This window comes from Serinus canaria, chromosome 2, assembly GCF_022539315.1.
Source record: "Serinus canaria isolate serCan28SL12 chromosome 2, serCan2020, whole genome shotgun sequence".
In the NCBI taxonomy this organism is placed as follows: Eukaryota; Metazoa; Chordata; class Aves; order Passeriformes; family Fringillidae; genus Serinus; species Serinus canaria.
The window spans coordinates 44248867-44389651 of NC_066315.1; the positions used below are offsets into that span (position 1 = coordinate 44248867).

General features: G+C 44.3%; 5 protein-coding genes, 2 long non-coding RNA genes and 2 other non-coding genes across 17 annotated transcripts; 5 read left to right on the forward strand and 4 right to left on the reverse strand.

The window, feature by feature from the left end:
• Window positions 1-1982: 1982 nt before the first annotated feature.
• Window positions 1983-16909, reverse strand: CX3CR1 (C-X3-C motif chemokine receptor 1). Of its 3 annotated transcripts, XM_050971513.1 has the most exons (5): window positions 16626-16885; window positions 13514-14198; window positions 12210-12281; window positions 8342-8430; window positions 1983-3594 (listed from the first exon to the last, which is right to left on the reverse strand). In XM_050971513.1, exon 5 carries the CDS (start codon window positions 3578-3580, stop codon window positions 2519-2521), a length of 1062 nt encoding a protein of 353 aa, XP_050827470.1. In that variant the 5' UTR covers window positions 3581-3594; window positions 8342-8430; window positions 12210-12281; window positions 13514-14198; window positions 16626-16885; the 3' UTR covers window positions 1983-2518. The 3 variants fall into 3 exon arrangements, 2 of the variants coding, with proteins under 2 accessions (XP_050827470.1, XP_009084441.1); XM_009086193.4 differs by lacking the exon at window positions 8342-8430 and having other exon boundaries at window positions 16626-16883; XR_001989836.3 differs by lacking the exons at window positions 1983-3594; window positions 8342-8430 and adding an exon at window positions 9715-10111 and having other exon boundaries at window positions 16626-16909.
• On the forward strand, window positions 8735-12788 carry LOC127059306 (uncharacterized). Its single transcript, XR_007776990.1, has 3 exons — window positions 8735-9531; window positions 10219-10289; window positions 12712-12788. It is a non-coding gene; the product is annotated as an uncharacterized LOC127059306 (long non-coding RNA).
• A 5619-nt stretch (window positions 16910-22528) lies between the features above and the next one.
• On the reverse strand, window positions 22529-27781 carry LOC103812987 (C-C chemokine receptor type 8-like). Of its 5 annotated transcripts, none has more exons than XM_050971585.1 (5): window positions 27554-27780; window positions 26838-26895; window positions 25827-25912; window positions 25672-25734; window positions 22529-24806 (listed from the first exon to the last, which is right to left on the reverse strand). In XM_050971585.1, exons 4-5 carry the CDS (start codon window positions 25723-25725, stop codon window positions 23727-23729), a joined length of 1134 nt encoding a protein of 377 aa, XP_050827542.1. In that variant the 5' UTR covers window positions 25726-25734; window positions 25827-25912; window positions 26838-26895; window positions 27554-27780; the 3' UTR covers window positions 22529-23726. The 5 variants fall into 5 exon arrangements, with proteins under 5 accessions (XP_050827542.1, XP_050827543.1, XP_050827541.1 ...); XM_050971586.1 differs by having other exon boundaries at window positions 26838-26934; XM_050971584.1 differs by having other exon boundaries at window positions 26838-27780.
• Window positions 27782-30660: 2879 nt separating this feature from the next.
• SLC25A38 (solute carrier family 25 member 38) lies at window positions 30661-40244 on the forward strand. 3 transcript variants are annotated; one of them, XM_009086195.4, is made up of 7 exons: window positions 30661-30831; window positions 32764-32885; window positions 33490-33574; window positions 34083-34262; window positions 34732-34900; window positions 35523-35689; window positions 36556-40244. In XM_009086195.4, exons 1-7 carry the CDS (start codon window positions 30757-30759, stop codon window positions 36676-36678), a joined length of 921 nt encoding a protein of 306 aa, XP_009084443.3. In that variant the 5' UTR covers window positions 30661-30756; the 3' UTR covers window positions 36679-40244. The 3 variants fall into 3 exon arrangements, with proteins under 3 accessions (XP_009084443.3, XP_050826672.1, XP_018765226.3); XM_050970715.1 differs by lacking the exon at window positions 30661-30831 and adding an exon at window positions 30870-31088; XM_018909681.3 differs by lacking the exon at window positions 30661-30831 and adding an exon at window positions 31120-31750.
• On the reverse strand, window positions 37440-44206 carry LOC127059218 (uncharacterized). The gene is made up of 2 exons (XR_007776830.1): window positions 44137-44206; window positions 37440-42330 (listed from the first exon to the last, which is right to left on the reverse strand). It is a non-coding gene; the product is annotated as an uncharacterized LOC127059218 (long non-coding RNA).
• Window positions 44207-44305: 99 nt separating this feature from the next.
• Window positions 44306-49017, forward strand: RPSA (ribosomal protein SA). The gene is made up of 7 exons (XM_009086197.4): window positions 44306-44416; window positions 44653-44820; window positions 45736-45854; window positions 47144-47389; window positions 48230-48358; window positions 48598-48766; window positions 48878-49017. Exons 2-7 carry the CDS (start codon window positions 44688-44690, stop codon window positions 48970-48972), a joined length of 891 nt encoding a protein of 296 aa, XP_009084445.1. The 5' UTR covers window positions 44306-44416; window positions 44653-44687; the 3' UTR covers window positions 48973-49017.
• LOC115485428 (small nucleolar RNA SNORA62/SNORA6 family) lies at window positions 46453-46610 on the forward strand. The gene has a single exon (XR_003946182.1). It is a non-coding gene; the product is annotated as a small nucleolar RNA SNORA62/SNORA6 family (small nucleolar RNA).
• On the forward strand, window positions 47552-47710 carry LOC115485427 (small nucleolar RNA SNORA62/SNORA6 family). Its single transcript, XR_003946181.1, has one exon. It is a non-coding gene; the product is annotated as a small nucleolar RNA SNORA62/SNORA6 family (small nucleolar RNA).
• A 12644-nt stretch (window positions 49018-61661) lies between the features above and the next one.
• TMC2 (transmembrane channel like 2) lies at window positions 61662-92278 on the reverse strand. Its single transcript, XM_018909683.2, has 20 exons — window positions 92233-92278; window positions 91873-91920; window positions 89576-89927; window positions 88696-88848; window positions 86367-86457; window positions 85358-85439; window positions 84963-85069; window positions 83043-83141; window positions 79709-79851; window positions 78100-78247; window positions 77478-77666; window positions 75819-75998; window positions 74838-74990; window positions 73356-73484; window positions 71155-71222; window positions 70455-70694; window positions 68749-68874; window positions 64264-64342; window positions 63034-63154; window positions 61662-61915 (listed from the first exon to the last, which is right to left on the reverse strand). The coding sequence occupies exons 1-20, from the start codon at window positions 92276-92278 to the stop codon at window positions 61662-61664; spliced, it is 2808 nt and encodes a 935-aa protein (XP_018765228.2).
• Window positions 92279-140785: the final 48507 nt, after the last annotated feature.

Consider the following 140785-nt stretch of genomic DNA (forward strand, 5'->3'; position numbering starts at 1 on the left):
CTTGGGTTTCAAAAATTTACTGCTGCTCCTATGAGGAGGAACCTGCAAAAACCAGCAGTTTGTGGAGGAGCCAAATGCCTACAAATCCCCTAAAGCTTTTTATCTCATACAAATGCTCACACATTGAGCAACAAAACCATGAAAATAAATGGCAGACATAATAACTTGCAAATGCATGGCATAAAACTTGACAATGTTATGCTGGCAATCCTTGGAAGCATTCCATTGCACACTGTGGCAGAGAAGACAGGAGTGCAGGATTTCAGGAAGGGCCCTTTGTCTTGGAAGTGAAGGTTTTTGGCAGCTTGCAGAGGACCCAGGGCTGTTGAGGCAGTCTGACTCACAGTACCAAGTCTGCCAGAGGGAGATGCATCTGGAAGGAGAGGGATACACTGTGCTGCTGATGGGTAGCATTGCTGGGGAACCACTGGGTTAAAGCAGCAAAAACCTCTCCTTTCTTGGAGAGGTGGCATCAAGCTCTGGGTTTCCACCTTTCATTCTGCAGACAGCACATGGATCATATTTAAAGGTGCCTTTTCCTTTTCCCACTCAGGAACTCACCATTGTCTGAAAAATCAAAGGGAAGTTAAATAAACCAAGCGTGATTGCATTGCTCAGTTTGGCAATCTACCATCTTCAGGCTGACAACTTCTTGTTTAGTCTCAGAGTCTTCCTCTTTCTTTCTGCACATCTTGGCATTTCTTTAAAAAACTTTGTAAAAATACCATTTCTTAAAATACCACTTTCTTGGAGGGAGTGACAAACAACGTTGCTCACTTGATTAGGCAGACTGAATTTTGAAAAATAATTTAATTTCAAGTGACACTCATGCTACACTTCATCTTAGACAACAAGTCTGGAAGACTACTTACAACTGAAAATTTAAAAATTGAACATCGAGAAAATATTTCCACCAAGTACAAATAGCTTTAGGAAAACATTTGGTTCAGTTGGGTAGATTTTACTGTAGATTGTGATGAATGTTCAGTAGCAAAAAGTGGAATATTTGTGTCATTATGGGAAAATTGCTCAATGGACACTCTCTCCTCCACATTTTCTAGGAAACAAGGTGGTACTAAGGTCCACAAAGAAAGGGCCTACTCCTCCCCCTGACAGTCTGAAACAACTTTAGTTCAAAAGTGAGAGTATTTCTTCAGATGTGACATATTACCAGTTTCATCAGTGTACAGAAGTGACAGTTCCACTGTCATGGACTTGTTTTGTAAGATTGGTCCTTGATTTTTCCTTGTAAGGTGATGTCAGCTTCATTATTGGCAACAGTCCTTTTTCCACTCGCCTAACCCTAGTCCCCAGTGCCAACAAATACTCCTTTGCTTTTGCAGCAGATGGTGACAGGGATGCTCAGGTAAAGGACTCCGTTTTCTGATGGACATTTTGCATCCCCAGTGCATTGTTACTGCAGCAGTAACAAGGATATTGGGAGGCTGTGCAGTGCACAGGGGAAATGTGTCCTCTGGGATGCATTAAGTCTGGGTACAACTGCAGTTTTCCCTGAGGAAACCAGCTGTGGTGGGAGAGGCCCCAAAGCTTGAGGAAAATGGGCAAGTGATTATTTTGTCCCCAGAGCCATTGTCTGTGATAGTGTAACCATGGTTGGTGTTTCCAACATGTGGCAAGTAGGGCATGGGTGAGAGGCAGGGACTGACCGTGCTCAGCTTGATAGTGTTGTATTTGGACCAAGCACAGGGATATCCAAACCCATACTTCTAGCTCCCATTGCTCCAGAGGCTGCTGATGTCCACTGATCAGAGCCCTGGGGATGTGGTCTGTGAAGGGCTCCACTGAGCTCTGGCCTTTGGCTGAGGCCAAGCCCATGGAAATCAGGAGATATACACACTGGTATCCCCCCTAAAGGATGGATTAGAGATCCTTGCTCTGATTATTGCATGCTGTAAACACAGAGTGAACAGGTGACACTAAACACATGTTCAGAAATAACTCCTTTTTTTTTTAAACAGTGGGATTTTATTACATATGAAAGCACAGTTAAAACATCTGTTGCAATCAATAACCAAAAAAAATCACTTCCTTATGGATATATAGCATCAAAAATACACCCCTTTACTACCAAAAATATTCCCCTCTCCTAAAAGTTAGCCACCGCTCATTAAGGAGATGTCTCTTCCCTTATAAAAAATGAGTTTAGGTCTATGTACACCAGTATCATATGCACATACACTGACACATGCACAAGTTCCAGTGGTGAAACTGTTCAAAAGGTTCCCTACCCTCTTCCTTTTCTAGGCACAGAGGGCTCCTTTTGTTTCTACTTTCCCTCTTCCTAGCTCTTGATTCCATTCCATGTCCAACACTGACATGTTGTATTTCTTTTGTTTTTTAAATCTTTGCTGGTTTAGAATATTTAATGCTTAGCTAGAGGCATGTCAGTAATTCAGCGCAGCCTTTAAGGCTCTTCATACAGGTAAATATAACCCCCTCAGTGGCTGCTGTCCCTGCAGCAGACAAGTATTGACACATTTCTCCTTCTGAGATCTTTTTAGACAAAGACAGAGCCATCCTGGTCGCTGGTGTTCTGGGTTATGTTGCTGTTCACCACACTTTCTGCATAACTAACTGAATGAGAGACTTGGTAATGACTGCAGGGCCCACAGAAACACAGGAATGGACAGCACTTCAAGCAGACATGATAAAGGTATTTCCTGAATTTTTCCCCAGCAAATGCATAGATAAAAGGATTGAGACAACAATGACTGAATGCAATGGTTTCAGCCAGGTGCATTGCATAGTCCAATGACTTAATTTGGTTGCAATCTGTGAATAACTCATAGTGTTTTAAAGTATCTAGAAAAATCAGTACATTGTAGGGGGACCAAAACAGAAAAAAAACCACCACCACGACCAATATCAGTTTTATGGCTCGGACTTTTTTCTGATTTTTGCAGGACAGGAGGGTTTTGATGATTCCACAGTAGCAATAGAATATGATGCAGACCGGGATGAGAAAGCCAATGGTGTTCAGCTCCATATTGCAGAACACTGGCCAGATGTTCTCCAGCTTCTCTGGGAAGACAGCAACGCAGTAATTTTCTATGAGCTGGGAGAACACAAACTGTGGCACGGACACCAGAACCGCTATTGCCCACACTCCGCAGCTTACAAGAAAGCCGTGTCTTACTGTTCTGGACCTCAGAGAATAAGTTGCCCGGACAATGGCCAAGTACCTGTCAATGCTGATAACAGTGATAAAGAACATCCCCCCAAAGAAACCAATGTAATACAGTGAGGAAACAGCTGTACATGCAGTAGTCCCAAGGGTCCATCCACGGACTGTGTTGGACGCCCAGAACGGGAGGGAGATCACGAAGAGAAGGTCAGAGATAGCCAAGTTCAGGAGATAGATGTCAGTGATGCTTTTTTTATTGCCTTTCACAATGGCAAAAACCACCATTAGATTCCCTGTGAGGCCAAGAGCAAACACGGCGATGTAAAAGAGCGGCAGAAATATTTTCCCAAACTCTTGGATGTCGGTTTTATTGCAGGAGAAAGCATGTTCATCGTAAATGTATTCAGTTGTGACTTCTGCGTACGCCTCTGTCATGCTGAATTTCCTGGCTGGAGGCAAAATGGAAAGAGTAAAGAAAATAACATTAGAGCAATCTTATATATGCTGTGGTAAATACTGAAAGACTGCACCAAGCATACTTTGGGATTTTGTCACTATTTATTTTAGTGAGGGTTGTATTACTGTGGAGCTGATGGTAGTTATGACAAAAGCCCAGACTCTGCTGTTACATGTACTTCACTGAAAATTAACTCTTTAGAATAAGAAAAAAATTAATGAGATTTTCAAGGGCTGTCACATAAGCCCCTACTTACTGAAGTGCAGCAGGAACAGCAGCAAGCTGAGATCTGGCTGAGCTGTGCATGTGGTGTATGGCAGCACCACAAGCAAGGCAGGTGCTCTGCTGTTCTGTGGGCAGTGCTTGGCAGGAAATGATTGTTCACAAGTAGATGTTGAGCAGATTTGGTGCCTGTTCAACACCCCAACAGCCCCAACAGCCCCATCTCCCCCTTTCACCAACCCTGGACTGGAAGGGTACAAGGCACCCAGTTTGGCCAGGCCTGAGCTGATGCTTGCTGATAAGGCAGGAGCAAGTCTGCACTGAAACAATGCTGGCAGCAAGCCTGTCTTTGATGAGGCTTTTCTAAAAATCATCCGATGATCAGAAAAAGAGAAAATACATTGACTCTTTTCCTCAAATAACAAAGCATCTCATGACTGCTCCTGCTCTAGCTGTGAGGCTGGAGCTAGGAAGTCACCTTGGCTGAAACCAAAGAGACTATGGAATGCAGGTGTGTGACCTCTGGGCTCACTGGTCTGCACACCCAAAAACCCAGAGCACCTGTCATTTCATCTGCTCTCCTTTGGGATGTGGTGTTAAAGTCTCTGCAAAGATTTCTGTTTGCATGGAATCAAAAATCCTATAGGAGTGCAGATGTTGCTGTATTTGGTCTGTGCCCTGGTTGGGTAAAGAGCCTGGAAGTATCCATTACTTGGTCTCGCTGTAGGAGATGAAAGAAAGTGAGAGTGATACACTGTCCAGAAGCCCAGGGAGGTGATAACATGGCCAAACCAGCCTGTTAAAGCTGAGACCCAAAGAAAAGGTCAGTGATAACCAAACTTCAACTAATAACTAGCCTTTGGCCACATCTTCTTACAGGAACCCCCCGCTGCCTGTACAGAAGGGACTCAGTTCAGGCTGTCTATGTTTATATCTCCTGTTAGTGGGAGATATAATCAATACAGCCAAAAAAGAGCAGTGCATCTTTGTCCAATGCAGGTCAGGCCAAATCTGCTTTAAGACAAGACAGACTGCTTTCCAGACTGCTGATCACACTGATGAAACTTCTTTTCCCAAGCATAAGGAGAGCATGGACACACTGCTCAGCAGTAGGTGCTGATGGTGTATAGCTACTCTGACTCCTGACACTTATAGCTAAGTGATTGGAATCCACATTTCACCAGCAGCAATAGTTTTTATACCTTCTGTTTCAAATAAGCCATGCAAGATTAAACATGAAATGAAGATGTCCTCAGGTGTGAGGCAGTTTTCTATGACATGATGGTAACTACACCAATCTTCCCCATGAGTAGCTACTGTGACCATTCTGACATTTTCCCCTAATGTCTCATTACCAGAGCACCGTTTGTAGTGTTGGCTGTGAAGTTCTGGCCTCTTATTTTGTATTTTTGTGCTAGTTGGAAATGCAGGCTCTCAATTTTAAAACATTTTTTAACCTGAATGTTCAAACCCTAATGATTAGTGCCTGCAGACTCTAGAAAACATCTTTGTGGTTTGCACAGGAAAAGTGGGCTAGAAAAACTGTGTTAGTACTGGTAGCTCAGGGGCATGGGCACAGCATGGGGAAAGCTGTTTGCAGCAGGCAGGCACACCCATGGGCAGAGCGGCTCTTGCAGCACCTATCCACTTGAACTGGGGGCTGAGTTCGCCTTTAGAGTCTGTCCAGCCCCTGCCTGTCAGCCCAGCTCAATTCTCCAGCCTCTGGAGAGGAGGAATCAGACACCAGCAGAGTTAAAGGGATACTAGCTGGAAAAGCTTAGGTGCTGGGCAGAAGCTGACAGCAGTTGCCAACAAGATACTTATCTTCTACTGGTGACATAAATAAAGAGTTGCCATCTCTTTATCTGCCCTGTTGAGTGATACAGACATGAGCAGGAGACATCATATATAATCTCAATAACCCATCATTTTCTGCTGTCCCATCCTGATTTCTTTCATACTTTCTGAGATTAAATGTATGCAGAAAAAGCAGCAGGGTACCAAGTCTCCTGTGCTGTATGTGTCACTGTCAGCCCTCCAGCTTTGCCACGGAGCTGTTACTGCACCCATCTGTGCACCCAGAGCCTACGCCTTTCTCTGTGGGCTCGTGTGCTCCACAGCTGGTTCATCACTCCTGCAGCAGTAGCTGGGGACTGCAGAAGTGACTGACAGGACTGACTGGGGCAGGAGCACATGGCCTATGAGAAACTTCAGTCAGCCTCAATAAGAGGTGTCTCAAGAGGGATTTAGGGAGAAGCTGTAAAGGTGAAACAGACAACTTTCCTCAGGGAAATAAATAGCAATACCCATGGGAAATCATTACTTAATGTATTTAAAATAAATTTTTGCCATGATGGTAGTCAAACTCCAGCCCAGGGCTCCAGAGAGGTTGTGGGATCTAATCCCTGGAAGTAATTGAAACTTAGCTGGCCCTCCTGTGTGCATGGGTTTGGACAAGAGACGTCCAGAAGTCCTGTCCTATCCCTGTGGCTCTGTGGCAATGCCAGACAGAGATCATGCTGTTTCTGCAAACTTCTCTGCCAAGTCAGCTCCTGTTTCAGACATGTCATTCCTGGTGTGACAACCAGAAGTCTCACCAGACAAAGAGGAAAAAACTGATTGAAGCTTGCTCAAATCCTCTTAACATCTTTGCTAATTATGCCATCATCCAGAGAGAACTGTTCAGTGGTGCTTGCCTTGACTGTCTGTGCTGTGTGAAATCCCTGCTCTGGAGGGAGGGAATGCACATTGCTTTACTCTCCTCTCTAAGAACCTCTAGCTATGCTGGTTTTTAACATGCTTTCTCCCTTAACTCACATCAAGAAAGGCAGCTTGTCGGCCTGGAGAGTTTCCATATGTGTCCAGAGAAGTCACTGTGCTCTACTGGACTCAGGATGTCACACATATAAGGAAATGCAGCTCCCACCAGGGGTTAGCCCTCGGGTCTGGCAGAATTCTGCACAGACTTCTGAACTGGACATTGCCTGGAGAGAGAGTTGGGTGTGGGAATGGCCACCTTCTTCACTGGAGAACATTTACACAGATGTACAGAAGAAACTCCTGGCCTTAGTGAAGTAAACAGAAACATTGCTTGTGCTGGGATATTATTGGTGGGGTCTGAGCACCCATAGCAGTGGGAAGGGTAAGATTCTGTATTGTGTGTCCAGGGGCAAGCAAGGACTGCACTTACCAAAATGACATTGGTATTTGAAATTGCTGGCAGTCTGTGGCTTATTCACTCTCTCTCTCCTGGATTTCATTTATCAGCAGTCACTCATATCCTTCCACCACCACTCATGCTGCACAGGCAATGCCACCAGCACTGTTTGAATATTTAGATCTTCTGATACCACTTTGCTCAGTTTCAACTGATGATACTCAGTAGATGGGCTGCAAATTTCAAAGGGCTCCCAAAACCCAGCCCATGCCAGATAGGGATAATGTGTTGAAATTATATTGCACCTTAAAGAAAGAAATTTAAATCTGACCATCCTCCATCCTTTCCTGTCACATATTCTCTGTCAGCCTCTCAAAGTCCACTGCAGCACATGCTGCAAGTTTCTCACCATCAGCTTCAACCCAATCTTTCTCTTTTATGCTTACAATAAATGTTCACCTAAGGGACAGAGTGAACTGAAGAGTGAAGAGGACACAGGAGGACTGCAAGTCTTTGAGGTTTCTCCACCAGATATTTTCCCTTGCTGACTACAGGAAATAGTAGATTCACTTCTGCTTCTCATGGAACTGCTCAACCACTTTTCTCTCTCTCCGGATTTCCCCATCAATTTTACACCCCACTCTTCACAAACACTTCTGCTCCTAATCATGTTTACAGCTACCTCAAAGACCATAGTCTGCAGGACCAAGACCCCTGTTTCTCAACCCAACCACCATGTGCACCCCATGAAATGCAGAGGGAAGTGAAATTGCGAGAGGTCTGCAAACTCCTCTACGGAACAGAAGTTGCATTTCAATCTTCAAACTGCACTGGTATCAGGCTGGGTGACATAAGAGCAAGTCCTGTTTATATGTCTAGATATCAGATATATCAGATTCTTTCCAGGTGTCATCCTTGGCACTTCAGCTAAGTGCCATGTTACAGGCTTTACTGCCAAAAAGAGGGAGATCTACAAGCAGTTTGCCTCCCTGTGATGCTGCTCCTACCACCAAATTAAAAGAAGTGAAAACAATGACCAAATCCAGACCTCTGCTAGAGGGTCACGCTTCAGATCTGCACGATATGCTAATAAAAGTATTTCAGCCTCAGAAAGATTTTCACACCTTAGTCAGCATTTCTGAGTGATGCTTACACACTTTTCTCATGCTAGAAAAACATGTTTTCAATGCACCCTGAATAGCCTGATGAATCGCTGGCCCTGGGAAGCTGTAGGCTTTGTGAAACCCCTGTGAAAGCCTACAGGTGTGTGTTTATCCCTTTTTCACCCTTAGATCTGAGCTGCCATCACTCTACCTAAACATAAATGCTTTTGCTTTTTTGCATTTGCAACTACACCCACCTGCTTCTTATCAGCTGGTGATTCTCAGCAAGAACACTGGGATGACCTTAGGCACCTCCAAATAAAATGTTGAAGCTATGGTGGCACTTCTAACACACAAAAAGAGAGATTAATGTAAGTAACCAGACCTGGGTGAGAACTAGGAGGAGATAGCACCCTGGGTAAAACTCAACCAGTCTGGTCAAGCAGCTTCCACAGAATCATTAGACTGCCACATACACCTTTGGCCACGGTTTAGATGATACACCACCCAAAACTTAGGTGTTAGGGTTAATATACTAACCAGAGATGGGGCCTGGTTGCTAGTCCTATGCCCTGCTAGTTCCTGTAATACACTTAGTTATGTTTCAGAGCAGGGTGGTCCCATTCATAGGCAATGGCCTGTGGAGTTTGTTGGGATCATGTTAGATAGCCAGGGTCAAAAGCAAGCCCATCCCACCAAATGCAGTTACTTTAAATCTTAAATTTCTGTCTTTCATTTAGTCCTGAAGTGGGGAGATGTTCTCCCTATTCCAGCTCTTCATGCAGACCTTTAAGAGTGGGAAGCAAAGTGAGAGGGCTGATCTAACCTAACCTTTAACTCAGACAAAATGAATTTAAACTGTTTAGGGGCAGTGTGCAGCTGAGGCCAATCTGTGTGGCTTTAGAGAAGAGGATTTTTAGTTTGGGCATCTGATGGGATTGCGAGGTTGAAAAAGGGAGCTGTGTGGGTGAGTTGGAGCTCTGACTTGCACTGCATGCTTATTTGGTTAACACATGTCTCCAGCCCAAAGAAAGACCAACAAAGCATTGCAATGGGATTTGGACCAGTTAGATATCAGATCTCAAAAGACAGGCATCCATGGAAGAAGCCTTGCTGAACTGGGACTATTGCTTGTAAAATGTCTGTGGAAATGATTAGTTGAAAGCCCAAAACTCTTTTTTCATCGTTGTTCGGCAACCACATTGGCAATGAGAGCTGGCAGGGGCACGTGATAAAAGGGTACAGGAGAGTGATTCAGACAATCTGATTAATCTGGGGCTTCCTGGATGATTCACATTGGCCCTAATGGAGCCAGATGTAACCAAAGTGACGTGCTTGGGAGTTAAACAGCACAGGCCATGGCTCAACAGTGGGGGCATATCTGAAAGGAAACTTAACTGCAAGAAAAGCTGATGCAACCTTCAGGTGTTAAAAGAGCTTCCAGATGGTAAGAAACAAAAGAGGCATGATTTTACCACAGCAGAACTTGATACAGGGGCTGCAGGCATAATTTGGTAACACCTGATTTCACTTTTGCTCGTTTTAATAATCTTGCTAATTATTTGAGTGGGATTAGCTATCCTTTACAGCGATATAGGGAAATTCAAACCAGAAACATGCAAGACAGGAATAAGATGAACATTTTTAATAGTGAAAGGCTAATGACTGGAACAGACTTCAGGTAGGAAAAGGACATTATTGCATGTCTGAGGGTCTTCACTTTGAGAGAAGGTATTGATCTGAGAAATGGATTTAGGCCAGACATAGTGGAGAAGCTCAGCAGGAGGGTGCTGGATTAAATCCTACAGCCCTCGACAGGCAGGGAGGCAGATCAGGTTGGGGCACAATTCTCTGAACAACCATGACTCTCTTCTGGTAATAGATGACTGAAAAAGCTAAACCCTTTGAGCTCTGCCCAGCACCAGCTAGGTCAAATCCTGGGGTGTGAGCCCTGGAAAGAAGCAGGGTCCTGTGGAAACCATGGAGAGGCTGCTGGGGTTGGGTCAGCAGTGAGGCTACCATGATGGCTGTGGAAAGAAAGCAGCACAGTTTGGAGAAGTTATTGTCAAATAGCCACCCTGTTGAAACCTGTGTGTTTTCCCAACTAACCAGTTCTTTTTTCATTCCTCCCCAGCTTCTGAGTGAGTGTGGAATAATGCCACATGCTCGCTCCAGTCCCTCCAGTTCTTCCTTGATGACTTTAAGGTGAGGAAATTCCTTTTTTCTGTCATTTACTCTCAGATCAACTGGACTGTTTCTGTGGCCCATCAGAATTCTGCAAACCTAATAACTGTTTTTCAGTTTGGGTGATTTAATTAATGAAGGCTTCCCCCAGAAATCTGAGGATAAGTTTTTTAAAAGCAAGTAGTTCTCTGGGATGATTTGTTATGGAATTTTCCAATTTAAGGTGAAGTTGAAGGTGCAGAAATGTGATGCTGAGGCTTTCAAAAATCAGGTCACCTAAAATGTCATAAGTAAATGACTCAGAAATAGAAGGCAATAAAACCACTGCTAATAAGAACATGACTGAATATTGCAGAGGTCTTGGGTCCCCTTACAACAGTATTTAGGTCAAAGATATTTTAAAAAATGCCAAATCCCTGATCCAGTTCTACAGTTTTTACACCAATATCATAAACTAAATTAGAAGCAGACACCACTAGCTGAAAATAAGCATGTAAACCTACAAACTTAAACTGATGGTTTTTGGTGGAAAAATATACTTGGAAAGAGCAGACTTTGATCATGGATGGCTGGAGAGATAATGCAGAGTCCAAAATCCCTAGGGTCTCTCTCACCTTTGCCTAGGGCATTATAGATTTGGAAAGTGCTTTCTCAATGATGCCCCATGCATACCTGGAGCATCATTGAGATGTTGATTACTTGCTGTTTTTATACAACAGCAAGTAATCAGAGCACAAGATTTATATTAACCCATCACATCAAAATTAGGTATATTCATGATTTATAAAGAAAACCCAAAACCACGGACTTTCTGCTGGATGTCTCTGCCAATGAATGTCAAGGGCTACATCACCTGTCTTTCAGTACAAAACCAGAGGTATTATTTTGAACAAGATCTTGCCCTTGCTCCCTCAGTGCACTGGCCAGGCTGGTGGCCTCACTCAGGTTCTTTGTGCTGCCACCTCAGCAAAGCAGGAACAGGGCACTGAACCCAGATGTCCTGGGCACATCCTGCCCCCAGAACATCCCCCCACTTGCTGAGGTTTTTTTGCCCCACTAGGAAGACTGGCTGTGAGCCAGCTGGAAGGGACAGCTTCACCACAGCAGCGTGTGGTTTGCTGGGGCCAAGATAAGTCCTGCCAAACCCCTGGCAGCTCACCCCCGTGGCTGCTGGTGTATTTATAGAAGGAGCTGAAGCTGTCAGTGGTTTCAACTCAGCACTGGGGAGACAAAGCCCCTCTGAAGCTGACAGGGTGGATATGCAGGAGCCTTGGTGCCTGCACACTTAAAGGAGAAGGGAATAGGTTCATGTTTCAGGGCATGACCAAGTCTCTTGAGCACGTGAAGCTGTTTCAGAAATGACTCCATGGATTTAGCAAAGATGACCTGACTGTACGACTCAGACTCCTGCATCACCCCTGCATGTTAAAATTGAGGTGCAAAAATCACTGAAATGGTTCTGAAATTTGCATCCATGTCTCTCAGGGTGGTCTTGATCCCATGACCAGAAACAAGGGACCTCTGCAGAGCTTCTGCAGCCTGAGATGGTTTCCCAGCAGCGCCCTGCTGCCAGGGATCAGCCAGGGAATAAGAAATTAGATAAATAGTGAGTATTGTTGTAGAGCAGTGTTTATTTTGGTCCTCACAAAAGCTGGGGAGCACTTTAACTCACCTACTAGGAAAGCAGTGGCAGAGCTGAGGGAGCAGGTGCCCTCCCAAGAGCTGCCCCCAGGGAACTGGGTGTTTGGAGACTGTCATCTGACAATGGTGACTGGATGGTGACTGCCAGGATCAGGATTTTATTGGAAAACTTATTTCACAGTTATTTCATCTAGCCTGTATGTTCCCCTAATTGCCCTTTCTGCTTGCACAGTTGCTCAGGCACTCTGTATCTATTTTTTCAAATGTATACCTGATCATTTTGCCAGTGTTTTCTCTTACCTGCTCCTCCTCAGTACTTCTTTTTCCCAGACTTTCTCTTCTGAAGAAGCACTCAAATTTCTTTTGTATTTTCTGTTAAAGGAACAGCAAAACCAGGGGATTATTTGTAGCTACGAGCACTGTTTGTACTTGTTTATGGCTACTGTTGGCTCTGTTCTCTCACTGCCTTTATTGTGGCATCTATTTGTTTCCTGCCCTAACCCCCTTTTTGTGACTAATAATTGCCACAGCATCCCTGAGAAATCAGAGAAAGCTCTTCAGTAGTGAGAGATCTTTTAAATCATCTTCTCCATCATTTCAGAGAGCAGAGCACATTAAAACTTCTTGATAATGTATGGATGAAATTTATGTTTTCTATTATTATAGAAAAGATTTAGTCTTGTCTTTTGTCAAATTTTAGCCTTTTGTCAAATTTATGTCTTGTCTTTTGTCAAATTTTAGCCTTTTTTTCTCCCTTTTGGACTTTTTCCTGTACTGCCCAAACCCTCTTGATCCGTTGCAGTTGCCCTCTTTCATCCTGTCATCCAGTTCCCTGCCTCTGGCTGCACTGCCTGCACACAGGGCTTGCCCCATCCGACCAGATTTTGGAAACCACTGCTGTGGATCTGTGCTGATATCACACAAGTACTCAGTGGGTTGCCACCACTGTGGCATTACCCAAATGTCTCACCCAAACCGGCAGACATCTTCATGTAACATCTTTCTTGTGGAAAGCTGAGTCACAACAAAATCAAGTATGTTATACAGAAAGGTAAGGGCTTTCAAATGTCTTTCATTTCCATTGCTCTCTTGCTGGCCTGTCAATTGACTCTACCAGATTTTCTGCTTTGGGCTCTCTTTCAGTGTCAGTGATGTTTTGCATGTTGGTTCACTGACTAAAACTAGAAGCAAGCAATGCTGGTGAGTTGTGCAATCTCTGCAGACATCAAAGAAAAAACTTCTAATGAAGTAGAAGAGCTGTATCTTCTTGCTCTGTCCTTCTAGGTTAATTTTGCACACTAGTCATAAATCAGCATTTACTAACCTTGAGGATTTCTATCCAGGATGAATGTTCCTCAAACCACAAGATGCCACAAATAATTAGTGACCGAGTAAAATTAATCTGCCCTGGTTCACTTCGTTAAGAGAAGTGCTTCCCTTTTTAATTTCATAGTTTGTAAACAATACCCACATCATCTTTATCCAAATTAAATATCATTTAAGTTCCAAGCACTAAGCAGTGAAAAATTTCCTTAAGTTCATAAGACACTATTTTGTCTTATTTTGCTCTGTCAAATTATAGGGTAAATATAATTGTCGCTTACCTTAATTCATAGCTGCATTGAAAAGCAATGTTTTCTTCAAGATGAGCCTGTTTGGATTTAAATGTATGTTTCCTCTTCTCTAATGCTCATGCCTACATGAACATGTTGGCTTCCTGGGCTGAGCTTCGGGGCTGAGCTGAGAAAGCACTGATGTGCTGTGCTGGGGTCCTGCTGGCTTCTTGTGAAATTGTCAAGTAGGGTGCAGCCACTCAGAGGGACAGAAGTACTTACAGGGGACAGGATTTGCACAGAGACAGAAATGCCTGAGGTGCCACGACAGCATGTCAAAGCTGTCACCCCCTTAGTTTCCCCCATTCTATGCAGAATGAGACATTTTTCACTCAGAAACAGAACAGTGTGTAGAAGTACAAGTTTGGTACAATAGCAGGTGCCTTGAACTGTGGGGATGCAGGATGCAGTACAGAGGAGTACAGGTATGGTACATGGTAGAAGATGGGGCACAGGCTGGCACTGGGGAGCCCCATAGCTCTACACAACTCACTGATGGTCAGATAAACAATGCAGATCTGAAGCTGGCAAAATTGGATTTAGTGGTAACAGAGAGAATAAAATTAGTATCTAACTTCCATAAGGGGCACTGCCTGTGGTAGGTTGTGTATAGACTAGTGAAGAGAGAAGGTATAGAAGCATGTTGGAAATCATTGAAAAACAACCAAAACAGATCCTGGGAAAAAAAAAAGGAAAATCAGGGTGAACATTGCACTCATCCCAGGGAAGGACTGGAGGTGCTGACAGCTCTCTCTGACACCTCAACTTCACCACAAGCACCAGCCTCAGGACACAAAGGAGCAGGGATAAGGGTGAGCATAACATCAGGAAAATAGATAGAAACTATGTGTGTGCAAAAAAATGGAAGCTGCAATAATGTTCTTGCTCTTCTGCAAGCAGCATATTTAAAATGATAACAATTGGAGCCTTGCACTCACAATAAATTCTTGTCTCTACCTATGATACATTGTGCCCCTTCTTTGCCTGTGTGAAAAATGCATATTTTATGATTGGCTTTTTGCAAATATTAAAATGAATATTATATGTGTTGTGTTAGAAAGTAACACTGTATTAATTCTCTTCAGTAGTGTGTTAAATATAGTTTTAGGTTATAAAAATTGTTAAAATAGAAACTATGCTATGTAGGATACTTATTTTTTTAAAGAAAGGACTTGCAGTGAGATAGCAGCCACAGGACACCTAAATCTTTCAGAGAAAAAGAATTTATTGCTCCCGTATCAGAAGAAATGAACTTCTTCCCACCTTGAAGGCACTGTTAGGATTAGGAGGAAGAAGTTGACGATGACCAGGCTGAATCCTGTGTTTGAATGGAATTTATGCATCATGCATGAAGTGTATGAAAATGCAACAGGCTGATGTTTTTAAGGGTTAATCCTCTGTTAACAGGGGTCCTTTTTCGGGCTTGTGCTGCCCAGGAAAAGATACCCGGACGTCCGTAACTCTTTGTTTTTATTGTCTCATACTGTCTTAATTCAAATTGTCTAAATTATTATGACTCTAATTGTATTATTATTTTTATAAATATTTTATTACTATTAAATTTTTAAAATTTTAAAAAACAAGTGATTGGTGTTTTTCACACCTGTAAACAAGATTTTAAGCATTATGCCTCTCTGCAGCCCAGTGGAGTCAGAGGGTTTAAAATATTGGGATGTTCATACATCAAGGACCCTTCTTGGCCCCTGACCTGAGCATCCTGCTGAGGGTTGCACTATGAGTGCAGCACAACTGGGATGCTGTGAAGCACATTGCCAGGCACCCCTGGACACAAAAAGCAGTTCCTCTGGGCTGGAACAGGGCAGCAGGCTGTGCAGTGGGTGTGTTATGAGAAACTGACACTGCATGGAGTTGGCTGCTGTACCAATACCAAGGCCCTCCAGGACACAAGGAATGTGGTCCTGGAAACACCCCCAGGTACTGCCCCTGCCTCAAAAGTCAAGGGAGATTAAAATGCCTTCTCCCCAAAGGCAGAGTTGTGCTGTCTTCAGGCAGGCTGACCTTGTTGGGAATTTGGGGATGGAGAGTATCTTCCAGGTTGCCTGAGCTGTTGCTTGTGGATTGATTAGCAGGTTGCCAGACAAATATCTTCATATAAGTTCAGTTCTGGTATTTCTGCCAATTACATTATGTGGTTTTTTACTGTGTTATGCTTTATCCAGCAAATGTTACATCCTTAACAGTTACATAGCAATGTAATTAAGGTCAAACCATGGGCTTCCAACAACAGCCAAAATATGCAAGTGATGTCAGTCAGATGGGCCAGGACAAGCACCCATGGAAATAATCAGGGAACTAACTCCTGGATGTTCCCTGATTATTAGCCAGGTGTTAGCCAGGGACAGCAAAGATACACTGCTGGAAATAGTTTAAAGGGTAGGGAATTATAAAGGGCCAGAGCTGTGGATTTTCAAAACTCCCCTTTCTCTCTGACAAGTGCCAGCAGACCCATCCTACCCATTCTTTAAAAACAGAAATGTAAAGCACTCTGCACTGTTTTCAGGACAACATCAAAAGGCTGGTTTCTCCCCACACTTTGAAAGTAGGCTCTATGACTGACAAAATGATGAACTTTTAACTTTCAGAAAGATAATTTCTGGTAGATGGGACTAAGGAAGTGTTCTCATTGTGTGAGAACCATGAGATTCAGAAAGCTGAATGAAGCTTTCTCAATGCTAGAGATAGTCTGATACTATCAGAGCAGCACTGCCCTGTTTGTGGATGTGCTGTTGTACAGAGGACACCCAAATCTAAATTTGTGTCCCATGTCCTCATGGGGATGATGCAGGGCTGTGTCCCTCCATCCCCCACCTCCCTCAGCCTTTTAAAGAAGGCACAGATAGACCAGCAAGAGCTTCCCCACTGGGTACCTGCACATGCCAAGCTGGTTTGCTGCTGACCTGTCAAACGTGGGCAGAACCCAGAGAGACAGAGCCACCCTCACCCTGGTGGGGACCTGCTCCTGGCTCACCAATACTCAGCACAGTAGCTCTGCTGTAGCTCTTTGCAGGCAAAACCCTCAAGAAGGGGGGTCAGGATTTCCCATATGTAACAGCAGGAGAGGCTGACTCCAGGCACTGCTTACCTCCAGGTAGAAAGAACCTCCTAGCAATAGGGTTTTCCTGAAGGTGGTCATCAACCTCTTCCTCCTGTGCTGCCCACAATTTAACTGGAACCAAGCACAGAGCAGGCTATTGCCCTCCAAAAAAAATGAAGATTGCCAAATTTTACCCACACAGGTTTTATCTGGCAACTTCAATTAAAGAGAAACCAAGTCAAGCTGACTCACAGAGATCCTCAGCAGGTGTCCCTGGGAGACACAAAAGGCTTTCTGCTGTAGTCTGCTGTGAGTGACAAACCTAGATAAGAGTGCTACTCATTATTATGGTGTGCACTTATAGTGCAACATAGACAGATGTGAAACCAATACCACCTGAAAGACAGCTGCCACATCAACCATATATATCTCTCCATCTTCAGCCTCTGTTCACACACATTGAGGACAGCTCAGGAATAAAAAGTTCTGAGGAAGCTGCTGAAAAGACTTTAATTCAGGTCCATACACAATGGATGAAAACATGTTTTGTTTCTCCAAGCTAAAACAAAAAAGACATTGCATCCCTTGTAACCAGAGAGATTTTTCCTGGGAAGGGCTAGCTACAGTGTGCTGCTTTCCCAGCTGGGAGGCACACAATGATTTTACAGGAAGAAATCAAGAGTAAAGGATGTATGTATGCAGGGACACTGTGGGTAAAGTGGGGCAAACACCCTGTTCTTTTTATTCCACCTCCCTCTGAGTGGCCTTCCAAATTTGAAAACTCATTTCTCTCAATAACTGGGGAGACCAGAGGTACTTCAACACCACTGGCATCTCCTCCTGCTCTGTGGCCAGGCTGCAGGTCAGCTTGGGGAGGTAGGGTTTTGCACAGCATCACTGGCAAGTTCAAGCTTTGTGGACTAAAGCACTCAGTAAAGAAATGTCTAGTCTGAAGGATCAAAATGCTGCCCTCCAGCACACTGCTTTTGTTGCCATGGAGGAAAGCCTGAAGATGGCGATTTTCTACAAAAAGAGTCTCTCTTGGTTCTCAAGAGTTTCACTGGAGTCCCCTCTGCAGGCCAGTGGGGAACGGTAGTGGCCTGGGGGTACCTGCACCATCCTCCCAGGATGGAGCCCCTGAGTCCCACAGGAACTCTAGGGTGCAGAGCTGCCCTGCATGGCACAGCAGCATGTCACACATCATAGCCATGACTGCACTGACCCCTGCTGGACGTTTTTTCGCCTAATTTCTTCAAAATTCTCATCTTTTCGGTCAGCTGGGCAGAGGCACTTCTGGAGCTGCATCTCCACCACATTGCCATCCTGTTCCTCCCACGCTGTCCTGCAGCAGAGCCCACCTGGCAGCTTTTGGTGCAGATATGAGCACCAGCTGCTCACACACAAAAATCACAGAAATAATTTCTATGCCTCACTTTTGAGAGAAAAGCCAGCAGAGAGAGCCTCATCCCTTCATTGTATCATATCCAGGAGAATTTCTCATCCCCCATCCCTCTGTTCTGCAGAGATGCAAGAAGACAACTGAGCTCTGGTGTCTTTCCAGTTACCAGTGGGAGATGCATTCACTCTACATTAAAAAGGTGGGGATGCAGAAATTACCCAGAGTGAGGAAGAGAGAAATCATGTCTAGGGATGAATATGTTTCATCCTGAGGGCTGCTGAAGGGAAGAGTGACAGAAAACTGACTGTTTGCACAGTTTCTACAAGCAGAAGGAGCATGGCTCAAACAGATATCAAAAATTAGGAGACATTTGTTCCCACATTAGAAATGTCACAGAAGGGATAGGGGCATTGAAACAGTTTAGTGCTTAGGCTCACTCATGCCTTGGTGGCCCCATTGTGCTCCTGAGCTCCAGCTGTCACACAGATATGGTGCTGTCCTGCCCTGGAGAGGCTCAGCCAGGTCTCCTGCAGGTGTCCTCCTCCCCTGGGATTGGTGATGTGCCTGTGAGTTGCTCGGACCCGCCTGTTTCAGGGTGTGCCTGAGTTACACTGACCACTCACAGCGCATTGTGAGGCTGCCCTGCTCATGAGGTCAGCTCCAACAGTAACAGCAAGACCCAAGAAAGATGGGAAGAAGCCTTTGGCTGGGCAACCACATTCCTTCCCTTCCAGGCTCATCCAGGGAGGAGGAATGGCTGTAGAGCCACACTCCAGCAAGCTGCTGTTCAAGATGCTGAATAAAGAAATGCCTTTCCTCCCTCTTTCCCTCCTCTCCCTCCCCTCTTTCTCCCTTGTGCTGCTTATGAGAGCTAAAGCTGTTTGGTATACTTGCACCAGCACCACCCCTCTCTCTGCAGGGCTGCAGCTGAGCACATTTCAGGGAAGGGTGGTGCTGGGGACACCGAGATGTGCAGAGATGGTTGTGCAAGATGTGCATGCGTACAGAGACAGATGCAGACATGGGGAGAGAGGAGAGTGGAAATGCTGTCTGCCTTGCAGTGAGCATGGACAATGACCCAAGGAAACCACCCAGCATTGCTCTTTGCACTCAGCCCAGTTGAATACCTGAGCATTAGGGAGCAAGACCAGTTTCCTCTACTCCTTGTTGTATAGGAAAGGCAGCTGGTTTGCAAACATTTCTTGCTACACTGATCTCTTTACCTTGCTGCGTGGTCAAGGTTGGTGCTGACTCAAACACCAAGGGCAATCAATACTTTTGCAATGTCCTGGCAGTCTGTGTTAGGCCAGGGCTCTGTCCTCCCTTCCTTCTGTCCATCCTCACATTCTGCACGCACATTCACATCTTCTCTGAACTCAGGCATGTGGAGGAGCACAGAGGCTGCACATCCTCCAAGGGTGCCAGGTGAAGAAAGGGATGAATGTCTCGGCAATGCAGACCTGCATACATGTTGCACAGTCATTCATGTCAGTGAATTCTGCCTGGATATCGGAGCATGGGGAGGATAAACTGTTTGCTGGGATGACACAGCAGACACTGTTGTTTGCTTAGTGGTACTTTTCTCTTGCATAGAGCCCATCCAACATGGTAAGTCTGACCCAGCTGCTGACACCAGCATTACACTGGCTGCACTGGCTGCTGGAAAGCACAGCAGAGCTGCAGGGACACACGAAGGCCCGGAGAGCTAGGTGGGGGCAGAATGAGGTCCCAGCAGACACACACGTCAGCAGAGGCTGTAGGAACCCAAATCAGTGCCATTCTGAGGTGGGGATTTCTGTGACCTGTTTCCGTACATTTTGGCATTTCAGCCAAGTCAGCAGAAAGACAGATTTACCTAGAGCAGAAGCACACTGCTCACAGGTCGTGCGTCAAAACTGACGCACTACAGTAGCAGCTTTGCTTTGCCCAGTATTACTTGCTGCCTTTAAGGGACATTAACATTTAAGGTATGTTAACCAAATATGAATATCAGCCCACACATTACAGTTAAACTGATATATTCAGATAAAAGTTATAATTACCTTTCAGCTTCCCGAACTATTTTTATATCTAGACAGAATAGCCTAAGTCATGGGGTTTTTTCTTCTGTCACGAGGCACCTTTCTGGACCCTCTTCTTGAACAGTCAGCAATTTCCATGCTGCTTCATAATTTGTACACATATGTTTGTATATATAAAAAGTGTTTTCAAGAGGCTGAAAATAAAACAGGATTCTCCTGGATATGATACAATTAACTTGGGGAGTCAGGCTTGGGGAGTTTCGTGTATGCCAATGTAGAGGCCCATCCCTGCGCAGGAGCATCCTTCAGCTAAGAGAAGAGTGGGACACAAATACCCTTAATTAACCTTTCTTTTCCCCCTCCTTAAAGTTTTGCCTGGTTCTGACCTCCAGCTGTAGCTGGATGTTACCCCAGCAGAAAGAGGCAGAGTTGTGCTGCTGGCTGGCAGGGCTCCTCCAGATGGCACCAATTCAGCCCCATCCTCATCCCCAGACTGCATCCACTGGCCTGAACCAGTGACCTGAAGGCCAGAGATTCTGCCAAGGATTTAATAAGTTTGTCTCCACATTGCCTTGGGAAGGAGGCTTCAGCACAATGCCAGGAAAAGCTGGATATGGACTAGTTTCTTACTCCAGGATATTTTACTGTTTTGGGACAACAGACTATGATTATCTGTGCTAAAGTGGCAGTCCTGCAGCTCAGAGCTGAGATGAGGAACAATCTGCTAGGTCCCACTTGACACAATTTTCTGAGGGATCTAGCAACATCATAAGCTGGCATGTCCTCATATATCCCACTTTTTGCTGCTGTAGTTGAACAGCATGGTTCTTAAACATGCCCATACAACTGCTGAACGTTTGCAGTGTGGGAAGTGATGAGCACCCCAGTGATACCACTGCAGTGCTCCAGCCTGTCAAGGCCTTTCCATCCAGAAATTTAGAGAGCATCATGAGTGGCATCAGACAAAGTCACCATCTTTCTAAGAGACCATCTGCAGAGGGACCCTCTGGTGCAAGTAACACCAGTAAATCAAAAACAAGCATGTACTTTAGGTTTAGGTTTGAATGTGGGTAACAGTTACTCTGGTCTCTGTTTTAAGATGATGTGCTGAAGCCAAAACAAGATTACACCTGACTGTTTCATGTGCCAACATCATTCTAAATCCTCTTTAACCTGCATTATCTCAGCAGAAAGAAAAAGCAAGATCAGGATATGAAGGTAAGCAGCAGATATGAGCAGGAGCCATACAACAGCTGGATTGGAACAGCTGTGGTGGAACAGCTGTGCTGCGTACCTTTTATGCAAGTAGGTGAATTAGATGAACAGGCACTGGGGCTATGCAGGATGTTTTAGCTTCGGCTTCTTGTGATTCCTGCTCTTGGGAAAACCCTAAAATTTGGCATTTTCCTCAAGTTGTCAGCTTGCACAGATACAGGAAGATGTTTTCTGCTCTCAGTGCCCTCACAGGCACTGGAATGGCAGCAGACTGCTCCAGGCTCATCCCTTCAGAAAGCAGAGGAGCTCTGTGACCCACAGGGGTGCTTCTGGCCACCCAGAGCAAAGCAACACAGGACAGCTCTTGCCAGCAAAGCACTCTCCAGATGTGGGTATCACCTTCTCCCTTTGCACAGGAAGGCAGCAATATCAGCTTAAAGCAGTTGGGCAGTGAAGAGAAGTCGAGGTCAGGTCCAGCCTAGAGTTCCTGGTATTACTGATAAAACAGAAGCCAGCTGCCTCTGGTAGAAAAACCCTTTAAGCTGCAGAAAGCATCTCCTGCTTCCTTGCTAGGTGTTGTGGCAACAGCAGGGCAGGATGTCCTCCAGTGAGAGCTCAAAAAGTGAAAGAATTTGCAAAGAAGGCTCTGCATGTTTAGGCTACCCTCTTGCCACTGGGTTACAGCCCTTGTGGGGAAGTCCTGGATCACAGCCTCCCTCCCACAGCTGCATAACAGCAATCAATGAAACCTCTGAGCAGAGGGAGATGTCCCCCAGCAGACATGTTCAGCAACCAGAGAAAGGCCATCATCATCTTGCCAGCTTGGGCAATGGGGTCCAGCACCTGTCCCAAAACACTCACACAAGGGATGCAGGGTGAGGCTGCTGAGGCTGCAGAAATCATTCCCATCTCTAGTGCTTCAGCTAAGTGAATTGTGCTCCAGAGGGCTCATATTGTGAACCTGCAGGGGAGAGAGTTGGTGCCACCCTCTTGCCCACCACCCTTTGGCTTTGCCCTGAATTTTTGTGAAACCCTTTCTAAAGAACCTGAGGGTTTGCATATCCAAAAAAAGCCTGGCTGGCAATAATGCACCTGAAAGGTAGGGACTGTACTGCTCTGCCAGGCAGTGGTCCTGCTGCTGGGACCAGGCAGCAGCTGAACTGAAGAGGGGGCAAAGAAGAGGCAGCTGGAAGGATTATCAGTTATGTAAACTGTCCAGGACAGAATGAAATGCAGATGGTGACACAAATAATGATGAAGCAGGTTCCTCAGATGTAAAGATAGTGCAATTACACTGCACACAGTATCTTTATTATGAAACTTGAAATATGGTGATATCTTGTAGGGACAAATAGAAGAGAACAAAAAGCTTTAGAAAAGCATTGCATTTATCTAACAGTATTTGCACATATAAAAGTACATATATGTATATATATGGGTATATGGGTGTGTATTTTTGTATATATACACACATGGGCAAGTATAGATATGCATGTATATATACATAGCTCTATATATATAGATACATATAGATATATCTATACAAATGGGTAGCCATTTACATACATAAAACCAGTCATTCCAAGTTGGAACAGTAACTGGAATGTCAACCCCAGCTGCCTGCTCAAGAGCAGTGACCACACTGGCACACCAGTTACCAGTTCAAAAAGTTTAAAAATGTTCAGAAAGTCCCCTGACAGGGATGTGTGACAGCTCATACCCACTATTTTTTCCACTCTTCAGCCTTTTTCCTGGTAACAATTTCTCCATCCATTCCTACAGCACTCATTCATTCCTGTAGGGGGTTGTTCCTTGACATTCACAGCGTCATTGCTGAGCTACAGCCTCAAACCCTTCCAGCCAAGAAGCTGCAGGCCCTGGTATCAGATGGGGAGTCAGGATCTTACCTAGATATTAATTCATATTGATTTTACCAAAACATGGACAGCATTTATTTATTGGTTGCTTATCCAATTACTCACTCACTAAGCTCTTCTGGGGCTGGAAGCACTGTTCAGATCTGTCAACTGGGAGCCAGGCCGTCTCATGACACCTTAAGCTTGGGCCCCATTTCCCTCCAAAGAGCAGGTTCCCACTCCTGGAGCAGGTCCCATCACTGCTCACAAAGCCATCACACTCTGCTGAGACGAGAGAAGGAATGGCCAAATGTCCAGGGTCTGGAAACAGAAACAGTTCTTTTCAGTACTCAGTCTGAAGGGGGGATGGTATGTTTCTAAGGTACCTCTCCATGCTGCCTGGCAGTGTGGGAGTCTGCTGGTAATTCCACAAAGTAAGCAAGGCAGGCATGTGCCTCAGGTAAGGGAGGATGATGCAAAAAAAAAAAAAAACTCTAAAAAAAACCTCTAAAAGCAACCACAATAAAAGCAAAATCAAGCAGCTGCTTCTATTTTTCATGTCCTAAAATGTTGCTCAAACAGTCCATGCCTGTGGATGCGCAGTTGAGGATTTCTCAATTTTAGGTCACCTGTCCAGGATGATAGTTTTGGACTTGTTCTACAAGACAGTGCCAACATAAGACAACTGTGAGGACTTTGTGTGCAGAGAGGAGTGCTTGTCCAGGCTGTGCCCACTGAAAGCCCCGTAGCCTTTGCAGTTTGACAGAAAACATGCAGATTTTTTGAAAATGACACAGAGATGCTTCTTGAACTTCTCACCCACGAAAGCATAGATGACTGGGTTGAGGCAGCAGTGGACAAAGGAGAGTGCCTCAGTCAGCTCTATGGCTAGGTCTAGCCTTTGGCTTGTCTGGCAGTCATTGATGATGGACATGTTCCTCAGAGAGTCCAAAAACAGCACAATGTTGACGGGGGTCCAGGAGAGAAAGAACACAATGACAACAATAAAAACCAGTTTTATTGCTTTGTACTTGTTCTTGGTATGGCACTTCTGAAGGTTTTTCAAGATGCTGTGATAGGAGAAAATGAGGACAACGACAGGGATTAGCCACCCCAGGATGTTGACTAAAAAATTACTGAAAGTCTTCCAGCCATAGTAGCCACCAGGATAGTGAGGGAGGCACTTAATCTGGTTTTTGTCATTCACTTCCTGGAAAAAAAGTAAGTCTGGCATTGATGCTAAAATGGCAACTGCCCAAACGACCAGACTGGTGATAAACCCAATGGCAGTTGTCCGAATCCCTTGGACATGGAGGGAGTGGACTATGGCCAAGTACCTGTCGAAGCTCATGATGGTTATGAAGAAGACATTGCTGTAGAAACCAATGAAGTAAACTGAGCTGATGATTTTACACAGTGCATTTCCAAAAGTCCACTGGCTCACAATGGAGTACTGAACCAAGAAGGGCAGGGAGAATACCAAGAAGAGGTCAGAGACAGTCAGATTCAGCAGATACACGTCAGTCAAGGTCTTGATTTTCATGGAGACTGTCAGAATCCAAACAACCAAAGCATTTCCCATGAGGCCTGCCACAAATAGTATTGAGTACAGTACTGGAAATAAAGTAGATGCAAATGCTGGAATACCTTCAGGATGACAGATGATGTGTAGTTCTGAGTAGTAGAAGGCATATTCATAGGCTGCAGAGGAGTTAGGTGTTGGTGAGATGTAACTCATCTGTTCAAGGACAATGAAATTTACATGAGCCAAATCCCACATTAGTAGATAAACCAGGCACGAGTCAGCTCACACCAAGCTGCATGAGGACAAAATTTATGTGCCACAGCTGTGGTATAACATGCAAATGAGGAATGAACATGAGTGATTGGCTATGCCCTGTAAGACCCAGGATAAATCCTGGGGCATTACAGGGGTAGAGGAGATCAAGAAAATGCAGCTGTGGTGGTTAAATTTACCAGCATCCTCCTGCTGGCTCCATGTGGGGCCATGGCCCATGCCCGAGTCCGGGTGGGTTACTGAGGCCAGAGACAGGGAGCATCCTCAAACCAGAAATGACATGGGCATGGCCAGGACGCTGAGAGCCCCTGATATAGGTTTTGGGGTCCTATTTTATGTTTCCTTCTGAAAGGAGAAAGGGAGCGTGGCCCAGAAGAAACTGACATGTTAGCACCCATCTCCTAAAAGTTTTGTTTCCAGTTAGGTGAGTACCAGAAATGGAATGCACCAGCAGCAGTGGCATGTCCCCTTCCTGCTCACCAGCCCCTTGCAGCCCACCCACCCCTCAGGGCAGTACTTGAGACAGCAAACAATTAAAGAAGATGGATAGCAGCATCCCTGTCAGGATGTCTCCATAGGACACTCCTAGCACTACCTCTGCCCTCAAGGACAATCTTCTTCTACAAGCACAGTGTTATCAGCTAAAGATATTTTTACCCTGTGTTTCCAGAGAACAACAATTACACTGATTTCTTCTAAATGCCCAATATCTCCACAAGTACTGCGTCCCATAGGAACAACTGACCTCTAAGATGTGCTACTGGCCCCAGCTTGCAGGAGAGCAACCCAGCAGGGAGTGACTCACCAATAAGTCCTCAGAAGCTCCGCTGCCCAGCAGGTCTGTCAAATTCTGCTCCATAATCCAACACTGTGCCAGAAAGAGTGCAAAAAAACTGTCTTTAGATGATGTATTTTTAAGAAGCAGGCATACCTTTGTGTATATAGGCTGGCAATATTTACCTTAGCTTATGCTGCAATGCCAAGTTGCAGATAAGGTCCTTGCTGTGGCAGTGCACAGTCCTAAAATAGCTTTTCCTCTCTGTGACCTGTGTTACATTAAAGATGCATGAAACCCCAAGCCAGTGAGTTCAGCCTCTGACTTAACACCTACAGAACGGAAATGTCAGCTTTATCTTCTGTATGATCACAAAGTTTTCATTTTGAGCATTTACATTCTTCAGTGGAAGAGATCTGCAATTTCCTCCATGTCTTTGAAGTGTTCCTGTCTCCCACCTGTATGTCCTGTACCTGCTGTCCCCGCTTTGCAGTTCCAGTGTCTAGGAGAGAGTAAGTAGTGCTGTCTCTGCCCTTTTCCTAGGACTTTTGGTGAAGATGGCTGAGGGGGATGGTCCAATGCTGCCAATAGCCAGTGATGGCCAAAGGCCCCATGTTTGCTTTAACATTTCACTTTTCCTTGGAAGGCACCTTCCCCCCGCACCCACCCAAGCACAGCCAGGAATACCTAAGGGAAATGATCATAGAATCATAGCTATTTAGGTTGAAAAAGGCATTTAAGACCATTGAGTCCAACCGTAATCCTAACACTGTACATTTGAACCTTTCTTCCCAGAACATACCTGCTGCAGGATGCTCTCACAGACTAACACTGAAATAATGACAGCCCTGAATTCCCACCAACTCTACCACATACCCACTGTGACCTCATCCAGATCCAACACAGCTTCTATCCCACAGCTGCCCCTGATCTTCCCGACAACACAAGATACAGGGGAAAGAGCAGCCCTAATGAATGACAGGAAACATTTGAAGTGTGTGTTATCTCCTAAAATACTGCTGCTCCTCACTAGAGCTTGGTACATTACTGAAATTCAGGCAAGTCATGTTGCATTAAGAAACAAATGGAACTCAGTTTCCTCAAGCAGAAAAAGCCAATTCTTTATTCACATAATTCATTTTTATATGGTGTCATCGTTTGAGCCTGGTGCAATGCCAGTGCCCCCACGAGAATACCTCTTTCCCTGGCATCCACTGTAAGATGTGATCAGAGACAGAGCAAAGCAGGCTCCAACTTGAGGTTGAAAAGGAAAAAAACTTTATTAACCTAAAACTACAGAGAAAAACACACAGAACACATAGAACACAAGATGAAAACCTTCCAAATTTCTTCCTCCTCCCCCCACCAAATTTCCAATTCCATTACCACCCTTTAGATAACCCATTCTCAGTTCCTGGAGAAGAGAGAAGTCCCCCTTGCACCACAGACTTCCCCAGGAAACAGTCGAAACTTCTCGTGTTTCCGTGTCACGTGTGGCACCGCCCGGAGAACATTTTGCCATCGTGACTTCTTCCTTCCATGTCCAGTGCTCTCACCACTGCACATGGACCAGAGCTGCTTCTAGGGTTTTTCCCTTTAAGGATACTTTGTCCAGTTCCAAAAAGAGCACAGTCCCTCTCCTTTTGGGACACCTGTCCCCCCCACATTTCATCCCCTGGGGCCAAGGGGTCTCTTGAACAGAGATCATCTTCCTCTTCCTCTTCTTCGAAGACAGAGGGGCAACACCACCACCCTCCTCACCTGTCGTCTCTGTTCACACACCTCCACATCACCGCACTCTCCCGGCTCTGAGCCATCGCCTCCCCCTAGAATGCAGTCTCTGTGTCACAGAGTTCTGCTGTGGCTATACAAGAAAAGTCTAGCCAAAGGCCACTCCATCATCTCCTCCTACCTAGGATTCTTCTCAAGATCCTCTCAATCTCATCAACTTCAGGAGGAATCAGCATTTGCAAGGTTTCCATCCTCCCCAGAAGGGTTAAAAGTCCCAGGCTCTCTGCCGGTTTACTTCATGAACTCCCACGCCTGGCTGCCCAGCTGGGCACCCCCCCCTTCTCCTTCATGCTGGCCGCGCTATCACAGGCACCGGCTCTGGCTCTCTCCCTCTCTCCAGGGGGGGGAATGGGGGATGGCTGCCCAAAGCCCTTGCAATGTTCTCCTCTACCCTTGGGCCCAGGCCTGGCCTACCGCCCTCCGGCCGCATGGCTCCCCTCCCCCCCTGCCCAGCTCGGAGCCGGGCAGGGAGGGTTTTGAGGGTCTGCTCAGTCCCAAACCGGAACTCAAAAAAGAGAAATTCCCCTGGGAGTTCACAGCTTTTAACCCCCTGTGTTCTCAGAGGCAGATCCATGCCCTCAGTGGACAAACCAGGTGCCAATATTAAAATCTGAACACCGATTGGCTTGACCAGACCACCACAAAAAACTTCATTTCCTCTCAAACCACGACATATGGTTTTCACAGACCTTGTGTTCAACTCCAATTGGCTACTAGTTTTCTTGCCACTCAATTAATTGGTTAATAACTGGCATTTTACCTTTCCATCAAATTTCTCTATTCTTGGATTGTTTACATATTTTTTTCACTGATTCTCATGGGACAGATCTGTTTATGCAGGTACAAACTAATTTTTCTTACTAGAATAGGTTGTTGTGTTAACTGTCATCATTCTTATGACTTTTCCTTATGGAAACTTACAAGTTACTTCTAGCCTAAATAGAGTAGCAGGGCCTAAACCATATTTAATAAGACCTTTCTTTTACAATATTTCTACCTGTCTGCAACAAGTCACATATCTTTTTGTTTGTTTTTCAACAAAGAGCACTTCATTGGGCATCAGGCCATAAATGTGCTACTAGAATTTCCACATGGAATGGTCTGTTGTCTTCCTCAAACCCTTTGGATGTCCACCTTCACTCACCATCACTCCAAAGGCAACAGGATAAATTTCTGTGAACCAAGAAAATCTGCAACTATTGCATGTGTAGCAGTGGATGGCTTTTCTCAGCCGTGGTGAGCAGTGTGACATTAGGTCAAAGTTTTATGTGTGAGTCAAGCCATGACAGCCAAGCTCTGCTGGGTATTAACTCTTGCAAAACCTGAAACTAGGAATTAAAACCAGAAACAAACCCTTCTGTTGCAAGCAGTGTTACTGGCAGTTGCTGGCAGTGTTGAAGCTTGATCTCCACTGCCCTATTGCAGGATTAAAACGGCACTCACATCTCTCTTGGTGCTAAAGTGGCAAAGAAAACAACTAGGAATTATTCAATGTGGAAAAAGATGTGTCCACCAAATGGGAATTTGGCAGTTCAGGCCTCTCATCTTTTCTCTCCTAAATAGAGAGATAACAGGCTATCAGAGCACAAGGACAGCGTCATGAAGGGACGCGGCTCCCTCTGCTGGGCATCCCTGCAGAATTGAGGCACATCCCTGCAGAGATGTGTGAGATCAGCAGTGCTGTTTCACCTCTTCGTTCATCATGAGGCTTATTTTCAGGAAGAAAAGGCTTCCACAGCAAGATAAGAACCTGGAGACTGCTATTGCTTCCAGGGTTGGATGAGCTCTTTCTTGGGATGCATGCCATTTGGCCAATATTGTTGCAGCTCATCTTGCTTCAGAAAGCTACAAAAAATGTCAATTGTTGCTCCACCCAAAGATATGGAGGGAGGGGATCTAGCCACACCATCCCCAGTTCCATACAGAAACATTTCAAATGCATCACTTGAGTTTTTCAACCTTACTACAGTTAAGCTTACTCCTCTAAACAATCTACTTACCTACTCCCATCCAGAACAGCCAGAAACACACCAAAAGAAACAGCCAAAGGGGCTTTTTCAAAATGATGCATATATCCCAGACAGCTTCCTTATATAATCAATTGTATAACAGATTGGGTTTACAAGGAAAAGTTTTGGTGGCAAGGGGGCTGCAGGGCTGCCTGATGTGAGAAGATGCCAGAATCTGCCCCCATGGTGGTAGTAGCCTGCAGAGGATCAGTAATAGGACATCACACCATGATCAGTATGATCAAATGAAGCTGATTTATTGCAAAAAGCAAGCTGTATTTATACTGTTCTCTATTGTTCACACCTCCAGAAAATACATGATTGGTTAAATCCTTCTACGCACGTATTTTAGTATTTCAGTTAATTTTAGTTAGTCTTTCTTCTTCACGTCTCTCACTGCGGTTTTCTTGTCTGTCTGAACCATCTCCTTCTGAGCCTGTTGTTCTTCTTTCGTGTCCTTCAAGGGCCTTGTGACCTTACTCAGTTTCTATGAAGGCTGGATTGTGCATATGGTGCATATGTCCATTGTCATGCAAAAAACTCTCAGCAGTAGCCAGTTCCAGCTGACTCCAAGATGGCCCTGCCACTGGTCAAAGCTGAGCCCATTGGTGACATTGGTAGTGCCTCTGTGATTCAGAAACACTGTGTAGCAGCAGCTGTGAGAGAGTGAGAATATGTGAGAGAAATGCCCTGCAGAGGCCACAGCTGGTGAAGATGGAGAGGAAGGAGGAGCTCCAGGCAGTGTGACAGAGATTCCCATGCAGCCTGTGATGATGCAAGATGTGAGGTGGGAAAAGAAGCACCAGGAGGGAAGGGGACAAGCTGATCTCCTTTTCCATGAGTCAGCAGACAAAGTTAGCTAATGAAATAAAAGGCATTCACTCACCCAAGGAGGGAACTGCTTAACAAGAGAGGAGCTTGCCAAAGGGAAGAGGGAGTCCATAAGGAAGTGCTTTTGCTAGCCTGTGTGTTACATTTTCTCAGAGAAGTGAGAATTTCTCTCTTCGGGGGCTGCCACAAGGCAAAGCGAGCACAGGAGGGGAAGTAGTTTGTGCATAATGGCTACTGTTGTACACAGGGTTTTCTTTCTTTCTGGAGCATGATGTTCTGGATGTGTCATTCCTTACTTGGCCAAGGCACAGCAAACAGGCAATTCTTAGAAAAGCAGCTTCCAAAGCTGTAACTTGCTCCTCCCAGCTCCTCCAGTTTTGCTGTTGATAAGCAGTGTCTGGCTCTGCAGGCACAGTGAAGCCACAGTCTCAGGTCTGGCACAGGTCTAATATTGAAACTCTTCATTTTGGCGCTCACTTCTTCAATGCTCAGGAAAGCCAGCCTTCCTCTGCTCTGGGCCCAGGATGTGGATGAGCAAGTGGAAACAGTAGCTCCGGGGGTAAGGACGTCCATCAGGTTTCTGAACAGCACTGTGGGTATCCATAGGAAGCTGGTTTTGTGGGGAAGTGGGAGGTGTGAACTGAGGGAAGACATGAAAGCTGTCATTATGAACTGATCCTTCCCACTGCCCAGGTCTGACAGAGTGCGCTGGAGCTCAGTTGCTGGATACAGCACAGAGCGCTGGAATATAGAGTAAGGCTGCTGGAATTGAGTAAATTATCGTGACCTCAAGTTCAGGCCATGGAACTGTCGGAGGTGAGGCCAAAAGTTGGAGCACCTGTTCTAGAAGACAGGCTGACAGCATTGGGGCTGTTCAGCTTGGAGAAGAAAAGATTGTGGGGAGACCTCATAGAAGCCTTCCAGTATCTGGAGGGGGGCCTACAGGGAAGCCAGAGAGGGATTCTTCATCAGGAACTGAAGTGATAGGACAGGGAGCTGCGGGTATAAATTGAAAGAGAGGAAATTTAGGTTAGCTATTAGGAAAACTTTTTTTTGTGAGGGTGGCGAGACACTGGAACAGACTGTCCAGAGAAGCTGACGATGCCCCATCCCTGGCAGTGTTCAAAGCCACACTGGATGGAGCCCTGAGCAGTGTGGTCTAGCGGGAGGCGCCCCTTCCCAAAGCACAGGGGCTGGACCTAGATGAACTTCAAAGATCAGTTTCAGCCCCTTTCCGTCCTACGATTCTACGAACGTCCATAACCCGTGACAAACACGCGATGTGGGGGCAGAAGCAGCCAGAGAGGAGCCGCGTCTGGGCTAAGACAGAGCGAGACCACGGCGGCCGAAGAGTTACGGGGCCGCATGCGCGGGGCGGGGCGGTGCTCCGGGCGGGGCCGCTCGGGGCTGGGCCTCGGCGCTGCCCGCCGCGCTCTGGGGCTGCGGGCGGCGGTGGGATGCCGGGCCGGGAGGCGGAGGTACGGCTGCACCGGGTCGAGTCGGGTTGCTGCGCCGGGCCCTCCTCGCTCGTTCTGCCGAGGAGAGAGGCGGGAGGGGGAGGCGAGGCGGGTCGTTGCCCCCCTGCGCTGCTGCGTTGTGTTCCGCGGCCTTGGGGCAGCGGGGGTGCGGGGGGACGGCGGGACGGTGACAGTGGGTCTGGGCGGCCCTCAGGGCCACCCACTGCTGGTTCGGAGCGTGCCCCACACTGCTTCTGATCCGCCCTTGCTTTCTAGTCTGTCGTGATTCTGCTGCACCAAGGGGCGCAGAAACTCTTTCTTCATTAGCAAACACCGTTATATGTTTATCATGATACAAACCCACTCTCAACACCTAAAAATCTTAACCCTGCCGTGGGCTTTGTGCCTCCTGCGGTATTATTTCCCGAGAAGTGCCCACCGGCGGCCGCTGTGGGTAGCGAAGGCAGCCTTAGCTGAGCAGGCCGTGCGGGGCTTTTGAGTGCGTTTGGGCCGGGTCTGGCACTGGGTTCGGGTTTGGGCAGGGTTCGGGTTTGGGACTGGGCAGGGTTCGGGTTTGGGACTGGGCAGGGTTTCCCGCCACTGCCCCTGGCAGCGGGGGAACCGTGGTGTGCGCGTGGGAGGGAAGGGCTGGAGGCGCTGCCGGCAGAGCTGGATGGGACTGCGGCAAAGGTACAGGTAGGTAGTGGGGACGCCTATTTCCTTTGCTGTGGCAAAGGGTAACCAGATGGCTCCTAGTAAATTTGATGTTCAGAAAACTCTTAACAAACCACCGAATTTCAGGGAGATTCTGGAACAATCTGTCAGAAAAAGCAGAGAACCCAAAAAAACACAAATAAAACTTGATCAGCCTCAGAAAAGGCCTGGAAAGGCTTCCTGTACCCTAAGCAGCTGTCCTTAGCATCTGGGGTCAGCACACCTTCCTTTCTATTGCATGTTACGAATCAGCTGAAATGTTTCCTCTTGTGCCATTCTTAATTAAATGGCCATTTAAATTTCTATTCTTCCTCTTCCAGATGCATCCAGTCCTAAAGGCCTTTGTATGCGGCTCCATCAGTGGCACTTGTTCCACGCTCCTCTTCCAACCCCTTGACCTGCTGAAAACACGCCTGCAAACTCTGCAGCCTGCTGTGAATGGGTGAGAGGAGGGGGATGTGTTTGCGTGGGGGGCCTGGATGTGCTCTGCCTAGGCTTCTGCCTTATTTGCTGGCTGGGGCTTGGAGTTCAGAATTGTAATCTGGGAAATCAGGCTTTGTAAAAGAGGAGGTATATTTTTATATCACGGAGAAGGATTGTTATTTTGCTCCAGAAGAAGAAAAATATCTGTGAGTGGTTGTGAATGCCACTGGAATAACTTGTAACCTCAACATTTGTTCTCATCTGAGAGACTGGTGTTTGCTGGAGTAGGTTCCATGCAGTTTCATGGGGTATCCTCTGCCTGAAAAAAAATCCTGTGTGGTTGTCAGATAATTTTTCATGCGTGCAGCTTGGTTTAGTCAACCTACAATCTGCTGCTGCTAACAAAGAGAGTGAGCAACTGTTAATGGGTGTTACAAGTTGTGAGATACAGGAGGTGATGGAGAAGCCCTGGAAAGAGTGACCAAGAAAAGCAGACTGAGATGAGGAAGAGCACCTTGGAGGTGCTGAGTTAACGCACAGAGATGAGTGAAAGGGTGTGGAGTACATCTGCCAAGGAGCAGAAGGAGGTCGTTGCTTCAGTTCCTGTCTTGGCTTTCTTTCAGGTCTGGTCGTGCTGGGATGGTAACGCTGCTCTTTAGGGTTGTTCGTACTGAGAGTATTCTGGGGCTCTGGAAAGGTGTCTCTCCAGTAAGTGGCTGGTTTAACTCTGACTTGTAAAAATAAGTAAATAAATAAGCTTACTGTTTATTGCTAATTATGTCTGCCTGAATTTAATAGCCAACTATTGTACAATTATGAGTGAAATTACATGATATAGATTACATCCTATTTTAAGGAGTTAATGTTGTGAATTTCACTGATTTGGTTATGGCAGTCCTGAGCAGTTGAACATTTGAATACTTTTGCAAATGTGGTGTGGCAACTGCAGGAACTTCATTTTGGTTTGGAATATGTTGTTCCTAGAAAACTGCCATTGAGGAATGCATTAAATCCTGGCATCATTTGAATAATTTGTCTGTCAGTGCCATAAATGATTTCCACCTTATTTTCTTTCCTCAGTGTGTTAGCTTTAGTGATATTTTTGTCTTCTACAAAGCTTCCTGTCAAGTTGAACAGTCTCAGAAATGTTCTGTAGTATATTTTGTCTCACGTAAGCTTTTCCTTTCTTCATCTGCTTCTTCCTCTTTTCCTAAAGTCCTTTGCAAGATGTATTCCTGGGGTTGGGATTTACTTCAGCACTTTGTACATGATGAAGCAAAAGTTTCTTGTGGACCGTTCACCCACAGCCCTGGAGTCTGTCTTCCTGGGTGCCGCTGCTCGTGCAGTTTCTGGGGTTTGCATGTTGCCAGTGACTGTCGTGAAGACCCGGTATGAGGTATGACTTTACAATTAGTCCCCTGTTACTGGAGTCACACAACTTCTTTGCGATGCAAAATAATTCCTTTTGCCTAGAGAAGGTTGCTGCCACTTGGGTTCGGCCAGGAATGTAGTCCTGACTTCACCTCAGTTAACACATTGTGCAGGAAATGAAATTTGAGCAAGAAGATGAAATAGAATTCACCCTAAGTTTTATAAGTTTCAGTTGTGTACAATGTTTCTGTAGCGCCTTCCATATGTTACTTCCCTGAAGGATTCTTTTAAAGGTTGAGTTAGGTGGAACCTGGTTTTTGCCTTGGCTTGTCCTCTGAATTGCCATCTTGGGCATCACATTAAGTTCACAATTTGTATCCACAGTTGAGGATATAACATCCAAAACAATTTGTTTGGATGTTATATCCTCAGGGTGTGTGTAGGGCTCCTCGACCTGTGTCTGGCACATGGGTGACTGACCTTTGCTCTTGCAGAGTGGAAGATTTGGCTATGGGAGTGTGTATGGAGCCCTGAAGAGTATCTATCAGACTGAGGGGGCTCGTGGCATGTTCAGTGGGCTCACAGCAACGCTGCTGCGGGATGCACCCTTCTCTGGCATCTACCTGATGTTCTACACACAGACCAAAAACCTCACGTCTCAGGGTGAGGCTGAGTGTTGGATGCTGGAATGGAAAATGTTCTTCTCAGATCTTGCCCTGCAGCTGACAGCGTGCATGCTCTGCTTATTGCCCTCCACCTCGAAAGTTAAATTAGTCTCCTTTAGGGCTTTGGGTCACTCGCTCACTCACTCATATTTGCCTGTGGAGAACTGTAGACCTGTAGCTGAGGTCAGTGCAGAAATCAAGACTGGCCCTAAATTGATTGATTGTCTTCATGAAGGCTGCTGCATAACTGGGTTAGTGAACAGTTGAAAGACAGGGTGTCTTAAGCACTGCTTGTTGCTTCTGCTTGTCTTGCATACTGCTCAGTTTCCACTAAACTGGGGCTTCTCTGATATTGGAACTCATTGGGGCAACTTTTGTACAATTTTTCCTTTTCTGATTTTCTGTCAAATACGGTTTCCCAGCAAGTGAGGCTTCTGAATAGTGCTAACTTTTGACTAGTAGCCACTTCTCCCCTTGAAAGGTTTCTTTAGCTGCATGGATTTTAACTTCTCTTAGGTTCTGATGTTGATTTAACCATTCAGTAGCTTTCACTTTGTCACACAGCATCAGTGTTCCTGGCCCAAATGGTGTCTGAGTGCATTCCCTTTGCTCTCTTGCAGGCCAGCTGGATCCAGTGCTCATGCCCTTGCTGAATTTTGGCTGTGGGATCTTTGCAGGGATCTTGGCCTCTTTGGCAACGCAGCCTGCTGATGTCATCAAAACACACATGCAGCTGTCACCCCAAAAGTACCACAGGACAAGCCAGACCGTTGCCTTTATCTACAAGGTGAGGTGAATCCCTTCTGACATGCAAAACCACATCCTCAGTTCTGATCCCCTTGCTCAAAGCACAGCTTTGCTGGGGAAATCATTGACTTTTCAAGGAGATGAACAAGTGTCAGTGCTTCACCTGCTCTTGCAGTTGGACAGTTCAGTTGTCAGCATTTTCAAGATGATGAAGGGCGTCATGCTGTGGTAGACCAAGACTGCAGTGTGCAGTGTGAAATGCTGGTTTCAGATACAAACCAGTTACAAAATAATTCTCTGCTCTTTAGACATCAGAAGAGAAATAAATGCCCAGGTCTTTATCCCAGGAATGGGATGGAGAAGTAGTCAAAGCCCACCTTTCCCTTCCTGCTGTCAGAAGGGCAGATCTTGGCAGATTCGCTGTTTCCATATTGAACTCTATTCCTAAGCAGTAACCTGTTTGTTTGTGTATGCATTGTTGTGTGCCTTTTTTTCCTCAAATCATAATGATTTTTGCTTCAATACTTAGAAATCTTAGAGTAGCTGAGAGACTTTTGTAAATACAAAGCTCTAAAACAAAGACTAGTCATTTTCCTGTAGTGTCTTGAAATGATTACACTCTTGCCTTCTCTTTGTTGGACTTGAGTGTGGCTTTCCCCATCTGTTGTCTCCATCCTGGCCTTCCTTTTTCCCACTCACTGCTCTTCCTGCTTTGCTGGGTAGCCCTGCAATAGTGCAGTGCTAGAGGTTCTTCCTAAATACTAAAAGCTCTTTAAGCCTGGGTTTTTCAGAGACTGATCTGAGTCTGAGCTGAAATACATCCTGTCCTGTTCCATGTAATAAATGATGAGAAATTAAAACCCTCTAGGCAGATTGGGATGAATTGCTGTTTATCTCCTGTTGCAGGACTTTGGGCTGGTTGGCTTTTTCCGAGGCGGTGTGCCCCGAGTTCTCAGGCGCACTCTGATGGCAGCAATGGCATGGACGGTGTATGAACAGATGATGGAAAAAATGGGCTTGAAATCCTGACTGAGCTGCACGAGAAAGGACCGGCTTCACTCCTTCTCCTGCTTGTTGTGATCAACTGGCACTGAGAAGTTCCCAGTTCCACAGTGGAATAAGCCTTCCTCAGCCAGGAAGGAAGCCCTTCTGAGACAGGGCATTAGGCCTTTTGGCAAGTAGAGGAGAGGAAGGATTGGATCTTTGCGTTGTTTGATCAATGCATTCCAGAAGGACTGCACTTGCAGACTGCCATGGGAAATGGCAGGGTTTTCACAGCCTGGTAACAATGCTGAGAAGCCCTTTTTAAAAATAACTCTGTGCTCATCACCTTTATGCAGTGAGACAGTATTAGAGCAAAAGTGTTTGAGGAGAAAAGAGTGATGGTAAAACCTGCCAGATTGTTCCTTGCGGGTGTGGCCAGAAAGGCCATAATGACCACCATCTGATATAGACCCTCCTTCCTCATATGCTTTATTCTCACAGGAGAACACTAGGCCCTGGTGGGAAACTGGATGTGTGTCGTGATGCTTAGATTGCGGGAGTGGGTGGAGGAGAAATGAAGTGCAGAGGAAAAGCTACAAACATGGTCTCTGCAATCACTTTTGTACTGTGGGTGATTGCAGAGAAAGTAACTGGAACCGCCTTACTGTGTTATGTGTTATTATGTTATTGAGCACCTTAACATGCTTGAAATGTCCTTCGGCCTCTACAGCAGAGTTTGCACAGGAATTAAGAAGCATAAGGCACTTTAGAATTGATTGCTACCAAAGTTCTACTTGTTCTCTGAAAAAAAAAAAAAAAAAAAAAAAGCTGCTGGTCTAACTGCAGCAGAAACACTCAAGTGGGTTTTGTTGGGTTTTTTTTATGCAGTTGTCATAGAGACTTATTTGCTTCCTATTTTTTATTTGTTAATCCCTGATCAACGCCCTCATTATGAACTGGTCCTTAGATGTAGCTTTTAGGGCCGTGGCTTATGATGCATAAATGTATAATGGAAACAGATGTAGATACTGGCACTTCAGATTTCCCCTAAAACATCACCAATTGCATGTGCAGTATGTTTTGGTTTGGAAAGAAAAGGTTGCTATTTCTGTAAGCTTTCTCCAAAGTTTGAACCCTGTGGGTGCATGGTAGTGACTTTTAATTCCCTTAGGACTCTACACAGACCCTTCCTATTTTCCTGGCTGATCTTTTTCTCTTATCAGGTAGTCGATGTTCGAGTATGCCTGAGTTTAAATACTATTTTCATCCTCTGTGCCTTCTTACTCTTTCCTGCTGTGTTACTCAGACCTCACAGTGTGTGCCAAGTACAGCCTGATCCCCCCTTCACTTGTGCCTCTGTGATGGGTTGGGTCCCTTGCAGCTCTGTTAGCATAGCCATGAAGCTGGTGTGGAAGTTTGCTTCCTGTTCTGTAGTGTGCCTTGCAGAAGACTTAGCTTTGGCTTTTATTTTCTTAAATATCTAGGGATATTGCAATTCACTTCAGAACCAGAGCATCTGTCTGTGAACATGAAGATACGACAATGTAGCTGTATGAACAACCAGTGCTACCTACCTGTTGTTCATAAATTTTAGAGTGTATTTTGGACAATCACTGCCTGCCCAGGCAACTTCCTGAGTGCAAGAACAGAGGGGATATGGGTTGTTAAAGGTGTTCTTTACCAGATTTCAACTCCAAGAATGCTGGATGACTGATGTATAAGTTGAGGGAAGCATAAGAGGACAGCATGGAGGCTTGGAAAGTGCTGCCTGTTTTCAGACTCAGCCCTTTCTATGAGGGGAGGCAGGAGCTCTGCAGTGCAGGAGTCTCCAAGAATGGTGGTGGAGGGTTCTGTGTGCACATCTACGTGTTAGCAACAGAGCACTGCCTCAAATCAGGCGTGTGGCATGTTATTTGCTAAATCCTAAATGTGAACGCCTGTTCCTTTCTTGAGAGTGCATGAAACCGTGGTAACTGCACATCCTGCTTGTTTGCTGTCCTGAGCACTACTGACACACAGCTGGAGAGCCAAGTCTAGGATTGGTGACCTGGCAGAATAAGGTGGCAGTCAGATGAGTTACCTCATTTGTCCTTTATCCCCCATGTGTGGGATCAAACTGGAATTGTTCTGGGAGCCTGGATTTATTTGGTGCTTTATAAATCTGGCATGTGAGTTGGATCTGTTGAACGTCATGGGCTGTGGTAGCCAAGGGCAGTGTGTGGGGTCACCTGCAAGGTGCTTCACACATATTTCATTCCTGGTTTAGCAATGGCAAAGCAATGTGCAACCTGTGCAGACAGAAACTTAAGCTCTTAAAAATGAGGCAGGCAAGCAAAGAATGCAAGGTAATATGGAATTAAATAAGGTCCTCCTCAGAAACCTGAATTTCAGGAGCACTTTGGCTGCTTTTATGTCCCTGTACTCCTGCATGGTCAAGTAACAAACGAAGAAGTAGAGAGTTTATTTCCATGTGCTAAAGTTTTAAGGTCCTCTGTGGGGTTGTTTGTTTGTTTTAAATCTGGAATTGGGCCTAAAGCAGTGTTGGCTTTTACTTTGGGAAAGTTTTTCCATTCTGCTTTGGTGCTTTGGAGTAGAGTGAAAAACTATATGGTTTTTGGCTTGTGGATTAACTTGGGCTCCTCTGGGTTTAAGAAATAGAGAATCTAAACTGCACTGTGTTTCATCTACCATTGGTGCTGCAAATCCAAAAGCTTATGTACTTGTGAGCTGGGGAGAATGAATTCTGTGATGCAAGCTTGTTTGTTTCTCTTTGTTATTTCTTCTGTCAGGTGTCATATATGGGGAAAGGGAAAGCCTGAAGTTCTGCTTCACTCTGTTCTGAAAGCTTTATCACATGGTCAGGCATAAGACTATTTCTTGGCTCTGATCCTTACTGTTCTTCACCCTCTTCCCCTCTTCAAAAACATTCTGTTTCTGAAGTGATTTAGTGAAGTTGCTCCATGATAGCTACAGCAAGTCACGACAATCAAGTGCGTGGACTTAAAGTTTAGATGTATTCTCATTGAGGTTCAATGCTTTTACTTAGTAACAAATTGTCACTGTACAACCTAAAGGTAAAGTAAATCAAATAAAAGATCTGGACAGAGGTGATTAATCACCTACCACCATCATGCCAGCAATTCAACACTAACAATCTTGTCAGATAATCATTTCCAAAGCCATCTTGGCTTGGATTCCGGAGAGAGTGGTATGCTCCCTCTGTACACTTCAGGATGGCACTGGGATCCCTCTTGGACTGACCTCTCTTGCTGGCAATGCACTGTTAGTGGTCGTGCACTGTCTCTGCTTGCCCCTGCAGCTAGGGCTAAGGACACAGCTGGCTGGCATGTTGAGGCAGGCAGTGTTTAAGTGAGTTGTAAGGACACAAGAGAAATAATCTGATTATTCATGCTTTAAAAACTTTGTTTCCACTCTTCCTGTGTGATGATTTGTTTAGGTTTTTTTTTTTCTCAGTCTCTTAAACAGAACTGGAGCTTTGAAACATTACATAGCTTTGAGTATTGTGAATCTATATAGTATGTGTCTATATAAAATATTTATGTGAAAAGGTGTATTATATGTTTCTATTAAAAACTGGTTGCAAAAATTAAGGATATAATCTCTTCAGTGTTTCTTTTAAAAAACCCAAACAGACAAGCCCCAATAGATTAAATGCACAAGGGATTGGAGGGAGCAGAGACTTAAGAAGGCAAAAGGAGTTTCCTAAGAGGACAGGACAGGACTGTGGCATGTATTCAGACCCCATAAAAGACAAGGAATATTCTCTTTTTCTGTGGTGTATAACATGCACTAGTCCACAGGTGCTAGTACAACCTAAATCAACTTTGCTTAAATGGAAAAACTACAAAGCACTGGGGAATGTTGTGTTTTACACAGCTTCCTCTGCCTGCCTGCTGTGTGTAAAGACAGCTGGCTGTTGAATCTCTGTACTAGCTGGTGAATACCTGCCTTTAGGACAGTGGGGTTTTAAGCTTTCTAGGGAGAAACTGGTTTTAGTCTCCTGCTGATCAGGTTTTTGCTACTCAGGCAATCTGATGTCAGCAGGGGACCAGAAATTGTGCCTGGGACACAATTGTCTCCTGCAAGGCGTAATGCAAGGGAATGCTGGATTGCTGGGGTCTCCAGTTGCTGTCACAGTATGATCCTGGGATTCAGTAGCAGGCAGGTTTTGCTAAGCAAAACATGGTTGATACTGAGATGTGCATCTTCCAGATGTGAAGATCCCAAGCCTCTGTACTTGCTTAGATAACCTTCCATGTGAGAATGTTTTATCTGTTTGTAACAGACCTACCAGACAGTGCTGAGGTGTGGGCTTCTGTCAGCTGAACCTGAACTACGTGTGCAGGTTCCTGGTAGTAAGTTAGGCCTGGGATAATGCCTGCTCCTGCACACAGGGCTCCCCAGAGCTCTCCTGCTGCCTTGAAGAACCACCTCCTGTGTAGTGGGTGTTGCCATCCATGCTGCTGACAGCTGCCCCAGCTGTGAGAAGAGATAGCAGACAAGATCCCTAACCCTTCTGGGTGGAAGAATGTGGGGAAGATCAAAAGTTTAAAGGCACTGTGGTTGTAACAAAACATTGAGTTGCAGATCTTCCTTCCTCATTAAAAATGGACAAACACTTTGCTTGCTTTTTTAATTTTAATGAGTTTTGTGACACACATAAGCACTGATGCTAGAATTGAACAGAAAAGATTCCTCATCCCACACAGGCATATATATATACGTGTACTTTTGTGAACACCATGTGGGTTTCATGAATATGCTTATCCCTTCTGGCTTTAGTGCTTATTTCAAAATAGCAAGCTGATTTTCCACACTGCAGTTTCTTAATTTGTGATTTTAGCACTGTAAAATGCTTTAGGAGTCTTCATCATAATGCATTAAGGAGTTTTAGTAAAAATGACAAAATCCCGGTGAGAGGTTAAAATGAGACCTCTGCAACTTTTTGTAACAGGCATTAGGCATTCTAGCTTTGTAGAACTAGAAATAAATTTGCCAAAATATGTTTTCCAAAAACATGTAAGAAGTAATAGCAAACATTTGAAACACAAGCCAAAGTGGAATTTACAGGGAAGCACAGTAACATTAGTGCAGTTTCACTGAAAGTGGGTTGATCTTCACAGCTCTTCTTTGCCTTCTCCAGGGGTGCTACAGGATCTCTTGGGTGACACCCACTGTCATGTTTGGTGGGGAAGATACTGCCTGAAAGGCTTTCTGCCTGAGCCTCTTCCCTAGACACGCAGCCCAACCCCTTCATCGCAGGAGCTGTCCTGGCAGCACAGAACACCTCCTCTGCAGCCCTGTGAGGAGCCCTCTCTCCCAGCACTGGGGCTCCTGGTACAGCCCCCTGCTCAGAGGCTTCTGGCCAGGGCTGCTGCTCTGCTGCAGCCTGGGGTGGCTGTCTCGCAGATGCCCTTTCTAGGGCTTTGTGACCACCCCAGGCACCTACTTGAGGTTCTCAATGCAGCACCCAAAGGTTGGTGGTAGCTCAGTGATGCTTCTCTCTGCACCTGTAGGCCTCAAGTCTCCCTGGCTCTTCAGGAGGGCTGGTTCCTCAAATCCACCTTTCTTGGCTTTGCTTGCTGCAGAGCAATGCTACTTCCAGGGGCTGCCAGCAGCTCTGCATGTAATTGTGTAACAGAGTTCAGTGTGAACTTTGGACAAGGGAAACCTCGTCTAAAACGTGATAAGATAGATAGACTTTCACTTGAGGGACATGTCCATTAGTAACAGATTATTTTAAACTGCCTCAGCACGCAGATAAAAAATAAAGGCAAGCTTTCAGGCTATTTAGGGAAATAATTAGAAATACTTTAGTGTCCAGCATCATTACCACTTTTCCAAGCCATGTCATGGGCTGTGGGCCTCATGGTCTACCAGAAAGGGCCCATCAGTGTAACAACAAAAAGTAAATGAAGTATTAGTGATGCCAGAGGAGTCTATACTGCTTACCAGTGGTACTCTTTTGATAACATCATACTTTCTTCAATATTCAATACTTCATTTACAATCATTATGTTCAAATACATTTTTAATACAGACAGGTTTCAATAGCGCAGAAGAGCTCTTCATTTTACCTAATTTGTCACCACCATGTGGCAAATGTTTGAATTACTCTCTTACAGCATGTTCTAAAGCTGATTTCGTAATCTTGCTAATTAACACCATCTAATAAGCACGAAGAAAAGAATGATATAGAGCCATTTTCCAGGAGAAAAAGAACATACATGAGATGATGTTGTAACCTGCTACTTGAGCAATTCTTCCCCAGAGTAACTGAGGGCTCAGTCATGGAAAAGGAGAGTCCAGACCCAGTCACTTGATGTGGTTATCTGAGGTTAAAATAGAAGGGAGAAAACTAAATGATCACTGTTGTTAGAAAGATATGAAGATGAATTATCACTTGCAGAAGGCACTGGCAATAGTATTTGCACAGTCCAGAAATCTGTCCAGAAATTTATCCAGATCTTGATGATAGCAAGCATAGCAAAGTAAGTATCACTACTTTTCTTTTTTTCCAAGAAATTCCTTTTTCAGGCCTGTGTCTGAGAACAGGACAAAGAAGATGAGAAAGACGATGAAGATTCTTACATCTCATCACTTTCTGTGGCTTCTTTAAAGCAAACAACAATAAAAAAAAACCCCAAACCCAACAACACTCACAAAAAAGGTGCCAAGTACCTCAAAAGTGTCTACTGCAGAACAAGGATTCGTAAGTTCAATGTCAATTTCACTTGGTTTTACTGTCATTTCTGCACAGGACAGGAACAGCCTTGGCTGCTCAAGTTCTCCTGCGTGGTGCCAGAGCACTGCCCCTGCAGGGAGGGGGAATGTGGTGCAGGGAAGATGCTGCAGGTTCTTGGAAGCTTCCCCTCACAGCAGGCAATTTAGAGCCTAGTTATAATTAATCAAATAATCACCAGCCCTAAGAGCATATATTTCACTTTCAGCAGGAAAATGGAATAGTAAAATGTTTAAAGTAAATCTTTGCTTTCTGATCACTTCAGGACCTCAAAAACAGCCTTGATGTTGCTTGGAGCACAAGGCTCAGGATGCTGTGAAGCAGCTCCAGACTGACAGAACCACAGAATCAGTTCACTTGGAAAAGGCCTCTGAGATCACGGAGTCCAAGCCACGAGCAAACCCCACCCTGACAACCAAACCCTGGCACTGAGTGCTTTGTCCAGTCTTTCCTTACACACCTCCCGGGACGGCGACTCCACCACCCCCCTGGGCGGCCCATTCCAAAGTCTAATCACTCCTTCGGTGAAGAAATTCCTCCTAATGCCCAATCTAAACCTCTCCTGGTGCACCGTGAGTCCTCATGTCCTGTCGCTGGTTGCCAGGGTTAAGATGCTGGCCTCCACCTGGCTACACGCTCCTTTCAGGCATCCATAGAGAGCGGGAAGGGGTCACCCCTGAGCCTCCTTTTCTCTGGGCTAAACACCCCCAACTCCCCCAGCCGCTCCTCACAGGACTCACACTGCAGACCCTTCACCAGCTTTTTTCCCCTTCTCTGGATTCGCAATCCCTCAAATCCTACGAGCTTCGTTCCGAGGCCGTGTCGGGAAGGGGCCAGAGGAGCGGGCGCGGCCCGGGGATGCCGGGGAAGTGCCGCCGGCGCGCGGCCCTGCCCGCGCCGCCGTGGAGCCCCGCCCCAGCGGCGCCCCATTGGCTGCCGAGGCTATATATAGGGGCGTCAGGGTGAGGCGGGTTCTCTTTCGGCTCCGTGCCGCCCGGGCCTCCACACGGCGTTGTCAGCGTGAGTCGGGGCCGCCGGGCGGGGGTATGGGGGCGCCGGGGGCGCGTTTCCCGCCCTGCGATAACACCGGGGGGCACCGTGCATCCCGCCGCACCGTCGGCGGCCGGCCGGGCCGGGCCGCGGGGAAGGCCGAGGCCTGCCGCTTGTAGCGCGGGAGGAGGCCCAAGATGGCGGCCGGGGCGGCTGGACCTCGTGGCGCGTCCCCGCCGGGCTGAACCGCGTCCCTGTCCCCGCAGGTTCCCTGTCGTTGCTTCCCAAGGGAAACCCCACAATGTCCGGAGGCCTCGATGTCCTGCAGATGAAGGAAGAGGATGTCCTCAAATTCCTCGCTGCCGGGACCCACCTGGGAGGTACCAACCTGGACTTCCAGATGGAGCAGTACATCTACAAAAGGAAGAGCGATGGTAAACAGGCGGGATAGGTGGGCTGGGTTGGGCAGCTGGGATCTTGTGGGCACAACTGGGAGAAGTAGAAAAGTCCTAGGACTTTATCTCTTTGGCATGGTTTCTCCATGGCCTTTGCATGCCAGTGTTAACTCAGAGAAGTAGAATAAAATACTGATTTTGGAGCAGTTGTACTAGTTCTTGACTACCTTGATCTTTAAATCTGGTAAATCAATCACACCTGGTTTCAGTGATTTTGCTAGTTCTTTACTATATTGATAAAATGGTTTTAGTATCTCAGTAATGATTCCTCCTTGTTTGTATTGGTCCACAATATAAGCTGCCCTGTTTACAATATTAAGATTCATATGAGGACTAGGTTTTTGATAATAGATGCTGGAAACATGGTCATTAAAACCATAAGGGGAGAATTTTCCTTAGGATAGTTTTCCATTAGGTAGAATGAGAGTGAAGTGTTGTCCTTTGATAAAGGACACTGAGGTGCTGGAGCATGTATGGAGAAGGGCAGCAAAGCTTTTGAAAGGTCCAGAAAATGTAATGAGGAATGACTGAATGAGCTGTGTTTGTTTAGTCTTGAGAATAAGCAGCTCAGGGAGGATCTCACTGCTCTCTACAACTACCTGAAATAAAGGGTCCCGCTTTTCTGCCTGCTAGCAGTCAGAGGACCCGAGGAAATGAGCTTAAGATGAGATAAGGGGGATTCAGATTGGATAATTGTAAAGAAATTCACTGCTTGGATGGTCATACAGTGGAATAAGTTGCCCAGTTGCATTTAAGGGTGACCTGGATACGAAGCTGATTCTATGGATTTTGGAGTAACCAAAATCCATGTGACAGGTTTAATGGCAGAGAAGTGCTGCCCTCTTTTAGGATCTTGTACTTGCTGGTTGCTCTAAAGCCTTTTGTTGCCAACAGGTATTTACATCATCAATCTGAAGAGGACCTGGGAAAAGCTACTCCTGGCAGCTCGTGCCATTGTTGCCATTGAGAACCCAGCTGATGTGAGCGTCATTTCTTCCAGGAACACTGGACAGGTATGGACATCAGGAAGCCTGCAGTCTTGGGAGTAGGACTCCCTTGCCTTGCATGCACCATTGCCTGCCAGTGAAGCTTGGTGATAATAGGCAATAACACCAGTTTTAGCTATAGGAATACTTTCTGTAAACATGGTTTTTGTGTTGCACTTTGCAGCTTTAAACAGATAAGTTGAAACCCACTCCCCATTTCAGGGCATTTTATAACTTGTTTTTCATCCATATCCTTCTTGTTGGATTTCTGTCAAATTAGTGGTCAATCCCCTGGTGACCCCTTCTTCCCAGAAGGGGAGTGTGCCAGTTACACACTGCTCTGTGTAATTGACACTGATTTTCCGGAGACAGTAAGCACCTGATAGGAAAGTTGTCAAAGACGAAATTTTCTGTTATTGAGCAAGGTATAGTAGCTGGTATAGTTGTAATTTTGACTATTAAAATTTTTAGCAAAAATGTTTTGTTGTAGAACACAATAACGTTTAATTAGTCACTGGAGTTTGTGAGGTTAGTTTGTTCAGATAACTGCAGGTGGGGCCACAGATGTTTAGGGAGATTCAGGGGGGCATTTCTGAAGGAAAAGCTTGGTATCCTGTGGGCTTGATGTGCACACTATTAAAGCTTGATGCTGAGGTCAGTTTCTGGCCAGTGAGCTCTCAAGTGTCGGAAGTGTGCGACAGCAAAGGATGGCAGGGTTTTCGCTAACGCCAGGAGAGGGCCTCCCTCTAGGATTGGAGTTTGATAGTAGGCCCTGCCACATGCTTGAAAAGTTGGAAGCTGTTGCAATTGAATGAGAACTGCCAACTGCAATTTCAATGGACAGAGAAAGCTACAGGTTGTGTATATTTATTACTGAGTTTTTGTGTAGTTCCTTGAAGTTCCTCGGTAATTAAACGATGTAGAAATAATGGAAGAAAACCTGCTGTGCTATTTTTGTAATAAAAACCTGCTGTGCTTTTTGTTTAATTCACCCTGCTATGATTTGAGTTTGAGAGTTTGGAGTAGAGCTTCCCAATAACTTAAAGGGGAAGAGAAGGCTTTTTTTGTGTCCTGACTAACTGCTTTGCTGGTGGATATGGTCTTTTAAACTCATGGTGTAGCTCTTTTCAATAACATTTTTGTTTTTTCTCCTTCCAAAGTGGTGAGCCCTGATTTCACAGGAATGGAGACAAATAGTTCAGTTAAATTTTGTGCATGTTCACTGGCAGTGCCTGGGTGACTTGGCTGAAAGGAACTTTTCTGGCTTGGTTGAAATGCAGTTTTCCTGCTTCACCTTTACTGTGTCCCTTTTGCAGCGTGCGGTTCTGAAGTTTGCTGCTGCCACTGGGGCTACTCCTATTGCCGGGCGTTTCACCCCTGGCACCTTCACAAACCAGATCCAAGCAGCTTTCCGGGAGCCGCGGCTCCTGGTGGTTACGGACCCGCGGGCTGATCACCAGCCGCTGACTGAGGCATCCTACGTCAACATCCCCACCATCGCCCTGTGCAACACCGACTCCCCACTGCGCTACGTGGATATTGCTATTCCCTGCAATAACAAGGTAACTTCCCTCTGGCATTTCGGGCAGCTTCCTCCAGAAGAGCATGCCTTGGCCTTCCAAGGTGGATGCTTTCTGCAAGGGAGGGTTGGCTCGTGTCTCACGTGTATCTTGGGGGATGAGCTAATGAATGTCTCTTGCAGGTGGGTGGGGAGGAAAAAATAAACTGCACACAGTTGGAGCTTGGAGCTGAGGCTGGTTTCTGGCCAAGGAACTCTCAAGTGTAGGACGTGTGCTATAGTAACCTGGCAGGATTTTTCGCTGACACCATGAGGGTCTTTGTGACCCAATGAGTGGAGTTTGGTAGTCATTCTTGCCACAGGTCATGAATATGAATGAAAGGTAATATGAACTGATGGAGAAACTGCTCTGAGACGTTACCTTGGCAGAAATCTCCTGAAAGGTAAAGTCTAGGAAAATAAGAAGCTATCTTAGATCTCTGTCGAAGTGTCAGTCACCAAAACCAGTGTAAGCCACATGTGAGGATGTGTGTAAGCTTTGTTTATTTTGTCAGGTTTTCAGTTTCTTCATTCTTGAATATGTGGTGAACATCATCCCTGTCTTGGTTGAGGCTCACATGAGGGGGTGAGCAGCATGAAACTCCATAACAGGAGAGTTTCTTCGGGCTATGATGTAATGGCATGATGATTTCTGCAGAGACCTGAAAATGTCACTGGGAACTTTAAAAGTTACCCTTTTTTAAGTTCAGGTACTTAAGTCTGGCTTTGGCAAGTAATGTCTTTCACTAAGCACAAGCCTTGGATGGGGTACAGATAAGTACTCTGCTCTTTCTGGAAAGGTTTAGCTTTACAGCCAGCTCTTACCTACTTTCTGCTGTTCCAGGGAGCCCACTCGGTGGGCCTGATGTGGTGGATGCTGGCTCGGGAGGTCCTGCGCATGCGTGGCACCATCTCCCGTGAGCACCCGTGGGAAGTCATGCCTGACTTGTACTTCTACAGGGATCCTGAGGAGGTAGGAATCCTCATGGCAGGTAGTGTGTCTCTCTGGGATGTTCTGCTTGTGCTCATATCCCATGGTCCCATGTGTCTGCTGTCGAAGACAGGTTTTGCTAATGTAGTGATGGCAGTTCATTCACACTGCTGTGGTGGTTGGTTGATTGTATTCCTGTTGGTGCCTGTTTATACTTTATCATAAGGGTTTTGTTCTGGGATATGTTCGTGCGAGACTTAGGCTGGGCTCTTCCATTGCAGATTGAAAAGGAGGAGCAGGCGGCTGCTGAGAAAGCAGTCACGAAGGAGGAATTCCAGACTGAATGGACGGCCCCAGCACCTGAATTCACTGCTCCTCCTCAGCCTGAGGTTGCAGATTGGTCTGAGGGAGTGCAGGTCCCATCTGTGCCCATCCAGCAGTTCCCCACAGGTCAGTTTATGGGGTGTCTGTGGGAAGGTGGCGGAGTGGGGGGGGGGGTGGTGTTGCAGTGGGTGAAAGGAGCTGTGGAGCACTAAGTGTTGTTGTGTTTGTTGATTACAGAGGACTGGAGTGCCCAACCTGCCACTGAGGACTGGTCAGCAGCTCCCACTGCCCAGGCTACTGAGTGGGTTGGCACTGCCACGGAATGGTCTTAACTTCAGCCCTGCTGTACTGTGAGAGAAATAAAGGCTGGTTTAGTATGCGCTGTGCTGGTGCTGCATTTGTAAAGTTGCTGTCTCGTGACATATGGGTAGCATGGGGCACGGTCCTCAGGCAAGAGTGGGCATGCCTGTTACACCCTGTTGAATGGAGCTGAGAGCTGTGGGCTTTGTCCCTGCCTGCAGCAGCTTGCTGGGCTGTCCCTCCTGTCTTTCTCAGTGTGAGGCTGGTCTCACATTCACACCTTCCCTGGCTCCACCCCAGTGAGAAGGCAGCAGTGTGTGTGCTCAGGCAGAGCAGTTTGCTTTCAGTTTTTCTCTCTTTATAGCAGCCCGTCTGGGTCCACCCAAATGGATTGGTTGTGTTGCTCTGCCTGGGGTTTCACAGCTTTGCAGGGTGAGGATGGTTCTGGTGACCAGGTGTGGGTGGTGGCCTGACTGAACAGTGTGGTGAATGGAGTCCTTGAGTTAGAAGCTGCTGCTCTGATGGAATCCCAGCTTTAGTATCAGTGTTGCCAGTTCCTTCCTCAAAAATACTGCAGTAATCTTCAGGAAAAATCACTGTATTAATTCATCTGCTTTAGTTACTGAGGATGATACTGCTGTGATTATTAGCAATAATGGAAGGTAGACCAGGAGAAATGGGGTTTTGGTTTTTGGAGGTGAAGATTGTTCAGACTGGATCCTTTTTTCCATATTGCTGTGGTTGTAGATGCTCCTTTTTGTACTTTTAGCACTGCTAATCAACCTGTAAAGAATGTTTTCTCTTTGTGCATGTGCTCATTTCATTTTACTGTAATAGTGTGTATTAGCAGTAAAAAAAGCCTAAAGCAAGATCTGTCCAAAGGAGACTGATCTTTCTTCTTGTCTTTACCGATTACATGCAAGGTGACTAAAAGTTTTGTTAATAATGAACAACATTTAGCCGAGAAGTAGGTGAGCACTTCACCATTTGTTCCTGAAAGAAAAGCTCTGTTTGTTCACTGCATTCCTCAGAAGTGTGCTGTGGCACATCCTCTGCTACTTTCCAGAACCCAGCAGGGGGAGGCTCCTTCCTGCCGCCTGAGGTCTGTCGCTTGTGTGTCAGGGTGTGTCAAGAGCCTGGTCCTTCTGCTGATTGACTCCCCAGATCTGAAATTGCCCTAAAAGATCTGTTGGCCTGAAGTTTTTTTCTCTGCCACATTCAAAATTTCCAAACTTGGAGCACAGTCTTACCCCTTGGTACATTGCATCTCTGCTCTTACTGTTGCCCCTTTTATCCGTTGTGTAACTTCTTTCCTGCAAATGTATTCCTGTTAATGAGTATGTAGAAGTCATCAGACAGCTCCTGCGTGGGTGATGGTGCTGTTTTAAATCAATTGGTTTTGAGTAATTGCTGCTGAAATATTCCTGGCATGTTACTGCCATGAGGTTGTTTTCATTTAAGTATTTCCTAAAGTATCACTTAAACTTTCATGATTCTCATTCTTAGTACCAAGAACTGGCAGTGGCAGGTGGATCTGCACAGCCCAGTCAGGAGACAGATCTCTGCATGTGGGTTCAGAATCACCTTGTTGGGGTAATGGATAGAGTGGGAGGGCTTGTTTGTCTGCAGTACTGCAGAGGGGGTGAAAGCAGCCTTTTAGGAAAGGAGGCAGCCTTGGCTGTGACAGCAGAGGACTCTGCAGGAAGGCTATGATCCTCAGTAGGCCAGAAGAACAGGGTGGCACAGGAGTGGAGACAGCAGCAGAGATGTAGCAAAAGATCCTGTGTCTGCCAGAGCTTCCCCTGGGGCGAATACCTGGCAGATGTAATCTGTTGAGACAGTGTAGAGGAATAGGAGCAAATCCTTGAGACACTGGCTTGTTTGTTACTGCCTTTTTTTTTTTTTTTTATAGGTGGAGTGTTTGATGTTGAATAAGAACACTGAAAACTTGTAACAGTTCTGGATTGATCTGATTTGACCCAAAATGGCTTAAACAGAGGTCTTTGTATAGTGGCAATTTCCACTGAGGGTCATGGTGGTGTTTCCTTTCTCTGTGACCTTCTCTTTGTATTTGATTTGGGTTGATGGAACTGGGTTGAATGGGGCTAGGTGAACTCTGTGTGATCCATGAATGTCTCATACATGCAGGCTTTCCAGTTCCCTCCCTAATTTATATGCCACCATTCACAGATTTTCTTTTCCTCTCCAGTCACTTCTTTGCCTAAATAATGAGATTTTTAGTATCCATGTATTGTCAGATTACACCAAGGTTTTTCTTTTGCAGGAAGCAAAGGGTTTTGTGCACAGCTGAAGAGATTAATCTCTCTGCTTAAATCCAGGCTGCAAAAATGTTCAACTCTTTGCATCTGTAGTCTATTTTGTGAGCCTGTGAAGATGGCTATAGGATGTTTGATGCTTTTAGGAGTATAGCATACTCATATTGTGAGCCTGTTTATTCAAATCAGTGCACTGTGTAAGTATGTAAAGGAAACTGAAATGTGTGTGATGAATTCACCTCACTGCTCTTAGGAGGCTTCTGCCCCACCCAGGACTGTGAGCATGCAGTTGGAGTGGATCTTGTAAGAATTTTTTTTTTTCTTGGATTACTAGCATCTTGATGGAGATAAGACTCTACATGGAGTAAAGCACGTGGTAAATCTGCAAAATCAGTGCAGCGCTCTCCAAAGCTGTGTGTCTTGTACCTTCTTAGGACAGATGAAGCCTGGCATCTTGAATATATTTTCTCCCTGGCAGAGGGAGAAAAAAGAAAAGCATTCCTGATTTACATCATTATTGCTGTAGGACCAAGGTGTTGCTGGGGCTTGTCCCCACTGCCCTGCAGCTTCCAAAGAGATACCAGCCAGCATTTCAGGCCGTTTCTTTCCTCTAGCCAGTGCTTGGCACTACCAGCTCCCAGGCCTTCCAGCCTAAAGCTTGTGAAAACCACAAGGCCTCAGAGTTGGTGAAAACCTGATCTGCATTGAGTCTGTATGACAGGTAAAGGTAGAACAGTGTTACAGTTGTGTGTAGCACTGGGAATGAAGAACGTCATTGATCATCAGCTCTGCAAAGAGGCACGCTGCGATAAACACCTTGGGCATGATGGGTACAATCTTACTATGTCACAGCACTGATTTTCTCAGTGCCTTGCTTTATCAGGCACTGATTTCTGAACCTGTTTTTATTTGGATTTTTAGTACTTGTGATTTTAAGACTACTCTCTGCCATGCTGTCCAACTTTGGAAGCATGTCATTTTCATTTATATGTTGTTCATTTATACACTCAGTAGTCACTGATAAAAAAATCTACATAATGAAGATCCATTTTTGATATCTCTATAGCTGAAAGAACATGTCCTTTCTGGGCTGCTGCGTAAAGCCTCAGTTCATCAAGTGTTAATAAAGACTTGAGTTTACCTGGTGTGTCTTCTCATGTGATGGAGTCCTAAGTATTTCTGTCAGTGTTTGTTTCTCCAGCTGCAAGATTGCTTTTATTAGTTCTGTTCAAGCATTAATAAAATAAATTATAAAGGGATGCAGGATGCATGCTTTGAAATTATGGCTCCCTAACTACGCTTTGAAGGCCAGAGAAACCTGCTTGTGTAGAAAATCTTTCCCTTCATGCTAAATGCCATTGCACCACATGCAGAGGGGTTCCTGGAGCTGAGTCACACAGCTCAATCTTTGTTTAGGTACAGTCTTGCTGGTGGCATTTGGGCAGGACAGGGGGTACCACAGTGCACAGGGACAGCCTCTGCCCACTGCTCTTGGCATGGGGCTTGGGTTTTAGCAGCTCAGAATGGGGGAACAGGGTCTATTGCATGGGCCAGAGCTGGATGCTGGGGACTGAAACAACATTTTGGCTGCTCAGTGGGACTGTATGTGGGTCAGGTTTAGGATTTTGCAGAGCAGGGAGCTCAGCCTGTCTGATGTGGCACAGTTCAAAACTCGGCTGCTTGCTACAGGCCACAGTAGTGCCGAAGACTGGCAAGATTTTGCCATACGAGGGCGTGCTGGCACTGTTCCTTCCTGTGCTGCAGCGGGAAATGTTTGGGTGCAGCCGTACTGACTGGAAAGCTGCTGGGAAACTCAGGTTCTTACCTGGAATGCTGAATTAGTTAATATTGCCCAAGGAACGGGTTCCAAAGTGTTTGCCACCTTCTTGAGAGCCCAGGGGCTGCTCAGAGTAAAGGAGGTGGTCTCAGTGTTTATCTTTTGGATCTGAACCGAGTCAGGACGACGCTACCAGCCTTTTCCACTCCGACACTGGCATGGTGACACAAGTGGCTTTTCCGGGAGCAGGCTAACACCCCAGCATCGCTCCCACGTGGCAGTGACAGGAGGATGGTGTCGGTGCCTTCTTTGCACAACTGCGAAGTACGACTGCGGGGATCCTTCCCCGTGCCCAGCAGATGGGGCTGTGCTTCCCGCTTTCCCCGCGCTCCGGCCGCCGCTGGCAGCGGGGCAGGAGAGCTGGACAGAGCGGACACCCGGGGAGGGAAGGTACAAAGCTGCCCCTCACCTGCTTTCTGACCTCCCTGTACTAGAATGGTGCCGTCTCACCGGGACCATAAGATACCTAAAAAAACCCCAAACGACCCAAACCCTACTATTTTTCTGAGTATCTGAGTATTAAACTTTTTGCCTCTATGCTCAGCTGCAAACCTGGATCTTGACGGTAATTTCCCTAAGGCAGCAATTGTGGGATGCCGCTGGCTGTGAGTGCTCCAAGTTGAAGAAACTCTATGTTAGAAAGCCATGCTTCTTACTCATCTTTCCTGTTTGGCTTATTGATTCCAGCACTTTCTAGAATGGCTCCTCTTCTCCCTAGTACTCCCAAAGCTCCCAGGTATACAATTCACTGTGCCTGTTGGCTTTGTTTATATAGGAAGAAATTAAGCAGCGCATGCAGAGAGGGAATCAGGTGTGAACCATTTTGTCTCACTTGTTATTTTGCTGTTAGAGGTTCTAATTTGAGAGGAAAGATTTTAAAAAAAACAACAAACAACCCACCACTTCCCTCTCTGCAGCACGTTTTCCAAAGGCTCCTTTAAGCCTCTTTCCTGCTGGGTAAGGTTTTATGAGCCCCAGGTGCCACAGGCTGAAGTGTCTCCTACCATTTTCTCACAAGGACTGGTGGGGGTAGGAGGGAATGTGCTGTTGGCTTTTCTTCTTGGCTTTGTGAGGCGAACCCACTTTGTCTGTGTGCTATAAGCAGGTAGGGGTTCTTCATCATCTCTTTCAGAAGGGCTGAGAAGTCTAGCAACTAGTTTTCAAGGGCTCAAGTCCTTTGGAAAGCTTTGAGATAAATTTTAAGTCATAATTCTTTTCCCTAAGCCTGTCTTGGATTTCTGCTTGATTCTTATGCTGCCTGTGCTCATTTTATATTTTATTTTTGTTCTGTGAAAGCTACATGTTTGTGTTTATTGTTTCAAAATGCGAACTGGGATTTCTTAAACTGTACCTTGAATATAGAAGAAGGAACTTCATTAAAATGTCAAATCTGTGACTTGTGATTAAAAATATGCCAAGTTATCAACTCTGCATGGTCCCCAGGTAGGATGAGTGCTCTGTGAAGCAATTCTTTTGTGGCCTGTGCTGTCTCCCCTGGGATCTCAAGGATGGCTTGCTCTGTTAAGGTAAGTGTCAAGCTTTCTTTAAATTTTATCTTAAATCTTTTATCATTACAAGAATAGTGGATTGACCTTCCCTTCTGCTGTCCATTTGGTAGGCACTGCTCTTCTGCTGTAAAGATAATTGCAACGCAAAATACAGAGGAGAGCAAGGAATGCCTCCCATGGTGCAGTGTGAGCCAGAGGGGAGCAGGGTTGGCATCAGGCACAGAGCAGCTGCCTCCTTGCTCTCCCAGGCTGGGGGAGCTCAGCAGCTGTGGTGGCAGCTATGTTGCTGGTACCACAGGGACCCCTGTGGCAAATGTGTGGTTAGCACATCTTCCTGGTTAGATGAGATTTAAGGGATGCTGTCTAGGATGCATCTGGGTGTTGTGGAGCCCCCAAAACTGCCCAGAGGCTCCCTGCTCACCTGGAAGGCCAGGTGGAACAGCAGTTTCACAAATAGTTTAAACAGATGTTACTTTCAGAGGCTCTGCCTTGCCTTCTACATTCTCTCCTCTGAAATCGAGGTCTGGTGGTCATGACACTGGGCCTTCCCTGGAGATGGATTACAAGAGATTTCCACCACTTCTGCACAAAGGAATTGCTTTTGTCCATGGGTCAATGCTCAGGGTAGTGCTAAGGCAGATGTTTCCCCACTGTTTGCTCTCTGTGGCTGTGGCATGACAGTGGTGGGGAAAGCTGAGCAGAAGCTGTGGAGAGTTCCACAGGCAGAGCTGCAGCTGCTTGTGAAGAAAGCCTTGCCAGTGGCTCATTTGTTGTGTTTGCAAATGCAGTATCAAAATGCTTCTGCAGCCTTTTCCTCCAAAAACTTCAAGGCTTCTTGGGGAGCAGAAGCTGAGTTTGCCAGGGCCCTGTGCAAAAGCCCTGCAGCCCTGACCACTGCAGCAGCTGCAGATGGAACTGGGGGACCTGCAAGCTGCAGTGGTGCTGCTGTGGTGGCAGTGAAGCTCCATTGGTGTTCAGGCAGTGTTTGTGCTGCTCTGTCCAAGCTGCTGTAGCAAAGTGCTCCGGTTAATGAAAAAGACATGGGTTTTATTATGGTGGTTTTTTTTTTTTTCCTTTCTTCCTGGCCTTGAGCCCTCCAGGCACCTTATTAAAATAAATCTGATAATAGCCTTCATATTTTGAAGATCCTACATATCTGCCAAGGCACTGAATTATTTACTGCTGCTGCTGCTGCTATCCAAAAAAACCCAGAAGTCCCATATGTGTGAAATGTTTCTTAATTAGAGGAAGGTTTGGATCTGCAGGCTTTTGTAGGAGGTAAGCCTTGGCTCCCCCAAACAACTTTGCTTTGAGGGAGGGAGAATGGAGGAAGGGGGAGAACTCAGCTGCTTGGGATGTTTCTGCAGCTGCTCTTCCTTGGAAAAATGAGTTAGTAATGCTATTAAAATAATGTTCCACCTCCTACTAACCTGGTCTGTACACTTGATCACTGTGGTGGTTTGTCTTTCCTCAAGCAGTCCAGGTAACAGTGCTGTGCTGCTATGGTTGTTTTCATTTTATTTTCAACTGAGCTGAAGTTATTTTTTCTCCCTCCCACATTGCCAGGAGAGGGATGACACTGGCAGCTTCTGCAAGCATTGCTGGGCTCCTAATGGAGAAGCTCTGCTGCTTTTATATCCTGCAGCTGTTTCGTTGCACAGCTTTTTCACTGCCTTGTGTAGCAGGGGTGGGTGCAGTGTGCCCTTACCCCCACGCTGGCTCTAAGGCAGGTGCAGGGCTGTTGAATTTCTTACCCTCCTGATTTCCCAGCTCTGTGAGCTGGGTTAAAGGATGCCAAACCCCACTCTTGTCCCTTGGCCACGAGTCTCCAGAGAGGACAGCTGAGATCAGCACTGGGGATTCTTGTGTCCCCCTCTGTTGCTCTCCTGCCTGGGTCTGGTCCCCAGGAGGTGGAGAAGACTCTCAGTGGTTGTCCCTCTCCTTCCCTTGGCTTCTCTGCCACCGCATGGAGGTTTGATGCTGATGCACATGAAGCCCTTCCTTGCTGGGAAATGGCATCTGTCTCTCCATCCATCCCTGGGTGCCTGTCAGCTCTCCTCCCTCCACCTGCATGCTTGGAGCACCAGCTGCAGAGAGAAATCTCTGTGCTTCAGTGCTTTCTGGTTCTGCTGTCAATCATGGAGGAGTGGTGCAGAAAATAATAAAGATTCTGAAACATTTTAAAAATCCACTCATCTTGCTCTCAGTGCCTGTGTGGCTACATGCAGTCTGTGGATTCACAGACTGTCTCCTGATAGGTGGGAGATTGGTGGCCTTTGTTTGCTGAGGTCATGCAGAACCTGGGTATTCTCTGAGTAGCACCATGTGGTACCAATTTAAGATTTAGAGACAGTGCTCACATCTGGGTTTGGATGTTTATAGATGTTGGAATGGAGGAGGACCCCAGGGAGTTGTGTCCTGTGATTGCAGCAGGGCCAAGCCTCCCTGCATTAGCTGACACAGCACAGCATTGTGTTGGAACAGTCCATTTAAAACACAAGGCTGACTTCTGATTCAGCACTGATGACTACGGTCTGGGAGAAATGGGCCAGGACCTGAAATCCTGGGGTTTCAGAGTCACTTTTTTCCCCAGGGGAAAACTGAATCTGAGCATTTGGGAGTGATAAAGCCTTGGCTGCAGATGAAGCTAGGCTGCCACCTGCCAAAGGACAAGCTGCTGCCTCAGGGCTCAGGCAAACGGCAAGAAAACCATGACAGAGAGCAAAAAACATCCCCACGGCTGTCAGGCTGGAGAGCTGCTAACATTGCATGCAACATGGATCAAAATTGGGGGGAATCACTAATTTAAAGTCTTTTGGCAAGCACTCAGGTTTTTTATTCTTTAACCAGGGCATTTTTACTTTGAAGGGATGTGATTTAGAGAGGTGGTGGAGTGAGGCTCAAAGGTCTGTCTGACCCGCTTTGGTGCCAGCAAAAGCACTGATCCGTGGCTGCAGAGAGTGCAGGGAGGGGTCTGAACAAGCTGGGGCACAGGAAGGTGGGAGACCTGCTGTACCCATGGCCTGCTGGGGTCAGGCAAGGGTCCAAAGGACATTACATTAATTCTTAGTGCATCTTCACCAACAGAGAAGCTGCTCTGGTGCTGCTGACACTGGCAGGGGCCCTGCTCCACTGGGCTTCTGCCAGTCTGTGAATGTCCTCCTTTGCATGGGGCAGCTATTTCTAGAAATAACCTCTTGACTTTTTGAAAGCAAAACTCAGCAAACTGATTTTTGATGAAATTCTGAAGTTTTTTTAATCCATCGCTTTCTTGTATTTCCTGGTTTTTGGTTTGGTTTTTTTTTTTTTTTTTGTTGTTGTTGTTATTGTTGTTGTTTTTGTTTTGTTTTGTTTTTGTTTGTTTGTTTGTTTTTGTTTTTTTAGGGTTCTGGTCGCCTTTATGAGCCAAAGATATCAAGAAAAGAGCTATGGCTCTACAAATGAGCACAACACAGTATTTAAGCTCTTAATTCCTGTGAGGAAACAGATACTTCAGTGATTTTTTTTTGGGTTAGACCTTTAAAGCAGAATCCTTTTAGAATTTGTCTCATGTCTGACCTAACCAGACTCCTTTGCTCAGTTCCCTGAAGGTGGACATTCCCAGACTGGCACTGGCAGAGCTCCTGCCTTGCCAGACAGGAGCTTGTGGGGCTCCTCAAGCTTGTGGGGCTGGATAAACTGATAAAATCCCAGTCTCCATCATCAGGAATTTTCTCTGGGAAGTGTTTTTTGGCTGTCTTCTTACCTGGATTTGTCAGAGGAGGTTTTTTAGGGAAGGTCTGAGAAACTGGTGCTGGTGCCAGTGCAGCCTGTATTCTTTGTCCCTACAATGGCTCCTGTGGTGTCTAGAGCCTGTTTGTAGGTGAGAGGTTTCTTTAGCTTGGATGTCCAGCTGAAAACCCTCCTCAGCACCCTGAAAGAAACTACAAATCTATCCCCAGAGCTCTGGCTTGTTGGCTGGTATGAGAAAACCCTCTTCCCTGTCCATGAGCAGAGAAAAATTCCGAAGAAGAGCAGAGGTGGGTAGCACACAAGACCTCTGCATCTCACATTTTCAAGCAGGGTGACAATTCTATTTCGTGGAGGTTCAGAATTTGTGATAAATGGCTTTGTCATAGTGCAGGGTTAGCTATAGGAGAAGAGGATGAAAGCTCAAGGCAATCTTGACTGCTTGTTTAGGGTACGTGAGGTTATCAGGAAAAAGAGTGCTGTCAGTAGTGGTGGCATCCAGAGCTTGTTTCCCTTTCTCTCCTTGGAAAGCTTCATATAAGCCACCTGAAAATACAAGTTCAGGTGTTTCAAGGTTCCCTTTTGAAAAGAACTTACTGTCCTCCTGCAGCAAAAAAAGCTGATTTTTCTGCTTTGGAGAACCTAAGGTGCCTTGATACCAAATACAACCTCAGTGTATTCTTTGCATTCTTTTCTGGGTTTATGAGCAAACCTGCTTAATGGTGTTCTCTGCTTTTCTCTGCTCAATGAGAGTACAGAAAGCAGCTTATCTTGTATACAGCTGGGCACTTTATGATAGAAATGTCTGACTTATGTTTTCGACCCTAAAAGAGAGGAGTGCACGTTGTTATCCCCTTCACAGCTCATGTTTAGCCATGTGTTTTGCAAAATTGCCCTTTAATTTTTTTTTATTTTGCTGAGGTTCTTGTTCATTAGTAACACTGAGCAGATGCTCTGCCTGGCCATGCAAACTGAAAACTGATGCCCATGAGAGCTGCCTGTTTAAAAACAAATCTCTGATGAGAAGGATAATAAAATGATTAAGCTTAGATATTTCCTTTTGTTTTTTTACCAAAACCTCTTGGCTGCAGCATTTGAGCTAGTGGCAGTGTAAGATGTGAAACATTTGCAATGCAGAGGGCTCTTCCAGTCATCTATGAATGCAAGCTGAGAGCTGTGAGAGATGTTACTAGGAGGTTCCCAGTACTCACCACTGAGATTTTCTCTGTTCTTTTTCCCTCTTTCCCCTTGAAGTTAGACTGAGCCCTGGAGGAAGATTGGGATGGATGCAGTCTTTCAACAAATGTTAGGGGGTTGGAAATCAATGTTCAGACAAGGGCTTTTCGCTGTTTCTAACATTTCTAACAATATTAAAATAGGAATGAAACCAAACACTACTGAATATTCCAGTGAGTTTGTGGAGTTTAACCTTCGGTTGCATGTGAATAACTGGTAAATGGACTCAAAACTCCAAGAGATAAATGATCATGAGGACTGGGTGTTGGCATTTTTACACCTTTCATGACTCTTGTGCTCTGACAGAGGACCCCACTGTGGATTGGATTGGGGCAGAGAGTTGCCACACAAATCTGGCTGATATTATCACCCTTGTATCCTGGAGTCTCTGAGCCTGCAACAGACACTGATCAATGGGTGCACCTAATGTATTCTAATTAGAGATAAACAAGCCTTGGAGGGCTAATTAGCTAATGGGCAGTTGTGTGCTGCAGAGATGACACAGGGCTTTGGAATGCTCCATATTATTGCTGGTCTGATTCAGAGAGAATCCAAATCTTGTAGTAGTTACTAATCCAGTCTAAGTCTGCCTCTGCTTCTCTGGTTTTCAAAACCTGTCTGGAGTTCTTTATGTCTTTTTGATAATGCTTCTTGTTGCCCTCATCTGTGTGCAGGCATGTATGCACACACATCCTTCCAGCCTCTTTTGGTTAGCTAGCACAGGTGAGTGAGATCTGAGGCCACGTTCTCCCCTTTCCAAATTGTGTTTCAGTGTGAGCTGAGGAGTGGAGAGGAGGAGAGTGCTCTTCCTTGGTATGCAACCACTCCCTAAGGTACCAGAGTCTGCAGGGCAGACAGGCTGTGCCAAAATCGGGGCACTGTGTTGTTTCTGTGACATCCTTCTGGGCTGGCAGGCTGGAACACCTTCCCCCAGCACTTTCTGACCAATATGGACACCTCCAAGGAAGGATTTCTCCTGGGAAAGGCCTTCCCTTGTCTGACTTTTCTCCAGTTCAGTGAATGGGTATCTCTGCAGAGAGCTCACCACAACCATGTTGTATCAGCAACTCACAGTAAAGAGGCCAAGACCTTTTCTGTGGGACCCAGATTGGAGAAATGTCCTTCCAAGCCCAGGAAATAAATCAAATTATTCATCTGAAGGATATGTGGAGGCTTCATGAGAGAATGACCAACCCTGACCACAACAGTGTCCTGGGAACAGCCAAACTGACTTTGAGCTGTGCACCAGGAACAGCTGTTTCTAGAAACAACCCCTTGACTTTTCTGTATTTGAAAGCAAATGCAATGATTTAATTTTGGAAGAAATTCTGAAGTCTCCCTTTATTTATCTCTTGCTTGCATCTCCTGGAAGTACTTCTCTACTGTTATTAAATGGCAACAGGAATTTCTCAATGGTTATAATCAGAAACTAGGCCAAGGCACTGTTAGTCTCTCAGTTGTGCTGGGTGGTGTTGCTAGACTAGGAATCACATCCAGGGACTGAAATAATGGTGCAAGCTGCTGTCAACAGACTGTGAGAAGAGGAGTGGAGTGGGAACCTAGAGAAAGTGGTGGTGAGATTGAAAGATGAAAGTTTGGACTTTAGACTATAGGAAAACTGTGACAAGGGACAAAATGCAGCTGAAAAAGAATTCCTCTGGTAGGAATCCTCTACTCCTAGTAGCAGCTGCCTTGAGGCTGAGCAGGGACGCTCAATTTTTTTATAAGAATACTAAATTCTTCAGGCAAAGGAGCAACAGAAAGAACCCACAACAAACCTCTGTTTAAATGACAGGTAAAGTCACACCACTTTTATTAATTAAAGAAGCTGTTGAAAGTGCTGGCAAGCACTTCCTCCACAGAGCAAGTTAGTGGCCACAGGGCTGCATCCTGTGAGAAGCATTTCAGCAATGTCACGGCTGATTTTTGTTCTGACCACCTCCCATTCCCCTTGGGATCAAAATCAGCACAGCCCTCGGGGGTGACAACTCAGAAGTACTACTAAGTGTCTAAACAAATCTGTATTAAGAGTGTTGGGTAGATGCAGAGCACCGGGAGTGGATGTCCAGCACGCGGGAATCATTTCCTACCAAAACTACAGCGGTTCCTGCAGCACAGGAGGAACTTGGCTGAGGTTATCGAGCAGCCCGTGGGAAGCAGGGCTGCCCTCTCCCTCTTCCAGGGACTGGTCCCAGGGGGTGTCCCCATGGCCTGGGCTGGCCAGGGTAGGGTGCCCAAACGCCCAGTGTCCGTGGCTGTGCCACAAACACTTGTGAAGGTGGGGTGAGTGCTGCTCCCCTCCTGCCGGCCATGGGACTGCCAGCCAGGGCTTCTCCTCTGCCTGGTTTCCTGGCAGGGCTGGATCCATTTGGAGACTCGATTTTCTTGTCTAGAACAAAGATTATGAATGTTATTTTCTTTGTAGCAAGCACTGCCTTTTGTCCTCTCCCCAGTGGCTGCTGTTTCTTCTCTGTGCAATATCCAGAGTGTCTGGGGATTTGTGTTTGAGCATCCTAGTGAAGGAACCAGGAATAAGAATGTTCTCCCCCCAACTCAACAGCCAGTTCCTGTCTCTGCTGCCCAGGCCCTCTTTTCAGGCTCTTACTGATGCATTGATAAGACACAATAATCCTACCAGCCATGCTGGGACACACCTAGGCATGGGGTGTGGTGGGTTTTAGTCTTTATTTTCAGTCTGATTTTAGTCTTTATTTTCAGTGCACTCAAAACACTGCCAGCACTATTTCCGTTTAAATGAATGCCTTGAGTCTGCTTTGGAGGGGATCTGTACTGGGCTGCTCTGAGCCTTCCAGTTTGCCTCAGCCCATCAGATTCAAGTGGCTTTTGGTGGTACTAGTCTGCTTTTCTCACCTGTACCAGGATAAAATCAAAATTTTTCAGGTGATTTTCACAAGTGAGAGCCAGAGGCTCTGACAGTCAGGAAGTGGCTGGTTGAGATTGAGCCTGGAGGATCCATTTTCTTTGAAAATAACCCAGTCCTGGTGCTAATGCCTCCTCCTGGTTCTTTCTGCCCATGGGCCTCCACAGCAGATCTTAAAGCATGCATTTATTTACCCGAAGACTTAACCCAATCCTGTGAAAAGTTTCTGCCTCATTCATCATGAATTTTCCAATGAAAAGCTCAACTCAGGAATTAAAAGTCTGACTCAACTCACCAGCCCTGAAACAACACTGAGTTTAAACACTGTTCCCAGAATAAATTGCTGGTTTCATGACCAGCATGGTTAATAGTTGAGATGTGAATCATAATTTTGGATTACAATTCCCACTGTGGCAAGCCTGTGTGAGATATAATCCAGTCTAAAAAGGTGCCCTTGCTGAGTGTCTATTGGCAGGTGGACTTCGGAGAGGACAAAATCTGTGCAAATGATACTCATCCAATCCCTTGCTAAGGTGTGTCCCTCCAGTTTCTCAGTCCTACCAGTCACTTTGGTGGCTGAATGGGCCCTTTCAGAAGTGTCATGGGGACATTGTATTAATTTTTACCTTCTGCATGTTTGGGGGGGCTTTCAGTCTTCATATTTGGTGTGAGTAAATCCTCCAGATCTTGCAGCATAGGGTTGGTGCTGGCTTTGTTGTTTCTCTTGTTTTTCTCCTCTTCTCGTTGCTGCATGAATAAAAACCATTTGGTTTAGTTAAAAACTGCAGGTGTAATCTGGGAGATGGTGGCCTTGTGTCGTGTTTGCCTGGCTAAGTGTTTGTTGGTATGAATGAATCTCTTTGCCAAGTTCAAGGTGCTGAACCCGCTCCAGTGATCAAGTGTTTCCAGGAAAGAAAGTACAACCCAGGCAGGACTGGAAAACAGTGGCTCTGCTCCTGTTAGGGCAAAGCACTTGCAGATAACATGGTTTAGGTCCATCAGGCTGTCTGTGTGTTCCTACAGTTACCAATCTGCCCCCTCTGGTGTGTTGGTTAGTTTTAAATGTAAGCCTCTTGTGAGAGTGAGTGTCAGGGATAAATGCCAGAGGAAGAGGGTATGGCAGCACAGGGATGGGCTGTAGGGCTGTCTTTGGCTTTACTTGCAAACATTTAGGGCTGCAAAAGATTTTCTTGTGGATAGTAGACGGAATCTGTACTTTTGGATAGGGCCTGGTCTTGCTTTGTCATCCCTTTAGCCCTGATCCCAGCCAGGCTGTGTAGCATGACATGGAGTGCCCCAAAATGTGAGCATGCTGCAGCACAGGTTCACCTCCTGCAGTACTCCAGGATGCCCTTTGCACCAGGACACTTCCTTTAAGCCAAGTGACTGATTCTGAATTTGAGCACTTGAATGTAATTTATAGAGTCCCACTTCTCAGTGCTCACATCCTCACTTTTAATGTTGCACCAATCTCTGCTTTATGTGGCACTGCTTCCTTGGCTTGGATCCTGTCCTGTGCCACTGAAATGGCTGTGGTTTTCTTGGGCTTATCGTTGTTCCTGGGAAATCTCAGACACCAAAGCATTGTCTGAACTTTGAGGTAACTTACTCTTGTAGATGACGACCACAGTTTATGGGAAAGCCAGCTGTAGTTCTGATGTATGAAATAGCAGGCTATTATGGGATGTGGCCACGCTGCACAGCTAGATGTTAAATGCCATCAGAGGGGACTGAACAAGCAAAAAATACGTCATCCTCTTCTGTCACCAAAGTGAAGAGTGAGTTAAAGCATATGCTACACATCAAAATTTAAGTGCATGATGTTTCAAAAGTGGTTTTGCCAGATCAGTACCTACCATTTGCATTTTCTTCTTCAGCTCTGCGTTGGCACGCTGATATGCTTTGGACACAGCATTCAGGTAATAGATGGTGAGGCTAGAAAAGAGAGCATGTTGCTGTAGTGATAGGATGAGGAGAAAGAGAAAGTTTCACAAGGAAGGAACATGTAATTTTTTGCTTACCTTCTAATTCTTAATTTCCCCACCAGTTGTCTCTAAAAAAATTTCTTTTAGAAGCTCGAGGTTTAAGAAAAATTTGTGCTGCCTGTGGCATGGTTAGCTGAGTCAGGCTGAGCCCATCTAAATCTCAGCTCTCCTCAAACAGAAGAAAAATGACCAGCCTGCCCTCATGCCTCCTCTTTGGCTGGCCATGGGCTCTCTCTGCTTCCTTTGCACCAACCTTGGGGAAACCCGGCACCAGCCTTGAGATGGAACTGCCCCCAGGTAACACAGGGACCTTAGGAAAAACTGGAAAACCAGGGAAACAGTGGTAGAATAGGACTTTGACACCTCTCCTGAACAGCAGTGCTCAAGGATCAGCCCTCCTTCTCCCTTTTCCAGGACCATCCTGTATCCGTGGACAGGGCCCTTGAGGGCAAGCAGAAGCCAGGTTGGAGCAGAGCCATGGGCTTTTGTTTTGATCCTCTCTTCTCCAAAAAGGGCATGCTAAAGCCAAGGGAAAACTGAGCCAAGCTGGAGGGAACTGAGAGGCAAGTGGGGATGGAAGAGGGCATGCTGGCTGCCAGCCTCTGGCACACAGGGAGGCTGTGCTTTAGAACATGCCCAAGTGTCTGAGTCTGTCTTGCCACCTCTGACACTCACCAGCCAGTAGTATTTTGGTCGTAAAAAAAAATGTCCCTTCCTGCTTTTGTGGAGTGCCTTTGTCTTTCTAAATTATAACCATCATCTGCTCAGTGACTCCAGGCCATTTCCAGGAAAAGTACCAGCCTTTCAATTCACTGCTATAGTTGTTTGGGGTATTTTTTTTTTTAATAAAGTAGAAAATTCTCTTATAGAAGGATAACAAAGGTAGGGAAAGAAAAACGGTTTCCATAACCTGTGTGTGTTGCTCCAGCCTGGGTTCATCAACCTCAAGCCAGACTTGAGGATTTCATCAACTGAGTGCCTGACCCTAAGCCCAGCAAGGCACCTTGTACTGGCATGTGGGTTTCCAGGTGGAAGATCAGGAAGTGGTGCTTAGGATTGCCTTTCTTGAGGCTTTTTACAGAATTCTCTTTAGAGGAAACACATTTGCTTCCTTTTGCCTAACATTAACCCAAACTTAGTCTTGATGATCTGGGCTCTTTGTCCTGCAGATCCTCTTGGACATTGTTTTCTCTTTTTGTTCTTCTGTAAAGGTTTATTATTATTTTAGTTTTATTTCTTTTATGTCATTGAGCTCATCATCTAGAAAATGCTACTTTGTAATCAGGGCTGAGAATAAGAATGGTGTTGATAACACACTGATATTTTCATTTTGCCAATTCTTGTTTGTCCTAATTTGAGCAAGGACCTTTGTTTGTGTCTCAAGCTCTGCCAGAGGAGGTACACAAAAGAAACTGGGACAGGGCATAGGTGGGACAGGTGACCTGAACTGACCAAAGGGATATTCCATACTATACAATGTCATGCCTGGTGTATAAATAGGGGGGTTGCCTTTAACAGGGGCCAATCTGGTTTTGGGATGGGGGTCTGGCATCAGTCAGTGGGTGGTGAGTGACTGTATTGTGTGTCATTTATTTTTCTCTTTTTGTTATCATTATCATTTACCATTATTTCTATATTTTACTTTGATTTTGATTATTGAATAGCTCTTATCTCAATCTGCAAGTTTTTCTTTGATTCCACCTCCTCATTCAACCAGGATTGGAGAGAGACAGAAGAGGTCATGCAAGTAGCTGGGTAGTACCTAATTTCTGTGTGGGTTTAAACCATGACACCCTGGCACCCCTCTTCTCTGATGTATTGCTTCCCCAGTTCTGGGAAGAGTGTGGGTCACTGTCCTTTTCTAGCCTGCAGAGGAATTTTAATTTTTACCCCTTCTTGATACAGTAAAATGCTTCTATCTTCTGCCAGGAAGCTCTGCAGGCCACAGCTTGAAATCCTACTCTCAGCCTGAGTGGGATTAGGGCATGTGCCCATGGGCACAGTATCTTTCATTCTTCTTTCTCTGTATTTCCTATTTCCCTTGTCCTTGGGCAGTTAAAAGCAGGACAGTAAGCTTGACACCCTTGTCACTCACTGGACCCCATTATTGTTTGGAACCAGGAGCTAAGAACTGAAATAAATAGAAGATGCATTTTGGATTGCACCTGGATAAAAGAGAAGTGGTTGTCATGACTAGAGAAAATGACTTAATTCAGTCCATAGTAAGTGGAAAACACATTTTTTGAGAGACTGCAATGAAAATCAACAGACTGTCCATTTATGATCCGCCTGTTGCTCTTTTTAGAGGCTATTTTTAGTTAGGCTGGATTGCAGGTTGCCTTGCCTGCTGCTTTTGAGAGCTTCTGGCTCCATGCTCATCAGGACTAAATGAAGCTTTTGCATTTCCCTGGTTTCAGTCTCTTGGAAAACTGGATGGGGTTCATCACATGGACTGGCTCCAGCTTAACCCTGTCTGCCTGTCAGCACCACAGCAGAAGTTGAAGATTTACGGAGACCCGGCAGAAAAATGGGCATTTGACTGAAAAGGAGGAGAGACAAGGGCCAAAAAGCCTTAAAAAACAGCCTGGTTTTTTCACTGTGATCTTGTTTGGGATTACCACAGGCAAGGTGAGCACGTAGATAACAGGCAGTGCCTCTGCAAGGCACCCAATGCTCTCAGGGCACGTGAGAGCCACTGCCAAGGGGCCATAGGTCTGACTGGTCCAGGCACCACAGGGGAAGCCACTGCTTTAGGGCTGGGACTCTCTTGGGAGCTGAAGAGCTGGAAATGACAAGTGTGTAATTTATACAGGCCATACAGGCAGTGTATCTGGCTGCAAAGTGAGGATGTTTTAGGGAAAATGGGCATAAGGCATCTCTCAGAGGGGAGTCGGGGCAGGGACAAAACTCTGTCTCAAGGAGAGTTGGACTGCTGGTGAAGCTGTGGTGTGGGAATAGCCAGCACTGGGAAGGTGTGATAAAAGGTGTCTCTTCAACAAATAAACAGAATTTGTGCTGTTACTTTTCCCAGCTGACAGTGGAGGAAAGGGCGGGAGATTGTCACCGGAAAAAAAAAACCAAAACCATTATTTTCAAAAGTATTACTCTCTCCCATCAGCTTTTTTGAGGGCTGCATCAAAGCCTCAGAAACCTGGCCTGCAGCCCTTTTGTAAAGGTGGCCTATTTGGGGTGTTCTGCACTCTTCATTTTGTGTTTGCCCAAGCACCTGCCAGTGCTGCTGTGAAGCCCAGAGGACCAGAGTTTCTAATTCAGTAATGTGCTTGGCCATGCTGGGGTGTGGTGTGAGACTTGTCTCCTGCACAGACCTGATCTGGTCTGTACAGGTGTAGGATCAGCCTGCACAACTTACAGTACCTGATCATCCTTTTGGGGTTAAAATGAGCAAGTAGTTTGAGGCAGGTAGAGGGGTGACATGTCATTTTCAGTTTAATTAGGATTTTTGTCAGGTTGTTTGTATAAGAAACTTTGTATGGAACTAGTATTTGATATAATTTGATGGCATTACCTTCAGTGTAGCTATGCAGGATGAAGCATCACAGTGCCCAAGGGCAGCTGTGCTGGATCAGCCCAGAGGCTCATCTCCAATGTGTGGATACCCCAGAAAGAGTCAGAGCAGGAATCTCTGTGTGTAACTGGCTCCCCAGCTCTGTCCCCATCTCCCATTGATTAGTCTGAAGTGCTCAGAACTGCCTACAGAATTTGGCCAGAGCCCTCTTACTCATTTTGATAGCTTTGTAAAGCCTCAAGAACGGTGCCAAAAATAAATTTTCAAATAAAAGGAGAGCTAATCCTAATACTGCTGAAGGTGCTGGGGATTTAAGTTTGATTTCAAAGCTGAAATGATCAAACGGCACTAAAACAAATAACAGATGTATTATTTGAAAAATGAAAAAGTAAAACCCCCCAAACCCAAACAAAGCTCACAACTCTTCACATTTTTGGAACATGTAATTTTTGAGTGCCCTGTCTTGGCTGTGCTCTAAATACCACCAGCTGTGACAGAAATTGCTTCTCCAAAAGGCACCAGGCTGAGACTGTCCATTTCTTTCCTGCTGGCTACAGAAAATTTTTCATATGGAAGCTGTGACAGCTTAGATATCTACAAGGCCTCTGTCAGCAATGTGTTTCATCCACAAAGTTGTGTTTAATTGGGTCAGATAATTAAATTTTAGGAAATTGGGTTAGGCAAAGGTAAGGGGGGTAGGGAGCATGTGTCTGCTCTAATCCATGCTGTTATCTCAGCAGAACCTTTACTTAGACTTGACTAGTGTACCAGAATGTTTTTTCCAACCTTCTCCCCCAAGCCAAGCATGTAATATTGCAATGAAAACTTACACCATGAGCAGAATTGCAGGTATGATCAGTCCTGGATTTGCCACATAGCTGAAGATCTTGGCAACAAAAAGTGGAAAATCGAGCTCGATGGTCTCTTGAATGACATCATACATCCTTTTCTTTCCACTGGGAAGACAAACAGCCAGTTAAGGAGTGTAGGTATCCTCTGGAGGGAGAAAATGCCCCATAGTCTCATGGTGCTAAGCAGCACGTTTCACCTCTCTTTCTATGAACATCAGCTTGCCGAAGGCCACAAAGGAGTTTTAAAATGCCTTTATTTGAAATTATCTATTGGTTCATTTATCCCCTCACTCTCTCCCCTCATTGACTATACAATTAATCTTTGCTAGGCCAACTTGCTCCTGGAGTCAATACCTTTATTTCCTTGCCTGACTCCTTTATGAGTCCTGACTGTTTACCCCTCTGAAATAGATAAAACCCTACAGACTGCAGAAACCACATATTTCTGATGAATATCTTGTTAAGTATGGCCTTTTCATGGTAGAGATGACTTTCCATATGCAAATTCCAGCTTTCTGAAATAATGAGCCAACTTGAAGAGCTGCTAAGTAATGACAAAAATAGCAAGCTGTGATTATTGCTTAATAGGAGACTCAGTGAAAGAGTAATTTCAAACGGGATTGATAAAGCAGATGAGAGTATTCTGTATGAAATAAGAGCAAATCTCTAAAGGGATGGATTATGTAATTGACCTTCTTCTTTTCCCAGCATCCTTGGGTCTGGGAATTCAACACCATGAGGGCTATTCCTCCCATTTAGGCTTGGTGCCTCCTGGGAGCTTGCAAGATTCCCATCAGGAGGGTGTTGGACTCTCTGTCTCAATGTTGAGAGTCAATAAAGAAAACTTGGATGAACCAAGTTTTGAGTATCCCAACCTCAGCCAGGAGCTCAGGAGGGCTGAGCTTTCAGTCGAGCTGCCAAGGGTCTGAATCAGGCTGAGTGGCTTTTGAAGGGTTGATTGGGAATTGAAATAGCTCTTTCACATTGCAGATTAGTCATCTCCCAATGATAGTGTGCGTGCAACAAGTTACTTGTCAGATCTTCTGACATTACTCGTTGACACCTGTCCTTGTTAGAGAACTGAGGGTATTTTGGTCTCTTGCCTTTTCCCCGAGTCTTTGAGCTTTCTGATGTCATTCTCCGTCAGCAAGCAGATATCCCAAAACATCTACAGGAACAATTTGTTCCAAGCTGGCTCCTTGCTGAGTCAGATTCAGCAGGCCCAGGAAATGGCGTTATTCAATCAAATTAGACTTTATTGGCAAGTTAATCCAGTCCACTGAATGCTTTGTGCAGCGCTGATTCTGTCCTAAGTAAAAGGGGGAAAAAATCCCCACAACATTTTAAAAAACCCCAAACACCAAAGAAGAAGGGGAGAAAAAAAGACAGTAATTTTACAGGCTCACCCCTATCTATTTGCTGCTATTTGCCAACTAAATTCAACATGTAAAATACATCCTTTGGACTCATTTTGTTTCCTCAATGTTCCAAAGAGCCTTTAGGATACTCCAGTTGGGTTTTTTGTTTGTTTTTATTTTTTTCTGGGACTGAGACTCCATCTCTGCTGGAGTCCAGTCCTTCCAACTTCATGAAAATATGAGAATTTTGCTTTCAAAACATGAAAGCAAAAATGAAAATTTTGCTCCTAGAGAACAAAAGCATCCTTTTTGGTGTTTTGGTAGTACCTGAAAGGTCCACAGTCAAAGGAGGGAGGCAGGGACATGATGGTGTAAGCCACAGGCAGGAGGCTGAGGAAGAGGATCAGCAGCAGCAATCCCATGTAAAAATTGTTAGACTTGGATGCTTTGAAGACTCTTGCATGAGGGACATTGCTGCTCATAACAGCCCAGCACTGAAAATACATGGAGGTTAATAAGCGCAGCACGTTTATACCCACGAGCCCTGGTGCGTAAAAGGATCCCATCCTGAAAAGGAAAAGAGAAGGACAGGAGCTGTTTTTTGACAGACTGGAAGGTTTACTCTTTGCAGGAACAGGAAAGGAGGTGTTTGTGTGCTGACAAGTTAGTTCACAAACGAAGGCTGAGCGGGCTGATAGGTGCTCCCCCTGTGCTCCCGCAGCAGAAGCCACCTGCACCCACAGGTTCTGGTATGGTCCCCTTCACTGAGGAAAGCAAGGCCTCAGACTGCTCAGGGGTTGCAAAGAAAGATTGTCAGTTTGTGACAAAAATTTCTTGGAGATGGCTTGGAAGGTGTTAGGTGAATGTAACCGGAGGAGAGAGGCACGCTTTTATAGTTAAGCACAGAAAGCCAATCAGCCAGAAAAAACAGAACCCAGAGGTTGATCTAGTTGGCTTGGGAGCTTTCTAACTCCACTAACAGGTTTTCTCAATAACATGAAAAATAATAAAAAAGGAAATATCTTACCAAATCATTCCCTGGTTGAAAACCAGACCCAAAACGTTGCCACTAATGTCAAACTCTGCATAGGACGGCTGTGTGGGGAGAGAAAGGAGAGCATGCTGTTGCTAGAGGTACCTGCTGGGTTTCTGCTGGGTGCATGATGCTTGTTTAAAGCTGGCCAGCAGGGCTTCCTGGGAGGGCTCCTGCTGCGTGCACACTGCCTGAATGAGCAGCAGCAGGGTGGGGAAAGCAGAACTGGAGCTACTGCTGCTTTTCTCTTGGCTCCCTGAAAACTGCCAAGATCTGTGGAGGTGCTTGGAGCTGCTCTGTGTTTCTCTCTGCCTGCTAATATGACACCAGCTGTGAGCGTGGCACAGGACCACGTTTGAACTCCAGCTGGTGCCTGGCTATGGACTCACAGCTCCACCCTGGTAAAATATTGAATCTTGAAGCAGTGATGATTATGAGCTGGAAGGCAAAAGCTATGCTGGATTGTGTCCGTGTCCCTGGGTCCAAGCTGCTGAAGAACAGAAACACAGGGCAAAGGGAGAGAAATACAAGGAGATATATATATATATATGACCTGATGGGTATTAGGTGACATTTTACTCTGTGCTAGCTGATATATTGCTCCATATAAAGCAGTATTTTAGCTATCTGGTGTGGGTGCTAGTGGTGGCAGGTCCAGAACAGGCTGATCTGATCTACTGGCAGTATTTGTTGCTTTATAAATTATTATTTTGTTAGATTTGCCTATGATAAAGCTATTTCTTCTATATCCATCTATTTTTGTGCGCACAAAACTTAGGTGATTTTTGGCAGATGAAACTTTGTGTAAAGGTTTTCATGTTGTGTTTTCTTGAAAGAAAACTACTTTTTTTTTTTTAAACTACAATGCAAAAAACAGAATTCCAAGAAATTGTAAGTGATGCTGTTATATCTTTGGACTATCCTATGTAGTATGTCTGGTTTTTATTCCATTTTCATTTATTTAATACTGTCAACAATTCATAAAGTTGAAGATGTTTGTGCTTTATGATGAAACCTCAAGGGGAGTCTAGTCAGTCTTGCTTTGCTGACTGCTCACACCTTTGGGAAGGGATGGCTGTTGACACTGTTTTCTTTGATTTTTTGATTCTGGTCCATTTCTCTTTGAAATCTTTAGCTAGAAGCTAATATTGGCTTCTTTTTTGAATGAAAATAAAGACAACTTTCAGTGTCTGCTGTCCTCTGCTTTGAGTATTCCTAGGTGAGAAAGCTTGGCTAAACAAGATTATTCCTTATCTGCATTAGAAAAACACATATAGAATTGTGCTGGTGCCCCTGGCTAGGCTGGGTTAGTTGGACATCAGCAAACCATCTTTGCCAAAGCAATGGAAATAATTTCATGCTGCTTGGCTGCTGGGGGGACCTTCCTAGGCCACCCTGGGGAATATCCTCTGCCTCCCTCAGAAGAAACACAAAGAGCTCCACAAGCAGCAAAGCGCCTGTTGTGCCCTGCCTGCTCTTCCTTGACCAAAGCCCTCCTTTTTGCTCATCTCCAAACCCCTCCTGGGAACCCTGGGAACAGGCAGTGGGTGCACTGATCTGCTCGTAATCTTGCAAGGTATTTCCATCTCTGAATCCATCTGGTTTTGTTTCCTCTCCTGTGAAGCAATGGGCTTCCCTCCATCCCCCCATTATTTTATTTGGTGTTTTGTGCTCCAGTACTGACTACTTTGCTAATGCAGCCTTTATGAATAGCAGAGTCCAGTGCTGTTGTGTGATACACACACATGAGAGGGGAAGGAAATGCTCCTTGTTCCACTGCAGCAGAAGAAACACCAGCTTTCAGGAGCAGTCAGGAGACACTGATGTGAGAAAAGCAGGTTCCTGCCTGCAGGGTGGCCAATGAACAGGAAGGTCTGGGGCTTTGAAAGGGGATATAGAAGTGCCTAAGGTTTTGGGGTTATAGCAAGTGAATGAACACCAGATTATTTCTTTCTTAAGTCAGCTTCATGTCTTAAAGTTCTAAGATGGGGAGGAGAACTGCATTTTTGTAGAGTTCTTACTGGGATGGAGCTGATTGACCCAGAAAAGTGATGCAGATTATGGATACCAATTATCCAGCAAGACCAGACAGCCACTGGAAGCATACAAATTCATTTGTAGTGTTTGACCAAATGGCCCTAAATTACTTTTTTCTTCTTGGCTATCAGGTACTGACTGGGCTATAAGATACTTACAAATCCAGCCTCTAGGTCCCAGCACCAACAGTAATTCACAAATCTGACAAAGCAAGCTCGGATGAAATCTCCCACCAGAATGGTTATGTAGGTCACCAGGATATCAGACACGGTGAGCCTCACAAACTCCTGTAATTAAAAAGGAAAATACCCATTTAACTCCTATAATTTCAGTAACACAATTCAGGACTGTATTTTTTATTAAGCTGTTTGTCTTTATATGACAGTAATCTTCAGAAAAGCATGCCATGAGCAAACTCCATGCCTGCTTTCAAACTGTGCAGTGCTTAAGCTCTACCTCTGTGCTTGGGAGCTCCGAGCTCTGTTACAGCTGCTCGACCTGGTAGCTGCTGCTGGCATTATTGACTGCACTGCATGCTGTGGCAGCACACAAAGTGGGAGCAGAATGCTAATGCTGCAGGGGTGCTGCTGTAAAATATACCTATGCCCTCAGCTGTTTTGATTGTGCATTGCTCTGGTATGGCTCAATCCCACAACTTTTATGTGGACTCCTAAGAAAATTATTGAGTTGTAAAGAAGAGCTGTGTGTAAGTGTAGAGAAAGGAGATGTGCAAGAGAAGGAAGATAAAATTGCAGGCAGAAGGAAGACTCATAGGGTAGAAATAGCTGGTGGCCCAAAGATTCAAAAGGAAATATAAGAAAGGTTTTTAAAGTATGAGGGGGAAAAACAAGGATCTGCCAAATAACAGCTCAGCTGCACCAAGGATCAGCTCCTTCTGAGGGGTGACAGTGGCTGGTCTTTTCCCACATGACTGAGAACCACTTGGCTTTCGAAGATGCCTTGAGTGTGCACAGGAATGCATAGCCTTGTAGTTTGGCAAGCCCTAGCTGTCTCTGTCAGCCAGTAAACAGCTGCTTTTACTTTTTAAGTTGTGCATAGTCTGGCTGCAGATCTTCTTGGTGCAAGGTAAATAATGCAGGGTGGGTTTGTCTGGTGAAACTCTGAGGACTTGTAGGCCACCCTGTTTGCCTTTCAAGGGGGTTACTTTTGCCTAATTCTGCTTTCATCCCATGGCCTCATGCTGCATTATGGATTGGGACATGTCAGGAGCTCCCCTGAGGTGTGTCCTCTGGTTGGGTTTTACACCTGCACCAAAGCCTCTCTGGAACAAGTGCAACAATAAATGGAGAAGACAGGTTTGTTTTAAAGCCACAGTCATGATCTGAACCAGAACATGGTGCAGGTGTGGCTGCTGACTGCCTGGCCTTTTGTGCTCCTCACAGCCAGTGCCTCAGAGCTGTGCATGCCCTGGCTGCTTCCAGCTGAGGATTTCACCACCATGGCTTGAGAACCATGGCCAAGGGCTTGTGTTGCCTTGGTGATGCTGTATGAGAGAGGGGGAAAGAGCTGCTGTTTGTAAGGAAAACTTCCAGCCTGGAAACGTTAAAGGCATCAGTGGGAAAAATGTAAAGGGGCCATCCCAAACCAGCACAGGGCTTGGTTCGTAATGGATTTCTTACGATGCCGACAGTTGTCTCCCAGCAGGGTCCCCTGGGCACGTCTGCAGGGTCAAGGGGAGGAGGGGTGACAGTGCTGTCATTCCCTGCAGATGAGTTGTGGTGACCAAGCAGTGTCCAGTGAGTGATGTTTTTTACCACATCTTCTTCTGCCAGCTGCAGTGAACAGACACACCCACACCCCCCCCCCCCAGACAAAACCATCAGAAAATAGAAAACATGGAGGTGTTTGAAGAAATCCAAGGCACTGAGTTCCTCCCTCCTCATTAGCAGTTACCACCCCTCGTATAAACATCTGTTCACAATGGAGTCACAGTGATGGCAGTAGCACAGAAACTCCTCTTTTGCCTGGAGCGGGGGAACAGCTGAGAGTGGGTCAAGGCTCCATGAGTTTTTGGGGAATGAGCAGCATGCTCCCTGCACATGAAGGAGTCAGACCTCCTTCAAGACTCCTGTATGCAGATGTAGCCTTCACCCAGTCCTCCTCCTTCACATTATTCATAATTTTTCAGGGCAGAGCAAACCGCTCCGGTTCTTCTAATTCTTCTCAGTTTAAAACAGAGCAATTTTTTTCTGTGGATAAGTTAGACGTTTATCCTTTCCTGCAGTTATCTGCCCACAACATGCTACCAGGATAATGTTAAAGAGGGGAGGCAGGGGAAGAGGATTATAAACTGTATCCTCAGGGTCTGCAGTAATAGAAATTGCAAACAGTGTCAGATGGAGAAAAAAACTAGAATTACCCTAATATTCTGTGGTTACAGGAAGACAATACCTATGCTCTTTTCAGGGCTGTAAAGAGAAGCCAGGGACTCTTCCTGGTGAGTCTCCCTGGGGCACTGCCCAAGAGGATTGGGGACAGAGCAAGCACCTGCTGCAGAAGGGGTGATTGTCCCTGCTGGCTGTGGAGTCAGGCTGCAGGGTGTGTTCACCCTCCACTCTGGAAAATGCTATTTGACCCTGGCTTTTTGGCTCAGCTCTTACTTTTTCGTTGACATCATCCATCAAGGCCAACAGGAATGTGTAGAGGTTCCCGAGGAAGAGGGCGAAGATCCGCCCCAGCTGCCACTTCAGCCCAATGCGGGGATGGTAGTTCTCTAGGGCAGCAATGGTTTCAAACAGCGGAGGGCAAAACATGCCCAGCAAGGACATCACAATTTCAACCTGCCACATGAGGGAAACGAGATAACTGCTCATAGTAACAACAGTGACTATCTTGGAGCAGAGCGGGAGCTGCTGGCAACTGGTTGGATATTTCTGAAGGATTTATAAAGGGGAGGCAGTCAAAGCAAACTCGGCTTCTGGCTTTGCTCAGCCTGTGTGCAGGCAGCACAGCGTCAGACTTCAGGGCCGGGTTGCACGACTTGCTCTTGCAGGAGCATTTTTGCTCTTATCTCAAAGGGATGAGCTCCAAAGAATTTGCTCCCTGTCAGTCCAGACTCATGAATATTTAGGTTCCTCAAGTACCTTGCAGTATTGCTTGCATCAGCTCCAAGGTTCTTATTTTAGTTTCAGAGGAAGCGCAAGGCTTGGCTTGTGTGCATAAAGATAATTAGTCAATGCTAATGTTTATTTTCCACGTTCAGCACCTTTGCTTTTGCAGAAGGCATTTACAGACTTGAACGGCAGCACGTCAAGATCTCAGTTTTGCAGCTCAAGAAAATGTGTCCCAGTGGCATCTTTGTTCCTCTTTATCATGCCAGACACTAACTTGTACTGTAGTCAACGAGGTCATTGGCCAGTCAAGGTTAGCTCAGGCATGACTTAAAGGCTTTAAATTTTTTTATAGCCCTTCAGGCCCATGGCCTGCATCTGTACAGGTGCAGGCAGTCTCTGACTCCTCTTTGTGCTTTTCTTTCCAGGAGAAGTAACAGTACCCAGCACTATATTTGTTCAGATCTCACATTATCACCAGGAAAGGGTCAGACAACATTAAAGTTTTTTTAATAAGATTTTTTTTCTTTGGGAAAAATCTATAGTGAAAAATCAAAGCATTTAGTAAGCAAGTGCTGTCTTTCTAAAGTTTTCTGAAGGAATTTAAAAAATGCATGGCTTTGAATTTCATTTGGCTTTGATATATAAATACATGTTAATGTAGTAGACATTAAAATTAAACCTTTTCATAATTTGAAATATTTTTGCTATATGTGAAGAGCTTAAAGATTTGAACTCATTCCAAAATCAGACGAGGGAAAACTTTGACAGTTGATGGTTTTTTTCAGGTTCTAAAATTTTATTCCCATTATTCAAGGTGGATGACAAAGATTTGACTTTAGAGTTAAGTCTGATTACAGGCTTTTCTAACACCCAGAGAGCTTTCTAGTACAATGGAGTTATGTGTTATGATGCAACTTGATTTTAAGATAGTGATTGGTGTTGGAAGTGCTGAAAAGCCATTGACTGGTCTAGTGATTTATTATAAGAGTATTTTCCCTTCTCTGCAGGAGTTGTTAATTTGCCCTAGGAACTTTCAGTGAGATCGATGTGCATTGCAGCTACAACAAGTGCAAAGGTACTGAAGGGCACTCCTGGGCCCTGGTAGGGAATCCCCCTGCCTTGGATGCTGTCCTCAACCTGGCAATTAATTTGCTGATGTCCAAAGCAAATTATCTCCGCAGAAAACTGGAAGCAAAGTTTCCTTACCTCATTTCTTTCATACCACCCAACGTTTTGCATTTTGGAAAATGTCTGGGAGCGTTTCACCACAAAATAAATGAGGTAGCCACTCCCACACAAGCAGCATATGATGAGGACATTGGCCAAAACCCGCAGGAACCTCCTCAGGTGGATGTTCTCATCCTTGTTGCTTTCTTGCTCATCTACAATGGACTCCTGAAAGAAACAGGAGGGGTGCTTAAGAAATTGGGATGGATATCTTGCACTACCAAGCATGAGGTGATATCACAAGGTTTTTCACCCTATGAAAATCAATCTTCTGCTATTCTGGCTATGTCCAACTTGGTAGTTTTGGTTAAATTCAAATTAAGCTTCAAAGGGGCATCCTGGTTTGACTGAAAGATATCAAATGGCAAAGAGCCTGAGATATCCCAGGGAACTGCACTTTAAGATGATACAAATTCTTTTAAAGGCTGAAAAAAGGGAGTTAGGGGAAGCAGGTCACAGAAACTGCAGCTTCCATGGATCAGCACCATGCCCTGTTCCTTTGGAGAGATGCTGAGTAGGTATCCAGGTTTCCCCTGAAATCTCTGCCATTGGTAGGTGCTGGCAGTGTCTCCAGGAGCAGGCAGAGGACAGTTAGGTTTACCTTGAAGCTGGTGGTGATGGATGCAAACTTGTTGTCCGCTGTCTCTGGGTTGCCAATCAGGTAGTCCCAGCTGGTGAACATTTTCCAGCTGAAAATGAAGTTGTCATCATCCCCATCTGCCGTGCTCTCGTTGGCATTGCGAGCCATCCTGCATGAGGATTGAGCAGTTGCCAGGTCAGACAGTGTTCCACAGAGGCCCCATGTACCCTTCAGCTTGGCACAGCTTGGGTAAGATGGAGTGGGGAAACCATGCTTGGGGCTTGGGAGTGACTGAAATGTGCCACTGGACTTTAGGTCTAAGGAGGACTGAACTGTCAGCTGGCAGGGCTAGCAGGCCTTCTATTAAAAATGGTGATACAGAGAAAAACTAGCACAGGTGATTAAGGAGGTTAAGGATTGCTTTGCCCAGTTGGTGCCTGAAGAAAGTCTGTTTATGGTGCTTCTGGGTCCTTGGCTGCAGTGTATGGTTATGGCTACCTTTAGTTAGTTAAATTTAGTCAAAACCCCCATGTCCCATCCAACACACAGCAGCACAAAGGTTTAGTGAGACTTCACTTGCTGCACAATGCTGGAGCCAAAGAGCTTGCAGGAAGTCATGCAGGGAGAGAGAAAGGATTATTCTTGTTAATCAGCATAGGAGCAGATATGGCTTCTGCTGTTTCCTCTCTATTATTTGGTCCCTGAAATCCTTCTGTAAGTCCCCCAGAGTTCCTAGCACTAGTCCCTCAAGGGAGGCAAGACAACAGATGCTGCAATTTCATGGCAAATGTACAGCAAATCCCCATGTCCCACTCCAGCCAAAGGCTCAAGTGGCTCTTTCTGCTGCACAGCAATATGGCCTGTTTCAGGAAGCAGTACAAATCCATGGACTTATCCTTTCTTCCAAAGAAAGGAAGAACTTTTCATGGCATGTCCTTCAGGCAGAGATAGGGGGGCTTATTTTTTATTTTTAACTTTGCAGAGACTATTACAGAACTGACAAGTGCTTTGGCTGCACCCTCAGTGCCCTGAGGATGCTGTGGGAGGCTCACTGAGGCTGGGAACAGTGCACGAGAGACACAGAAACTGTGGCCACTTTTAAACTCCACTGATTCGTTTAGGAACTCAACAAACACAGTCTGGTAGCACTTGGCTCTTTCCTGCAACTCTTGCGCTGTCTGCGGGACCCATGGTGTCTTTCAGGAATGTTTATTTTGCAGTGGAAGCATCCAAACGGAACCTTTGAAATTTACTGTGAGTAAAATCCTCCTTCATTTACAAAATCTGCCTGTTGGATGGTCCTGTAGTAATGTTGGAGGAAGGGTTAAAGAGCTCTAGAGAGGAGGAGGAGGAGGAGGAAGAAGATGGCTGGAGCAGGAAGGGTTCAGAATAGTGCACATGAGCACACGGAGGAGGCAGAGGAATGCCCAGGACCCCTCTGCCCACCAGAGCCAGGGTGGTGGATGGGGAGGCCGAGTGCATGAAAACAGCAGGCACACCCCCCCTTCCCCCACATTCTCCCAGCCATCCAGCCAAGGCTGGAGCAAGCCTGGGTGCCCATGGAGGGGAGCCCAGCTGTGAGACACATCTGGGTGGATGTTGCAGAGGGCGCAGTGTCGGCTGCACTTACGATCTTATCACAACCATCAGGCTGTAGCCAAACACGCTGATCCCAACCATGAAATAGGCCATTGGCAGCCTGTATTTCAACCAGCCAATTGTCCTCTGATTGTTGTAGTAGCCATAAAAGAGAGCTGAGTATTTGATGTAGCCCTGGAGGTAAAGCAAAAGAAATCCTGTGTAAGCTGTGCGGCTTCTTCTCTGCAGGAAAGGGGTTTCTGGAGAAAACTGAAGATTTAAAACCAGGAAAATCATCCTGGAAAAGTTTTTAGGGTCTCAGTCTTGTCTATTTGCTGCTCTGGAAGATTTGAGAGCCATACTCTTAAGAGTTTATCTTCCTAAGAGAGGTAAGATGAGGGAGACCATATCAGAGGATAGTGGCTTAAAACTAAAATGTGGTTTTGATTCATCACTGTTTCATCCCTCTCAGAAAAACTTCCTTATTGCTCTTTGTGGCTGCAGCCCACCTGCTTCTCTAAGCCAATAATCAAACACTCAGATCTTGTATAAAAGCAGTAGCAAAGGGCCTTCCTACCATGATATGAAACTTTTCCTTTCAGGTAGGAGGCAGCTGATGCTCAGTGCCTTGCAGATTTAGTTCCTTTTACTGGTTGCCACCTGCAGAGCAAATATAACTAAAGAGTGAAATCAAAGCACTACTTTCCTGTGGAAAGCAGAGCTCAGACACGATATCAACAATGTTGTCTCACGTAGAAATATTTTTTCCTGTAATTCAATGAGCATGCAGATCACCTAATCTGCATTAGCAATCTCTCCCTGGTTTTCTGTCATACCTCATCCAAGTTGATGTGTACCACTGCACATTGTACTTCTCTACTTTTTGCCCCTTGTCTTTCAGCTCCTAAGTTGAGCGTACTTAATCAGTCTGGCCATAATAGTTGAGCAGGTTCCCCTCTGATCAAGCCTTTGGAAAGACAATGACTTGAAGCTCGTATCAGAGCCTGAGTAATGGATCTTGGCTGGGGACACTAAAGGGTTTCCATGGACAGGGGATTCTGGAGGCTGTGCAGCCAAGCCCCCTGCTCAAAGCAGAGCCAATTGCAAAAGGAAGTGCTGTGGCTCAGGGCTATGTCCAGCTGAGCTTTGAACATCTCCAAGGACAGAGCTCTCACAACCTTTCTGGGCCTTTCTTCCAGCATTTAACCACCTTCACTTGATCAATCAAACTAAGCTGCCCCAAAAACTCTTGACTTTTTATCCTTCACCTAATAAAAAGCTTTGGTGCCACAGAAGCTGCATTTTTGCCCTGCACAAAGTGCTGTGCCACAAGTCCAGGACCCCTCTGTGTGTGTTTCTACCAGTGCAGCAAGCCTGTGGCTGGCACCCCCAGCACGGCTGCCTGGGGCTCGTAGCCTGCTACACACAGTGTCTGCTGGGGAGGGGTGGTGGAAGAAAGCCTGCTGAGATATAATGTCCCTGGAAGGCACTAGTGAAGTTTGCTTCTTAAGCTGTAATTCCAAGCCTTTGTCTTCTTGATTCATCAGATGCCAGGGACTGAAAAATGAGTTTCTCTGCTCACATCATCCAGTATGCTCTTTAAACTCCATTTGTGAGACAGGGTGTCTGGTGCCCAAGTGAGATTTATTCCTTTCTACTCCTCTAGAAATCTGTGATGTGACCTCCTTCCTGCCAAAGCATACATTTGCCCAGCTCCTCTCTCCTGAAAGGTATTTTTCAGGGTAATGGTATTGACTCTTCATTTATGCCTACTCTGATTTATATTTCCCCCCTGCACCTCTCCTGTGGAGCATGCTGGAATAAGCCTCTATTCATTTTCCAAGGGCAAACCTCTGCACAGGGCTTCATTTGACATCTCCTGGCTGCAGAGGGTGTTGGTGTACTCGTGGGTATTTTGTGTCCCCATAGTTGGAGGTGCTTCTTGAGCTTGGATGATTGCTCCCTGATGTCAGACAGGAAGGGGAATGTAGATGTGTGTACCAAGCCAAGGCAGGAGACTGGTAGGTCATGGGAGTCAGCATTTCCTGGAAGCATACAGCCTCATCCAGAGACAAGTTTCCTTACTGATAGGTCTATTCCTTATGGTGTCCCAGAGAAAATCAGCAGCTGCATTTAATCAACACTCCTTCAGATTTTTTTGTTTGGGTTTCTTTGGGGGTTTTATTTTGCTTTTTGTTCTTCTGGCTTAATGAGTTGAAATGCTACATCTTGTATTTTTACAGTGAACTGCTCAAATGAGTTTTTCATTCCTTACACTGCTATTAAAAATGTCCCTAATTCACCTCTGAATTCTGGATTCTGGCAGTGGGGGAAAGTGCAGGGAGAGGAAGAGTGGAAAGGATCCTCAGCAGACTGTTGGAGGTAACTGAAGACCTGGCACTGGCAGGTTCCTGGACACCAGTATTTGAAGCCTTATTGACAGATTAGTTTAAATAATCTGGTTTACAAGAAAGTAGCTTCTCTTTTTGTTTGGTTGTTTTCTGTTTGGTTGATTTGGTTTTTTCTTTTTTTTTTTTTTTCCCTTTTTTTTCTTTTTTTTAGCTAAAGAAATTGCAAAGGGGTTTATTACAGAAGGACTGTAGCATATGGTCCCATGCTTGTAGCATGTGGGCCAGTGCTCATAAAAATTAAAAAAACACTTCCAGAAGTACCTGCTTTGAAAGTCAGATCCCAAGGCACCGGTTACATCCAAAAGTCTTCACCCCCTGCACATACCTTTTCTTGGGCTGTCACCTAAAAACACTGAATCCCTTTGTATTAAATCTTCAAAGTAACTGAGGTGGGAGTTGAATTGGTATTGCAGGCAAGCACCCAGAGATGGCTGGAAACTTGGGAATTTCCTTTGGGTGCAAGTCCTAAACTTTGGTTTGCGCTTCAGGCTCATGTAAATATTTCAGAGGAACAGGGAGGGCGGGCACATGGGGAGCAACCCCCTTCCCAATCACTTTCAGTGGCCTGGCAAGGTGCTCCCTGCTTGTGAAGGGGATCTGCAGGTTGAAGTCTCTGTCTGGCTGCCTGGTTTGGAGCAGCTCCAGCCTTCCACCTGGGTGCTTGCTGCCTTCCCATTGGAAGCAAAATGGCTTTTGTGTCTGCACACACGTGATGTGCACCAGGCAGCACATTTGTACATGGAAGTGGTTCAAATCCATATGCAGGTGTCTGCACGTGGACATGCTATTTTGGCCAAAAATCTCAGCATCCACAAAGATTTTGTTGCAACAAAAGGCTTTCCAGACTTCTTCTGGAGGAAATAGGTGCTCCCCTGGTTTATCGTGGAACAAATTCACCCTCATAGCACCGCTAACTTCTGAGGGGTTTTAGGAGGTATTCAAATGATCTTTTAGGATTAACACTTGTGTGCTTACCTCAAAATCCCAAAGAACTGAAAAATCCATAGCTGTTTCTTGTTCAGCCCGGGGTACAGTTTTCCTTGGCAAACTCCCATATGGCATTCCCATCAGGACCTGGAGAACACTAATAACAATGATGCATGTATACTATAAAACACCAAAGAGTTTTTAGCAATTTTTTTTTCTTAATGAGTCTGTCTTGGTTGGCTTTTGGTTGGTTTTCCTTTTCTGTTGATTTTGATATATATTTTATTTCTTAATGCTAGAGCAGCAGTTTTTAAAAACTGCTTAGCATTAAATTTATAATTATTTAGTATTAATTATACCTATTAATATTTAGTATTAAGTATATTTATTAATTTACCGTATATTACATTTATTGTTTATACTTAGTATTAATTTCATGCAAATAACCAGAGGACTTCCCTTTCCTTGGACATATCCATTGCACAGGAAATATTTTTTTGGAGAAACTGTATCCTCAATGAATATCTGCAGCTGAAATGTCCTTAGTTTGGCAAGGAGTTCTTTGCTTGAACTTCATGGGTCTAATGCAGTAAAGGGATTAGCTTCATCTATTTATGCAGAGCTACTCCTCTGAGAGAAGTCAAGAGCACTGGGTCAAGCTTGCAATATAATTTGTATTTTTCAGTCCTGAATTGAAAGATGTTCTCAAGGTGAGGTAAAGGGCAATTAGGTTTGGGGGGAAAAAAAAGTATGACAAAAGGATGCAAAGAATAGTTTCCATGGCCCAGCCTGTCCTGATGGCACCATGCAAAGCAGGTCTTGCAGCAGGAGCAGCGGTAGAAGTCCAGACAGAGAATGCCAAGGGCTATGGAGAATTATTATATTTACAAGCTGACTGGTGCCAATACCAAAATATCTCATTAGCATTCATAGCCTAGAAAGGCATATCATCTATCACTTATTTTTTAGGGCTATCTAATTACACTCAAAATAATTTATGATTAAATGTTTATTGCCCAGCTACTCTCCCGTATCGTAACAGCTCAGTAGGCAGTGAGTAACAGTGTGCACACTTCAGAGAGGAGAGCTCCTGCCATATGCATAGTTCCTAACCAAACACATTTGTATTGTTCAGTGCTAATGGTTATGTCTCCTCATCCTGGGGGAAACTGAGCTTTCCCTCTCCATAGTGGGAGCAAGCACATTAAGGAGAACAAAAGCACTGTCCTCAGGAGACATTCTGCAGTGCATATTTGCTCCATAAAATTCTGCATTGAACAGAGCAGATGCCACTGTCTGTGGATTGCACAGCCTTTAAATACTGCACTGAGTAATTTAGCCAGAGCTGTAATGGCTACGTTAAAAAATTCTTCAATAAACTATCATATAAAATTGTCTATGAGATCCTTTTCATTCTCCAAGAAGAGTGAGATATAGAAAAGCTAAAAATAAAACACTTGCTTGTGAATCATATGAATTGGAAGTACAAAAAAGGGTTATTTCCCAAGCAAGTGCTAGTTGGGAAAATGCTGGGAAGTTGTCCGTTCCCCAGGGGGCTGTGCCATGGCTGCTGCCCCATGGCCATGCCCCCCACAGGGCCCAAAACTGAGGGCACTTCATTATTTTCAGAGCAGAATTAATTTCCTGTGGCTCATGCAGACCAGATCTTGTGCCTAGGATTGGAATGTCATGTTCTTCACTTTAGTCAAAATGTAAAACTAGCCTTGAATTAGACAGATTGCTGAACCCCTGTTTCAGCTGCTGGATGAGCAGGATCTCTGATAGCCTTTTATGTTTCCTGATATCAATCTGACTTCTGCTCCTGTGTCAGTAACTCTTTGTAAATAATTGTCCTCAGGCATTTCATTTATCTAAAGTGATGCCTGTTATAAGGCATTTGTCCTGTCAATGTCATGTTTGTGTCAAACAAAGGGTAAGATATTACTGAAATAAGCATTAAGCACTTACCTCTGGAATGATAACCAGTCCAAATATTAACCCGAAAAGGACAAGATTTACCCCATACATCCAGCGCAGAAATATGAAGTAGGAAGCAACGGAGGAGCCAAAGTGACCTTAAAGCAGAAGACATTTATGGTTAGGAGATTAGGAGGGTTAAACTGTCCTCAGCAACCCTTTACCCTCAGGTCTCCCCCCGAGAGATTTCCCATGAGCCTCCCAAGAGTCCCCACAGCTGCTGGAGAGAGCAACACCTGGAGCTGCCAGGGCTGTGTGCTCCTTGTTTGGCACTGATGCCCAGGGCGAGTGGAGACTATGGACCAGGAAGCTGGAACATTGCTTGTATGAAGAAAAGGCTATCTTAGAAAATGTCCCCCTGCAACCACACAGCAACTTCAACTTACTCTCCACTTCCTTTATCTTCATCTCCCAGGGTATGCACTGAGTTTTAAAATTTTCAAAGTCTCTCTTAAATTTCACCCATTTCTGAAACAAGACAACATTGCAGTGAGCAGGGAGGTGTGAAGAGGGGGTCTGCTCTGAAGCAGGGCTCTCTAATATCAGAGTTTGGTGGCATGGCTAGGTGTGGGTGTTAAGTCCAAAGTAGGAGCTCTGGTCTGGGTCTTATCTTTTGGACTATTTCAGAAACTCCCTTCAATCAAAAATTCCACCCCCCCCCCCCCCACTCCCAAGTGTTCACATTTATGATTTGAGTTTTAAGAGTTTTAACCTTTCCAGGCTTTTGGAAAGTTGTGCTATGGCTTGATCAGATTATATAAGGGTAGGAAATTCAGACCTGGCTCTGGATTGAAAGAACTGGTTCAGAACAAACTCTACTTAAATCGACATTGAGTTTGATAAAACACTGAGCTTGAATCTTTCCTCACAAGGCCGGCAGCTAAACTCCCATTGATTTCATAATCTCAGGTCTGGCTCTGTTTTGCACTTCTCAATATAATCTCCATGACAGCATGCAACTTGGCTAGCAACTTCAGTCTCAAAGCACAGACATCATTCTCCCTGTTATCTCCTCATCACTGGAGAAGATGAAATTTTACAGGACTGGGGGCAGGGCAAGAGTTTGGCAGGGCCTCTTTCCCCTTTTGGGATATCTTTTCTCACGTATCAGGGTTTTGGAGATTGCAGCCAGAATGGCATGGTTTTCCCTGCTCCTGTAAACCCTCCCTTGCTTCAGGAAAGGTCACAATCAGGTTCAGGTTGGGGTGAATTTCCCCCTGTTCTTTCTGCAGTAGTCGTAGATTTGAAGTCAGCTAGTATTTTTTAATGTGGGCAGGAAGTTTTATTCTGACTTCCTTGTGCCTCTTTCACCAAATAGAGGTCAATAAACCTAAAAATGTGCTGAATACATATCTGAGTATCCAAGCCTTTCGCTGACATCACTGTAGCACTTACCTTTGCCATCATCATCTTATATGCATACAACTTTTTGCCCTTTCCTTTTCCCAGTGCTCCTTCAAACTTCTCTACAAAATCTTGTGCCTCCCTAATTGGAAGATAAACAAGGAGGTTATTCAAACAGCAGAGGGCTCTTTAGCTTTTCTCCCCTGCTTGCACCAGTGGGAAAAGCAACTGTGCTCGTAGCAAGGTGGGGACTTGGTGTCTCTCCCCACCTGCTCTCTGCTGGTCACTTGCTGTGCCATGTAGAGCTCAGACACCCACACAGGACTGTCAGGTCCCCAAAGCACTCACACTCATATAGAAATGTTTTATATTAGATCTAAGTATTGTTAGTGCCCCAAATCTTGCTCCATGCTTCTCCCTGGGTGCAAACTCGAATCCTGCCCATTTCTCTCGCTGCAGAGCTCTCTCAGCCTGCATGCCTGTTATAATTTTTCTCTCCTTGATGCATTGGTCAAGGAGAAAATAACATTGCCTAGTGAAATAAACTCCAAGAGGATGCAGAGTTTCCTTTTATGAACACCTCCCAGGATAAATATCAGAGATGTGCAAACAGCCCAAGGGGATAATCTCAGTGCCAGAGGAATGAGTGTATGCTAGACAGGAGTAAAATCAAGCTGCAAAATGAAACTAGTTTTACACTAGGATATCTAAGGGAAATACAGAGAAAATCGTCTAGGTAGATGCTGTTATGCTGAGTATGCTGAGCTTGAGAATAAAATTATATTGTATATTGGCATTACCAAGGAAAAGAGATTAAATTTCAGGAGTTGGGAGATTTTATGCCATCCTAAGCCTATGGGAAAGATGGACTTCCACTTGGTATGGATAGTTGGCTAGGTCAGCCGGTAACCTTGGGAAAATCACCTGTGACTTCATTTGCAAACCTAAAGTGAGATTTCTAAGTCTTGAACATATTGTTTAGCTCTCTTTGTGTTTACACCCCTCATCTGTGCAATGGGGCTAATAATTTCTTCTCTCAGGGTTGAGTCCATGCAACCAAAAATATCTAATGAATGTACAGCGTGCTGAGAGCCTTTCTGGAAACCCCTGCACAAGCAGTGCAACAGTTTTGTTTATGTTCATTAGTAGGTAGTGATGATTGCTGTAGCTCAGAAATAAGATGAAAGTATGGAAGGACCCTGTCAAACATGATCCTAAGCAGAATTTTAGTCAGTATCCTACACCATAGGGAAAAAAATACATCAGAAATAATTCTGCTTTGCTCTTTTTTTTTTTTTCTTTTCTTACAGAAATTTGTAATTTTAGGGCCATAAGAGTTTATTTGTTGTGAGCTCAGGCTCATAGCAGAGCTGTGAGGTCTGTGAGGTGGAAAAGTTACTTTAACACAGTTTGCCTGTTATAGATCTTTACCCAGATTTTCAGAAGTAATTGGCAAAGTTCATGATTCCTGATTTTATTGGAAGATGGAATGGGTCTTGGCCTTCAGGGCATAGAAGAGAGAAGCAAAGGCACATGGTGACTGCCAGCTTTCATAGCACAGTCCCTGCAGCTCTGAGCAACCTCTCAGCAAACACGGAGCTGGGGCATCACCACTCCCTCTGGGGCTGTGTCATGGTTTAACACAGCTTGGTTTTTAGTTAGAAAGAAAATGTATGTGTGCTTTGCACTGCTGTTTTGAAATCTCTCCTGGTAGAAAGGGGTTTCAGAGATTCCTTAAGCAGTAGAGCTGGGAGCTGAATCATTGCCCTGACAGGGGAATGGTTTGTAATGATCAAACCCCTGTCAAACTGTGGGGTTTGATTTCCTGGTCTGCTCTGCCCCACTGTCCCCCTTTGCTCAGCACTAAGGGGTCTCTTCTGCTGCCTGAGTTGTTCCCACCTTCATCAGGGGCTCTGTGGCAGATTTCTTTTTGCTTCATAAAACTCTGAAAATAATACAGCATTTTTTCCAAGGAGCCCCATCTCAGGACTGGGCACTTACAGGGCACTGTGCTGCTCTGATTTCTGTCTGACAAAAGCCATGAATAAGCAAGCCAGGGTACAGAGTTTGCTTTAACAAGTAGCCTGGCTGTAGTGAGTCATTTGGTTTTAAATACAAGGGTAGAATGTCCTGGCCATGGGTATCAGTTGAACAGATTTGCACTTTGTCTGTTCTTTGGTTACAGAGGCTGAAAATCAGATTGCACATTTTAACTCTGATCATTTTTACCCAGACAGGCTGGCCAGGTTCTGCCAGTCACTTTTTCTGATACTGTGGTGTTACAGCAGCAGCAAATATGTAATTTCAAGGGAAGACAAAGTGCATCCCATAACATTCAGCAGAGACCTCAGGAATGGGGGGTTCCCAATTTGATGGGTACCTGAGCACTGAGAGCTTCTTCACCATCCTCCAGGGCTTGTTCCTCATGGTGGAAATCAGTTTTTTCTTCTGCTCCACCTGCTCCTTCAGCATCGCCAGCTCTTCCTCTGACAGTGACTCCTCATCAGAGGAGTTGGAGGAAGCAGAAGAGGTACTGGGAGGCACACAAAATAAAGGACACAGAAAACCTCATGGGGGTTAGAGGGAAGGCCTTGCTTGGGGTAGGCAGACTGCTGCTGGCCCTGGGGATTCCACTCTGGTGTGGGCACAGTGCCTCAACCTCCCCTGGCTCAGTGCAGTGCCAGTGCCCATCGCACTCGGAGCAGGGCTGTTCCCAGCCAGGATAATGAGGAGCCATTTGTGCCCCACTACAATTTACTCTGTGTCGTGCTTTGGGCCACATGTCAGCCATAGAACATTGCCTACAGCTTCCAGGGCTACAGCTGGCTCTGGAAAAATGGTTTTCATGCCTTCATAACAAAATGGGAGATATGTGTAGAAATCAAAGGTTGAGACAAGCAAGATTTGGAAGAGGCTTGAAAACACATTTTAACTGGAATGTTTCCATAGACCAACCAAAAAAAGGTCTCCTTGCCCAAATTTCTCAAGGTACCTTCTTTAGTGCCTACTACCACTTACCCCTGGCTCTAGGCAGTAAGACTCCACCACATGCATAGACCTGATTCTGATTGAGAAATTATAATAACTTGGAAACAGTTTGGTTTTGGGGCATTTTATACTGTTCTCCATTGTGTCTCTTTAAGGAGAGCAGGAACTTATTTGCAGTCTATTAGTTTTGCCATGCTGATCCATATACCCCTGGCATGTCAATATCGCTGCCAGTCAGAACAAGGCACCATAGCCAGGGATTGTTTAATTACCTGTTTTTCCTGCCTTTCTTCTGTTTATTCTCCCCCTCCTTCCCTCTCTTGGTTGTTTTCTTTTCTTTGTTTTCTGATTCCTTTTGATCTTTGTTAGGAACCGTTTTGCCTCTGTCTTTCTTCTGGCCTCCTTCCTCTCTTGCCTTTTTTCCATCTCTGTTTTTCCTGTGGTAATTTTTTCTCCTAGAAGCTCTGTTTTGCTGGCTGCCATTGTCTTCCTCTTTGCTCTCATCTTCTTCTTCGTCTTCTTTTTCTTCTTTGTCTTTCTCTTGCTTTTTGCTTTGAAGTCTGCTTGCTCTGCCAGTTTCCCTAAGGCGTTGTTTGCTAGTTTTCTTGTTCTTTTCTTCATCTTCTGCAAGTGATAAAAAAACAATTACATTGGGAAATCCATGCTGGCAGAACAAAGATTCATCAGAAGAGCATGGCAGGCAGGACACCTGGCAAATTCAGAGAGCAGGTGCCTGTTGATCTCAATGGGCTTTGTGTTATGCCCTGTCCAAGAACCAGGTGGAACTCTTTGGTTGTGCAACTCCCATTTAAGACACTGCGATTTAGCCATCAGTGACTTATATGTGACCATAAGAAGATTGGAAATTAGTTACAAATGCAAAAGCCCTTCCATCAGACAGCACAGGCAGATATCTCCCTGACCTGTAAACACACCAGAACAAAGGAAACAGAAATTGCAGTCTGTTACACAATGTGTAGTTTGCTTGTTGATGCAATGTCCTTGAAAGATGTTTACTTTTCAAGGCTGGGAATGGAGTTCTTCTATTTATAGAGAGAAAAGGCACAGCACAGGCAGTATCCGGTTTTCTTTCTCTCAGTTTTCTTTTATATTGGATGGTCTCTATTCAGAGAAGAAAAAGACCAGACAGTCTCTGAGGCACATTTCATTCTTACTGGCATTGCAAGATAAAAACCTTCTCTTTCCAGAAGTCAGAAATGCTTCGAGATTAAAGGATTGAAGTGGAGCATGATTTAATTGCAGAATGTTATGGAAAGGGGGGAAAAAATTTTCAAAAGCCCCCCAAGTGTCTCCATCTCTTTCATTACCAAGCCTAATAAAATTATTAGTAAGTTTTCCAGAGTATTCTGGCTTCTTATTTTCCAAAATTTCCGTCTAATGAAAGTAAAGAGTTGGAGATATTGTAATAGAAGAAGGAAATTGTTATGGAACGGGATCCAGAGTATAAAAGGAGGAGCCTAGAAGGTGAGAAAAATAGAAGCAAAAAAGAATTTGAGTATTTGCATTTTTGGTTTGGTGAAAAGCTAGAAATTAATGACAAGCAAATAGTTTCTGGGTTTTAGTGGTAAAACATTAGCAGGCAGTGGTTGTCACATTTGACACTGGGAATGAGAAGGAACTTCTAATTAATTTCTCAGGAGGCATTATGCAGGTTTCAGTTACTATGTAATTGTCCATCTAAACTGAATTTTGGTCAATCATCCAGCTCAAAGGACCACCCGCTCTCTTTGGGAAAATGTTAATTTTGGACAGCCAGTGATCTAGGGGGTTTTGTATCTGCAACCTCTCAAGTATTAGGTTAATTATGAAGCATTAATTTGTCCTTTATCTTACTGCCTCTTTTGTCTATATGGAAAAGGTGGACATGATTTTTTTTTTTAAAAATAACTTGCAGTAGTTTGCTGTAGTATGAGAAAGTAAACTACTTTCTTGTATTCTGCGAGTAATACAGACACAGTTGTGAACTGTTTTTGCAGGAACAGCTACATTTGTATCACCTATCCACTGCTCTTATGGTCTTACCTCTTGGCTCTCTTGCTTGAGATATACTATACCTGCAGAGTTAAAGGTGTTTTTAGTCCTGTCATGGGCTTTTCCTGATTTTCCTCACAGTCACAAGTCTCCCTTCATTCCATTTTCATCATTATCTTCTTGCAGCCATGACTGATAAAGATCCCAGTGTGTTGTGGTCTGAGCAAGCATTACAGGGAGGGCAAGCAGGACCTCAGTAGAGTGCAAAGCAGCCCCAGCCCTGCCCAGAGTGGTGCTTTACTGCAGTGCCTGGTTTACTAGGGGCTGACTCCCAGGGGATGTGGGCTCTGACAGCCTCCAACTCTGGGAACACGGATAAAAGAGGACAGACTGCTTAAGAATGGTGGTTTACTTATCACTACTGTTATAAGTCAAACCTCAAGGGAAAAATCTGCTTGCTTGCAAGCAGCTCATGAAAGAGTTTGTGTTGTAGAGCAAATCATAAGTCAGAGAGAAAAAGAGAAGGTATCACCTCTTGTATTTCAAATAGGACAACATTTGTTAATCTCTACATTACCTTCACTCTCTGTGTCAGTTTCCACTTCTCCATCAAACTCTATTCCGGCTGCAAAACAAAGAACAAAGAGTAATTGCATTTGTTGCTGGAATTTACATATGTGATGTTTGACATAGCTGACCCTTAAGTTCCAGCTGAGCTTGGCAGAATATCCCTTATTGATTTTACATTATATTCCTTCCCTACAGCGATGCTCTTAGTATTTTCTTCAGTCTGGCAGACTGACAAAAGTCTCCTGCCCAAACACCCTGAAATTGTATGGTCTTTGAGAGATGCAAATATTGTGCTCAGGAAGCCCCAGGAGGTTGAGTCAAGTATTTGGCAGCATGCAAATTGAAATGATCTCACAGTGATACCAACCATCTTCCAGGATGACCTGTAGAGTGCTTTTCTTTTTCTTCCCCATGGCAGCCTCCCGTCTCTTGCCCAGACACAGTAGCTGCTACGCTGCACACACCCCCCAGTCATACACAGCTTACTCCCTCTTCCAGTGCCCATGTGCTTGTCTCCTTGGCATTGCAGGCAGATGGGCACGTCCAGCTTCAGTGACCTCTTGCTCATGAGCCATGAGGATAGGGAGGGGTGGGAGAGGCAGGGAGAACCTGGGCTCTGCCTCAGCCTACCCAAACACTTTCCCTTCTTCTCCCTGTGAAAAAAGCACCTGTTGGCATTGCATTGCATTTCATCATTTATACATGAAGGAAAGCCCTTTGGTGGGCACTTGGTGGTGTCGTATGAAACACAGACACAAGTCACGTCTGCTTCTGACACAAGCATGTGGCTGGAGGCTTTCAAAGGATCAATTTTCTTAATGCCATATTCTTTACTGACCTGCGACAATCTGTGTAACCCCGTTAGTCATTCTCCTGCATCTTATTAAATCTCCCAGCCAGTGCCCCTTGGGACACAGCTGTGGGTCACCTTTTGTCCTCCATGCATGTCCCTTGGAGGGGACTCATGAGCTAATAGATGCAGCAAAGAGTCGGGAGTCAGGATACCAGGATCTCTCTTTCCTTTGCTCCTCTATTCTGTGTGACCTTTGCATACTCATTGCACTTGCTGGTAAAATAGGATAGATTTTCCTTCTAGGTGCTCTGAGGCTTAATTAATTAATGTGAGACCCTCATTTGGAAGGTCCTTTAGAACCACAAAGTATTGTATTGCATTCTGCAGCTTGCAGTTTTTCAGTGGGCCAAGAATAGTTTTGTCTGAGCGATGTCCGGAGTAAAACCTGCACCGTCTGCCTCAGCTGTGGCTTCCGCAGAGAGCGCCCGAGGGTGCATTCCCAGCGCGGGGGCTCTCTTGGTCTCCCTAAAGGAGAGCTTACCCTCACACCTTCTATGAAACATACTGCAGACCCCTGGCTTGCACAGGTGTCCCTTGGGGACCTGGCATAATGGCTTTTTTTCCAAGGATTCTCAGGGAGGGTGTTAATTCCTCCCTGCCCTCCCAAAAGAGAGGACTGTTGCAGAGATCAGCTTGAAGCTGTTGCCACCATTGGCATGTGCTGATGACTCCTGCCTTGGATCAGGTGTAGTGACTGAGGGGATGCCAGCCTGAACCTATCAATTACTGCTTTTTCTCATTGAATTTGGGTCCAGGGGCACTTTTCAAGTACTTTAAATCCAATCCCATGGATTGTTTGATCTATGTTTGACTTTAGCTCAGCTCTCCTGAGCTTAATACATAATGTATGGTATATGCCCATACATTATTAACAGCTCTAACCCTACAAGTTCATTGCACAGGGCATTTTCACTGTGTGTTCCCCACACCAGTGGGCTTGACTGGGTCTGAAGACAGTGATAGTGCCTTTTGAAGGTCTTCTCGGTGAATGAGTTTCACCTGTAACTCTATATGTTGATGTGGTTTGTTTCCAATGTGATCGCTGGGTCATTGAATTAATACTGCTCCAGGAAAAAAAGGAGAAATTCCCAGCTGCTGGAGGCTACTGGAACAGATCTTCTAAGATACTTCAGTTGCCTCAGTGCCAAGACTCTCTATCCCAAACAGAGGATCTAGGGGCCTTCTAGTTAAATGAGGACTAAGTTTCTGAAGAATTGTGTGGCAGGAGGCAAAAGGGCTGTGGATGCTCATAACACCCCACCCTCCACCCCCTGGTACTGTACTCAGTGATAGCACTGCTTCTGCCTCATGGAATCACAGAATCACAGGTTTGGGCAAGAACTGACCTTTAAAGGCCGTCTGTTCCATCTCCGCTGCAGTGAGCAGGGACCTCTTCACGTAGACCAGATTGCTCATAGCCCTGTCCAAACTGACCTTGAATGTTCCCAGGCAGAAGACATCCACCACCTCTCTTGGCAACCTGTGCCACTGTTTTACCACCCTCATTGTCAAAAAAATTCTTTGGACCTAATCTAAATTGACCCTCTTTTAGTTTAAAACTATTATCCCTTGTCCTTTAATGGACCTTCCCCCTTCTTTCCCACCAAGGCATGCTCAGATGCTTTTTGCATGCTCAAGGCCTGCTCATGTGGGCATCTCATTGGCAGAGTTGAGTGTCCTGACTCCACCACAGTCAGTGATTCACCCATGATCTGCACTGGAGCTGGGAGAGCTGCAGGCTCCAAAGCTTCTTGTGCTTCTTGGCATGCCCATAGGTACCAAGTACGTGATTTTGAAAAGTGATGGGGACTGCAAATTCATTTTACTACCAAAATGTGTGGCCAGGTAATACCTCTGTCTCCTGCCCTGAGATGAAACACCTGCTCTTTGCTTTTACTGCCTGCTCACAGCAGTGAGGGCAAGGTGTGCTGTTCCCACAGCAGTCACAGAGGCCCCGGGCACCTCTTGCCACATGGGAGAATAAGATCCCCCTCGCAGAGGGGGTGACAGCTGAGGGGTGCCAGCATATGGGACAGAGCAGGAATGGGGGCTGTTTCACATTGTTCCCATGAAGCAACATGGGAACAGGTCAGTATGGATGAGCATATTTGCAATAAACTCTGCTTGCCTGTTGCTTTGCTGCCCTGTACCTGCTCTGCCAAAGGTAGTAGGACTGGCCATGATAAAACTGTGCTGTTAGAGGCTGGGTGGCAGCATTTCACCCTTGTGCAGGTAGGGACCTTTATCTTTCACACCTCTGACTCCGTTGGACTCCCTCCCATGGAGAGGAGGGAGTTGCATAGTGCCTGGCAATTATTTCCTAATGAAGAGTGTTACTAAAGTGTCTGCCCAAGAACTTACCCCTAAGGAGAAATCCCTACATCACCTTTCCTACTCAGCCTGTGGTGCAACAGACCCTTTGCATATGACAGGCTGCTCCCTTTGCCTTAGAGCCTCAAGAGAAATAAACAACCTGCTCCATCTGATGCTGTCTGACTCCTCTGGAAGTGATGGTCCCCCTGAGGCTGATGTGCAGCCACACAAGCACCATGAGAAACCTTGGAATCTTGATTTCTTGTGATACATGTCCTTGGAGGAACATGTGGCAGACTTGCAGAGCCACCAACATTTTTAGGGCAGGCCAGGCAGTGCTAGAGGCTGTGATGCAGAGGAAGGCTGGGGAGGAGAGGAGTGAGATTCAGTGCAGCCAAATGGTGTCATGTAAGATGAGACCAAGAAAAAGTGCAAAATGCTTAGGCTGTCTTGCCAGCCTTGTTTGCCTTGTTTTTTGGTAAATGCAGAGAGATCTGTAATTTCCCCCCCAGAATTAGGCTGGTGGAGATCTTGCTGTACCTCCGGGCTGGTTTTGCCTGTGTGATAGTCTGCTTGTAGTTTGTGAACACTGAATAGCATTGGTGGAAAAAAAAAAAAAAAGAAAGTTTAAAGGAAAAAAGATGTTGCAACATGGAATTATTCATGGAGAAAATCCTTATGGTGGGATATTCTACAAAATGCTGTGTGTGAAGTAAGAAAAATGCACTTTTTGACACCCATCTTTGAGGGCAGAAGATGCTCCGTTAAAGGAAAAAATATACACAAAAATTTTACAATGAGACCCCAGCACGGCAAGCCTGGGAGAGCAGCAAGACACCTCATGGGCTGTGAGGAAGGTGGCACACGAGGACTTTCCATGTCTGTGTGTGTCCATTGAACAGGAGGCAGGCCTGTGCAGGGCCCACCAGGACTTGCATAGCCCTACAATGAATGGGGAGTTCATCAGCCGTGCTTCAGCACCGAGCACACCACCATCCTCAGCTCACGAGTCTGATTTTCCTAAGAGGATCAAGTGTCTTGCAGGGCTTAGGATTCCTTGGGATTATAGACTGGGGGGAGGAGATTAATGGATGAGTCTTTTTCTTCTTGAGTTATTGCACACAAGGTGTGAATAAGTAATGCACAGCCACGAGTCCAGCTATTATTGTGTAAATATCATGTGTGTGCAATTGATGGAGTTGTAGCCCAAATATTTTTTCCTTTGTTATTTAGTACTTTTCTCCTCCCACTGGTGATGACTAGCACTATATAATTTGGCAGTTTTGAGTTTTAGCATAGGAGGACATTGGGTGCCTCACACACATCCCAGTGTTAAATAAAAAACAGTTGTGATATGGAGAGGGGGTAACTGAATCCTGGAAGCACATACAACATACTTGTAAATGCTTAATGAGCTAGTGTTTCTCCCTTTCTTGCTTTCTGATTAACATAGGGCTTTAGCTAATTAATCCATGGATTACATTTATTCAATATTCATCTCATCTATAAGTAATCTTTACTTGAGAGGGTTTTCAGGCAATAATAATAACAATAATACCGGACCTGTGTGTACATATTTTGATGAAGACCTAAAACTTGTGAATTGCCAGAACTAACTTTAACAGTGTATCTGAGAGAGACATTTAAAAGTGAGGGACCACTCCCAAACACTTCCTTGCTTCTGTTGAACTGTTAAAGAAAACCAAATTCTTTTTAAAAACCCCAACCAACAACAATCATGTCTTCCAGGGTCTCTCAGGCATGCTTCATAAAATTGGATTCAGCTCCAACCTGACTTTTGACCACGTCTGAGTTTAACTTTGCAAAACCAAATTTCTTACAATGCCATGAAAACCCACCAGGGGCTACATGCAAACCTGAGCATCCCTCTCTGGAGAGGTCATCCTTGCCCTCACATAATCTCTGCAATGCTGTAGTTTTATTCTGTATTTTGGTACCGGGATATGGAGTCCTCTCTGACAGAGCAGCATGCAAGTGCTCAGAAAGGAAGGACTCACCTGCAGCATTGACTGCAAACATGTGGAAAGAGAGTCTCATTATCTTAAAATAATCTGGGAAAGAAATTTCTCAGCTCTTTGCAGACTTTGAAAATAACCCTCTGGCTCCCATAGGGAATGGTAGGTCTGGACTGTGGCTGAAGGCAGTAAAATGATGCCAAATACATGCCCTATGCTCTCTCTTCAGGTGGGCATTAGTTACTTGTAAAGGTGACAAAGTCCCACTGGAAGAAGCTGTGCAAGATTAATCTTGTGGTGTTGGGGATGCTCAAGTCAGTGCCTTGTTCTCTTGGCCCATGAAAATGAGCTTTATCTGTGTAATCCCAACCCAGGGTGGGGGGCACAAGGCACTCAGAGACATAACTACTGCTTTTTTATTACTTTCCTGTTGTTATTTCATAACCTCAAGGCACAGCCAGGACTTTGCTGTGAAGGAACACGACAAGGTCTCTTGGCTGAAGAACTGCCACAGAGCTGCTAATTCAGGCACCCTGTCAGGAAGAACTAAACGGAAACAGGGGGAGGATATGCACTGGCAGGTCCTGGAGGTGTGCTGGCTCAGAGAGATATCTTGGAATGTCAGATCAATCATAGGACAGAGCCCCTCAGTCTTCCATAGTCTTCCACTGATTCTTGTCATGTAGGAACCAGTAAAGAATTGGTTTGTTTTCCAGTGGTGCTTATATCACCCAGCTATAAGATTGTACGATTAGAGCCCCCCATTTGCAGCAGCCTTGTGGGAAACACTGCAGTTATTAAGACCCCAGATTAATGCAAAACACAAGCCAATATCTGCCAGCTCACTGCCATCTTCACCTATGTGAAGACACTCCATATCTCAGGCTCAGCACATGCTTGGAGTCACCCTGGATCCAGGTGAGCTTGTCAGTGTTCTCCAAACACAACATAAAGGCGTTTAGCAGTGGTGCTGGTTAGACAATGTGTGTTGCTGCTGTATCATCCCTCCTCACTGCTGGCACTTTTGTGGACAGGCTTGGAGGAGAACAGGCTTTTGTTCGTCCTAAAAATGTCATGCATCATGGTCCTTTGAACCTGGCACTGCACAAGTAACTAAGTGGCATTGGAAAAACTGTTCTGATTTCTAACTGGATAAAGACACCCCCTACCCATGTCCCACACTCCTTTGAGGGAATGGAGGCAGCACAACATGTTTGCCAACGCATTACTCCATTTATGCAGAGTAAATGAAATCCAGAAATGAAGTTCTCATGAAGTTTCCAAGGACAAGAAGAGAAAAGTATTAAAACAACAATCTTCTGGATGAATCTAAAGCATGAAATGAGTCAACACTCTCATGCAGGACTTAAATGGAGAATCATTATATCATATAGGATTTATATGAGAAGATTTGTGGTTTAGAGAACATGTGTGCAAAACCAGAAGAGAGCATGTTTTCTGCACAGATTCTGAGGTAGGAGGTTTTTTTTTTTTTTTTTTGGCTCCTTTTCTGCCTTTTACTCCTGCTCTTCTGGAGGAAAATTTCAGCAAGGTCTCCTCAGCTTTGTAAGAGCTCCCTGAAAGGCCATAAATGAAGGTTAAGGATGTGAGAAGATCAGAAGAACACCCTTCACAGGAGTTGGGCCTTTTTTGTTGACTCCTGTCCTGCCCCTCCAGACACAGAGGGGTTGCTGCTGCTGGATTTCCCCTTCTTCTGGGTTTGAGAGGATTTCTGTGGGGGGGGAAAGAAAACCCCACATTTTTTCTAGAATCTCTTTGCCTGAAAAGCAACTAGTTCGTTTTTCTTTTATTTAGAAATTAGAGAGAAAGCTGCCTGACAACCAAGTCACGGCAGGAGGATCTTGCATGCTTTAACCTTTTTCTCCCCAGAGAAGCTCTGCTTTCATTTTCATCAGCCAGACCCTCTGCTGCTACAAGCTCTTAAAGCTTCAGTGGCTTCCATGAGGATTTGCCAAGTCACACCAGCTGTGGGTTTGTGCCAAAGAGCCCTAGGGCTTCTGCTGGATCATAGGCTCAGAGATGCACAGGATTTTGAGGGGTCTCCACTAATGCTCTTTGGGAGCTGGATAGCCCCTGTGAATGTTCCTGCTTGTGTCAGAGAAGAAGAGGTGACAGGGTGGCTGGAAGTCAGAATTAGTATTTCTGTTTAAATGATCTCAAGGCCCTGTACATGGTCGATTTACATTGGACATAAAAGTCCAAACCCAAAGGCTTTTGTGCCATTGTTGGAAAGACAAAGCCATATTAATGAAACATGTTGGATTGCTTTTTTATTAGGTTTTCCAGACAAGTTTTTAAAAATAATAAATTGCAGCATCATGGTGGAGGACAGAAGTCAGATAACATGAGAGACAAAAGAGGACAAATTTTGTTTGAGGGAGAGGACTGCAGTGATTTGGCATCCAAAGGGATTCTTTTAGTACCTTTATTTCATTCTAGATACCTTCCTCCTCCTTTTCCTCGGTGTCAGTGTGATGAAGAGTTGTGATGAACAGAGAGTGCCCACAAGGACTGTATCCCTCCTCTGCCCCTGCCAAAGCCGGATTGCCCGTGCCATGCTCCCGGTGAGTTCCCAGCTAGCTCAGCAGTGACGTGCCACCAAAATGAGTTTCAGCCCAGGGATGGTTTCTGCACAAGGCAGGGAGAGGTGAGATGAGGTCTCAATGGGAGGGAGCGCATTTCTGGGGGGATGGCGTCCCTCTTGTGCAGGATGGGCTCGGGAAAAGCAGAAGGAGCTGGAGCGGGTGGCCCCGGGCTCTGGCTGAGTGATGCTCACTGCGGCTGAGCTGAGCGAGCCCGGCCGGGTGCGATGGCACCTCCCTCTTGTGGCAGCCCCTCTGCACAGCAAATTCTCCGTCTCGGCTCTTTAACTCCTCCTCCGGCAGAGGCATCACGCTGGATAAAGGAATGGGAGAAACTGGTTTTTCTTTTTTTTTTTTTTTTTTTTTTTTTTTCCTAGCATGCTAACTAGCCAACAGCCAAATAATTTCCAACATCGGCCTCATCTGTGTAAAAATCTAAAATACCTATCTTCTGCACTCTTGGGCAGAATTGGAGCTACAGCCCCCAAAATCAGAAAAGAAGTAAAGAAAACAAGAGGGATTTGAGGGCTTAAACTTCCATTTATCCCAAATGGCTGACATGCCAGGCCATTTGTAATATTAATTTCATATAGTGTAAGTCCTTAATAAAGACTTTTTATATTCTATCGGTTCTATCTTTTTTCTTTCTTTTTTTTTTTTTTTCTTTGAAGTACTATTATTAAATGAATTGAATTTTTTCACCAAAAGAATAATAAAGTACTGGAATGCTCTTCCCAGGGAGGTGGCAGAATCACCATCTCTGGATGTGTTTAAAAGAAGACTGGACGTGGCACTTGGTGCTATAGTCTAGCTGAGGTGTTAGGGCATAGGTTGGACTTTATGATCTTAGAGGTCTCTTCCAACCTCATTATTCTGTGATTCTGTGAAATACCTTGCTATTGCAGGATCTGTTTTCTTTCTCTTTTTCTATTTTTATAAATTTGTGTTTCCTGTACTTAACAAAACAGAGATGGGGCTGGAATTCCCACTTTGTTAACAGAAGCAGATGAGAAAAATCTCTTAGGACAATTAACCTGAGGAGCTTTCAAAATTTTCTTTTATCACAAATATCTTTAGGAAGAGCCCCAAACAAGTAGGGGAGGGGCTGGAAGAAAACAAACTTGTTATTTCCCAGCAGGGTGGTTTGATGAGGCATCCATCACAGCAAGTCAGCCAGGCTGCACAGGAGGGCTGAGCCTGGGATCTGAGGTCAGTAATTCAGCACAATAAAAGTATCTAGATATGGGGGTAAGGCTGTGCAAGTGTGTGAGCAGCTAAGAACCTCCCCTGACTGCAGCCCTGCCATGGAAATATTTTTAGGCATGAAAATATTTGGTTTGAGTTTCTGATGGCACACAAGGCCAGAAATGATACCCTTTTGATTTCTGGGGTAAGTCTAGTGATGCTGGAAAAATCTGTTTTAGAGGTACCTGAAGCCCTTGTTGAAGAAAAATTCTGGGCTGTCTCTTTAAATTATCCCAATTCACTTTGGTGATGTCTCATTTTTAAATGTACTACTGATGCATTAAGGCAACAGGCCAGAATGTCATCAGAAACATCTTGATTCTCATTCCTAGAAAAATATTCCTTAAATTCAGTGGAAACATTTGTTGTTTGGTCTCATGAATAAATTAAATTTCCAATAAGTAGCAAAGGAAGAAAATTGCCATCAAGTTGGATGCTTTTTAAATGTTAGTCATTTCCATGCTTATTATTAAAAATTATTGTGTATTATTAAATAGTAACTAAGAAAAATATAGTTATAAAGGTCTGCCCTTTCCTAGCCTGGAGTATGTGGCAGATATAATTGGCTTATGAAAAGCTATTGTTTTTACCTGGGGTTTATTTAAACTCACTGAGTATCTGCTGGTGCATTTATTCCCTTGAGATGGTTTGTGATGAAGCTCCCTTTGTTTAGAAAAGTAAGTAAGTAAGTAATAATTATTATTAATTATAACAATTAATAATAATTATTAATAATACCAATTATTGTTGCTATTAATAATAGCAATAATAATTGCTATTATTAATAATAGGCATGTGTGCCTATATATTTGTGCTCATTTGTTTTTGTGTGTGTTTATGTGCTGAAACTTCATGGCTATCATTAATAGAGTGTCTATAGTAATCAATATAATGTGTAATGTAAAACATATCTGCATGCCTCTCCTGCTGTGTGGCCATGGCTTCATGTTCGTATTCTTTGGAGCTTACAAATATATACATTGCCTTCACCTTCTGGAGGATTCAGGTTTTGAGTTGGGTAAATCAAGTGTTAGAACTAAAATTGAGCTGGTATGGATGAGGTTTCCAGTCTCACAATTAAACTGGATTTTTTGCAGAGCTTTAAAACAAATATTGAAAGCAGGTGTGTGCAAACAACCTTTTCCATCATCTTGTCTGTGTTACCATTTGGGGCAATCCATGATCTTCTGGAAGCTGAAACAGGCTGGCTTTAGGTGGATAAATAATTTCTTAGGCAGACTCCTAAGAAATGTTTTGTTGTTCACTGGGCAGATCAGCCTGAATGTTATTTCTGAGTCACTGCTGGTAAACTTGGCTCATGTGGCAGTGAAACAAGGGGAAACTTAGCCTGATGCTTTAGATTTTATAAAGCACATAGTCACTGGCTCAGTTTTTTGGGCACTTCTCTGATCAGAGACTTTTATTACGGAATTTGTTAAGTCAGCCTTGAGTGGGATTGAGATCAGGTGAACTACACTGCCATGAAGATCCAAATGAGAGGGTTTGAAAAATAGGTTATTTAAACAAGACAAAACCCTGTTGATTAAACTATTAATCTTGTATGTGGAGTGAAGAAGGGCTCTTTGGTTTTGCTTTAACTGCATTGGCCTGCTCCTGAGGCAATTTGTTAGCAAGTGCTCATTTACAGTGCCACTACACAGTCATGCTTTTGCCTTAAAAACCTGCCTTGTGGTTTGTAGTTGCTTGCTATGACTGCAGGACTCCTGTCAAAATCAGTATTAACTTGCTCTAGCCATTGAAGAGAGAAATCAGACAGTATCTATCAGGACCAAATGGACAAAGTGCTAAGAAACCCAGTCTCAAAGTTCCTAAGAAACCCAGTCTGAACCCCTCTTGGACCCTGTTTTGAGCAAGGGGTTGAGCTTGAGACATCCTGAGGTGTCCTTTCAGCCTGAACTATCTTACTTTAAAGTATCATGCACTTGTGAGCTAATGGGAGCTGTTCTGTAGGGCATGAAGGAGGGGCTGCTAATCTAAACTATGTAACCTAAACCTTTGCTTTGGGCTAGAGCTCTTAATCCCTCCTTTTCTTTGCAAAAAGGATGCTAGGGTTCTGTCTGTGTGACAGAGAGAAATGCTGGTTACACCTGCTGCTTTCAGCCTGAAACCTATTCCTGTTTCCCCAGGGCACCAGATTGTTTGTTTTCTTTGGCTTTATAGGAATTTGAAGAATTTTCCCTAAACCTGATGCTTTTATGAATATTAAAAAGATGTGAAAGGCCTTCATTTTGACCTGCAAAACTCAGAATCCTTCTGGGGTTTGCCTCAGACTCAAATTTTCATCCTGTTAAGTTATGCTAAAAGAATTTTCAGTGTGTGGCAATTTAAGTTGCCAGAATACTGCTGCTCATACATGCTGCATTTCTGTAGAGAAATATCAGCAAAATTTGCCACAGGAGAAATCCAGCTTTATTCTTGTTTTGCCACAGGGAAACTGAGCCTGCTGGGTGTTAAACTAGGAGTTCCAGAAGGTTAATGAGGTCTTCAGCTTTAGTCTTCTAATTCCCAGATTTGTCCTTCACCCACACTTACTTGCAGGTTTTGCATCTCACCCTTGGTTTCACGAACATGTGTTTTTCCTGCTACAGATTTCAGAGTAGGACTGAATTCCCATTTTATTGAATTGCAATTCCTAAAACCATTATTAAGGCATTGCCCTGCTGAATAGGCCAGGGTGAGAATGCAGTCTAGGTAGAGTATAAATTTGATTTGGAAGCACCCATGTTATCAGTACCTGATCATGGCCAGAGGGGTATCTGTGAAAGCACCATCTCGGGGCCAGGAGCTCCACTGACACCCAGCACCTTTTTGAGGGGCAGCATCTTCTGTGAGAACAGTGCTGACCAAAAGGAGATTTTTTGGTAGAGTGAATTAAAAATGCCAATGCCTCAGGCGTGTTGTCAGTCCTGACTGTATCCTGGGTGGGTTGACTGCAGGGGCAGATGAGTAAAGCCAATAGATCCCTTGCGGTCCTTGAGCACATGAGGTATTTGATGATTTCCACAGCTCAGTGACCCAGGAAGGCAAGCCATAGCCTTTTCAAGACAGACCTAGATGAAACAAAAACGAATTCTGTGTGCTAATTTGAGCCAATTTATTCTGCTATAAATAAGATGATATTGACTATGATGTATGGATCTGAGAAACACTTATCATTGATGGCAGTGTACCACTTCTGTGGGGTCTCACTTTTGACCCCTGCCTCCCCCCAGTGCTGCAAACTGATGCTGTCTCAAATTGGTTTTGTTACATTGGGAGGTAGAGGGAGGATTCTTGCTGCTTTCTCAGAAAAATAGTCTTGAGTTGTGTTGCTGCACTCACTGAAAACAACTTGGTAATTTACTGGGAATAAAATGTTGCTGTTATAATAAAACATATAAATTATAAAAATTAGATTGCTCTGTCAAGAAACTCAGAGATTCAAGTGCCTATTTGAATATATATATATATGCAAATCTAATGGATGCAAGGCTATAAATGCAGAGGAGAGAGAATGATTGCTGCAGTAGATTTGTGTAGTGATCAATCTATAAAAGTCAAACAGCCAAGGCATTTTTAAAGGAAAATTAGGACATCATTAACAGACGAGTAAGTTTTCAGACAAGATAAAAGGAAGATAAACTGTGATATTTGCCAGATAAAAGGAAGATATTTGTTTTCAAATCTTCAGGCCCCTCCAAAGTTGCTTGAATAGATTCGCACCTCAAGAAGCATCTCGGTCTGTGTGCCAGAAGAGCCCTCCTGGGTCCCTACAGATAAAATCCAACCTTTTCTTCACATAGCAAACTTCCTTGCTGTGTTTATCACCAGCAGCAGCTGTCAGGATGGAATTCAGGCTGCTCTTCTTCACTCCCTGGAGTTTCTTACAAGCTTGACTTGCTGGATATTTTTTTTTATACTTCTCTCTGTTTTGAGGCACGCAAGCATGGTTTGTGCATGATTTTAGCAGAGTTATCCCACAAACAAAAACTGCAAGCATGCAAATTGGTAGCAGAGGTTGAAAGCACAATAGAGATCCTGTGTGAAATCAGAACAAGCTCTTGTGGATGATTTGAACAAGCTCTTGTGGATGATTTCAAAGGGAAATTTTGAAAAGAATCTGTTTCTAAATGTCAGTTTTTTGAAAGATGCAGGGCAGGATGAAGAGAAGGTTTGAGGAAAGATTTGAGCTTTGAGGAAACAGGACACTTTGCTTTAGGAATCTGTAAGCCATCACATTTTAATAGAAGGCAAATGGCATATGTGTATATTCTTATATTGACTAACACAAGCCAGAATTGTAATGTATATAAGACTGAAGCAGAAAAAGGCCAGTATATGATAGGTCATAGAAGATGAATTGAAGAACTACCCCTTGGCAGTCTATGGCACTTTTTGATCACAAGAAAATCCATCCATAACCAATTACAATTTATGATCCCCATGCTACAAAAGCCCCTGCAACACATCACTGTACTGGAGTACAGGCAAGAATGATGCTGGGGCACCCACTGGCTTCTCAGTACTTCTTGGAGGAAATAAGGATATTATAGAGTATTGCTGTGTTAATTTGCTCTCAATTAAAATGTTATGCTAGAGTGAAAGCAGTCACAGGAAAGCAAACCATCACAAGGAGTGCTGCAGTGAACAGTGAGCACAAAGCACTCAGAAATCCGCAGTGTGAAGCATGAACTCTGACAGTAGCAGGGATGCAAGGATGTCCTGTGGGCTGGCCAGAAACATTCTGGCATTTTAAATTTTGGGTTTCATAGTGATGGGACACATTGTCCTTTTATTTGAATTTATATCTTCCTGAGCTTCTTATCACGTGTTCTGGAACATATTCAACCAACTTGCTGTGACATGAAATGCTTTGCAAATTCTTCTCAAGAATCACAGATCTACAAAACAGAAAGTTATTCTTCTGAGTTCTTGCAGATTCCTTGCTCTGTGAATATATACATATATATGTGTGTCTGTGTGTATATATATCTCAATTTCATTCATGTGGAAATAAGGTTGTGATTCATATATAAGGATGAGGGCCTCAATGATGCCTAGAGGTTCAGAAAGTATAAATCATCTTTCTGTGCTGAAGAGCATTACCATTCCTATTCAGTGTTAGAAACCTGGCCAGATCTGTATCCAAAGACACCCACGCTGCCTCCTTTCGTTAGCTGTGCATTTCCCCAGACAAGTCTAGTTTAGAAATGCTGGCCAAAGCAGAGGTGGTGTTGGTTTGAGTGCAGTCAGTGTTTTTAGGGGATGTCATTAATAAATCACTGTCAAGTGTTCAAGTCCATAGTTCAGCTAGGCCATTTTGTTAGCATTAGGGAAAGCTATGGTCAAGCTGCCCAGATGGAATTTAAATGTGGGATAACGCAAAAAGAATCCGCTTTGGATACAGTCTGGAAAAGCGGAGGTGTTAGTTCTCCTGTTAAGCACTGTAACACTACTGCAGTATTTGTACACTTTCAAATATCAATGAATTATATTCCCAGCAGCACATGAAGCAGGGAGGTCCCTTCATTCCCCAGAAGAAAGGAAAGCTGATGATGTGTTTGTTTGCTGCCTTAACTGCACTGTGGTACAGGACGAGGTGCAGGCTGGCTGGGCCATGGCAGTGGGGATTCTGCAAGCTGGCTGGGCAGGATTCACTCTGGGTCATTGCTGTCACCTCTGATGTGGCCTGTGTCTGACTTCTGTCTTCTTTCAAGACAGCAGAAATGCACACAGGCTTTTCTCTCTGGCTGCACTTTTTCTGGCTGATGTGTTGAATTTTAAACAAGCTCTCTGACTCTTCCTTCAGTTTACTGTGGAGGGAGTATTTGCTGCTTGACTATTGATGTGTTATTCTTAAAATGGAATAGAAATAATTACAGTATCCAGTATTTCAAAATACGTAGCTGTCTAGCATGGCCTGTGAGGCACTTCCTTATTCTCAACAGAGAAAAAGCAAACCTCTGATTGTAGTTCAGTGCATTTTATGTAGGCATGTCTCTTTATCTTTGTGGAACTTGGGGGTTAGAGAAAGAAAAGAGGAAATTATTGGAAAGACTCCTGCTGCATCCTGGTTTTCTTTCTTTCCCTCCCCCAGTGTTTGAAAAATTACTATCACTGTTAATGGCCAGGCCCTCTGATCTCTGATTAGAGAGAATGGCCGGAATGAGAGGCAAGATTTCTGAAAAACAAAACTAACCTAACTCAAAAATTCTTTCAGTCTTTGTCTGGATGCTGAGCTCAGGGCTAAGGTATGGGCTGCTTGTGGTGCAACATCCAAGGTCACGCATGGCAGAGCAAGCAGTGCAGATTTTGAAATGCAATGTTGACCATGCAGAGGAACAAAATTTCCAAGGAAAACAATAGTGTGAATCAAGTGTTAGCTCCTGGTGTTGGAGAGTGATGGTCTGCAGGGAGCTCCCCCAGCTCAAGGGGCTGAGCACGTGGTTTTGCTGGCACAGGACTGGGTCATTTTCCCAGAGGGAAGGAGGCAGCACAGAAGTCCCTCTGAGTTTTTTATCCTCCCAGACTTAGGTGGTGACAGACCCACCTCCTCTGGTTCTACCTGCATTTAAGCAGATGAGATCCATAATTATTCTCTTGGTTATTTCATAAATACTCCTGGAGTGGCAACATCGCTCATGTGGGCAGCAACATTGGCTGTGCCCTCAACTGGTCAGCTGGGTGGAAAATAAAAAAATCAGAATCAGGTAGAAATGGATAGAAACTGGGAATTAGGGGTGAAAAAAAAAACCTCTGAAAGCCTGGAAAAGCATTTGAGTAGTGCTTGGCAGGTGTGCTTGGCATTACACAGCACTGCCAAAATCGGCACTCTGTGTGCAGTGCTTGCTCGTGATGCCTTGGCTTTCTTGGAGTTTTTCATAGTCCCATGAAGGATATAAGCCTCTTGTTAGCTAACAAAACAAGCTGTGTAGTTTAATTAGCTCCCTGGGAAGGGAAAATCCCCATGGATTTAAAATATGGCAAGACTCGTGAATTTAAGGAAGCTCTGCAAACACAAACCCCGTTTTTGGCTGGTCTCCTGACTTCCAGTTGCAGAGAATTATTTTTTTTTTGTCCCTCTTGCTGGCCCTCTGTGCTGTCTCCCTGTGTTTTGCAATGTAAAGGAAGCAATGCTTTTACTTAGTGTGGGTTTTTTTTTTCTTTTTTTAATCATCATTCTTGACTGAAGTTAGCAGAAGCCCCCACCTTTCTGCCCCACCACCTTCAATTTGTGTATCCCAGGAGGAGGCTGCTGCCCTGCTGACTGGCACATCACTCACAAAGCTGTGTGCTGATCTTCCTCCATGGGAACCCTTTCCTGAGAATCCCACTCCATTCTTAAACATCTGGCAACAGATTATGGTTAACTGTGTTTTCAGCAGTTAAATCCAAAGCTGCCTGCCCCAAGGGACTCAGAAAAAGGAGAGAGCACCTGGTAACTCCTCTTGGGCTGTATTCCTGCACCACCTTCGTGGCAATCTGTTTCTTAGTTCTGAAGTGCAATATCAAGTATCCCCACACCCAGCACAAGAACCAAAGAGCCCAGAGAGGTGGGTCCATCCCCATCATCCTCTTGCTTTTGGAGTTTGTGTCAGAAACCGCTCTTCAGTCTTGGAATTTCTGTGTTGGTCCTTGTAGTCTGACCTCTGCCTTAGGGAAAGTATCAGAAGGTGTCTTATTTTCTGATCAGTGGTTACAAGTTCATTTCTTGGAGCATTCTCTAGTACAGGCACCTGGTTTCATTTTCACATTGCTTGTCTTTGAAACAGTCAAGATCTATTAATCAGTTTGTATCTGGTTTCCTACTCCAAAAAGGACTTACGTATGGACTGAAAAAAAATTAGTATTTCTATACAAACCTGCATAAACCTAGCATAGGATGACTTTTGGAAATAGTCTCTGTGGGAATGGTAGAAATCCTGGGTTTGGATAGTTCCCAGATCATTAAGAGGGAACAGGTTTTCATAACTGCATTGCTGTAAATTAATATCTCTGAATGGGGAGGTGCTAAAAAAAAAAAATAAATCCTATTTTAGTCCTATTCAGGGGGTTTCCCACTGCAACTAGAGCCTGAGGGCCTCCTATCCCTGAAGAATTTCTTCTGGAAGATGTCCTGATCCTGACCGCCAGCGAGACAGACATCAATCTAGTTAAATGCTGGGCAAATAATTATGAATCTTGAATTTGGCTTTCCCTTTTTCATTTTACTTATTAGTGAAGGTCTAAATTTTTGGCTGGATTCAAGTATCTCTTTCCTGGAAAGCTAAAGACTTTGCATAGCTAAGATCCAGCACATTTCAAGCCACCTTATTCCATCAATCATTGTAGAAAAAAACTTTGTCTTTCTTTTTAGTCTTTGCTTCTTGTCATGAATATATTCTTTTCAATTTTACCTGATAGTTCAGGTTCATCTGTAAATGTATGTGTGTCTTTCTGTGTAAGTCCTAGAGAATTCTTACCAAACCAGGTGCAGATAAAGTTCTGGATACAGTTTCTAGATTTGACTGCATTCATCGTAAGATTTAAGGCGCAAATTGCTAGTTCAAAAATTATTATTTTCTGAGCTTTTGCCAATTAATAAAAAAATCTTTCAGATGTGTGCAGAAGCAGTATCCTGTTATATATATATCCAGAAACATCCTCCTGTTTTACAGCCTCCTTCACTGGTATGCATAGAAATGTTCACAGCTTATTTCAGCTTGGTGCATTCCTCTTCTCCTGTCCCAGACATGCCTTTGCTGTCTTCATAAGTGCATTATTTCCCACCTTCTTCACAACTTTGCTGGCCCCTTCATGTTGGGTGCTTTGTGATGGCAAGGAGCCTGGGAGTCCTCCCCTGTAGGAAGTGCAGTGCAGGGAAGGTTCTGTGGCAGTGGCTGCCTGAGCTGGGGTTTAGGGCACTGGAACAGCCTGGGGAAGGTACAGCACAAGGGCACTTCATGGCTGCACATTTCCCTGGTCCTTGCAAGCGCCTGTGCACTTAGCCTTGGGCTTAACTTTGAACATAAACCCTGTGGTGCTTTTGCTAATTGTGAACTGGACTAAGTGGGTACTTCTAGGTGACCAAACTGCCCACCATGTGAATGGTAACATCCCCACAGGACACTGATGCTTGGGCTGCTGCTCAACAGTGGATTAAACTCAGAGCACCCTTGGAGAAGATCAAAACTTGCTAATTTTAACCCCCTGCCACATTCACATCCTCTCTGATCTTTCTTTCTCTCTCATTCTCAGACAATACAGGAGACAATTGTGTTCTTTTCGAGCTTGTGCTGTGGAAAAAGCAGTCAAGTTTTCTGATCCCATGACATGCAAAAGAAGCACCCTGCTCTCGCAGAAGGAAAGGCAAACACTGCTGTCATGTCCTCCATACCACCTCCCCAAGGCAAATTGTCCTTTAATCTAGGACTAAGTGCTAAATTGAAGCAGAGGACCATGAAGCAAGCTCCCAAATTAGTCTTCTTAGAAGGCTGTGCTTTACATATTTGAACATAATTGAACCATCATGACTAATTCATGGAATAATTCTATGTTGACAGAAAAAGAGCCATCCATTCTCCCAAGATTAAATATCAGGAACTACTTTTTAATCCCCTTCTTTCTATCCTAATGGATGTGATCACGAAACAGATGTATTTACTCCTTTTTATACATAAAGGAGTCTTTCTCAATTCTGCACTATAAAGGCATGACTAATGCAATGGACATCAAGAAGAGGCTTGTTGTTGTTTATGTGTCTTTGTAAGAGATGTCAAGGTCATTTTTCCTATTGTATCCCAGACTTGTTCAGCAGTGAAGTAAAAAAACCCCTAAAACCTCATGCCACAGCTTTTTCTGCTTGAATAGTGCAGCAATCATATTTGCAGGGAGAAGCCTTCTGTTATTCCTACACTGGCTGCATCAAATTGACAGCAATTCTCTTGTAGATGGATATCAGTCTTGCACAGTTCCCTTTCCATTACAGTAGGCAACAGCTGGCTGTGCTGTGATGGGACTCTGTATGGAATACCTTGATGCCCACAGTTACTCCCAGGGAATTTCTTTCAGATTCCTTATTAGCCATTCTGTGCGGGAGCAAAAATGAATACTGAAAAAGATTTGATAATTCCTATAAAAGCATCCTGCTGTATAAAAACGAATAATTCTCTCATCCCTCTTTAATGCCTCTCTATAGGCTGATCCTTAGATGTGATACAGTGCCTTCAACACCATGAAAATCAGTGGAAAATTGGAAAAAGGAAAGGAGGAAAAATAGCAAGAACCTCAAGCTTCTGTGCCTCGAGGGTAAACAAGCAGTTCTGCTAGTAATCAGTGGCATTAGATAAGCAGTGTGTGATGCAAGATATCAGTGACTTTCTTTCCTGTCCTATTTTTTATTATTCTATCATGTCTTAGGACTATATGTTCAGCTATATTAACTGACAAAAATGCAAATTAGTAGTGAAAATACAGTTTTGTCTTTGCTGAATTATTGGGCTGATAAAGTACAAGTCCTACCCTGTATCATCCCTTGGTTTACTTCACACTTGCTAATGCTCTTGAACCAGTTGTAGCTGTGAAACAGAGATTCCCTTGTCTTGAGTGGAATTTTACAGATCTGGACACAAGCATAGGAAAACAAGAAAGATTCCTCACATCATCTTTTCTCATATCCAGCATCTCTTGGAGGCTCTTTTTAAAAATTTTTTCTGAAATCCATTAATGTCTCATCAATCTTTGTTGCATCTCCAGAGGCTCTGCACTATAATATGTCTGATGATCTTGTATCTTTTCTCTTCCAGCTATTCCAATTGATCTGTTTCCTTCAGCTGTTGCTTTTAATGTTTATTCTTCTCCTCAGTCTAGCCACTGTTTTTTCAGCTCTAACACCTTTGCTTCTTCCAAGCCAAGGCTTGTTTGATCTCCCTCACTGTAATTCTCTCCATGATTTCCTCTATCATCTTCCAAAACAGGTATCTTCACCTCCTTCCTCTGTGCCTGGTTTGAGGTCTCTCTGTCCAGGTTCCTGGCACCTCTGGCAGTGCCACCCCACTGTCATCAGCTCAGATGGATGGCTGGGCTTGTGCACACCATGCTTCTTTTTGATCTGCAAAGACACCAAGGCATCTTGCTGCAAATCCCTTAGGTACCACAACCTGGAAATGCAGCCAGAGCCAGCATCCTGCTCACAGAGGCACCGATAGCCCCAGACAGGGTGCACGAGGTTATGGTTGAGGGACCTGGAGCTATGTGAGAAAAGATTTTGGGAACAGCTTATGTTTCATAAAATGTTGCCAGGAGACTGAACTTCACCTGAAAGACCCTGCTCACGAGTGACTGATTTCTGGGGTCTGTACATGTATTTTCCTCCCATGTCTAATCAGAAGCAAAGTGAGCTGCCTTTTCATCCCAGCCCCAGGTTTTCCCAGCTGTCACACCAATCCCCACTTCCTCTCCTTCACCGGGTAATTTTTAGAAAGCAGATCTTGCATCTGGACTAGACTTTGCTTTCAACTTTCCAGGTGAACCAATGCCACTGCTGCTTCTCACATTTCTAGTTTGAGCCCAAATGCTTTCCCTGGTGGCTGCAGGGGGCTGCTGCCCAGCCATGGTGCTGCTCACAGGTGCTTGTGGGATCCTGTCCTCCCATTTCCCAGCATGGAGAGGGCCACATGATGAACATAAAGCCCTGCTGTGAGCCAGGGGTTGTGGTGTGACCTGATTTCCCCAAGTGCTGCCCTGCCAACCACCCCAAGCAGACCTGCTGTCTCCTCTCTTTCCGAGCAGTGTTTCTCTTTCTGTGATGTGGAGCCTGCTCATCAGCCTGTGCAAGCTGACTGCCACTAAAACTGCAGGTAGCTGTGCTGATTTGCACCTCCCAAGGAGCCAGCCTGTCCTGCTGGTCCATTATTTTAAATGATGAAAACATCAGAAGTGCTTCACTTTTCCTAATCAGAGCTGCCCTAATTTTCTGTGGTGATGTGATATCACTTTTAATTAATTTATTTAATAATTAACCTATTTACTTGTTCTATTTTGTTGAAGAAATACTTTGAAGGTAAATTTTCTTCCCACTAACGCCAGATTCACTGTGACACAACCAACAAGAACTGGGGGGACGCCTCTGTCCTTCCTTGTGTAGTGCTGATGCAAAAGGAGCAGGGTTTCACTCAGCACCCAATCAGCAGCACAAGGGGGGCTCCCTTGCAAGCTCACCTGGAAGTGCTCTGGAGCAGCCTCAGCCCCAGCACCACTGGGTGGTCCCCCCTTGGGGCAGGCAGGCAGCCCCCAGGCTGCCACCATTGCCCTTCCTGTGGAAACTGGAATGTGGGAAAAGCTTGCAGTGTGGTTTCAAGCAGCCAGACACAGAGTGGTTCATTGCTTATGCCAGGGGGAAATGAGAGGAAATCAGTCTCCAAGGGGCAGCTCTGGGAACATATGTATTTCTTTAAATAAAGATTTTGTGTTGTGAGAGCAAGTGATGCCATAGGTAGGGAGTGATGGGCTCGTTGCCATGGGAACTGCTCTTTCTACTTGAATAACAAAATCAATAATTGCCTAAAATCTCCAGTGTGTGTTTGGAGTTTGGTCCCCTTTTTTCATGTAAGTTTTATGAGGGGGGCATGATGGTTTGTGCGAGAAAACAAAATCTCTGTCAGTGCTCTGTGCTGTTTCCTGCCCAACCTGGGCCCTGTGTGGAGATAAATTAATGCCATACCTTAATTTAAACAGATGGAGGCTTTATCCTGCCATGCTGAAGGCCTGATTCTCTCACCCTTGCCTTTATCTGAGGGGAGCAAAGCCTGTGCTGCCAGGAATGGTAACCAAAATACCAGCAAGGTTACCAGGGCTGGTCAAGATAGCTGGCAGCAGTAGAGACTGTGTGCACAGACTACAACATAAGGATGGTAGGGGTTGCTGTGTTTGAGCCAGGTGGTCACAATAATTTCCTACAGTTCTGAAGTTCTGAATCCCACCCCCCATGGAGAAAGGAAATTCTGTTTGGGGATAGGTGAGGCAGGCTCTTCCCTGGCACAACTCCCCAGCGCTGTGGACATTAACATAAGGGATGTTATGGTATGTTCCAGAGACCACCTAGGAGCTGGCACTCCTCCATCAGCACGGTGCCAGAATAAGGCACTGCTCCAAGTGCGTCATGCAGGTTTCTCTTTCACACTCACTTTGGTCAGCAGTGAAATAATTCCCGGTGTTGCTGCGTTGGAGGCTCCTTACTGGGAACGCTGTTAATGCCCCCCTGAGATGAGCAGAGGTGACTCATGCTGTCTGAACTGCTGGGTTTGCTTGTTTACAAACTCAAGCTGCTGGTGTGACAGCTCAGTAACATCCCAGGTTATCACTTAGGTTTTTCTCATCGTGAATTTACTTTTTGATTATTTTTTTTGGGGGGGAAAGCCTTGGAGGGACCTGTTACATTTCTGCATATGTTTTGTGTACCTGTGCTAGCAACATGAATAGATAGAGGAATTGATATATATGTAAATATTTGTGTTTAGCATTTTGATATATTCAGCAAAATGATTTAATGATGACAGGATACAGTTCGTGAACATTCCCTCCCTCAGCTACTTTCAGTAGTGCTGATCTTTCACACCTGGGAACCCCAGGGATCTATTTAATCTCTGCAGTTTACAAAATATATCAACAACCTGAGAACAAACACCAAAATACTCAGAAAAAAAAAGTGATTTTATTCCCTTCTTATCATAATCAACTTGTTTGTACTGGTAGGTTAGTTTAATTTATCAGATTGCAGTATCACACTAGGGGCATTTATACTCTCAATGTATATATATATTTTTTTTCAAAGAGAGACTAGACTTTATTGTTTATATATTATTTTCTCCACAAGGAGTTTGAGGAAGGCAGTTTGTCAAGGCCCCCTAGAGCCAGCAGACAGGATCTGATCATTGCACTGCTGCAGATTTGGGTGTTATGATAAGGAGACCCCTGGTAATGGCAGCATGTGGGATCATCACACATTTTCCAATTGGTTGTTTTCCCAAGGCTTTGACTGGGCATGCATAGCCCCCTGATATGAGCTGTTGCTCAGTGTCTTAGTCCCATGATGGTCCCAGTTTTACTCTATAAATTTATTGCAGACTGCTCTGACTGTTTATGTTGTGTCTGCAATTGTAGGATGCTGGCAGTGAACCTATCAGGGGTTAGTTTCCAACTTGTGAAATTTGTTAAGCTCAGTCAGCTTTGTAAATTTGACAGATTGTTTGTTTGTTACCTTCAAAACATTAATGCCATAAAAATGGTCTTGTACTGTGCAGGTAATAGAAATATTGAGTACAGCATCACATATACTGCTGTCTGTTTATTTTACAGGGTTGGGGAAATTCACTAGGTTGACAAACTGGCAAAGCCTGCAAATTAGAGTTCAACTTCAAGCTGGCTTTTTTAGTCATAATTTTAAGTAATTCATGTGACTCAGACAGCTGGGTCCTCATCTGCTGCACAGCCTGCTGAGGGCTGATGGAACTCTGAGATAAGCATAGCATGGCATGGCATGAGCCAACAATACCTGAGCTGGTGTAAATCTGTGTCAGGAGAATCTTTGGAAGCTTTAAAAATTCAGCAATGGCTTTAAATTGTATGACTTATTTATGGCTAGCAAAACAACTCTAGAAATCTGTTTTTTGCACGTGAGTGACTAGAAGCAGAAACACTTTTATGGGGGATCATATTTTTGGGGTTTTTAGTTTACTATGTTTATGATTGAGATTATTTCATAAAGAATATGAATATTCCTATTGATTCATCCTTCCAATCTCACTGAAAGGAAATGTTATATTCTGTCTCCATTTCCTTTCTGGTAGGGGCAGAACTCTGGTGCCCCCCCCAACATCTGGTTTCATAGTAAGGAGTTCACATTCATTATTTACCTTTGTCTAGCAGGACTGCCAGCTGAAATATCTTGTTGCTCTTTGTGATTTAGACTGTTTTTCAACAACTTCTTAAATTTCCAGAAAGAGACCATTGAGGAGTTTCAAACATGTGAGAGACTAAATGATTTTTTTTAAATATTTTTTTTCCCTTTTTCTTTTTTTTTCTTTTTGGAAAATAAAATGGTAACTTTCCATCTAAGATGTTATTCAGTGTAATGAGCATACAAAATGAACAGGCATCTGTAATTAGGATGCACCAGCCCTGAAAATCATGAGTCATAATATAATTGTTGTTATTTTAGAAAAGACACCACCACCAGTCTGGAAGAAGATGGAGCTCTTAAAGTGCAGATCTCCATCTCCTTCCAGTTCCCTGTATCTACCTGGACTGAGTATCTCCTGGAGATCTTGGGGCTCTCTTTCTGAGGAAACAGACAAGGATGAATTTGGCACTGAAGAGATTACGGAAGACTCAGTCTGATCCTGTCCCACAACTGTCTGTGTACCAAGCTGTGGGGTCATTGTGTTCCAAGCTGTTTCCTTGAACTTATCCCCCTCCAGAGTACAGTACAGGGGCTTCCTCTGAGCCCCCCCATGTCTTCCTGACGTGCTGACCTCGGCTCAGGCCACAGAAGAGCCTCACTGACATGTCCCCCCATCCAAACCTTTTGGAGCATCTTTTTTGCTGTTAAAGAGCTGTCAAGTTTGCCAAAAAAACAAACCCTCTGACACAGAAGGCATAAAGCTGATGTGAAGCCAGCATTGGTCTATATTTAAACCATACCCCCTCCTGGATAACTGGGAGTAATTGAGGCTTTGATGGATGAACTCTGTTTCTCCAGTCATTCACTGATGAACCTTTGCACCTACTTGAAATTCATAGAAATTCCTGTTATTGAGCCTGTTTACTGGTTACATGATGAATATGGGCCTGGCTTGCTCTAATACATTTCTGCAGTTTCCCTTATATTTTATTTTGCTGAAGATCTCCCCTCTCCTTTGTCTTGATGGTGGCAAAGAGCCAGTTGCTGGAGCAGCCATCATTCCTGGGGGCTATCAGCTTTGATTTTTCCCTTACAGGCTGCATTCCTGCTGCCTGCACGCTGGAAAGCTGTGTTATAAATCTAAAATCTGTGTCTAAATCAATATGATTTCCAACCCTGCTGCTGACAGGAGCTGCTACTGAGCTTGCCTGTACATTGCTGTGAATTAGAGAAATTGCCATCTAAATTTTTTCAAGGAATGGAGCAAAGAAAACAAGAGAACCAGGCAGGACAGCCAAGGAAACTGGGGGTGTGTTGGCCTGGGAAGCCAGCAGTTCAAATAACCCCCTTTATTACAGAACAGCACCAACACACCTGGTAGAATAAGAACGTTGGATATATGCTTCAGATTTGCATAGTGCAGCATTTATTGTTATGGAAATGGAATTATGTGTTTTCAGAATGGTCTGCAGTACTTTGCTCCACTGCAGTCTTACAGAGTAAGAAATATGCTCTGGGTGCTGAGGGCTCCTTACTTCATATCTGCATGGGATCTTCATGCAGAACTATGTGAGTTTGTGTTTGTGGTGGGTTGACTCTAGCTGGATGCCAGGTGCACATCCATCTGCTCTGTTGCTCCCCTCCTCAACTGGACAGGGAAGAGAAAACATAACAAAAGTCTTGTGGGTTGAGATAAGGGCAGTGTCCATGTCCATCTTCCAGACATCTGGCACTGGCTCTGTTGGACATGGAGAAACTTCCAGTGGCTCCTCACAGAAGTCATTCAGAAGCTTCCTACTACCAAAGTCTTGCTACTCAAACCCAATACAATTATGTATTTAGGACTGTCTGAAATCTAAAAGAACTTTGCATTTTTTAACAAGATCGGGGTCAGGCAAAGCCGATAGTACCTATCAAGGAGGTCAACTGTTTTTCAGTTATTAATATTTTTCTTACAGGAATAATATAGAGAGATTTAAGTGACTATATACCCTATACTAGCACAGTTTTAGGGTAGGAGTTTTCCTAATTTCTGCTAACAGCATCTGTGAGAAAAAGCCTTGGGGACCGCAGAAATAAATTATGTGGGAAGTCACAGTGCAGCATCCTGTGACTATAAGTCACAAATGTATTTGCTCTTTTCTAACACACAGACTGTGCTCAATGGCATTTTTTCAGCTTAGCTGATAGACAAGGCAGTGCTTCCAGTGAGGGCAGGATATTATCACCTTCTATGAAGTGATAATCTTTCATGTCTTATCACCTTTATAGACTGCCTCAGTCCCTGCTTCCCAGGAGAGTGTGCAGTGAAGCACTTCCATGGACTTGCCCTATTTCTGCACTCTGCTTTGGGCACTTGCTACAGCAAAAACCCTCTGGGAGGAGCTGGGTCACCTCTGGTCCCACTCTGTACAGCCATTCCTATGTCTTTCCTTTCATTTCCTGACCTAGAGATGTGGGGACAACCCCTTGCAGACTGAGTTAGTGTGTAAAACAGGTCCCTACAGCCACAAGGCCTGAGCCTTCACTGTTGCAAGATAAAATATTGAATAATTCCCTAATTCCCACTATCATTGAATCCAGATCCACTTTAGAGGAGCAGTGTTTTCCAGGCAGTTTGGATTACATGTGCAAAGATCCAGTAATTCCAGAGGAAAACTCCCAACTCAGAGGGGAAATCAGAGGGTTGCAGATGACTGCAGTGCTCTTCTCCAATGAGCTGTGCATGATTGCAGCCCCCACAGTTGCTGATTTATAGAATATTTATAGATCATATGAAGGCTGTAAACTTGAAAATGCAGCAGTCCAAATAATTTGGCTTATTTATTAATTTTGGATGCTGCTTTAACACCAGAGTGCTCCAGACCCCACATTACATTTATTCCTGGCCAGTTTATTCTCATGTGTTGTTCCACTAAGCTCTGTGCTTCCAACCCCTCTTTACAGAGGGCAGCTGTGTGTCCACTCTGTCCTCTCTCATGGCTAGAACAGAACAAACCAAGCCTTAGATGGCAATTGCAAACCAGCTCCCTCTTCCCTACTGTCCTTGGCACCCAACTGAGAAGTGTCTGATCCACTATGGCATTTAAGTGAACAATCTACTACTTTTTATAATTAAATTTCCACTGTTTCTCCCTCCAGGGTTCTCTAGTTTTTCTTAGACAATTTTCAAATTGTCATCTTTACTAACTGTGAGTTCTCACTTTGAAATCTTGGTAAGAAATGTGCTGATTGCACAATGTAAGCAATGAAAACACTAATGAATATGAATAGAAAAAAAAAAAAATTGAAAAGATTGATCAGTAATGAATTCTGCTTATAATCTTCCTCTGGCCTGATGAAACCTTTCTTCAGCCCAGCTGGTTGCAGTCATTTTAATCACTTGAAATTTCCTGTATTAATTCTTGGTTTATGTCATAATGCTCCACAGTGGTTTAACAAAGTTCCAATGAATGCAATTTACCACATTTTCCTTCATCTAGATAATAAGTTTTTGCTATCAAAGAAAGACAAAAATCTAGTCTGACATAACTGGAATTGCTAAATATATCCTAAATGTTTTCCCCTTTTTTATCTTCAATGACTCTTTTCTTCTCTACTTTCTTCTGAACACTTGCTGGTGAGACCAGACTGTTATATCTCAAGGATGCTCTCAAAGTTCTGTTAATCTCTTTCTAAAAAAAACCCCAAAAAACAAAACCAAACTGTGTTTGCTCTTCTTCCACATACTGCTGCACAAATCCCAGTGAAGGAGGTCACTGTGCTGCCTTTGCCTCTTTCACATGATTGTCTGGAAAAGGGCAAAACCATCTCAACTTAGATTTTGGATGGATTCTAGATATCCCTTAATGTTTTCAGCCTCTAAATCCCATCCATCCTATCCCATCCTTGGTTTTAGCAGACCAAATGATCTGTCCTCCTTCCCTCTGGGAATGCTTTCCCACAGGCTTCTTCCCTGGCTTCGTATGGAAACTTCAAAGAGCACTTTTCCCTTTGGATATATGGAAATATCAAGCATTCCAAAGGCTGCAAGCTTTTCAGTCCAGCAGACTTACATTTCCAGAAGATCTCCTTATTTTTCCACATGTGCCTTTGTAAGACTCCCATCTCTCTTTGATTCTTTAAAGATAAACAGCTCAGGATTTCTCCATCCCAGACCACTTCCTTCAAGCGGCTCTTTCACAATCCCTTCATTAGGTGCCAAACCCAACTTTAAAAGAGCATCAGCTCTTGCTCAGTGCCTGCATCTTCTGCTGTCTGTCAGCTCTCACATTCAGACACCCACCTCCGAGGGGAATCGTGCACAAAGCAGAGTCTTCACTGTCATGCCCAGCCTGACAGCAGGGCTTGATCTTCACAGACACCCCAGTTCCTAGGCAGGAGGTGTCACTCCAGCTACCTGGCAATTCTGTCAGCCGAAATTACTGTGAAGAACTGCATGTAGCTGGTGGTTTTCCAGGCCAGGTGTCAGAGGGTACAGTACAGAGGCAAACATCTCCTGTCGAGGGCAGGAAGTGAGACCAAATCTGTGATGCCATCAATCACATCAATAGTGATGAGTAAACAAAAGGTCATCGTTTTTTTGGCAAGGCTCCTGGAGTCTGTCAGTAACAACAGTGGTTAAACTAACTTGAGGCTTGTGGTGCTGTGAGATATCATCGTGCTCATTTTGGAAAGGCAATAGCATTAGCTGAAGCCTAGATGACTTGTTGAATTTGTCAGATTAGGGCAATTTGCTGATATGATTCTATTTTCATTCACTGTAGTTTTGTCTTGGAACATTTAACTTCACATATATATTTAATCCTGTATTGCAATTGAATCTCTTATCTTGCATATACCTAGCCTAGATTCCCAGGCCTTTAGAGAAAAGAGGCTGTTATTTTCACACCTGATTAGAAAATTTTGATATGTTGGCTGCATTTTCAAAGTTTTTCCATGATCAGGGATAAAAAGACTTACAGGACTTTTTGGGGGGTGAGGGATTGCTGAGAACTCACAAAAAAAATCCTCTGTGCTCCTTTCAGTGACATTAACACTTGTCAAAAGCCTGGCCCTCTGGTCATGGGAGCGTGCCCATGTGTGAACTGCTAAAGTCAAATTAAACTGCCCCTAAGCTCCTAAATTGACTGATAAGCTGCCAGTTTGACTCTGGCCATCCAGGGCTGTTGAGCCCAGATCACTTGGGATTTGGACCATGTCTAGAGACTGGATCCTGCTCCTTTTCTCATTCTCATTTTGGTTCAGGCAGAACCATTTTTGGGTCACTCTTGACAGCACCTTTGGTACCCCTTGTGTTTGAAATGCCTTATGATGCTGTCAGAGATGGATCTGCTTCAGGGAAAGCATCCTTACTAAAGAGCATTTCTCACTGCCTTTCAGGAAACAGATTCCCTCTTGATCTCAGAGCTTTGGGCTGCTGGAGGATGGGAGGGATAGCCCAGAGTATTTACTGTCACCACAGACATCACAGTGTGCAGAGAACTGGGCATGCAGCAAGAGTGAGAGCCAGTCCCTTGTCATCAGTGATGCTGTGTCAAAGGGAAATGCAGTGCATAAAGGAGGCTGGAAAATGTGAAATTGAAGGCTTAAAAGCCTCATTTTTTCCCCTCATTTTTCCCCCTCTAGAGTCTCCTGAAAACTAAGCTAGTGCCCCTTGGCTTGAAAGGGTGTGTGACTGCAGGATGCTATAAAGCAAAAGCATTATGTTCCCTTGAAATAAAATTCTGCACAAAGGCAGCTTGAATCACATCCCTTCTTGAATGCCTTTTAGAGCTACTCTAGATCAGCAACCTCTTGTAATTGCTTTAAGTCTGCTACTCCACTACTGCAGGTCCAGTCTTTGTTTTCAAAGTAGTGACAGTGGTTGCTCAGAGCCACATGCAGCCTTCAGACAAAAACTTCATCATTTTGGCACCTGTTGGTCCCTAAAATCTGTGGGTTTGTCTCAGGTACCCTCAGTTCCACTTCTGTGGATAGAGTTTGTCATCAGTTCAGTCACAGAAAAGTCATCCACACTTCTGTGGGAGCCTGCATGTAACCAGGGTTACAGCCCTGGATCTAGTCCTTTTGTCTGCAGGACAGAGTTCTTGTGACATCAGTGCAACTGAATATCCAGAAGTGTGAACAAAAATTTAACTTTTGCTCTGGGGTTTGCTTTGACTGAACTTGCAGTTTCAGAGACTTGCTAACTGAGGCTATTCTTCACAGAGATGACATTAAAAACAATAATTAAAAGAATTTTGAATGATTTTTTGATTCTTATTTTCAAAACTTGTGAAGAAATCTGATTTCTAGAAAGGACACACTAAAAACTGTTTCTTAAAATCATTCACTTGCGTTTTAAGGTATTTCAGACTTTGGTGCCTGAAAATTGGAGGCATGCAACACCATTAATAACTCCTGGTATTCTATTCTGTGTCCTATTTGCCTTTCTTCATAGGATAAAATTTGCTGCACAGAACTCATGTAAGAAAAAAAAATTGAAGAATTTTATAATGAACACAAAATCTGGGCTCACTTCAACGCTGAGCAATTCAGATCAAAATTGGTGCCTCTGGGTTGCAATTTCTCTTAGGAGTATTTTTATACCCATAAAAAAGCAAAAGTTTCTCCTGGAAAAGATGATCAAATAACCTTAAATCCTAGTTTCAGAGCATTTCAGGTTCGTGTTTGATATTTGCCAGACATGACCCACTGTAGCACCCACAACGATTTTGCTGCACATCCCTGGGAAAGGAGAGCCTGGTGCCTGCACATGTGTCCTTCCCACCCCTGCCACTTCCCCATCAAGGTGTGTGTGTGCTCCCTGCCAAGCTGTGTCCCAGCAACCAGTGAATCCTGACTGAAATGCCATCTCCCCTTGCACTGCTGCCTGCTGTGCTCCACGTTCAGCAAAGTGCTGTCAATTTAAGCAGCTGTTGTTCTGCCTCCTGGGGAGCAGCTCCTGTCTGCAGTGCTGTGAGGCAGCAGTGAGGGGAATCCAGCACTGGGAGAGAAGGCACAGACTCCTCTGAGGTGAAACTGTGTGAGCACTTGTGTAGGGTGGCAACAGGCAGCTTCATCTCCTCCATTGTTCTGATGTTCCACCAGTCCCCTTCCCCAGGAATGGGAGAACATGGCTGCATTTGACTTGAGACCATCCTCTCCTCTCTTCTGGCAGACCTGTTGGCAGCAGTGTTTGCTCTCAGCTTGCTGCAGTTGCCCCCATTTTATATGGGGCTATTGGAGAAGTAAAAACTGTTTCAAATCACTCTTCCCCAGCAGCTTCTCTCCTGTGTCTGTGCCCCCGCGTGGCAACTCCTCGTCCATGCTCTCCTAGCAGGGATTGCTTGTACAAAAAGATGCTTTCCCATGTCTTTCCAGGCTTTTCTGTCCTCTGAAAGGTACATGGCAAGCTATTGTCTGCTGTCAAATTTTATTGCTTTTTCTCTCCTTCCAGTGGAGTCACGAAGAGGCAGCAAAACGTTGGATGTTTGTGTTGTCTGTCCTACAAAGTCATTTACCAAGGGAGGAAGCGTTTCAGTCTCTCCTTAACACAAGTGCAGACATATATTACCTTCCATTATCTGGATCAATGGGCTGAGGCAAATTGCATGAGGCTCATGAAGGGCAAGTGCCAGGTCCTGCCCTTGGCTCACTACAACCCAAGGCAGTGCTGTGGGCTGGGGGAAGAGCGGCTGGAAAGCTGAAAGGTGGAAAAGGACCAGCTGGTCAGCAGCTGCTCAACATGAGCCAGGGTGTGCCCAGGTGGCCAAGAAGGCCAGTGGCATCCTGGCCTGTGTCAGCAATAGTGTGGCCAGCAGCACCAGGGTTGTCCCCAGGTGCTGGTGAGGCCACACCTCAAGTGCTGTGTCCAGTTCTGAGCCCCTCACAGCAAAAAAGCCATCGAGGTGCTGGAGCGTGTCCAGAGAGGGCAACGGAGCTGGTGAAGGCTCTGGAGAATAAATCATATAATGAGCAACTGAGGGGGCTGGGATTGCTTAGCCTGGAGAAAAGGAGGCTCAGGGGTGACCTTATCACTCTCTACAACTCCCTGAAAGGAGATTGTAGCCAGATGGAGGTCAGCCTCTTCAACTAGAAACAGGACAAGTGGACTCAGCCTCAAGCTGTGCTGGGGGAGGTTCAGGTTGGATATAATGAGGAATTTCTTCACTGGAAGACTGGTCAGGCGCTGGAACGGACTGTCCAAGGAGGTGGTGAAACACCACTACTGTCCCTGAAGGTGTTCAAGAAACAGCTGGATATGGCACTTAAAGCTGAGGTCCAGTTGACAAGACGGTGATCTAAGGTTGGACTCAGTGATCTTGAAGGTCTTTTCCAGCCTTAATGATTCTGTGAGGAAGGAAACCTCTTACCAGCTTTCAGTTGCGCTTTGCTTTCGGTCGTGCTTGCTTTGCATTTCTTTCTTTTCCTCAAAGATTGCCAAATATTTCCTCCCAGTTCCTGGAGTATTTCTCCACGTTTACAGATTTAATTTTGGTTTGTTTGTTTCTCATGCCTTTTGAGACCATACAAGCATTTTGGAAGTTGTTCAAACATTAGATTTTGACATATCTCCAAGCCAGTCTTGGAGAGCCAGCCTTTATCTGCTTTGCATTTTCTGATCAGGCTATTCATCATGAAGTTATTAGTTTTAAATTATCTTCCCTCCTGCTTTCCAGGTCCTCTTACTGTTATGAACCGAGTTCTCCACTTCTTATTTTTGCCTGCAGATACAATGCTTTATTGAATCTTTGAGCCCTGAGTTCTCAGTTTTATTCCCACTTGTCATATTTATGCTCTGAAATTCCAGCTACTGACACCGCTTTACTTGGCAGAATCTAGCACTGCTTCTTGAAGATTTCTGTATCTGTAGGGGTTTTTTTTAGCTATTTAACCTTTACTGAGGAATAGCTGAGAAAAAGTAACTGCATTCTTAATGACAAACTTTTCTAGTTGATGATGCATACATTTTTAGTATGACACCAAAGTATTACGTATTTTATGTACTAGTCAAAAATAATCTCTGCATATCAGGAATTGTTAACCCACTCCTCCAATGACTGAGTCATGAGGAGGTGACTCAGTTTACCTCAGCATGTGACAGGTACTGGCAGTTGCAAGACATTATGGACAGAGTTTGTATCCTCTGAGTTTATCTACCTACAGCTTTGGTCTATCTGCCTGAACTTGTCTTTGTTTCCTTCTCTGGGCTTTGGTAGCATCATGGCAGTAAAAGAGGGTTCTTCAGAGGGCAAGTCAGTGTGTTACAGGCAGCCTCTAACCCTTTTATGCAGCAGTGGAGTTCAAATACAGTTGCACTTTTTTGAGAGAAGTATTTATCAGTCTTCATGACAAACGTACAGACTACATTGGTCTCACCTTGACATTAGAGAGCCAAACTGAGGTCACAGCAAAATACAATAAGGACAACACAGAACCAACAGAGTGAGTCAGAGATTTCCTAGAAGCATGAACAACTGAATGAGCCTGATCACAAATACCCAAACAGATATGCTTGCTTTATATGTGATAGGGTAGCTTTATTTTAGTAGGTGTCCTGGTTAAACCCCAGCCAGCAGCCAGGCCCCACACAGCCACTTGCTCTTCCCCCACCAGCAGGATTGGGGAAAAAATCAGGAGAGCAAAACCCAGAAAACTTGTGGCTTGAGATAAAGGCAGTTTAATAGGGAAAGTGAAAGCCACACACACACACAAGCAAAGCAAACCAAGGGATTCATTCACTGTTTCCCATGGGCAGGCAGGTATTCAGCCATCTCCAGGAGAGCAGGGCCCCATCACACACAACGGGGGCTTGGGAAGACAAACACCATCACTCCAGACTCTTCCTCCTTTTCCCCCCACTTTGTTACACACTGAGCATGATGTCACATGGTCTCGAATGTCCCTTTGGTCACTTTGGGTCACCTATCCTGGCTGTGTCTCCTCCCAGCCTCCCACACAACCCAGCTCCCCAGCCAGTGTGGCAGTATGGAAGGCAGGAAAAGCCTTGGCCATGTGCAAGCTCTGCTTAGCAATAAGAAACAGATCTCTACATTATCAGCCCTGTGTTCAGCACAAATCCAAAACACAGCCTCATTCCAGCCACTGTGAAGAAAATTAAGCCTACCCCAGGCAAAATCAGCACAGGAGCACAGATAATAAAGAACAGCCCCACTAGTGGGTGAAGCTTTCATATTTTTTTTCATTGGTGCACATGCAGGTTCTTTTCTGTGCATAACACCAGCTCTCCACAGAGAGCTAAGTGAAACTTCCAAGTTCAGTGTATTTAATTTCTTATTCAGTATATAATTTGATATAATTTGCCTTCACTCAATGTGCATTACATAGATTGCATTTCTTGAGCCTGTATGAAGAGTAGTTAAGGTTTTTCATCAAGTAAACAGGTTGTTTTCCTTTTCTTCTTTTAAAAATTGTGAAAGGTGGTTTTCTCCTCATGGGAGGGGCATTCTTTGAAAATTTCTTGAAATTGTACATGAAGGTCAAGAGAAGGAACTGACCCCATTTTGGAAAGGAGCTTCTCGTCCTTCACTGACTGGGGCAGAGAGGCAGCCACAGAGGCTCCCTCTCCTTGAAATAATAAAGGTTATTATTAACCTTGCCAATTTTTGTGGATATCCCCAGGCAGATGGGATAACTCCTCACATGTTTGCTCACAATTTAGCCCAACACAAGAGTAGCTAGGCAGCAGATTTGTCTGCTCATTGTGTGTGTCAGGCATGGCAGCATAGGGAGGAGGGACAGTCCCAAGGGAGGCAGTGCTCCTTTCTGTCAGCAGTGGTTATTCCTTGTGTCCTGCTAGGTGTCAGCTGTGGCACAGAGGAGCTGATACTAGTACCTGCTGATATCTGTTGTTGAACTGGGTTGCTGGATGTACTCTGCTCATTCTCTGTGGTGTGGGCTGGCAGCTCTTCAGTGCCTAGGGTTCTGCAGACTTTGCATTCCTGTTCATCTTTCCTCTACCACTCATGGTCCTCACATGTCTGCCAATACTGTCCCAAGACAAGGTGCAGCTCAGAGGAGAGAGTTTTTAAAAAATTTATGTTGTTATTTAAATAAAATTTATCTAGTGTGGCATTTTAAGATTATTAAAATACCACATTGTCTTGATCCAGTCAGTATTAATGACTAGAATTTATTAATGATTTCACAACAAATGGCAAGAAAACATGCTTCAGTGGCATATTTTCTTTTCCACATGACAGAATAACAAGTCCCTTCAGGAGCATATCAATGGCTTTATCTTGGCTCATCAGTGCAAGTCTTCCATCTGTCCTATTACAACCACATAAAGGAAACAAGCAAATTAAAATAGTTTATATACACTGATTATTCTTTCGTGCCTCAGGCCTGAAAAGACTACATATTATTTCACTAAAATAATGGGTTTGGCAATATCCAGAATTGAAATAGCTGATTTCATTGTTTGCTTGCAAGTACACCCAACAAGCTCCAAGTTCTTCACCACTTAGTTCCACAGACATGATGCATATGCTCCAGACCTTCAGGAACAATCATGTTTATTGCAAGCAAGTCAAATGTTCACCAAAACATGAAAATAGGAGCAGTAGCAGCGCAGATGTCCAAACAAAACCAGTACTGTGCTATCCAAGTTTCAACTTGGCACCCATCTTAAACAAGCTCTTCACAGGGAAAGGTTATCCTATCTACAAAAACTATGTTAAAGCAGTGAAATAAATCTGTCCAGTTGAGCTTTTGCCATCTTAGAAGCCACTGCTCTAACTTTATACTAATTCTTGCAAAATTTGTCATCCTTAAATGTAGGTTTTGGTGCATTAGCTCATCTTGCACAGTTTTTTACATTATGTTCCTCATATTCAAATAATTTTGTTGCTCAGCTGTTTCCACATGATCCTGTCAGTTACAGGGTCCCACAGCACGTCTTACTGAAGTTGACTCCAGCTGGAGGCTTCCCCTTCAGGTTTCCAAAGAACAGTGAACAAAGAAAATTTAGAAAAAGCTTAAAAAGACATTGTGAAAAAAAAAATTAAATTACAGCCTCCTTAGAGAAAGTGTTTGGCATGCAAGTAAGGTATCTGACTGGACCATCTTGTCAGAATCTGATTTGGGCACCTGTCTTTGCACTAGATACCCCATAGTAAGAGCACATGGCAAGTATTCACTCATCTCTTCTGGTTTTCACATTTCTGTGTGAGGTAGTCCTTGGATATGATTTATGATCACCTCTTCTAGGCAAGTAGGGTGGCCCAAGACACTCTTCACTAAAACAGGTTTGAAGCAAGGAGGCAGGGAGGACTGCCAGGAGAAAGTGCAGAGGGATTTAGAAAAGAGAAAAATCCTTAAGGCGAAAGTTTGAGAGCCAAGTTGAGAGAATCTTCAACTGAAATTTCACTGGTGCTTAAGATTGATTTATTAATAAAATCAAGGTTGACACTCAGCTGTTCTTAAAGTAGTACAAAGAGGCTTGGCTGCAGGGCTTTCAGTGTTATTAGACTGATTTAACTGGAGAATAAGGGTCTATTTCAAAGGCTCAATACTATTGAGGGCTCTATAGTAGCTATTTATTTATGGTGTGTTTCTTGGTGTAGTGCATACAAGGGGCAGCTGCTCAGCTGGCTCACTTGTTAAAACACTCAGGTGTTTTAACAAATATTGTTCACAGCTCCTCTTAAAGACACAAGTGGATTTTGCTATCCCTTTTCTAGTGTTACTCTCATGGTATTCCTCTGAAATGCTTGGCAAAGATTTCTGTCCACAGTAGGATCTTTTTGTTTGTTTTTAAATAGGGTTGCACTGAATGTGTGAGACCTCAAGACACTGAGCCTGATTCCAACTGTATTTTTATAGCATGGGTTTAACTCTACTGCAGTAGCTGTCTTCTTGATTTTTACACATGTCATTGGAGTAAAGTAAAAAGATGAAATAAGTTTAAAATCAGATCCAAAATCTTAGTTCTTCTGTTACATATCCTTACAGACTTTTCTGCAATCATGTTCTTATACACACTCATAAAGATTGATCATCTATTTGGTTGATTTTTATTCAGCTTTAAAACTTTCCTTAGAAAAAAATAATGTAAAATGTAATTTTACCTTCTTGAACACAATTAATATCTACTTCAACCTATAACTATTTGACAAGAGACACTCTGGGTGAGGGTTAGTGAAAACAGTCCAATTGCTGCTTTAGCTCACTGGCAGAGGTGTCTAGAAAAGATGCAGAGAAGGAACACAGTCCTGTACCTGTTTGATGTATTGTTCTTGGTTCCAGAAACATTGCTGCCCCTCGGTGCTGCAGTGCTGGCAAAGGCATGCCTTGTGGAAAATGCAAACCTTGGACTGAGCAGGAAATAAACCCCATGTCTAACTCAGACCAGTCCACAGCCCAGAGAGGAAAGTGTTATCCTCCTCACTGCATTTAATCTAATCATCTCTCCAGTGTGAGAAAAAGGCCTGTCTGTAAATCCCTGTTTGCTGTGAAGAAATCAGCACTGATGGGGATTCACTGTTTCAGGGTAGCGCTCTATTCCCCTCTCCTCCCCACCAGTTTGCTTCTAAAACAGAAGAAAAAATACAGGTAGATGCTGTGCAGAATACAGAAGGCAGCAATAAGCTCTTTCTTGCAGGTACCTTGAGAAAGTTTCCCTACAATCATTTTCCATGCATGTACTGCATGTAGTCACTCACCTCCTTCCTCTGCCTTCGGCTGTTTCCTTTTTTTTAAATGATTGCAGCTTCTGGTTCTGTTGTCTCAGATTTTATTGTTTAAAGCTAGAACAGATGGTGTTATGTCTACTAAATACTAAACTGTGTCATGTAGGAATCATTATCTCAGCTGAATTGGCTCCTTTTAAGAGTGGTTTTGTCATTTAGAATAGATTAAAGAAATTCACTGCACTGCTGGATGCAAGTGATGGACTAAATGGATGACACTACTCTTGGCCAAAAACACAGTGTGGGTGGACAATCAGTATTCTCTTCTACAGGATCAGATTTACCACAGGTTTCTGCATTCTCGGGTGCAATGCAGAGTTGCAGCACCGAGAGGGGAGCTGAGCTGGAGAACTTCCCCTAGGGCACGGGTTAAAAGCCCTGCCAGATACTGAGCTGCTTCCTTGCTTGTTTTGCTGGACCAATTGATCTGGGTTGCATGACAATTCTGCTGCAGCAACCATATTTTCTTCTATTTAACACAATTTCCCAGGAGTCCCTCTGCATAGCTTTGCAGAGCTTTGAGATATTTGGGGCAAGAATTATTTCTTCTTTAAAATTTAAAATATACAGTGGCTGGGTCAGTGTGCCCCAGTTTATTCTCTCTTGATCTCTCATCACTGCAATGCAAATAATTAATGAAAGGACTGGTTGTAAAATGCCACAGGAACTGCAGTCCTCTGAGTGATAAATTACGAAACAGGATTCATTCAGTCTGGGTTTGACTCCCTGATGTATAATAGTCTTGCAATTCACTGTCTCTGATGCAATGGACCAAAATATTCTTTACACTAAAATGAAGTCATTTCCAAAGTACAGGACTGTACTTTAATAAATGTTGCCAGAAGGAAACTCATTTAATCAGCAAGTCTCTACATCCTTTATTTCTTTCCTTTCCTCAGTAAAATCCAGTTTGCTCTTGAGATATTTCAAATGTCTTTTCTCTGCTTATCAAGTGACACCAGACAGTGCAATAACTAGAGATGGAGAGCTTCACATCAATGACACACTGTGTGAAAATGTTTTTCTGGAGTCTCTGTCTCTGAATGGGTCAAGATGACACGTCAGACAAGGGCTCTTCTTGTATCACAATCCAGTGCCTCCCAGTTCAAAGAGCTCCAAAATACTTTTTCAAACATGGCCCTCATGGAGGCCTCATTTCAATTCTCTTACTCTTGTGATCATCTGTGCTGAAGCACCAGCCAAGTTGTGCTGCATGCTTTGTGTATACTTGGAAGCATTTCTATTTGGCCTGAAGCAGAACTATTTTGCTGCATGACTGTTTCAGGAACTCTCCAGCACAATGGGGCAGTAGCTGCTCCATCTTCTTTCCCTCCACTACTGAGCATTTTTCAAAAATACTTCTTGAAAGCTCTGTTGAATTTTTCTGAGTTTGAAAATCCTTATACTGGGCCAAGACTGCGTGTTCTGTAGCCACCACAAATGGAATTGCATTTCATTAGATCACTGACTCGGCTGCGTCCCAAAACAATCCTGCACTCTAGCAAACACTTCTGTTAGCCATGCTCTTGTAAAACAATGGAAAGGGAATGAAAAAGCTCTCAAGGCCCAGCCTCACAAATCATGTGTGTGTTTATTTTACATCAATTTATATTTCACAGAAAAGAAAGTGGCAGTATTTAGCCTACAAAGCTATTATAGCAATACAAGCTTTTCCTCTGCTATTATTTTAGTTTCCCTAGTACTTTGCACATCAAAAGATCATACCAGATCAACTTCTAGTCATGGACTTGAGTAACAAAGTAGACCTCAGCATGGCATGTCAGATCCAAGTACTTGGAAATCTAAGTGTAGCCAGGGGGATGTAACACTGGCCAGCACTTTGGGATTTCTATTCCTCAACTTTGTGTGTGGCTTCACCAGTTCAGCATTCCTATGCTAATTTCTGTATAAGTCAGAATAAAATGCTGTTCTTAGTCTGAAAAATCTCTGATTTGAGGCACTTTGAAATGCCTCTTTGTAAAATTCAGCTGTGCTGTTGAGACCTTAGATTTTGAAGCTGAGATGTAAATGTGGAGTGCTCGACTGTTGGCTTGACTTTCTTGTGGATTTGATCAAATCTAGCAAACAATATCAAATCCTTGTCTTTCTCCCTTCTTTTTTGCACAGTAAATTATATTTCCCTCCAAAATGAGAGCTCTCATTTAATTTCTTCCTTTGTATTTCTCTTTGCTGTCCCTCATATGGATGGGCAGACTGGCTCCCTCATGGTCATTTCTGTTGTTGGTTGCTCTAGAGAAAGCACATGTACCACTAAAAAGCCAGAAAGTTTTTCCCGGGGTGCAAAGAGAAGATAAAATCCTCATAGAAATTTATTAATACAACCCTTTGGGGATAGAAAAATGTTAGAAATGAGAAGCAAATTCTCTTGGTGACCATTCCACCCTTCTAGGTCTATCATCACCAATTTCACTGTTTTATTGGTAGTGTTTAACAAAGGTTTCTCACATCAGAAATATGAGCCAAAGCCTTCTTGTTCTAAAGACTTCTACTAAGCAGGCAAACTTTAAACTCAATTAGATCCTAGAAGTACAGATCTTGTTATCAATGCTTTTGAGACTGGCAAATGTCTGAGGAATAAATTGCATTATCTATTGATGAATGGCATCTCCACAGATAGTTCAAATTACACAGACCATTGCATTCATCTTTTTTGCAACCATAAGTCCTTCTCTGCAGTGAAATGAACTTTTTTCCCCACTCTGAGATTTTCTTATTAGATTTTTAGTTCAGTATTAAGGGCTAAAAACTCAATGAGTCGTTTGCTCAGCAGAGAAATTCCTGAGATATTCACCATTCTTTGAGGTATATCTGTGTTCCTTGCCTTATTGAAGAAATGAGATGATAGGGAAGGCTTCCAAAATTAAGTACCTGCAGCTGCAGCAAGAACAGAGGCTATGTTCAAGCAAGATGCTCACAGAGGACCAGTTCTGGGGTATCTGGTGGCTGCCCCCCAGTTTTGAACTGGAAAATCACTCTTTATCCCTTTTATTCCCTCTGGTAATGGGCAGGCTGCCTGGACACCTGCTCAAATGCAAGTGTTTAAAATGGCTGTGTTTTGGTCATACTTAAAATCTCTCCTTAAGAGACAAAGGGATTGGCCCTATCAGTGCATGCAATCACATCACTCTCCACTTCTCACCAAGCCAGTCTCCTCACTTGCCAATTTAAATGAAAAAATGACTAGCTCAAGGCACCAGTTCTCAAATTCGTTTTTTGAAGCATCTCATTGGAATAATATGCTATAAAATATACCCTGGGTATAAAAGTGGCAGGATCCTGGATCATCAGAGGGAGGCAGAACAAACAAAACACTCTGTTGGACAGGATGTAAGTAAGATTCAATCCTGACAGACTGCTTTGCTCCCAACGTGGCCTGTAGCTTCCAAAGATGCTTTTGTTGTTTGCATTTAAGGAGTTTAAATGGAGCATTAACCTAAAGGCTTTCCTATGGTCTGCGGTAAGCAACGTCTTTCCAAGTCTCTTGGGCTGAATAACCAATTCACTTGCTCATATTTAAAAGGGAGAGAGGCCACAAGATTGAAGGAATATGGTTTTGGTCTGGTTTATTTTTTCTTACATAATGCAGCATGGAGCAGGTCATGGAAATCTAGGTTTTTTCCTACACACAGGAGAGAGTGCAACTGTTCATATTCCTGAATGACTTTGTCACCAGGAGTTCTGTGTCCTTGCTCGCAGAGTGCACACACCTCGGTCACTAAGTGCCATTTCTGCAGAGTTAACTCAGATGGGAGTAGTTGCTTCTGTGCTTGGCAATTAAGTAAGTACTACTTAGTTATTTCCCTCAGCATTTGGAAGCTGATTTTTTTTTTTAATGGAAAATCTGGGTATTTGAAAAGCCTAAATAGATCAACAATCTTGTAAATGGGACCCAGGAAGCATTAATTAAGACACACTGGTGCCCAATTTCTTATCTGTCCTCTGAAAAGTAAAGATAGGAAATGCCTCAAGCAATTATATTCTACTTAATTTATCTATTTGCAAAGGTCTTTTGGAATTTTTTGTTCTGTTACAGCAAAGGACACTCTAGAACAATTTTATTTCCTGGTGGGGCTTTGCAAGAGAAATTTGTAAACTAGAAGCTGCTATTTTTGAGCACTTCAGTGCCAGTATTTCTGAGTAAAAATGAGTTCACAAACATGGTGGTGCAACCTGCATCAATATAGACAACTGTGTGTACGAACCATGCATGAAAGCTTACTGGTATCATCATCCATGAGAAACTCAGTCAAAAACTCATAAAGCCAGGACTTGAGCCTGGGGTTTATGGGTTTTACTCTTTAAGAGTCTTGGAAATCCCTTTCACTGCACACAGCTGGTGAAAATACAGGCAAAACTCCTAAACTGATACCAAAGTTTCTGTGAAACTTCCTATTGATAAAATGCGTCCATTACCTCTTGTAATAAGTTCTATTGCACAGGCTGCTTTGACATGAGATGGGCTTTAAAATTCAGCTGATGGTGCTTGATCTCAAGGGCCTGTATTCAACCATTAAAGTCTGGTCAGCGCAGCCATTACCCTCTGGAAAGATACAGTGATCTACAAGAGATTTTGGGTTATCTCTTTGACAAGATATAATCCAAAATCTAGGAGTGTCTGAGGAAGTGGCTAGGAGTGTCTGAGGAAACTTTGGGAATTGTAGGCTTCACCAGGGACACACACTCATTTTCAGACAGCAGTGATCAACCTCAACCCTCTGAAAAGCTCTTCTCTAAAGGAGGTGGCTTGCACAAGAAAGATACTTAAGATGCCTAAAAATGTTTGTACCTTTGCTTTTATCTCTTTGAAATATGGAGGAAAGGTGTCTCCTGCTGTAGTTATACAAATTCCAGCCTCTAACTTTAAAATAGTCCTTTATGCTAGCATCAGTGTTGATTCTTTTCAGGATGGCACTGAGGTCTCCATGGGAAAGGGAAACTGCTGACACTTGAAAAGAGAATTTAAAAATTGAAATTTAATAGATACAAGCAAAAAAATTGTAATAGCCTGAATAAAAACCAGGTCTTCTCCATACTCATGGCTTATGCTGAATCCCTGATTAGTCAGTCTCCAGGGAAGGCTGAATGATTTGCCTTTGGTTTCTAAGGCAAAGGCCCCTCTGTTCTCCCACAGCCCCCTCTTTGCCCTCCTTCCCAAATGCAAAGGTAGAATATCTCACATTCACAGGCAAACATACAGCATAAGGAAGCAAACCACTCACAAATACACATTTTCTATTTTCAGTGACCTTTAATCTGTTTGTTTGAGTTGTGGGAAGCAATTCATTAAAATATGAAAACAGTGTCAGATTTGTCACAATATTTTTTCCATGCCAGATGGCTTGCTCTTTAGGCCTATTTGTCAAATACATGGCATTTAAATGTAGGAATTCACACATCTTGATGCAAAGGGAAGAGATGATTATTTTAACAATTAAAATCGCAGATGAGGTGTTTATTTTCACTTTGCACACATCTTGCATTTCACCACTGGTATTTAAGACATTTGAAGAAAGGAAAAGAGGCATCTCCTAGGCAGCTGAACATTTATCTTATTTCTTTTCTGAAAATGGCAAACCCTGGCCAGGTGAAAGGTCACTTGAATTGGTCTTTTAAGTGAAACATCTTTGCATAGTCAGGGTCTGATTCCCAGTTATGTGAGTGAGATGGGAAAGATTCACAACCTTCTGGCTGTAGCAAAGCAGAGAAGTGAACAGCACACAGAGAAGTCAAAGGGTCTGTCTGCAGAATGGCCCAATCCAAATTCAGAGAGGTTTTACTTTTGATCTGTGTTTTTTCCATTTGGAAAAAGAATCTTTGTAAACCTGATCAAAAGTTTGCTGATACCAACAGAAGTCTGCAAAATACTGATAGCTATATGGTGACATCAATTTTTTTCTCCTTAGCCAACTCAATCCCATTCCTCTGATCTCTGGGGACAGATTTTTTTTTCTCCTAACCCTCCACAGCCCCATTTGGCTTGGCAGCTTCTGCAGGAGCACTGCTGAGACTGACAGGGCACAGGATTATTTTCCAAGACTCGCCTCTGAAAAATGCCACACAAGCACCAAATATTGCTGATGTGGATTCCCAAAAGCACAAACAGCCCAGTAAGGAGAGCAGGGAAGTGGTTTGCAAGAAGAGGAGTGCAGAGGTAGCAGAAACCCAGGGAGCCTGAATTGCAGGGGAGACTGAGCTGAATGTAACTTCAAGCTGTGTGCAGGAAGTTGTTCCCACCACAACTTGGCTTCCTCTGCCTCTCTCCCACTGGGGGACATGCTGGGCATCCCATAATGGCATCTCTGAATACATACCTATGCTGGATTATCACAGCCTATACTTGTCCTCAATGGCATTTGGGAGAAGCCAGTCTGAGTTTTTTGGGGATCTTTCTCATCCTGCACCTTGCATGCTTTTCCTTCAGGTTCTCCACTTTCCCAGGCACTGTGAATGCCCCCATTTGCTCTAGCTGCTTTCTCTACTTGTCTCTTCCTCTTTCCTTCACAGTGCTGTCAGATGAAAAATAATTCTGGGCAAGAAGTATACCTGTCTGATGTGTTGGAGGAGCAGTCCTAATTGCATGTGGCATTGCAGCACAATGTAAGATAATTGCTCGAGGCAGATCTTCTGTATTGTAGATACATTCATGATCCCAAATCTGCAAGTGTCTGTAATGATAAAGGAAGAAAACTTCAATGAGAGCTGATATTTTTCCTCTTTTGGTCAGGAAGGAGATTGACTGGCATGTCAATCATGTCTGAAACCTCTCTTTCTTAGCAATCTGTTCCCATATCTCAAAGAGTTTTGGGATCCCAATGACTGCTATCTGTAGCGTAGTTAGTTTAAAATGTGTGATTACTTCCACAGCTCCTCAGGACAGACTGCACTAAACTGCCAGTCAAAATCATGCTCTAAATTCAAATAGATTTATGAAGATGTGTGTGTACAGGATGAGATCATCAATTTAAAATCATATCAATTTCCACTTGCATCAAATGAATTGTGTTACACATAAACTAGGTCTCAGGCACCAGACCGGCTGCATGCCCTGTGTTATTGGCTGAACTAAACCAGAAATAGTTTTTATTCAACTGGACTCTGCCCACACCCAGCTCACAGACATGTCCTGAAGGTCCCAAGTGGCCACACAGCCTTACAGGAGGAGTTAGAGCTGTGCTGCAGGCACAGCCTCAGGGCCCCTATCTCACCCTCATGGAAAAATGAAAGTCCATGTATTATTATGTGTTACACTCCTCATAATGTCTGGAAACATTCACAGGTGCTTTATGGCAGCTTGGCTGGCAGGCAGTGATTTTATAGGATGGCCCATGTGTACGAGCTTGGCAGAAGAACCAAAGATAATTATTATGCCAGCATTTTTGCTAGGAAAGGAGAAGGGAAGACTGAAGAGACTGGCATGTAGATAGCATCCTCTTCTCTCAGGCCAGTGTCAGCTGGTGCAGAATTCATGACCACTGCCTCTCTGTCAGATTATCCATGATCACGCTATCATTTCCCATTGCTGAACTCAATCTAGATGCAGGAACCTATGTCAGGTCAGGCCCAGGAGACATTCTGGGAGAAAGGAAAAATGGTCTGTGCCTAAAAGCACAGTGAAACAGTCTGAGATTACCTTTTTAGGTGTTGTCCCTTAAACATCTCTTTTTCAGTTAAAAGTGTGCTGGAGTTAAGGCCAGGGCTGTCTCTGGTTAGCATTCTGTAAGAAATGCTGTAGGTGAAACATTACATGATTCCAGTGTGGGACCAGGACAGGTCTGCATGCATGTTTGTTACTTCAAACTTGATTTGGAGAGGCTAAGGTTAGGACTAGCCAAACCCACTGCCTTTGCACTCCATAAAATTCCACCTAGTTTGAAAAGAGCAGGTGAACTCAGCTTGCCAGGAACAGCCTCTGCCAATAAAGCTTAAGCCATGTGAAAGTTGATTTAGAGGCAATTTAATGTAAATAAGTTAGAGTAGATAGAAACCAGGGCCTCTACTCCATGCTGAAGGCTCAGTATGCACTCTGACATGTGTACATTGTTGTTGATCTCCAAGATTATGATATAAAAAGCAGTGTCATGCAGGTAACAAGATATCCAGAAGAATGCTTTCATGTCAAGAAAATAAATTTAAAGCTCACCAGTTTTCATATTTCCTATCTGTGGATCCTTGGCCCCACTTTTGCTTTTGGAACACATCTGTTCAGCTCATAGGACATAAGTGTACTATGTAATAGCCCCTCAAATTCAGCTTCTAAATATTTCCAGCTCGGAAAACATTTGTTGCCTTTGTAAGCATTTTGGGAATTAAAGGGAATTTTTGGCCTCCTCCCATGTCCCCACACTTGGCTAGCCCCCTCTAAAAGGAGAATGGAAAATGCTCAGAAGTGATTGGATTTTAAGCATCACAGATACAATATGCTACAGACCTCAGCATGATGCTACTTGATTTTTTAAAAGTTTAAATTTTCAGGTTAAAATTCTAATTGAGCTCCTGACCACTTACATCACTCTCTCTCAGTTGTTTATTTGCCAGTTGAGAACAGAATATAAGAGAGTTTCCTTTTGATGACATTCAAATATTAAAAACAGGATTTAATATCTTCTTGTCTTTAATTCTGATGCTTTGTTGCCATTAAACTCCTATCATGTTTCATACCTGTTCCTATCAGTGATGGATGGAGTGCTTCATTTTCACATACTATATCTCAGCCACAGGTTGTAAATTCTGTGCAATCCTTTTGGGGCAAAAAACACTAGGAAATGATAGGTATGAATAATTTTATGTAATACCTATCTGCAGTTATTACTGTTTTAGATATTCATCTCACATCAGTGCACAGATGTTTAGAAGACAGGCCTAAATAAAGCAAAATTAAAAAGGACTATGCCTGTTTATGGAGTTTGCATCTCTTAATGCTTTTTGCACTAGTGTAAGTAGAGCTGGGCTATTTTTACTTCTGTATTAAATCCTATTTCCTACCACAGCTAATAAGTTTGGGTTTCATGCTGCTCTTTGTAACTCTCTTTCTTAATAAAACTGAAAAATAATTAGGCCCCTTCTCCCTCCCAATGGATTGAAAAATGTATTTAGATTCTAATCCAGAAGCTATGGGAAGAGGTATTTAAAAGCTGCCAAAAATAGGGTGACCGAGGAGTTTGTGAAATGCTTACAGTCAGTGTATTTCCTCTGTGAAGCATCAGTTCAGCACAAAAGGTTTGAACCCTGATCTGTTGAAGGGTAATGACTACAGAATTGTGTTCATCTTCAGGTGTGTTCCATTGAATGCACCCTTTTGTTCTCAGCTCAAATGCAGTTTAGGTGGGTCTGCCTTCACCCTAGATGTATTAGAACTAAATAAGTAATAACATTAGTAACATGTGGGTTTTTATTTGAATGAAGCCTGTGCTTTGAGGCTCAGACAAGAGCCTTCATTTCTAGTTTGTCATCATCAGGCAACCCAGGATGGTGGAAATGGAAATCAAGTTCAAGGACTGATTTGAATCCTGGGTGTCCTTGACTGAGAGTCAACTTCTCTTGCCCCATTCCTCTTCTATAAAACTTCAAATAGGGCTTCCAAGAGAGAAGGCCAGCTCACTTGGGAGTGATGTACAGCACGGTGTTTAGAGCACATTCCCAGAATACAGGGAGCTCTGCCTGTCCTGTCTTACCCCTTCACAGGTGACAGGAAACTGAGCCAGCTCTTCTCATCCACTTTAGCTCTTCAGTCTTAAATATACAGAAAGATGGTAGTGACTCTTTCTCCTCCATCTTTTGGCTGTCATTCACCTCACAATTCTTATTTCAAACCCACTGCTGAATTTGACTCAATTTTTAGTTCTTGCTTTGATTTTCCTTAGGCCAATACATTACTTGCAGAATTTTATTTCACTTTTTTTTTTTTTTGCAAAATCTTGAGTTTGATTTAATCTTGCAGTTCAGGTGTAACTAGAGAAACTGCTGTCTTGGATTCCAGGTGGAAAGCAGGAGGGGGAAGAATTCCACAGCCCAGAATTGTCTTAGCAGGGGAGAGGAAGGGAATCAGGTGTACCTTGTGGGCTTGACTCCACCTGTACCCTGGCTTGGGACCCCACACACCATTGCTGGGTTTACACACACTACAAATCCTGCTTGGGAGCTTCCTTCTCCAGGGTAGGAGCTGAGGAGAGCTGGAAGAAATGTCCTCCCCGGCTGTCCCAGTAGCAAGTGACAGAGCCAGTGGGCAGGCAGGGGGAGGTTCAGTGCAGGGTGGGTGTCCCACAGCCTTCCTGCAGAGATGTGTGAGCGTGTCTTCAACTCATCCTGGGGCACATAGGGAGAGTACCAAATAAATGACTACTGCTAGCCTGAAGTACTGTGAACAAAGAAGCATCTCTCTGCTAAAACACAGCAGACTTCCAAGTCCAAATATGACTGACAAATCCAGTCTTGATAACTCTTTAAGGCAAATCAATTAATTTAACACCCCTAACTTGCACTATGTCTCAGCATTCTGTAAATTGGATTTTGATGGGATTTTCATTAAAGCTCCAAAGGGACAAAGCTGCATTTATTTAATAGTTCAAAAGAAGACAGGAAACTTTCGGAAATCCATTTAGATTGTCACCATTTAACTTATTTATATAAAACAGGTTTGTCTTTTATTAGGAAACTGGGAATAATTTTATTTATACATGTTTCTAGCTTCAATTTTGTCATAAGATGCATGAAGCCATTTTATCACTTATACTCAGCCCACTGCAGTGGCATTTGAAGATCATAAAATCTACTTATTTCACTCTTACCTAACACAGTTTAGGAAATGTTGCTATTCCCTTTCTTCTGCCTGAAAACACTTATTGTGCTACTATTATTTTTATTACTTTTTTTAATGCTAGAGATTAGAATCTAAAATGTCTGCCTGCTTTCTCTTTAGATCTAGAGGTAACAAAGGGATGAAATCAAGCAGTACTGCCTTTCAGAGGCAATGGTTTCTCACACCAGAGCTGTTATTTTTCCCAGCCCCCAGACTTTGTGTATCTGGCAAGTCAGCCATCCAGCAATCAGCCAGAGATGCTGCATGGGATATCTAAAATCTGAATGAATCCTGAGACAGTGGCTGGCTAGGTAAGCACCCAGTGCTGTCTAATTAGCATGCAGGAGACCTGCCAAGAGGTTAAGAGGAAAAAGCAGTGACGGGAGCTCTGGAGAGGATGGGGCAGCAGTAGAGAGAGGCAGTTTCTGACTCACATACTCAGATGTTGACTCTGTGCAAGCTGAAGAAGAGGATGTGGGACAGATTCCCAGAGGTGAGTAACCCATGGGATGCACTTGGCTACTGTTTTTAGACCTGAC

Bases quoted from the DNA above. Each gene is read 5' to 3' on its own strand.
- RPSA (XM_009086197.4), top strand. From the start codon at position 44,688: ATGTCCGGAGGCCTCGATGTCCTGCAGATGAAGGAAGAGGATGTCCTC. The intron at 48,359-48,597 runs GTAGGAATCCTC...CTTCCATTGCAG, and splicing joins TCTACAGGGATCCTGAGGAG to ATTGAAAAGGAGGAGCAGGC. The intron at 48,767-48,877 runs GTCAGTTTATGG...TGTTGATTACAG, and splicing joins CATCCAGCAGTTCCCCACAG to AGGACTGGAGTGCCCAACCT.
- SLC25A38 (XM_018909681.3), top strand. From the start codon at position 31,553: ATGTGGGGGCAGAAGCAGCCAGAGAGGAGCCGCGTCTGGGCTAAGACA. The intron at 34,263-34,731 runs GTATGACTTTAC...TTGCTCTTGCAG, and splicing joins TCGTGAAGACCCGGTATGAG to AGTGGAAGATTTGGCTATGG. The intron at 35,690-36,555 runs GTGAGGTGAATC...CTCCTGTTGCAG, and splicing joins CCGTTGCCTTTATCTACAAG to GACTTTGGGCTGGTTGGCTT.
- TMC2 (XM_018909683.2), bottom strand. From the start codon at position 92,278: ATGGGGAAGAAAAAGAAAAGCACTCTACAGGTCATCCTGGAAGATG. The intron at 86,458-88,695 runs GTACCCATCAAA...TCTTCCAATTAG, and splicing joins AAGAAGCTCTCAGTGCTCAG to GGAGGCACAAGATTTTGTAG. The intron at 71,223-73,355 runs GTAAGTATCTTA...CTCCCCACACAG, and splicing joins GGGACCTAGAGGCTGGATTT to CCGTCCTATGCAGAGTTTGA.
- CX3CR1 (XM_050971513.1), bottom strand. From the start codon at position 3,580: ATGACAGAGGCGTACGCAGAAGTCACAACTGAATACATTTACGATGAA.
- LOC103812987 (XM_050971587.1), bottom strand. From the start codon at position 25,725: ATGGAGCAGAATTTGACAGACCTGCTGGGCAGCGGAGCTTCTGAGGAC. The intron at 24,807-25,671 runs GTGAGTCACTCC...GTCCTTGAACAG, and splicing joins GAGCTTCTGAGGACTTATTG to ATGAGTTACATCTCACCAAC.